Genomic DNA, 144,179 nt, shown 5'->3' on the forward strand with positions numbered 1-144,179 from the left:
CTTTACACTACAGTTTTTAAACTGCAACATTAACACCCCTCCATCAGAGTGCAGGCACTGCACTTTCCATCTCCAGGACTCAAGTCCGGCCTGCCGGTTTCCCTGAACCCCTTCATAAATGTTACTTTGCTCAAACTCCAACAGCACATCAAGTATTAAAAACCATTTGTCTCCATTCACTCCTATCAAACACGCTCACGCGTGCCTGCTGGAAGTCCAAGCCCCTCGCACACAAAACCTCCTTTACCCCCTCTCTCCAACCTTTCCTAGGCCGACCCCTACCCTGCCTTCCTTCCACTACAGACTGATACACTCTTGAAGTCATTCTGTTTCGCTCCATTCTCTCTACATGTCCGAACTACATGTCAGATAGACTTAAAGCCTTAAATCTCCACTCTCTGGAGAGGCGTAGAATGAGGGGAGATATCATTGAAGTGTATAAGTGGATGACGGGCATAAACAAAGGAGATTTTAATAAAGTACTGAGGGTGTTGAACCAGGTAAGAACCAGAAATAATGGATGTAAGTTGGATAAATTTAGATTTAGAAAGGACATAGGTAAGTACTGGTTTTCTAACAGAGTTGTAGATGCGTGGAACAGTCTTCCCAGTGGGGTGATAGAGGCTAGGACTCTGGGTAGCTTTAAGAAGAAATTGGACAAATATGTGAGTGGGAGGGGCTGGGTTTGATTGGTGTCATTGGGTGCGGGAGTTATTTCTTGGGTAGCTTTAGGTAGAGGTCGTTTTGATAAGGACCTGCCTCGCATGGGCCAGTAGGCCTTCTGCAGTGTTCCTCCATTCTTATGTTCTTATGTTAACAGCCTTCAATAAAGAACATAAGAACATAAGAAAGGAGGATCACTGCAGCAGGCCTGTTGGGCCATGCTCGGCAGGTCCTTTACAATTCATCCCACTAACGAAACATTTTCCCAACCCAATCCTCAATGCTACCCAAGAAATAAGCTCTGATAACTCTATCCACTCATTTGCAAGTCCCACTCAAATCCAACCCCTCACACTCATATTTATCCAACCTAAATTTGAAACTACCCAAAGTCCTAGCCTCAGTAACCCAACTAGGTAGGCTGTTCCACTCATCAACTTCCCTATTTCCAAACCAATACTTTCCTATGTCCTTTCTAAATCTAAACTTATCTAATTTAATTTAAATCCATTACTGTTATGTTGAATGTTCATTCTTTTGTGCATGTAAATCTATCTTTTAGGTAAAAAAAAAATTGTTGTTGATACTTCTGGGTGTCTGGAACGAATTAATTGGATTTACATTATTTCTTATGGGGAAAATTGATTCGAAAATCTTCCATTTCGAAAATAGTCCCACTTCCAGGAATGAATTAAGGACGATAATTGAGGGACCACTGTATTTTAATTTTTTTTTTTTCAACAAACCTGCTGTATCCCACCAAGGCAGGGTGGCCTAAAAAGAAAAATGAAAGTTTCTCTTTTTAAATTTAATAATTTATACAAGAGAAGGGGTTACTAGCCCCTTGCCCCTGGCATTTTAGTTGCCTCTTACAACATGCATTGCTTACGGAGGAAGAATTCTGTTCCACTTCCTCATGGAGATAAGAGGAAATAAACAAGAACAAGAACTAGAAAGAAAATAGCAGAAAACCCAGAGGGGTGTGTATATATATACACTTGTACATGTATGTGTATTGTGACCTAAGTGTCAGTAGAAGTAGCAAGACATACCTGAAATCTTGCATGTGTACGAGACTGAAAAAAAAGACACCAGCAATCCTACCATTTTATATGTGTGTGTTTTATTTATACTTATGCATAAAACAATTAATATAATAAAATTTTATCTTTGGTCTTGTGGACCTATTGCTTGAGTACATCTTTACACCATTGTCTGGCCCCTTCACTGATATTTTGTGACAGTGGTATAATGGGACAACATAATTGAAGGTTCCTGGTTGAGGAGCATCAGGTTCTGAGGATTCCTTTCCCTTCTTTGTCTGATGTCTGGCATGACTTCCTACTTCTTTCTTCTAAGATGTTATAGTAGGGTTTCAACATCATGTTGACACCTCATTGGATGCCATGGCTATGTTCCCAATCAGGATCATTATCATAGAGTTTATCAAATATACTACAAATTTTTGCAAGAACAATCTTAGTATGTTTTGTTCTCAATGCCCTGGTTGGCTCCAACTCTTCCACTTCCTTCGGTGTGTCAGCCTCCAATTCCTCTCTCAGAAGTGGGTCACCATGGCTCACCAGCACCTGGTCAATATTTTTTTTTAGGTAATTTTGAAAAGGTCATTAACCCTTTGACTGTTTCAGTCAATAAAGAATAAGAAGAAAATTGTCAAAGTGGGAAGTCTGAATGTGCTTGGATGTTGTGCAAATGATAAGAAAGAGATGATTGTGGATGTTATGAATGAGAAGAAACTGGATGTCCTGGCTTTAAGTGAAACAAAGCTGAAGGGGGTGGGAGAGTTTCAATGGAGAGGAATAAATGGGATTAGGTCAGGGGTTTCAAATAGAGTTAGAGCTAAAGAAGGAGTAGCAATAATGTTGAGGGATAAGTTATGGCAGGAAAAGAGGGACTACAAATGTATTAATTCAAGGATTATGTGGAGTAAAATAAAGATTGGATGTGAAAAGTGGGTTATAGTAAGTGTGTATGCACCTGGAGAAGAAAGAAGTGTAGAGGAGAGAGAGAGATTCTGGGAAATGTTGAGTGAATGCATGGGGAGTTTTGAATCAAGTGTGAGAGTAATGGTGGTTGGGGATTTCAATGCTAAAGTGGGTAAAAATGTTATGGAGGGAGTAGTAGGTAAATTTGGGGTGCCAGGGGTAAATGTAAATGGGGAGCCTTTAATTGAGCTATGTGTAGAAAGAAATTTGGTAATAAGTAATACATATTTTATGAAAGAGGATAAATATACAAGGTATGATGTAGCACGTAATGAAAGTGGTTTATTAGATTATGTATTGGTGGATAAAAGGTTGATGGGTAGGCTCCAGGATGTACATGTTTACAGAGGGGCAACTGATATATCGGATCATATTTAGTTGTAGCTACAGTTAGAGTAAGAGGTAGATGGGAAAAGAGGAAGGTGGCAACAAGAAGTAAGAGGGAGGTGAAAGTGTATAAACTAAGGGAGGAGGAAGTTCGGGCGAGATATAAGCGACTATTGGCAGAAAGGTGGGCTAGTGCAAAGATGAGTAGTGGGGGGGTTGAAGAGGGTTGGAATAGTTTTAAAAATGCAGTATTAGAATGTGGGGTAGAAGTTTGTGGTTATAGGAGGGTGGGGGCAGGAGGGAAGAGGAGTAATTGGTGGAATGATGAAGTAAAGGGTGTGATAAAAGAGAGAAAGGTAGCTTATGAGAGGTTTTTACAAAGCAGAAGTGTTATAAGAAGAGCAGAGTATATGGAGAGTAAAAGAAAGGTGAAGAGAGTGGTGAGAGAGTGCAAAAGGAGAGCAGATGATAGAGTGGGAGAGGCACTGTCAAGAAATTTTTATGAAAATAAGAAAAAATTTTGGAGTGAGTTAAACAAGTTAAGAAAGCCTAGGGAAAGTATGGATTTGTCAGTTAAAAACAGAGTAGGGGAGTTAGTAGATGGGGAGAGGGAGGTATTAGGTAGATGGCGAGAATATTTTGAGGAACTTGTAAATGTTGAGGAAGAAAGGGAGGCGGTAATTTCATGCACTGGCAAGGGAGATATACCTTCTTTTAGGAATGAAGAAGAGCAGAATGTAAGTGTGGTAGAGGTACGTGAGGCATTACGTAGAATGAAAGGGGGTAAAGCAGCTGGAACTGATGGGATCATGACAGAAATGTTAAAAGCAGGGGGGGGATATAGTGTTGGAGTGGTTGGTACTTTTGTTTAATAAATGTATGAAAGAGGGGAAGGTACCTAGGGATTGGCGGAGAGCATGTATAGTCCCTTTATATAAAGGGAAAGGGGACAAAAGAGATTGTAAAAATTATAGAGGAATAAGTTTACTGAGTATACCAGGAAAAGTATACGGTAGGGTTATAATTGAAAGAATTAGAGGTAAGACAGAATGTAGGATTGCGGATGAGCAGGGAGGCTTCAGAGTGGGTAGGGGATGTGTAGATCAAGTGTTTACATTTAAGCATATATGTGAACAGTACGTATTTAGATAAAGGTAGGGAAGTTTTTATTGCATTTATGGATTTAGAAAAGGCATATGATAGAGTGGATAGAGGAGCAATGTGGCAGATGTTGTATGTATATGAAATAGGTGGTAAGTTACTAAATGCTGTAAAGAGCTTTTATGAGGATAGTGAGGCTCAGGTTAGGGTGTGTAGAAGAGAGGGAGATTACTTCCCGGTAAAAGTAGGTCTTAGACAGGGATGTGTAATGTCACCATGGTTGTTTAATATATTTATAGATGGGGTTGTAAAAGAAGTAAATGCTAGGGTGTTCGAGAGAGGGGTGGGATTAAATTATGGAGAATCAAATTCAAAATGGGAATTGACACAGTTACTTTTTGCTGATGATACTGTGCTTATGGGAGATTCTAAAGAAAAATTGCAAAGGTTAGTGGATGAGTTTGAGAATGTGTGTAAAGGTAGAAAGTTGAAAGTGAACATAGAAAAGAGTAAGGTGATGAGGGTATCAAATGATTTAGATAAAGAAAAATTGGATATCAAATTGGGGAGGAGGAGTATGGAAGAAGTGAATGTTTTCATATACTTGGGAGTTGACGTGTCGGTGGATGGATTTATGAAGGATGAGGTTAATCATAGAATTGATGAGGGAAAAAAGGTAAGTGTTGCGTTTAGGTATATGTGGAGGCAAAAAATGTTATCTATGGAGGCAAAGAAGGGAATGTATGAAAGTATAGTAGTACCAACACTCTTATGTGGATGTGAAGCTTGGGTGGTAAATGCAGCAGCGAGGAGACGGTTGGAGGCAGTGGAGATGTCGTGTCTAAGGGCAATGTGTGGTGTAAATATTATGCAGAAAATTCGGAGTGTGGAAATTAGGAGAAGGTGTGGAGTTAATAAAAGTATTAGTCAGAGGGCAGAAGAGGGGTTGTTGAGGTGGTTTGGTCATTTAGAGAGAATGGATCAAAGTAGAATGACTTGGAAAGCATATAAATCTATAGGGGAAGGAAGGAGTGGTAGGGGTCGTCCTCGAAAGGGTTGGAAAGAGGGGGGTAAAGGAGGTTTTGTGGGCAAGGGGCTTGGACTTCCAGCAAGCGTGCATGAGCGTTTTAGATAGGAGTGAATGGAGACGAATGATACTTGGGACCTGACGATCTGTTGGAGTGTGAGCAGGGTAATATTTAGTGAAGGGATTCAGGGAAACCGGTTATTTTCATATAGTCGGACTTGAGTCCTGGAAATGGGAAGTACAATGCCTGCACTTTAAAGGAAGGGTTTGGGATATTGGCAGTTTGGAGGGATATGTTGTGTGTCTTTATACGTACAGTGGACCCCCGCATAACGATTACCTCCGAATGCGACCAATTATGTAAGTGTATTTATGTAAGTGCGTTTGTACGTGTATGTTTGGGGGTCTGAAATGGACTAATCTACTTCATAATATTCCTTATGGGAATAAATTCGGTCAGTACTGGCACCTGAACATACTTATGGAGTGAAAAAATATCGTTAACCGGGGGTCCACTGTATATGCTTCTAAACTGTTGTATTCTGAGCACCTCTGCAAAAGCAGTGATAATGTGTGAGTGTGGTGAAAGTGTTGAATGATGATGAAAGTATTTTCTTTTTTGGGGATTTTCTTTCTTTTTTGGGTCGCCCTGCCTGGGTGGGAGACGGCCGACTTGTTGAAAAAAAAAAAAAATATACGTCTTATGAGGCAATGTGTTTGACGTATTGATACGCCAAAATTTTAGCAGCTTCATATCAAGCAGGAGAAAGCTGGTAGGCCCACATGTGAGAGAATGGGTCTCCATGTTCAGTGTGCACCATATAAAAAAGTTGGGGAGCCAGTGGTGCATTGTGGGAATGCTATTTCTGTAGCCCTTGTTCAGCATGCCTGGCGGTAAGAAATACAGTGGAACCTCTACTTACGAGTTTAATCCATTCCATGACCATGGATTTGCTCGTTTGCGGAGTCAATTTTCCTCATTTAAATTAATTGACATGGAATTAATTCATTCCAGTGGAATTCCAGGCACGAGAAAATTCTTAAATAATTTCCCTAATATCAACTCTACAGCTTATTTATCTATCACAATTCATGTAATATGACATAATAAACAATAATAATAACATAGAAACATGATGTATACACTAGAATGAATAAAATACATGTCATTAGGTATGTGGCTAGTGGTGGGGACAGCAACCATTGTTGTTGGGGTTTATAGGGCCTCCACAGCGGCCATTCCTGCTCCTGACTACATGTGTAGAGAACCTAGAATAACCTAAAAAAGTCAGAAAGAGTCACTTATAAGTGCTACACTCAATGCTTCACTTAATTGCTACACACTTAACCCTTTCAGACTGATAAACTCTTGAAGTCATTCTGTTTCGCTCCATTCTCTCTACATGTCCAAACCACCTCAACAACCCTTCCTCAGCCCTCTGGACAACAGTTTTGGTAATCCCGCACCTCCTCCTAACTTCCAAACTACGAATTCTCTGCATTATATTCACACCACACATTGCCCTCAGACATGACATCTCCACTGCCTCCAGCCTTCTCCTCGCTGCAACATTCATTACCCATGCTTCACACCCATGTAAGAGCGTTGGTAAAACTATACTCTCATACATTCCCCTCTTTGCCTCCACAGACTCCTAAGTGCACCGCTCACCCTTTTACCCTCATCAATTCTACGATTCATCTCATCTTTCATAGACCCATCCGCTGATATGTCCACTCCCAAATATCTGAATACACTCGCCTCCTCCATACTCTCTCCCTCCAATCTGATATCCAATCTTTCATCACCTAATCTTTTTGTTATCCTCATAACCTTACTCTTTCCTGTATTCTCTTTTAATTTTCTTCTTTTGCATACCCTACCAAATTCATCCACCAACCTCTGCAACTTCTCTTCAGAATCTTCCAAGAGCACAGTGTCATCAGCAAAGAGCAATTGTGACAACTCCCACTTTGTGTGATTCTTTACCTTTTAACTCCACGCCTCTTGCCAAGACCCTCGCATTTACTTCTTTTACAACCCCATCTATAAATATATTAAACAACCATGGTGACATCACACATCCTTGTATAAGGCCTACTTTTACTGGGAAATAATCTCCCTCTTTCCTACATACTCTAACTTGAGCCTCACTATCCTCGTAAAAACTCTTCACTGCTTTCAGTAACCTACCTCCTACACCATACACCTGCAACATCTTCCATATTGCCCCCCTATCCACCCTGTCATATGCCTTTTCCAAATCCATAAATGCCATGAAAACCTCTTTAGCCTTATCTAAATACTGTTCACTTATATGTTTCACTGTAAACACCTGGTCCACACACCCCCTACCTTTCCTAAAGCCTCCTTGTTCATCTGCTATCCTATTCTCTGTCTTACTCTTAATTCTTTCAATAATAACTCTACCATATACTTTACCAGGTATACTCAACAGACTTATCCCCCTATAATTTTTGCACTCTCTTTTGTCCCCTTTTCCTTTATACAAAGGAACTATGCATGCTCTCTGCCAATCCCAAGGTACCTTACCCTTTTCCATACATTTATTAAATAATTGCACCAACCACTCCAAAACTATATCCCCACCTGCTTTTAACATTTCTATCTTTATCCCATCAATCCCGGCTGCCTTACCCCCTTTCATTTTACCTACTGCGTCACGAACTTCCCCCATACTCACAACTGGCTCTTCCTCACTCCTACAAGATGTTATTCCTCCTTGTCCTATACACAAAATCACAGCTTCCCTATCTTCATCAACATTTAACAATTCCTCAAAATATTCCCTCCATCTTCCCAATACCTCTAACTCTCCATTTAATAACTCTCCTCTCCTATTTTTAACTGACAAATCCATTTGTTCTCTTGGCTTCCTTAACTTGTTAATCTCACTCCAAAACTTTTTCTTATTTTCAACAAAATTTGTTGATAACATCTCACCCACTCTCTCATTTGCTCTCTCTTTACATTGCTTCACCACTCTCTCAACCTCTCTCTTTTTCTCCATATACTCTTCCCTCCTTGCATCACTTCTACTTTGTAAAAACTTCTCATATGCTAACTTTTTCTCCCTTACTACTCTCTTTACATCATCATTCCACCAATCACTCCTTTTCCCTCCCGCACCCACTTTCCTGTAACCACAAACTTCTGCTGAACACTCTAACACTACATTTTTAAACCTACCCCATACCTCTTCGACCCCATTGCCTATGCTCTCATTAGCCCATCTATCCTCCAATAGCTGTTTATATCTTACCCTAACTGCCTCCTCTTTTAGTTCATAAACCTTCACCTCTCTCTTCCCTGATGCTTTTATTCTCCTTGTATCCCATCTGCCTTTTACTCTCAGTGTAGCTACAACTAAAAAGTGATCTGATATATCTGTGGCCCCTCTATAAACATGTACATCCTGAAGTCTACTCAACAGTCTTTTATCTACCAATACATAATCCAACAAACTACTGTCATTTCGCCCTACATCATATCTTGTATACTTATTTATCCTCTTTTTCTTAAAATATGTATTACCTATAACTAAACCCCTTTCTATACAAAGTTCAATCAAAGGGCTCCCATTATCATTTACACCTGGCACCCCAAACTTACCTACCACACCCTCTCTAAAAGTTTCTCCTACTTTAGCATTCAGGTCCCCTACCACAATTACTCTCTCACTTGGTTCAAAGGCTCCTGTACATTTACTTAACATCTCCCAAAATCTCTCTCTCTCCTCTGCATTCCTCTCTTCTCCAGGTGCATACACGCTTATTATGACCCACTTCTCGCATCCAACCTTTACTTTAATCCACATAATTCTTGCATTTACACATTCATATTCTCTTTTCTCCTTCCTTAACTGATCATTCAACATTACTGCTACCCCTTCCTTTGCTCTAACTCTCTCAGATGCTCCAGATTTAATCCCATTTATTTCCCCCCACCGAAACTCCCCTACCCCCTTCAGCTTTGTTTCGCTTAGGGCCAGGACATCCAACTTCTTTTCATTCATAACATCAGCAATCATCTGTTTCTTGTCATCTGCACTACATCCACGCACATTCAAGCATCCCAGTTTTATAAAGTTTTTCTTCTTTAATAATAATAATAATAATAAAAATAATAAAAACAACAACAACAGTAAGGAGAAACTTCAAAAGGCTGCCAGTAGTTGGCACCACCATCAGCAAATCATTGGTAATCACTACTAGTACACTTTTCACCTGTCTAGACTTAGTGGTCTGTTAGTATTAGGTTAAGTCTACCAGAAATGCCTCGGCATGATAGTGGCTTTCTTTGCTCCAATCATAGTATGATATGTAAACACACATTGTAACCTTTGCAAAAAAATAAATATTTTATTTATTTATTTATTTATTTATTTATTTATTTATTTATTTAAGGAACCTCTCATGAAGGGAAAGTTCACATCCTGAAATTTCTTCGTATCCAGAAGCAAAAAATCTACCAAACGATGGTTCGTATCCTGAAAAATTCGCATGGTGGGGCGTTTGTAAGCTGAGGTTCCACTGTACTTTTGAATGGGAGTAAAAAAAAGTTTACCGGCTGATTGGCATTCATGAAGGGAAAGCCACTGTTCCAGAAGCAAACATATGCGACTAAGCATTTTCTTTTGAATGGGAGTAAAAAAAAGTTTACCGGCTGAGTGGCATTCGCCACTGTTGCCATATGCGACTCATTTTCTGCCAACTTTATGCCTCTGTATCTCGGTAAGTAATAATCACAAAAAAAATTTTTAGGCTTAAAACGTTCAGCAAAATAATCCTAACATTTTGGTAAGATAAAATATTTTTTTCATTTTTTGAATATTTTTCGACATAGAATGACAGTTTAATATATTTATAGATGAGGTTGTAAAAAAAGTAAATGCAGTGGACTCTCGGTTTGCGATATTAATTCGTTCCTGAGAGCTCATTTCAAACCAAAATTATCGAAAAGCGAATCAATTTTCCCCATAAGAAATAATGGAAATCAAATTAATCCGTGCAAGACACCCAAAAGTATGAAAAAAAAATTTTACCACATGAAATATTAAGTTTAATGCACACAAACTGAAGAAGACATGCACAGTTTGTAGTACTGTACTAACAATAGAATACATGACACTTGCCTTTAATGAAGATCTGGTGATGATTGATGAGATGGGAGGAGGGGAGAGTGTCAAACTTATTGTTTAGAAGGGGAATCCCCTTCCATTGGGACTTGAGGTAGCAAGTCCTTTTCTGGGGTTACTTCCCTTCTTTTAATGCCACTAGGACCAGCTTAAGAGTCACTTGACCTCTGTCGCACAACAAATCTGTCCGTAGAGCTCTGTACCTCCCGTTCCTTTACGATTTGTCTAAAATGGGCCACAACATTGTCATTGTAATAGTCACCAGCACGGCTTGCAATAGCTGTGTTAGGGTGATTTTCATCCATAAAGGTTTGCAGTTCAACCCACTTTGCACACATTTCCTTAATTTTTGAAGTAGGCACAATGGATTCCACAACTGGCATAGGTTTCTCAGGGTTAGCCCCAAACCCTTCAAAATCTTTCTTAATTTCCATACTAATTCTCACCCTTTTTACCACAGGGTTGGCATTAGAAGCTTTCTTGGGGCCCATGGTGACTTATTTTGCAGAAACAAGCACCAAAAACACTGTGATAATATGGAATGTACCAAATGTATCCTTAGATGCGAGCACACTGGCTGGCTTGTAAACACGGGCCACACGTGGACACGTCTCGGACGAGTCACTTATACCCGGTTTTTTAACGGGAACCGAGGCAAAATTTTTGCGTTAAAATGTATCAGATACCGATGCCATCGCAAACCGGGGGTCCACTGTACTAGGGTGTTGGTGAGAGGGGTTGGATAAAATAATGGGGAATCAAATATAAATGGGAGTTGACTGTTACTTTTTGCTGATGATACTGTGCTTTTGGGAAATTCTAAAGAAAGTTGCAAAGGTTAGTGGATGAGTTTGGGAGGGTGTGTAAAGGTAGAAAGTTGAAAGTAAACATAAATTAACAGTAAAATGATGAGGGTATCAAACAATTTAGATAAATATCGGATATCACATTGGAGGGAGGGAGTTTACCTGGAGAGTATGGAAAAAGTGATTGTGTTTAGATATTTGGGAGTTGACTTATCAGCAGATGGGTTTATGAAGGATGAGGTTAACCATAGAATTGATGAAGGGAAAAAGGTGAGTGGTGCTTTAAGGTATCTGTAGAGACAGAAAATGTTATCCATGGAGGCAAAGAAGAGAATGTACAATAGTGGTACCAACTCTCATATATGGTTGTGAAGCATGAGTTGTAAATGCTGCAGCAAGGAGGAGGCTGGAGACAATGGAGGTGTTATGTCTAAGGGCAATGTGTGGTGTAAATATTATGCAGAGAATTCGTAGTGTGGAAATTAGGAGGAGGTGTGGAGTTATTGAATGTATTAGAGGCTGAAGAGGGGTTGTTGAGGTGGTTTAGTCATTTAGAGAGGATGGAACAAAGTAGAATAACTTGGAGGGCATATAAATCTGTAGGGGAAGGAAGGTGGAGTAGGGGTTATCCTAGGAAAGGTTGGAGGGAGGGGGTAAAGGAGGTTTTGCGGATGAGAGGCTTGGACTTCCAGTAAATATGCGTGAGCGTGTTAGGAGTGGATGGAGATGAATGGTTTTTGGGACCTGACGAGCTGTTGGAGTGTGAGCTGGGTAATATTTTGTGAAGAGATTGAGGAAAACCAGTTAGCCAGACTTGATTCCTGGAGATGGGAAGTACAATGCCTGACCTCTAAAGGAGGGTTTTGGGATATTGGCTCTTTGGAGTGACATCTAAATTGTTGCATCTGAGTGCCTCTGCAAAGTCAGTGATTATGTATGAGTGATAGTGAAAGTGTTGAATGATGATGAAAATTTTTTCTTTCTTTTAGGGTCACCCGGCCTCGGGACACAGCCGACATGGTAAAAAAAAAAAAATAGATTAAACTTAACCCTTTGACTGTTTCAGGCCCCTCTCTGAAACTGTCATTCTATGTCGCTCAATTTTTGAAAAAAAAAAAAATAATTTTTTCTTATGAAATGATAGAGAATCTTTTCCCGATGGTAATAACACCAAAAGTTCGAAATTTGGTCGAAAACTCATGGAATTATCCTCCTGCGAATTTAGCGGTCTCGTCGACATATGCGTATCGGCGATTTCGCCGACTTTGAGCCCTATTTTCAGCCAATTCCATTGTTCCAGTTGACCAAACTCATAGCTATTTCTTTAGAACTCCATTTTATCTATCAGCTGAGTACAAGAAACCTCCCATTTACTAATTTGGACTACCCAATATGGTGGTCAGAAATTGGCAATTTGGCCAATTTCATGCAAACTAAAAAAGATGCCAATTTCAAAATAGGGTCCAGAATAAACAAGGTAGATATTCGTGGCACTAAAATAACATATGCTCTGTTCATTAGTCACATCTCTAGGCCCCTCTTATATTATTATTGCTTTCTATTTTGATTTTTTATTCATACAAAAAAATACAAAATTTACTGTTATGCAGGCTACTGCATTATTGTAAAAATGGTATAAATAATATCAGTGCACTAGTGAAAGAATATTAGACTCCCCAGTTGATGTGTAATGGACATGTGGTGTGATTTATTTACTCCTGAACATTGGTAAAAATCGAACATTTCTGCTACTTTGAGCTCAGTTTCAAGGTCGTTTTCATCGTCAGAGTAATGAAAATCATCTCTATTTCTGTAATGTTTTCCATTTTATCACCTAAGACCATGAAAATGCGAATACAATGATAAATACTATACGAGAATACACCTCAAAGTCGGCGTTTTATTCCAAAAAAACGATCAGTTTTTTTTTTCTCATTACACAATGTGTGCTGCAGGATTTCTTTTTATGTGGTGCACACTGACCACACAGACCCATTCTCTCACATGTGGGCCTACCAGCTTTCTCCCGCTTGATTTGAAGCCGCTAGAATTATTGAGTATATATACGTCAGAAACATTGGCTCGTAAGACGTATTTATACGTCAAAAACAGTCAAAGGGTTAAAAAATATGCATTTTTTTTTTTTCAGAAACTGGGTCTGCATTTGAAAGAGTTGCAGGTCAACGAGGAGAGGAGGAAGAAAGAGTACGACACCTGTCAACAGGAGCCAGGTGGTTATGGCTATTATTTTTGCAATGTTATTGTAATTATTGTACAGTAGTCGGCTCATACTTATGTTAAAAAAGATGGCATAGGAACTCAGTGTATTGTATCAAAATAAATTACTGCAAATGTGTGTGATTGGCCCCACTTAAGTAGGGACAGGACAAAATGGTTTGTTGAGTAAAAAATATGTTAATCTAAATTTCCCCAAAGAGCTCATATTTTTACTTAAAATAGGGACAGGGACAATAATAATCTATTTTCTATTTCCTGTTATTTTTTCATTCTTTAATTTATTTTTATTATTTTTCATTTTTAAATGTTTATGAAAAATAGTTACCATATTCATTATATACCATGTGATCATATTAAAAGAGTAAATTTGGTCCTAAAATAACTTCAGAATAAAAATTAAAATACAAAATCAGTCATTCTTCATCTAGCTGGGTCACCATTTTGTTTTGATTTTGTGCACATCAGTGATGTGCCATGTGTGGTGGAGTATATGGTAGTGTCAGTGATGTGCCATGTGTGGTGGAGTATATGGTAGTGTCAGCGATGTGCCATGTGTGATGGAGTCTGTGATAGTTTGTCAGTGATATACCGTGTACTCAAGTAACCTACTCGCCTAATTGTGGTTGCAGGGGTCAAGTCGTAGATCTTAGCCTTGCCTCTTCACTGATCACTACTAGGTCCCTTCTCTCCCTGCTCTGTTAACTTTATCATACCTCATGTGCCATGTGTGGCAGAGTCTGTGGTAGTGTCAGTGATATGCCATGTGTGGTGGAATCTATGGTAGTGTGTCAGTGGTATGTCATATGTAGTGGAGTTTATGATGTTGTCAGTAATATGTCATATATGGTAGTCTACAGTAGTGTGTGATTAGTGTCATGTGTGGTGGAGTTTATGGTAGTGTGTCAGTGGAATGTCATTTGAGGCAGTGTCTGTGATTGTTAATAAGTAAAGGATGCCCATAATAATAATTAAAATTTTACAGATTCCACATTGACAAATGTTAACCCCAAAATTACTCTATGATCACTTGCAAAAAAAGATTGAATTTAGTCCAGAAATAACAAAAAAAATTGTAGCCATCCTTTGTCTTGCTGGTTGTCAGTTTTCCTTTGGCTTCATGCATGACACTTGATTTTGCAGTGATCCATAGGCTTTTGTCCAGTATATGTTTATTGGAATTCCCTTTTTTTTTTTTCTTTAATAATGTAAACCAGTTACTAGTGATATTCAGAGACATACTGTGCTGTTAAAAATCCAGCTGTGTATTTATTTTCTCTTGACCGGGAGGACGATACTCAAGTTGAAAATGAACCTTGAGATTTCGTTGTTATTAGTGTCATTGTATTTCCCCATCCATTCTTGGCTTTTCTTATAAATATCAGTACAAACCAGTTTGGAGGAATTAGAGATATTGAAGAATCAAATAGTGAGTAATATGGCCCTGGCATCTGGTTGTATAAGGAAGCATTCATTAATCTCGGAAGGAGGGCTGCCTCTTGGAATTTAGTCACTGTACAAGGCAAAAAGTAATCATAATTAAGCTGGGAATGGTAGACAGTGGTTAATTTTTAATTGAAATTGCATTAAGCAATTGCTCACTTAGCAGGGTTCTGCTGTACTGAAAAAATAGTCCTTTGATGGAAAAAATACAGACATAAATTGAAGTGGTTTTGGCATTTCAAGTTTGATGAATAATATTTTCAAGATATTCTATATAAAATTGTGGAAGAACTATAGTGCATAGGAGACTAATGTGACAGGTAACAGAGTTGATAAAAGTCTGACACCACAGTGTCAGGAATAATAAGAGATCTTATCAACTAATTTAGTTATTGAAGGAAATGCAGATAAAATGTGATTGTCTAGAGCATATTGCTTTAATTTTGCAGCTAAATACTTCTACTTACACTTAGGTCACACTACACATACATGTACATGTTTATTTATACACACTCATCTGAGTTTTCTTTGATTTTATCTTAATAGTTCTTGGTCTTATTACTTTTCCTTTTATATCCATGGGAAAGTGGAATAAGAATCTTTCCTCCGTAAGCCATGCGTGTTGTAAAAGTCAACTGAAATGCCGGGAACAATGGGCTAGTAACCCCTTTTCCTGTAAAGATTACTAAAAAGAATAAGAAGAAGAAAATTGTCAAAGTGGGAAGTCTGAATGTGCGTGGATGTTGTGCAAATGATAAGAAAGAGATGATTGTGGATGTTATGAATGAGAAGAAACTGGATGTCCTGGCTTTAAGTGAAACAAAGCTGAAGGGGGTGGGAGAGTTTCAGTGGAGATGAATAAAGGGGATTAGGTTGGGGGTTTCAAATAGAGTTAGAGCTAAAGAAGGAGTAGCAATGATGTTGAAGGATAAGCTATGGCAGGAAAAGAGGGACTACAAATGCATAAATTCAAGGATTATGTGGAGTAAAATAAAGATTGGATGTGAAAAGTGGGTTATAGTAAGCGTGTATGCACCTGGAGAAGAAAGAAGTGTAGAGGAGAGAGAGAGATTCTGGGAAATGTTGAGTGAATGCGTGGGGAGTTTTGAATCAAGTGTGAGAGTAATGGTGGTTGGGGATTTCAATGCTAAAGTGGGTAAAAATGTTATGGAGGGAGTAGTAGGTAAATTTGGGGTGCCAGGGGTAAATGTAAATGGGGAGCCTTTAATTGAGCTATGTGTAGAAAGAAATTTGGTAATAAGTAATACATATTTTATGAAAAAGAGGATAAATAAATATACAAGGTATGATGTAGCACGTAATGAAAGTAGTTTGTTAGATTATGTATTGGTGGATAAAAGGTTGATGGGTAGGCTCCAGGATGTACATGTTTATAGAGGGGCAACTGATATGTCAGATCACTATTTAGTTGTAGCTACCGTTAGAGTAAGAGGTAGATGGGAAAAGAGGAAGGTGGCAACAACAAGTAAGAGGGAGGTGAAAGTGTATAAACTAAGGGAGGAGGAAGTTCAGGCGAGATATAAACGACTATTGGCAGAAAGGTGGGCTAGTGCAAAGATGAGTAGTGGGGGGGTTGAAGAGGGTTGGAATAGTTTTAAAAATGCAGTATTAGAATGTGGGGCAGAAGTTTGTGGTTATAGGAGGGTGGGGGCAAGAGGAAAGAGGAGTGATTGGTGGAATGATGAAGTAAAGGGTGTGATAAAAGAGAAAAAGGTAGCTTACGAGAGGTTTTTACAAAGCAGAAGTGTTATAAGAAGAGCAGAGTATATGGAGAGTAAAAGAAAGGTGAAGAGAGTGGTGAGAGAGTGCAAAAGGAGAGCAGATGAAAGAGTGGGAGAGGCACTGTCAAGAAATTTTAATGAAAATAAGAAAAAATTTTGGAGTGAGTTAAACAAGTTAAGAAAGCCTAGGGAAAGTATGGATTTGTCAGTTAGAAACAGAGTAGGGGAGTTAGTAGATGGGGAGATGGAGGTACAGTGGACCCCCGCATAACGATGGCATCACATAGCGATTTTTCCGCATACCGATTACTTTTATCGCAAAATTTTTGCCGCGCATACCGATTAAAAACCCGCTTACCGATTTTCGTCCGAGACGCGTCCAATGTGCCCTCACATGTGCCGGCCGTCCCATTGTTTACCAGCCAGCCTCCGCGGTAACATCCAAGCATACACTCGGAATATTTCGTATTATTACAGTGTTTTCGGTGCTGTTTCTGGAAAATAAGTGACCATGGGCCCCAAGAAAGCTTCTAGTGCCAACCCTGTGGTAAAAAGGGTGAGAATTAGTATGGAAATTAAGAAAGATTTTGAAGGGTTTGGGGCTAACCCTGAGAAGCCTATGCCAGTTGTGGAATCCATTGTGCCTACTTCAAAGATTAAGGAAATGTGTGCACAGTGGGTTGAACTGCAAACCTTTATAGATGAAAATCACCCTGACACAGCTGTTGCAAGCCGTGCTGGTGACTATTTCAATGACAATGTTATGGCCCATTTTAGGAAAGTCTTGAAGGAACGGGAGGTACAGAGCTCTATGGACAGATTTGTTGTGCGACAGAGGTCCAGTGACTCTCAAGCTGGTCCTAGTGGCATTAAAAGAAGAAGGGAAGTAACCCCAGAAAAGGACTTGCTACCTCAAGTCCTAATGGAAGGGGATTCCCCTTCTAAACAGTAAGAAGATAATGCTCTCCCCTCCTCCCATCCCATCAATCATCACCAGATCTTCAATAAAAGTAAGTGTCATTTAATTGTGCATGCCTTTTTCAGTTTGTGTGCATTAAAATTAACATTTCATGTGGTAAAAAAAAATTTTTTTCATACTTTTGGGCGTCTTGCACGGATTAATTTTATTTCCATTATTTCTTATGGGGAAAATTCATTCGCATAACGATTATTTCGCATAACGATGAGCCCTCTTGCACGGATTAAAATCGTTAACCGGGGGTCCACTGTATTAGGTAGATGGCGAGAATATTTTGAGGAACTTTTAAATGTTGAGGAAGAAAGGGAGGCGGTAATTTCATGCACTGGCCAGGGAGGTATACCATCTTTTAGGAGTGAAGAAGAGCGTAATGTAAGTGTGGTGGAGGTACGTGAGGCATTACGTAGAATGAAAGGGGGTAAAGCAGCTGGAACTGATGGGATCATGACAGAAATGTTAAAAGCAGGGGGGGATATAGTGTTGGAGTGGTTGGTACTTTTGTTTAATATATGTATGAAAGAGGGGAAGGTACCTAGGGATTGGCAGAGAGCATGTATAGTCCCTTTATATAAAGGGAAAGGGGACAAAAGAGATTGTAAAAATTATAGAGGAATAAGTTTACTGAGTATACCAGGAAAAGTATACGGTAGAGTTATAATTGAAAGAATTAGAGGTAAGACAGAATGTAGAATTGCGGATGAGCAAGGAGGCTTCAGAGTGAGTAGGGGATGTGTAGATCAAGTGTTTACATTGAAGCATATATGTGAACAGTATTTAGATAAAGGTAGGGAAGTTTTTATTGCATTTATGGATTTAGAAAAGGCATATGATAGAGTGGATAGAGGAGCAATGTGGCAGATGTTGCAAGTTTATGGAATAGGTGGTAAGTTACTAAATGCTGTAAAGAGCTTTTATGAGGATAGTGAGGCCCAGGTTAGGGTGTGTAGAAGAGAGGGAGAATACTTCCCGGTAAAAGTAGGTCTTAGACAGAGATGTGTAATGTCACCATGGTTGTTTAATATATTTATAGATGGGGTTGTAAAAGAAGTAAATGCTAGGGGTTCGGGAGAGGGGTGGGATTAAATTATGGGGAATCAAATTCAAAATGGGAATTGACACAGTTACTTTTTGCAGATGATACTGTGCTTATGGGAGATTCTAAAGAAAAATTGCAAAGGTTAGTGGATGAGTTTGAGAATGTGTGTAAAGGTAGAAAGTTGAAAGTGAACATAGAAAAGAGTAAGGTGATGAGGGTATCAAATGATTTAGATAAAGAAAAATTGGATATCAAATTGGGGAGGAGGAGTATGGAAGAAGTGAATGTTTTCAGATACTTGGGAGTTGACGTGTCGGCGGATGGATTTATGAAGGATGAGGTTAATCATAGAATTGATGAGGGAAAAAAGGTGAGTGGTGCGTTGAGGTATATGTGGAGTCAAAAAACGTTATCTATGGAGGCAAAGAAGGGAATGTATGAAAGTATAGTAGTACCAACACTCTTATATGGATGTGAAGCTTGGGTGGTAAATGCAGCAGCGAGGAGACGGTTGGAGGCAGTGGAGATGTCCTGTTTAAGGGCAATGTGTGGTGTAAATATTATGCAGAAAATTCGGAGTGTGGAAATTAGGAGAAGGTGTGGAGTTAATAAAAGCATTAGTCAGAGGGCAGAAGAGGGGTTGTTGAGGTGGTTTGGTCATTTAGAGAGAATGGATCAAAGTAGAATGACATGGAAAGCATATAAATCTATAGGGGAAGGAAAGAGGGGTAGGGGTCATCCTCGAAAGGGTTGGAAAGAGGGGGTAAAGGAGGTTTTGTGGGCGAGGGGCTTGGACTTCCAGCGGGCTGGCGTGGGCGTGTTAGATAGGAGTGAATGGAGACGAATGATACTTGGGACCTGACGATCTGTTGGAGTGTGAGCAGGGTAATATTTAGTGAAGGGATTCAGGGAAACCGGTTATTTTCATATAGTCGGACTTGAGTCCTGGAAATGGGAAGTACAATGCCTGCACTTTAAAGGAGGGGTTTGGGATATTGGCAGTTTGGAGGGATATGTTGTGTATCTTTATACGTATATGCTTCTAAACTGTTGTATTCTGAGCACCTCTGCAAAAGCAGTGATAATGTGTGAGTGTGGTGAAAGTGTTGAATGATGATGAAAGTATTTTCTTTTTGGGGATTTTCTTTCTTTTTTTTTGGGTCACCCTGCCTCGGTGGGAGACGGCCGACTTGTTGAAAAAAAAAAAAAAATACAGTAATGGATTACCAACATTTGTTAATTCTTTTTTATTGTTCATTAACCCTTTGAGGGTCTGTCCCATATTTCTACGACTCTGAAGGCAAGGTCCAAGTTATAGTTCTATGCCATGAGCTCAGCTCACTCAGATAAGCTGTGAGCAGTAAATTTGGACCTAGATATGAGAGAATGCATCTATGTGGTAAGTGTTCACCATATAAAACAAATCCTGCAGCATGCAGTGCATTATGAGAAAAAAACAGACCATGTTTTTTTATTAAAACAGTGACTGCGGTGTATTTTCATGTTTTTTATGGTTGTATTCGCAGTTTCTTCGTCTTGTTTGATAAGATGGAAGATATACTACAGAAATAGAGATGATTTTGATTGGGTTTAGTACTGAAAATGGCTTGAAACTGAGCTCAAAGTAGCAGAAATGTTCAATTTTTGCCAATGTTCATGAGCAAACAAATAATGTCATGCATCCAGTACAAGTCAGCTGGTGGGTCTAACGTGTGTTCACAAATATACGTACTATTATTTATACAATTACGTATTACAATATTGCATAACAGTAAATCTTCTATTTCTGTGTGTGAATAAAAATTCATTATATGAATAAAAAATCAAAGTAGAATTCATTTGTGAAGCCTGGAAACATAACTAATGAATAGAGGAAATGTTACTTTAGTGTCAGGAATGCCTGCATTGTTTATTCTGGACCCTGTTTTGAAACTGGACTATTTTGAACTTTGTGTGAAATTGGCCAAATTACCTATTTCCGATCACTTCGTTGGGTAGTTGAAATACTCGATTGAGCGATTTCTTGTGCTCAGTTGATAAAATAGAAGTAATACTAGCTTTGGTGGCTAAAACTCTCGCTTCACATGACGAGGGTCTGGGTTCGATTCACAGCCAGGGTAGAAACATTGGACGTTTCTTTACACCAGTTGTCTATGTTCACCCATCAGTAAATGGGTACCCGAGTGTTAGTCCACTGGTGTGAGTCGCATCCTGCGACACTGACCTAATTTGCCTGAAATGCTCAGCATAACAAGGGGCTTTCTATATAGTAGTACGTGTATGTCATTGTTGTCAGCTAGGCCTGTATACCATGTACATGTACTTGTAGTAAATAAAGATTTTTTTTTTTTTTTATATACAAGTCGGCCGTTTCCCACCGAGGCAGGGTGACCCAAAAAGGAAGAAAATCCCCAAAAAGAAAATACTGTCATTATCATTCAACACTTTCACCTCACTCGGACATAATCACTGTTTTTGCAGAGGTGCTCAGAACACAACAGTTTAGAAGCATATATGTATAAAGATATACAACACATCCCTCCAAACTGCTAATATCCCGAACCCCTCCTTTAGAGTGCAGGCATTGTACTTCCCATTTCCAGGACTCAAGTCCAGCTATATAAAAATAACCAGTTTCCCTGAATCCCTTCACTAAATATTACCCTGCTCACACTCCAACAGATCGTCAGGTCCCAAATACCATTCGTCTCCATTCACTCCTATCGAACACGCTCATGCACGCCTGCTGCAAGTCCAAGCCCCTCGCCCACAAATCCTCCCTTACCCCTTCCTTCCAACCATTTTGAGGATGACCCCTACCCCGCCTTCCTTTCCCTACAGATTTAAATGCTCTCCATGTCATTCTACTTTGATCCATTCTCTCTAAATGACGAAACCACCTCAACAACCCCTCTTCAGCCCTCTGACTAATACTTTTATTAACCACGCTTTTTCCTAATTTCCACACTCCAAATTTTCTGCATAATATTTACACCACACATTGCCCTTAGACGGGGCATCTCAACTGCCTCCAACCGCCTCCTCGCTGCTGCATTCACAACCCAAGCTTCACGCCCATATAAGAGTGTTGGTACTACTATACTCTCATACATTCCCTTCTTTGCCTCCATAGATAACGTTTTTTGTCTCCACATATACCTCAGTGCACCACTCGGCTTTTTTCCCTCATCAGTTCTATGATTAACCTCATCCTTCATAAATCCATCCGCCGACACGTCAACTCCCAAGTAGTATCTGAAAACATTCACTTCTTCCATACTCCTCCTCCCCAATTTGATATCCAGATTTTCTTTATCTAAATCATTTGATACCCTCATCACCTTACTCTTTTCTATGTTCACTTTCAACTTTCTACCGTTACACACACTAACAAACTCATCCACTAACCTTTGCAATTTTTCTTTAGAATCTCCCATAAGCACAGTATCATCAGCAAAAAGCAACTGTGTCAATTCCCATTTTGTATTTGATTCCCCATAATTTAATCCCACCCCTCTCCTGAACACCCTAGCATTTACTTCTTTTACAGCCCCATCTATAAATATATTAAACAACCATGGTGACATTACGCATCCCTGTCTAAGACCTACTTTTACTGGGAAGTAGTCTCCCTCTCTTCTACACACCCTAACCTGAGCCTCACTATACTCATAAAAACTCTTTACAGCATTTAATAACTTACCACCTATTCCATATACAGTGGACCCCCGCATAACGATCACCTCCGAATGCGACCAATTATGTAAGTGTATTTATGTAAGTGCGTTTGTACGTGTATGTTTGGGGGTCTGAAATGGACTAATCTACTTCACAATATTCCTTATGGGAACAAATTCGGTCAGTACTGGCACCTGAACATACTTCTGGAGTGAAAAAATATCGTTAACCGGGGGTCCACTGTACTTGCAACATCTGCCACATTGCTCCTCTATCCACTCTATCATATGCCTTTTCTAAATCCATAAATGCAATAAAAACTTCCCTACCTTTATCTAAATACTGTTCACATATATGCTTCAATGTAAACACTTGATCTACACATCCCCTACCCACTCTGAAACCTCCTTGCTCATCCGCAATCCTACATTCTGTCTTGCCTTTAATTCTTTCAATTACAGTGGACCCCCGGTTAACGATTTTAATCCGTGCAAGAGGGCTCATCGTTATGCGAAATAATCGTTATGTGAATGAATTTTCCCCATAAGAAATAATGGAAATAAAATTAATCCGTGCAAGACACCCAAAAGTATGAAAAAAAATTTTTTTTTACCACATGAAATATTAATTTTAATACACACAAACTGAAAAAGGCATGCACACTTACATGACACTTACTTTTATTGAAGATCTGGTGATGATTGATGGGATGGGAGGAGGGGAGAGCATTATCTTCTTACTGTTTAGAAGGGGAATCCCCTTCCATTAGGACTTGAGGTAGCAAGTCCTTTTCTGGGGTTACTTCCCTTCTTCTTTTAATGCCACTAGGGCCAGCTTCAGAGTCACTGGACTTCTTTCGCACAAGATATCTGTCCATAGTGGCCTGTACCTCTCGTTCCTTTATCACTTCCCTAAAGTGTTTCACAACATTGTCAGTGTACAGGTTGCCAACACGGCTTGCAATAGCTGTGTGAGGGTGATTTTCATCCATGAAGGTTTGCACTTCAAGCCACTTTGCACAGATTTCCTTTATCTTTGTAGTAGGCAACTTCTTCAATTTCTCTCTCCCCTCCTCTGAACCAGTTTACCCAGGTCTGGCCTCTTGCTCTTGAAGTTGATCTATCAGCTCATCAGTGGTTAGTTCTTCATTGTCCTCCTCCACCAACTCTTCCACATCCTCCCCACTAACCTCCAACCCCAAGGACTTTCCCAATGCCACAATGGATTCCTCAACTGGCACAGGATTCTCAGGGTTAGCCTCAAACCCTTCAAAATCCCTTTTGTCTACACATTCTGGCCACAGTTTCTTCCAAGCAGAGTTCAAGGTCCTCTTAGTCACTTCCTCCCAAGCCTTACCTATAAGGTTTACACAATTGAGGATATTAAAGTGATCTCTCCAAAACTCTCTTAGAGTCAGTTGAGTTTCTGAGGTCATTACAAAGCACCTTTCAAACAGAGCTTTTGTGTACAGTTTCTTGAAGTTGGAAATAACCTGCTGGTCCATGGGCTGCAGGAGAGGAGTGGTATTAGGAGGCAAAAACTTCACCTTAATGAAGCTCATGTCCCCATAAAGTCGCTCTGCCACGTCTGTAGGATGACCAGGGGCATTGTCTAACACCAGGAGGCACTTAAGTTCTAATTTCTTTTCAGTTAGGTAATCTTTCACATTGGGGGCAAATGCATGGTGTAACCAGTTATAGAAAAATTCCCTAGTGACCCATGCCTTACTGTTTGCCCTCCACAGCACACACAAATTATCCTTGAGGACATTCTTTTGCCTGAACGCTCTGGGAGTTTCAGAGTGATACACTAATAAAGGCTTCACTTTGCAATCACCAGTAGCATTGGCACACATGAGAAGAGTAAGCCTGTCTTTCATAGGCTTATGTCCTGGGAGTGCCTTTTCCTCCTGAGTAATGTAGGTCCTGCTTGGCATTTTCTTCCAGAACAGGCCTGTTTCATCACAATTAAACACTTGTTCAGGTTTCAGTCCTTCAGTTTCTATGTACTCCTTGAATTCCTGCACATATTTTTCAGCCGCTTTGTGGTCCGAACTGGCAGCCTCACCATGCCTTATCACACTATGGATGCCACTACGCTTCTTAAATCTCTCAAACCAACCTTTGCTGGCCTTAAATTCACTCACATCATCACTAGTTGCAGGCATTTTTTTAATTAAATCCTCATGCAACTTCCTAGCCTTTTCACATATGATCGCTTGAGAGACGCTATCTCCTGCTAGCTGTTTTTCATTTATCCACACCAATAAGAGTCTCTCAACATCTTCCATCACTTGCGATCTTTGTTTCGAAAACACAGTTAAACCTTTGGCAAGAACAGCTTCCTTGATTGTCTTTTTGGTGCCCACAATAGTAGCGATGGTTGATTGGGGTTTCTTGTACAACTTGACTAGGTCGGCGATACGCACTCCACTTTCATACTTATCAATGATCTCTTTCTTCATTTCAATGGGTATTCTTACCCTTATTGGTGTACGGTTGGCACTAGAAGCTTTCTTGGGGCCCATGGTCACTTATTTTCCAGAAACAGCACCGAAAACACTGTAATAATACGAAATATTCCGAGTGTATGCTTGGATGTTAGCGCGGAGGCTGGCTGGTAAACAATGGCACGGGCGGCACATGTGAGGCTGGCTGAGGGCGCACATTGGACGCGTCTCGGACGAAAATCGGTGAGCAGGTTTTTAATCGGTATGCGCGGCAAAAATTTTGCGATTAAAGTAAGCGGTATGCGAAATAATCGCTATGTGATGCCATCGTTATGCGGGGGTCCACTGTATAACCCTACTGTACACTTTTCCTGGTATACTCGGTAAACTTATTCCTCTATAATTTTTACAATCTCTTTTGTCCCCCTTCCCTTTATATAAAGGGACTATACATGCTCTCTGCCAATCCCTAGGTACCTTCCCCTCTTTCATAGATTTATTAAACAAAAATACCAGCCACTCCAACACTATATCCCCCCCCTGCTTTTAACATTTCCGTCATGATCCCGTCAGTTTCAGCTGCTTTACCCCCTTTCATTCCACGTAATCAGGGCCGGATTTAGAAGTCTCCGGGCCCTAGGCTATTCAGATTGGCGGGGCCCCTTTGAGTTACGGGTAAGCGAAGCGACCCCTTCTAGCTTGGGGGTGGGGGGGGGTCGGTGTGAGCCTGTTTAAGGTCTAATTAAATACATTCTGGCTATTTAGATTAAATTTAATAGGGAAAGTACATCAAGACAACCAAAACCATTTACCAACAGCCATTATAACTATCTTGTTAAATCATACATTTTAAAGAGAATAAACTCAAGACAACATAGTATTACTAGATTAGGCTATTAAAGTAGTGACATCATGTACCTATTATATTCAGCATAACCACTACAGCACTATTATTCCCTTTATAAATCACTGACCATTATTGTTATCATTGCATCATGCATAAGACTATCAAATCATATAAACTCAAGAAAGTAAAGAATTTTATATTCACAGGCACTTCTTAACCCTTTGACTGTCGCGGTCGTATATGTACGTCATGGGAGATACCGTGTTTGACGTATCTATACGCATAAATTCTAGCGGCTTCAAATCGAGCGGGAGAGGGCTGGTAGGCCTACACGAGAGAGAATGGGTCTCAGTGGTCGGTGTGCACCCTGTGAAAAAAATCTGGGACTCAGCGGTGCATTGTGGGAACGCCATCTTGGTAGTCCATTTTCACCATGCCTCGCGGTAAGAAGTTCCTCACTCCTCGGCGGATTGGAGGTCTTTTGTTCCCAAGTGATAGCTCAAACAGTGATGATAGTGTCAGTGAAAGTGAATTCCCTGGTTTTGAAGCGGGTGTGACCGAGAAAATTACCCAGGATAACATAATTAGTGATGAAAACCCAGATGACCCACAACCATCCACCTCTGGTGCTAGGCCGGCTCGTTCATATTCACCTGTACCAGGACGAAAGAGGAAACTATTTGCCCGTGTACAAGACTCAGATGTGAGCAGTGCAAGTGATAGTGATAGTGATTTCAAGGTTATTGAAAGCACTTCTAGTTGTGACAGTGAGGGTGAATATTCCCCAGTGAAACGGCAGTATGTACGACGTCGCATGCGGTCTGGTAGTGTGCCATATGCTCTTCCAAGAGGAAGGAGTACATCTCGGAGCACATCCCGTGGCCCTACACCACGTCCTGATAGTGAAGATGACGATATTGTTACGATGGGTATAAATGATGTGAGTGAGGCAGCAGGCGGTGGTGGTGATAGTGACGGTGCCATGAGTCATGTGACACCAGCAGCGGGCCACGCTAGTGCCCGCGCTGCTGACTCTGCACAACTACAACCTGCTTCGGCCGACCCCACACTCTCACAACCACAACCACAACCTGCACAACCACAACGACCAGCTGACCGCATCTGGGATTGGCATCAAGATGACGAGTTTGTTCCCAATCCCCATGACTTTGATGGAGGACAAAGTGGAATACGGCCATCATGTACACTTGGGAACAATCCCACTGAACTGGAATGCTTTCAGTTGTTCTTCGATGAACCCCTGATGGACATTATTGTCAGGGAAAGCAATTCATACTATGAGTACACCATGGCAAACACTATGCTTTCACCAAGATCACGCCTACACCAGTGGAAGGACGCAACTGTGGCAGAGATGTATCTCTTCTTTGCCACAATAATGCTTATGCCACATGTGTATAAGCATAGTGTCAGCACATACTGGGCGACAGACCGCCTGATTTCAACCCCTGCTTTCAGTGACATTATACCAGTGAATAGATTTGTGTTACTGTTACGTATGTTACACTTTTCAGACAAAACCAGGCCTGACAGAAGCGACAGGTTATATAAGATCAGACGTGTGTTTATGTACCTGAAACAAAAGTGCTGTATGTATTTTTATCCCTTCAGGAAGCTTGTTATTGACGAGTCTTTGATTTTGTTCAAAGGAAGACTCTCATTCAAGCAGTATATACCAAGCAAGAGGAAACGCTTTGGTATAAAGTTATTTGTTCTCTGTGATTGCAAAACTGGTCTGGTTTTGGATATAATTGTGTACACTGGCGGTAAAACAATGGAAGATACCAGGAAGTTACTGGGTATCTCTGGTGATGTGGTTAGAACAATGATGGAGCCATATCTTGGTAAGGGGCATATTTTATATACTGACAACTGGTACACAAGCCCTATACTCAGTGATTTCTTGCGAGTGAACATGACAGATGTGTGTGGCACAGTGCGTAGAAGTCGTAAACATATGCCTAGGTTCGAAGCTGGCAGTCGTAGAGGTGAAGTGCAGGTGTTTGCTGCCAGTGACATCATGGCATTTCGGTGGCATGACAAACGTGATGTCACACTGCTGACATCAGTTCACCGACACGAAATGGTAGAGACTGGCAAGCAGAATAGAGAGACCAATGAACCTATTGTAAAACCTGCAGCTGTGATGGATTACAACCTCAATATGCGCTTAGTGGACAAATGTGACATGCAGATTGGGTTTGCTGACTGTGTTCGCAAGAGTTATAAGTGGTACATAAACCTGTTTTTCCATCTTCTTGACATTTCCATGCTGAATGCTTATAATATGTATAAGTTGAAGACCAAGAACAAACCCAAATATGGTGAATTTTGTTTGTCAGTCATCAGACAAATAATATTCAAGTACCAAGAAACAACACCTGCAATAGACCAGCGCCCACGAAATTATCAACACATGTCCTCTCGTCTGAGGCCTGGTGATCACTACCCCATACCACTGCCTGCTACTACTGCCAAGAAAAATGCTCAGAAGAGGTGTTTTGTCTGTGGACATACCACAAAACGCCAACAAAAAAGCAGAGACACTCGTTTTATGTGTGAGGAGTGTAAGACACCATTGTGCTTATACCCATGTTTCAAAGAATTCCACAAGCTGCAGCACTTCTAATAAAGTGTCCAGTGATTGTACATATGTATATATATTATAAAGCAATCGTAATAAACATTTGTTTACATTGTTTGTGTAAACAAGTTTTAGCAACATTATAATGATACGAGTGTTTTTGCTATAATTGTGTTACATTCAACGAGTGTACAGTGGACCCCCAGTTAACGATTTTAATCCGTGCAAGAGGGGTAATTGTTATGCGAAATAATCGTTATGTGAATGAATTTTCCCCATAAGAAATAATGGAAATAAAATTAATCCGTGCAAGACACCCAAAAGTATGAAAAAAAAAATTTTACCTCATGAAATATACATTTTCCCACACACAAAGAGAAGGATACATGCACAATAGTAGAGTAGTACATGCACAGTATATATTGTGCATGTACTATGTATATTTGAACATTGCACAATAATTTGGTCTCACAGGCCAAAAAAGTTATGTGAAAAAATAAAATAGTGAAAAAAACAAGAAACCATCGAATACAAGTAAATAAAAGTTTACCGGGTGAGCGGCAGTCGCCGCTGTTGCCGCCAGCAGATCAATTTCAGCAGACTTCAGGACTCTATATCTCGGTAAGTACTGATGGGAAAATTTTTTTTTTGGGACTAAAACAATCAGAAAAATAATCTTAACATTTTGATAAGAAAAAATTATTTTTTTTTTTTTTTCGAATATTTTGCGACACCAGAAGCAACTTCAGGATTTGGCCCTTCGACAGTCAAAGGGTTAAATAAACTTTTTTCTGGATTTCATATTGGCAAAATCATCAATTATATTCTGAAAATCAATATTTCTTGTTAGATCAGACTCAATGGTCAACAAGGCTAGGTTACACAATTTGTCTTGGCTCATTGTTGAACGGAGCTGGTTTTTCACTCTTTTTCAAAACAGAAAATGAACTTTCTCCTTCACAGTTAGTAGCTGGAAGTGTTAGGTAAAGGCGATACACTATGTCAACATTAGGGAAGGTTTCTGAGATACCTGCATTTCTTAAATGTTTCAAAGCAGCTGAGGGTGCACATTTTTCAGGTGGAGCTTTAATCTGATTCATATACCCAGAAAAATGAACTATTTCTTCAACAAATGTGTCCTGAACATCTGCTGAAAGGTGTTGTTGCAACAGTATAAGTCTAGATAACGTGTAATTACTTCAGAAAATTGGAGAGGAAACTTCCATTCATCACCCATTAGCGGGAAAACACAGCTGTTCTGATGTAAACAAAGGCGTGTTGAGTGTTGCCATCTATGGTTAGGTTTATTTATTTTTATTTTATTTTATTTCATTATTTTTGTTTTGATTAATTTTTAAAAATCAATTTTACTCTCCAAACACTTGAACTTTTTAGGTAGGGACCCCTTTGCACTTGCACCATGTGCGCAGTCTTGGATGAGCCCCTGAACCCCTTGGACCGTGGGGCCCCCAAATGCGCGGGGCCCTAGGCAAATGCCTAGTTTGCCTATGCGGTAATCCGGCCCTGCACGTAATGCCTCACGCAACTCCCCCTAGCCAGTGCATGAAATTACCGCTTCCCTTTCTTCGTCGACATTTAAAAGTTCCTCAAAATATTCTCGCCATCTACCCAAAACCTCCATCTCCCCATCTACTAACTCCCCTACTCTGTTTTTAACTGAGAAATCCATTCGTTCTCTAGGCTTTCTTAACTTGTTTAACTCGCTCCAAAATTTTTTATCATTTTCATAAAAATTTCTTGACAGTGCCTCTCCCACTGTATCATCTGCTCTCCTTTTGCACTCTCACTACTCTCTCTACCTTTCTTTTACTCTCCATATACTCTACTTTTCATATAACGCTTCTGCTTTGTAAAACCCTCTCATTAGCTAACTTTTTCTCGTTTATCACACCCTTTACTTCATCATTCCACCAATCATTCCTCTTTCCTCCTGCACCCACCCTCCTATAACCACAGACTTCTGCCCCACATTCTAATACTGCATTTTTGAAACTATTCCAACCCTCCCACTACTCAGACTTGCACCAGCCCACCTTTCTCCCAATAGTTGCTTATATCTCGCCCGAACTTCCTCCTCCCTTAGTTTATACACTTTTACCTCCCTCTTGCTTGTTGTTGCCATTTTCCCACTTTCCCATCTACCTCTTACTCTAACTATAGCTACAACTAAATAATGATCCGATATATCAGTTGCCCCTCTATAAACGTGTACATCCTGGAGCCTACCCATCAACCTTTTATCCACCAATACATAATCTAACAATCTACTTTCATTACATGCTATATCATACCTTGTATATTTATTTATCCTCTTCATAAAATATGTATTACTTATTACCAAACCTCTTTCTACACATAGCTCAATTAAAGGCTCCCCATTTTCATTTACCCCTGGCACCCCAAATTTACCTACTACTCCCTCCACAACATTTTTGCCCACTTTAGCATTAAAATCCCCAACCACCATTACTCTCACACTTGGTTCAAAACTCCCCACGCATTTGCTCAACATTTCCCAAAATCTCTCTCCTCGACACTTCTCTCTTCTCCAGGTGCATATACGCTTACTATAACCCACTTTTCACATCCAACCTTTATTTTACTTCACATAATCCTTGAATTAATACATTTGTATTTCCTCTTTTCCTGCCATATCTTATCCTTCAACATTATTGCTACTCCTTCTTTAGCTCTAACTCTACTTGAAACCCCTGACCTAATCCCATTTATTCCTCTCCACTGAAACTCTCCCACCCCCTTCAGCTTTGTTTCACTTAAAGCCAGGACATCCAGCTTCTTCTCATTCATAACATCCACAATCATCTCTTTCTTATCATTTGCACAACATCCACACACTTTCTGACTTCTCACTTTGACAATTTTCTTCTTATTCTTTTTAGTAATTATTACAGGAAAAGGGGTTACTAGCCCATTGTTCCCGGCATTTTAGTTGACTTTTACAACACGCATGGCTTACGGAAGAAAGATTCTTATTCCACTTTCCCATGGATATAAAAGGAAGAGTAATAAGACCAAGAACTATTAAGATAAAATCAAAGACAACTCAGATGAGTGTGTATAAATAAACATGTACAGTAGGGCCCCACTTATATGGCGGGTTAAGTTCCAGGCTGTCGCCAGAAAGCAGACATCGCTGGAAGGCAGAACGCCATTTTTTTCCATTTATAAATGCATATAAATGCCAGACAACAAGTTTACACTAAATTATATTAAGTTAGTAATAGAACTAGGCATTAAAAACACACAAAGTAAAATACATTCACAGTAAATTCATTACTTATCTTAAAGTATTTGTAATCTTAATGTATAGTGAGAGGTGAGGAGTACTTATTTGTAGGAAGTCAGGTGCAGGTAGCCCAGGTGTAGGTAGCCCTGGCTCCCCTTCTCATACTTAATATACGATATTTAAAACGTCCCAGAGAGGTAAAATACACATACAATACACTCATTATTTACCTTAAAATATGTGTAGTCTTAATATAGGAAGAGAGGCGAGTGGTATTTATTTGTAGGAAGTCAGTGTAGGTAGCTGGTAGGTGTAGCCCGCCTGGGCTACACCTACCGGCTACCTACACTGTGGCCCAGAGCCATATTAACATCGACATGCCTTGTTCACTGAATTTAATCATTTCTAACAACTACCTTTAGATGCCATCATAAACGAAGGTAGAAGTAATGAATAAATCATGCCGAAAATTGTAAACAAAAGCGGAGTGAGGGAGTGGCTGGGCCAAACGCAGATTCATAAACGTTTTCTTTGATGGCTGAGCAGAGAAAACGTAATGTTGTCCCTCCACCCGGCTACCACACAGCTCCACAAGTATTATTATCAGAGCACACATAAAATATGCAATAAATGCCAGACAACAAATTTACACTAACTTATATTAAGTTAGCAATATAAATAGGCATTAAAAACACAATAAAAGGTATGATACACACAGAGTACACTTATTACTTACCTTAAAATATTAATATTAATGTGTGAGAGGTGAGTGGCAGGGTGTTTATTGAATAAAATCATAATGGCACACCATCATCCTCTAACTTGGCACTTAAAGCAAGAGGCTTACGACTTCTCTTTTTATTACAACTAACCTTAGACACCGTCGTCAATGAGAGCCAACTAGTTAACGAAAGAGTAAACAAGAGAGAGAATGAGATACATAGTTGAGACAATGTAAGAACACAAACTGAACAGGTAGTGGACGATCACTTGGTCAGGCGAAATAAATGCGTATTAATATGTGTCTACTTTTAGTTCATTCACGTCCATTTGTAAGAGTTTGTAAAACATTTACCTCAATATTTTTTTATTTTAATAATAATTACCTCACAATACAAATACTCTTACATTGTGTACAAGTTGTACAAGTTAGTTCAGAATAAACAAACAGCAACACACCATTTTTAGAGTGAATGAAGATAATAATAATAATAATAATATTATTATTATTATTATTATTATTATTAATAATAATATTTTTTATTATAAAAAGCACTAAACCCACAAGGGTCATGAATTGCTATATAGAGAGTAAAGGCATACGAAAAGAATATTTTTCTACAGTTATCCCCCAGTTTGACTGGAGAAAACGTAATTCTTCCGACACTATCTACACAGCTGCTTTGTAAACAAGTCTCATATTTACATCAATTTTTATTCTGTGAGTGTATGTATCATGTTTATATGCTATGTAATGGGTTTCATATATAATTTTGAGAAAAATATCATAGATGGATTAATGAAAATGCCTATATTGATGTAAAATAAGACATTTAGTGTGCCCAAGAGTGATTATTATTACATAGTACAGTGGACCCCCGCCTAACATTGGCATCACATAACGTTAAATCCGCCTAGCGATACATTTTATCGCTAAAATTTTGCCTCGCCTAGCGCTAAAAAACTCTCTCAATGCGATTCGTCCGAGACGCTTCTATGTGCGGCCTGAGCCAGCCTCACTTGTTCCGCCGGTGGCATTGTTTACAAGCCAGCCTCCGCGGTAACATCCAAGCATACAATCGGAACATTTCGTATTATTACAGCGTTTTTAGTGATTTCACCTGCAAAATAAGCGACCATGGGCCCCAAGAAAGCTTCTAGTGCCAACCCTACAGGAATAAGGGTGAGAATTACTATGGAGATGAAGAAAGAGATTATTGCTAAGTATGAAAGTGGAGTGCGTGTCTCCAAGCTGGCCAGGTTGTATAGTAAACCCCAATCAACCATCGCTACTATTGTGGCCAAGAAAACGGCAATCAAGGAAGCTGTTCTTGCCAGAGGTGCAACTTCGTTTTCGAAACAGAGATCGCAAGTGATAGATGATGTTGAGAGTCTGTTATTGGTGTGGATAAATGAAAAACAGATAGCAGGAGATAGCATCTCTCAAGTGATCATAAGTGAAAAGGCTAGGAAGTTGCATGAGGATTTAATTAGAAAAATGCCTGCAACTAGTGATGATGTGAGTGAGTTTAAGGCCAGCAAAGGTTGGTTTGAGAGATTTAAGAAGCGTAGTGGCACACACAGTGTGATAAGGCATGGTGAGGCTGCCAGTTCGGACCACAAAGCAGCTGAAAAATATGTGCATGAATTCAAGGAGTACATAGACAGTGAAGGACTGAAACCTGAATAAGTGTTTAATTGTAACGAAACAGGCCTGTTTTGGAAGAAAATGCCAAGCAGGACCTACATTACTCAGGAGGAAAAGGCACTCCCAGGACATAAGCCTATGAAAGACAGGCTTACTCTGTTAATGTGTGCCAATGCTAGTGGTGATTCCAAAGGGAAGCCTTTATTAGTGTATCACCCTGAAACTCCCAAAGCGTTCAGGCAAAAGAATATCCTCAAGGCTAATTTGTGTGTGCTGTGGAGGGCAAACAGTAAGGCATGGGTCACTAAGGACTTTTTCTATGACTCGTTACACCAAGCATTTGCCCCCAATGTGAAAAATTAACTAATTGAAAAGAAATTAGATCTTAAGTGCCTCCTGGTGTTAGACAATGCCCCTGGTCATCCTACAGACTTGGGAGAGCGACTTTGTGGGGACATGAGCTTCATTAAGGTCAAGTTTTTGCCTCCTAATACCACTCCTCTCCTGCAGCCCATGGACCAGCAGGTCATTTCCAACTTCAAAAAACTGTACACAAAAGCTCTGTTTGAAAGGTGCTTTGTAGTGACCTCAGAAACTCAATTGACTAAAGAGTTTTGGAGAGATAACTTTAATATCCTCAATTGTGTAAACCTTATAGGTATGGCTTGGGAGGAAGTGACTAAGAGGACCTTGAACTCTGCTTGGAAGAAACTGTGGCCAGAATGTGTAGACCAAAGGGATTTTGAAGGATTTGAGGCTAACCCTGAGAGGCATATGCCAGTTGAGGAATCAATTGTGGCATTGGAGATGCCCTTGGGGTTGGAGGTTAGTGGGGAGGATGTGGAAGAGTTGGTGGAGGAGAACAATGAAGAACTCACCACTGATGAACTGCTAGATCATCTTCAACAGCAAGAGGCCACACCTGAGGAAACTGCTTCGGAGGAGGGGAGAGAGAAATTGAAGAAGTTGCCTACTTCAAAGATTAAGGAAATCTGTGCAAAGTGGCTTGAAGTGCAAACCTTTATGGATGAAAATCACCCTCAGACAGTTATTGCAAGCTGTTTTGGCAACCTGTACACTGACAGTGTTGTGAACCACATTAGGAAAGTCATAAAGGAACGAGAGGTACAGACCTCTTTGGACAGATATGTTGTGCGATAGAAGTCCAGTGACTCTGAAGCTGGTCCTAGTGGCATTAAAAGAAGAAGGGAAGTAACCCCGGAAAAGGACTTGACACCTCAAGTCCTAATGGAAGGGGATTCCCCTTTTAAACACTAAGACCATCAACACTCGCCCCTCCTCCCATCCCATCAATCACCACCAGATCTTCAATAAAGGTAAGTGCCATGTAACTGTGCATGTCTTCTTCAGTTTGTGTATATTAAAATTAATATTTCATGTGGTAAAAAAATTTGTTTTTTTCATAATTTTGGGTGTCTTGCACGGATTAATTTGATTTCCATTATTTCTTATGGGGAAAATTAATTCGCCTAACGATAATTTCGCCTAACGTTGAGCTCTCAGGAACGGATTAATAGCGTTATGCGAGGGTCCACTGTATTGGCATCATGAGTAGAGAGAGACTTAGCGATTTTAATGTGTACCTGCACACCAGCACAGTGCATAAGTATATTTATGTACAGGTTCACATAAGTATAATTATCAGAGTACTTATAAAATATGCAGTAACTTTAAAACACTTAAAATTTTGGAAAGTTTCCTGACATAATTGATGTGGTCACGGAAAATGTAAACAAACCGGGTGAGGGGCACCGTATTTGAAAGACCGCTTGCTGTATAGCAAATTTTGGTCATAATTTGACATTGCCGTATTAGCGGGACGCCATAAGGTGAAACGCCGTAAAGCGGGGCCTTACTGTAAATGCATGTGTAGTGTGACCTAAGTGTAAGTAGAAGTAGCAAGACGTACCTGTAATCTTGTATGTTTACAAGACGGACAAAAGACACCAGCAATCCTACCATCATGTAAAACAATTACAGGCTTTCGTTTCACACTCACTTGGTAGGATGGTAGTACCTCTCTGGGTGGTGCTGTCTGCCAACCTACTTCTACAATAAAGATAATATTATTATTAAAATAGCTAAGAATCTGGTCAACTGGAATAATGTAATTGGCCTAAAATGGGAGTCAAGGTGGGCAAAATCACCGATGCGTAAATATCATGACACAGCAAAATTCACGAGTGTAATTTTGTCAGTTTTCCATCAAATTTCTCTGTTTTATTATCTTCAGAAAAAAAGACTGCCATTTCATAAGAAAAAATAACAAAAATTTTTTTGAAAATTCTTGGACCCTGTGGACAAGTTTCAGATTGGGGGTCTGGACCATGAAAAGGTTAAAAAGTAATTACTATACAGTGGACCCCCGCATAACGATTACCTCCGAATGCGACCAATTATGTAATTGTATTTATGTAAGTGCGTTTGTACGTGTATGTTTGGGGGTCTGAAATAGACTAATCTACTTCACAGTATTCCTTATGGGAATAAATTCGGTCAGTACTGGCACCTGAACATACTTATGGAGTGAAAAAATATCGTTAACCGGGGGTCCACTGTAGTTCTTATAACTTTTTTTTTTTTTACATGCCCAGTAAAGCCTTTTCCTTTAAATATTTACCTTGTAGAACCACATTATTTTTTTTTTTTTTTGTAAGGAGAATATATATTGAATATGTTATGACTTGCAGGTTTTTATTAATAAATGTTTGCCTTTTTTTTTTTTTTTAATAGACCAAAGGACAAGAGGGAAATTCAAGCATCGATTAGGACAACAACAGAGAAAAATACGATATTAACAAGATTAAACTCAGAACTCAATCAAGAATTAGCTGAGGTAAGTTTTATTACTAGCTTGTGAGCCCTAAAGCTCAAGTCTGTTTATTATCACAATCATGAATTTTCCTCATTTTGTTTTACCCACCTCAAGATAAGCCTTTTTCTGTTTTTGTTAAGACACTGGCTGTTTGTCCCTGAGGTAGGGTGACTCCCAAACAACAGGAAGTATTTTCTCCACTTCTTCACTATCTTGGCAGAGGAATGGAACAGACTGTCCGCACATGTCAAAGCCAGTCATAGCATGAACCAGTTCAAGAAGAGTGCCAAAAGGTGTCTGATGAATGTAGCTACAGAAAGGGAGGGGAATGATTTTCTATTTTTTAGCTAACATACGTGTAAATTTTACCTTATTCCTAGTAATGACCCTCGTATTGTAGATAGTCTTAATGACCTTGGTGTAGTAGATAGTCTTTTTAGTATGATAATAAGATGTTATCTTCATTGTAGAATAATAAGAAAATATTATAACCTTTATATTATAATAATAAGGTAAAAGGACCCCAATGGAAATAAGTCACTCTGTCTGACTTTTTTGGGTTATCCCAGGTTCTCTACACACATGCTGCTATGTATGATAATTCTATGTAACTGTATTTGTGTATACCTGAATAAACTTACTTACTTACACTAATGCTACAGTTTAGATTCTCTGGTTTCACTGAATGCCTTCATAAATGTTGCCTTGCTCACACTTTAACAGCATGTTATGTAATAAAATCCACTTGCCTCCACTCCTATCAAACATGCTCACACATGCCTGATGGATGACCAAAAATTTCCTTTACCCCCTTCCTCCAACCTTTCCTAGGATGACTCCATCCCTCCTTTCCTCTGCTACCCTAATGACCTCCAAACCATTATGATTATTGCTGCTTGCATCCCTCGAACAAGTACATTGTATTGCATCCTGTGATGAATTAGATGCATGCACAACACTTTGTTGATTTTTATTGCCAGGATGTTTCACCTGCACACGAGTCGTCTTCGGTCAAATACAGAGGCGACATGTTTAGCCTGAGGCTAATAGACTGACCATCTTCAATCAAGACTAAGGGATTGAATGCCATCTGTTGAGACTAAGGGACTGAACAACTCAAAATTACTTCTCCATGTCTTCTACAGTCTCCACTATGTTTTTCACCACTATATTTGAAGAAGAATGCTGTCCATCTGAAAAATTTTGTCAATACAGATACCCAACTGTTGCATATACTCTTCCACTTTTTTTCATATTCTGATTACATTCTTTCTTGGTACTCTGATTTTATTACTATTGTCTACATCTGGCACTTTATATTTTTCTGTCTTACTCTGTATACTATCTTATAAAATGCTAAAACTTGTATAGTTTTAGTTTATAGTTTTATTAGTCACTACCAGAGACAGCATAAAACCACTGGGCAGTTTAAAAATTTTGATAATTTTAACAGAAGGCAACACACTCCGAGCTCGGGTAGGTAGAGATTTGATACTGTACCCCACATGAGACTAGGGCAAATACTTGAATAGCAGACATGGGTAACTGGGAACATACTTCAGTGGGTCGGATAGTTCCATAGTGGAAGGAAGCAAAGAGTGATTGTCCAGGAAGAGTAACAAGCTAGATACCACCATGATCAGTATTAGGACATGTGCTCTTTCTGGTTTATGTGAAAACATATCAAATGGAATAGTCAGATGTAACTCTATTTGCTGATGTCAAACTAATGAGGAGAATACAAACTGATGAGGACAGAAAAAAGCTACAATAAGATCTAGATCAGGGTTGGGCAGCCCTTAGCACGCATGCCAAACCTGGCACGCCAATAGCTTCTTTCTGGCAAGCTAACCTCTGGTCTCGTCTTGCAATACAAAAAATATTGCAACATTTATCACGTATCCAATCCAAGAAAAGTGGGGAAATAGTCCCCATATATTTCAAGAGATTTTGTATGAAAGATATGGCCGACTTTGGCATGCACACTTAAAAAGGTTGCCCACCCCTGATCTAGACAAACTGCAGGTTTGGTCAGATAAGTGGCAGCTTGAATTAATCTTCAAAAAATGCAAGGTTATGAAGTTTGGGGAAGGGGCCAGCAGACTAGATATGGAGTATACTTAGGACAGAGGCTGCAGACCTCGTTCAAAGAAGGATCTGGGAGTAAGCATAGTTTCTAATATATCGCTAGTGGCTCACACCATCTGAATATCCTCTGTAGCCCATGCTTACCTGGCAAATTGGAAAGTGGTCTTCAGAATTACAGCCGAGTTTCTCCTGGTTTGTTATATAACATATGTCATGCCCATCTTGAGTATACAGCACCAATATGGAATCTGCACTTTAAAAAAACATGTTACAAAACTGGAAAGAGTGCAGAAATATGCAGTAAGTCCTGATGTAATAGGCGTGAACTACGAGGAGAGGCTGATGAAATTGAACCGAAAGATAATAGAGGACAAAAGAACCAGGGAGGAACATAGCAATATACACAATACCCGGTGTGAGAGCATTTGCGTTAATGTATGTGGGAACATACCCACATGCTTTCTCTCTTATCACAAGGTGAGAACTTGCTTTTTTAATGCTGTCCTATAAGAATACAGGGATTTAGAAATACATTGGCTAGTCAATCCTGTACTCTCAACCGTTTTGATTGTCCGTCACATGCAACTATGTCATGAGCTCAGCTCACTCAGATAAGCTGTGAGTGGTAAATTTTGGCCTAGATATGAGGGAATGGGTCTGCACAGTGAGAGTGCTCAGTATAAAAAAAATCTTGCCTCACATGGTGCATGATGGGAAAAGCAAAAACCTGCATTTGTGTTTGGTTAAAAATAGCAACCTTGAGATGTTTTCTAGGATCTTTATGGCTTCATTGGCTGTTTCGTCATATCACTTGATAGGATGGAATAAAGATGATTTTAGTTGGTTCCAGGACCAGAAGTAGCTTGAAATCATCCTCTAAAGTAATGGAAATATTTGATTTTTGCTGATAATCCTGAGGATAGTCGAGGCTTTCACTTCACCTTCGGGTGGATTTTTGCTAGGTCACATTCAATTATTGGGACTTTGTGAACCATGACAAATCATTCCTGGTTTTATTTAATATTAGTACTAGTGTAAATCTTCGTTTTGTTGTGTGATGATGAATTCAAAATGGAAGGCAAATGTGTTATAGGAAAGACACGGGGACATGATTATTGCACAGAGGAAATGCTTTAGTTATTACTAACTTGCTAGAATGGAAGGCACACTAGTGACATAGCTAAGAATTCAGTCACATTAATCAGTGGAATTGGCTTAAAATAGGGCTCAAAATCAGCAAAATTGCTAATGTGTAAAATGCACCCAGACCTCTAACTTTGCCTGTGTAATTTTGTGAGTTTTTGATCAAATTTTTTATTTTTGGTGTAATTACTTTCAGGAGAAGATTCACCATTTCAGAAGAAACCTGACTGTAAACAGATAATACATATTACCAGTTAGAAGCCTCTACTTCTGTCCCACAGTATATCACCTACTTGGTTCGATATATCATACCACTTTTATAAATTAATTAAATACACTGCCATTATACCTTTACCATATTTTCTCATATATAGTTGTATCCTTGATACAAAATACCAGTTGGGATACCTCCTTTACAATTCAGTATTATCTTTCCCTTAACCCTTAAACGGTCCAAACGTATATATACGTTCACTCGCGTAGCGCCCCAAATTTTTTGAGGGAAAAAAATCTTTTCTTTTAAAAGGAAAAAAGAGCATATGGTACCCAGGCATCCCCAATTATTTTAATATGGCACACAGTGAGTGCGCACACCCATTCTCTCATGTCTAGGGGACTCAGGCTTATTATGGCAATGTTGAATGAATGACAAAGAAAACGTATATATACGTTTGGGGCGCTACACGCATGAACGTATATATACATTTGGACCGTTTAAGGGTTAATTATCCAGCAGGAGTAGCTAATTACCATACACATGGGAACAGCTCCATAGGTTTATAATGGAGGGATAACACACAAGAATAATACACACACTCAAACAAAAGAAAACTGCCTGGTAAACTTAGGTAGTTCCTGGAGTTGTACAGGTTGGCCATCACAAAGCCGTCAATCGGTCATCCGATTCCATCAGTTATTCGGCACTAATTTCGGTTAGCATAATTTCAAATTTCCAGGGTCGCCGCACCAACTTACTGGTACTGGTTGGTGGCGCTACTTGCTGCATAAGTCATTCCAATTTCTTTTTCTCCATTTTTTGTTATAACCTGCTTGCTTTTAGCCCTAGCCATGGTTCCAACAGATAAAAGAAATGCTTCTCGTTGTGTAAAGCACATACACAGTACATTGTCCATAAAAGATAAGGTGGTTTTGAAGCAACTGTTGGTTGCCATGAGCTCAGTCTTGTGATGCAGGGGAATATGCTTTATTATTACACTAATATCAATTCTACGGCTTATTTACTTATCACAGTTGATCTAATATGACATAACAAACAATATAAATAACATAAAAACATGGTAAATATTCCAGAATGAATAATACTTGGCATAATACCGAGCGGTTTGACAGAGGTGTGAAGTGGATTGTGAGATACAAGTACCATCCTCCTATCTGTCTTGGGACATATATGAGAGAAAATGGAGTGTAGTACAGGGTTAACTGTGATATACACTCGTAATGCACCATAAAATAAAAATGTAACAAATAAGCTATTTTCTTTACATAGATTATCATACATAGCATGTGTGTAAACCTAGGATAACCAAAAAAAAATCATTGACTTTTTTCCTGTACCTGGCTTGGGCTTGCCATATATGATTTTTGGTTAATATTTTTTTTCTCTCAGTTGTTTGTTGGGCGCTATCTTATTGAAACTTGGGTAATGTATGATGGAAAGATGCTTCTTAATGTACACAGTTGAAAAAAATCTGACAAATAACGGAGTTCACTTCTCAGCCATTAGCCGCCCCTTAGCGGTATACTACTTGTATTTTCATGTGGTTTTCATGGTTGTATTCTCATTTTTTGGTCACATTGATAGAATGGAAGATATATTACAGAAAAAGATATGATTTTGATTGGTTTCACAATGAAAAGTACCTTGAAATTGAGCTCAAACTAGTGGAAATGTTCAATTTTTGTCGTGTTCAAGAGTAAGCAAATGACGTCGCCGTCCAATATGTGTCCAACTGGCCGGTCTGATACACAGTCACGAATGGGTTGACATTATTTATACAATTATTACAATAATGCAGTAGTCTACATAACAGTAAATCTTCTAGTTTTTTGTGTGAATAAAAATTCAAAATGGAAAGCAAGATGGGCCTGGAGACATGACTAATGAACAGAGAAAGTTATTTTAGTGCATTGTTTTTTCTGGACCCTATTTTGAAATTGGCATCTTCAGAAATTTGTGTGAAATTGGCCAAATTGCCAGTTTCTGACCACTTTATTGGGTAGTTGAAACAGGTGAATGGGCAGTTTCTTGTACTCAGTCAACAGAATAGAAGTAAATAAGTAAGTTTATTCAGGTATACACAAATACAGTTACATAGATTATCATACATAACAGCCTTTGTGGAGGACCTAGGATAACCTAAAAAAAGTTAGACAAAGTGACTTATTTCTATGTAGGTCCTTGAAGACCATCGTGTAGTCAATGGGCTTTAACACACAATAAATCAGCTAGCCATTTTGTATAACAAACCAGAAACAAGAACAGATCTTACAAGAACCCTTGCAAGATATGTTCTTGCAAGAGTTGCACTGACATGAAGGTTCAGTGCAATGCTTGTATAAACCTTGCTGAATTTAAACAGCAAAATGGCTATGAGTTTGGTAGACTGGAACAGTGGAATGGGCCAAAAATGGCGCGTAAATTGGGTAATCCAGCAAAGTCACTAATCCAGCACCCTACAGGTCATGATGATGCCGGATTTGTGATGGCCGACCTGTATTAGCTTTGCTCATTTTCTCTGAAGGAATGACCAGCCCATTTTCTATGGAATCAATAAACAGTAACTGCATCAAACACATGTTTCCCTCAAGCCTTACTACAGTTAGTTTATTTAATTAGTTTTAATTTAGATTTTGAGTATACAGTGGACCCCCGCATACCGTACGCATCGCATACCGTACAATCCGCATACCGGACGCTTCTATCGCAAAAATTTTGCCTTGCATACCGCCCAAAAACCTGCTCACCGCCCTTCGTCCGAGACGCGTCCAATGTGTGGCCTGAGCCACGCTCACATGTTCCGCCGGTGGCATTGTTTACCAGCCAGCCTCCGCGGTAACATCCAAGCATACAATCGGAACATTTCGTATTATTACAGTGTTTTTGGTGATTTTTTCTGGAAAATGAGTGACCATGGGCCCCAAGAAAGCTTCTAGTGCCAACCCTACAGCAATAAGGGTGAGAATTACTATAGAGATGAAGAAAAAGATCATTGATAAGTGTGAAAGTGGAGTGCGTGTCTCCGAGCTGGCCAGGTTGTATAATAAACCCCAATCAACCATCGCTACTATTGGTGGTACAGCTGCTGCTGCTGCTGTACCACCATCAGCTGCTGCTGCACTGTCAGCTGCTGCTGCTGTTGTACCACCGTCAGCTGCTGCTGCTGCTGTAGTACCGTCTGCTGCTGCTGTAGCATCGTCTGCTGCTGCTGTAGCATCATCTGCTGCTGCTGTAGCATCGTCTGTTGCTGCTGTAGCATCGTCTGCTGCTGCTGTAGCATCGTCTGTTGCTGCTGTAGCATCGTCTGTTGCTGCTGTAGCATCGTCTGCTGCTGCTGTAGCATCGTCTGTTGCTGCTGTAGCATCGTCTGTTGCTGCTGTACCACCGTCAGCTGCTGCTGCTGCTGTAGCACCATTGTTGGTGTGGCTTATTGAGAATACCAAGAAACAATTAACCCCAGAGGATTTGCCACCCAGGATAACCCAAAAAAGTCAGTGTCATCGAAGACTGTCTAACTTATTTCCATTGGGGTCCTTAATCTTGTCTCCCAGGATGCAACCCACACCAGTCGACTAACACCCAGGTGAACAGGGAAAAATGCCTGGAACTAGTGCTCATATTGGTGAATTTAAAGCCAGCAAAGGTTGGTTTGAGAGATTTAAGAATCGTAGTGGCATACACAGTGTGATAAGGCCTGTTCTGGAAGAAAATGCCAAACAGGACCTACAGTACTCAGGAGGAAAAGGCACTCCCAGGACACAGTGTCTCATCAGTCATTGCTGCATCTTCAATAAAGGTAAGTGTCATTTATTCTTCATTTAGTAGAGTAGTACATGCACAATATATATTGTGCATGTACTACTCTACTATTGTGCATGTATCCTTCTCTTTGTGTGTAGGAAAATGTATATTTCATGTGGTAAAAAAATTTTTTTCATACTTTTGGGTGTCTTGCACGGATTAATTTGATTTCCATTATTTCTTATGGGGAAAATTCATTCGCATACCGAACATTTCGCATAACAACCAGCCCTCTTGCACGGATTAAGGTCGCTATGCGGGGGTCCACTGTATACACACTTTTTTTTTTTTACAAATGTTATGGGCACATAAAAAGTACTTCATGAAAATTTAACCTTGGATAACTCATTTTAAGTTGCACACTGTACTCAAGGTTGCTGGGTCACCACTTGGAGAAAACTTGGGCCAGGACCCGTCCTGTTAAACATACCTGAACTATACTCACTTATTTGTGGTTGCAGGATTTGATTCTCAGATTCTGGCCTTGCTTCTTAACTTGTCACTCAAGATTCACTCCTTTGTGGCCTAGTGTACACCTTGTAAGATAGGAAAAGATTTTGTTTGGATTTTTAACCTCGGAGGGTTAGCCACACAGTGCATCAAAGGACTGTCCGTCTTATTTACATTGGGGTCCTCAGTCTTGTCCCACAGGATGTGACCCACACTAGTCAACTAACACCCAGTACATACATGCTAGATGAACAGGACAACAGGTGTAAGGAAGCGCATCGAATTGTTTTCACCCCACTGGGAATCAAACCCAAGCCCTCAGTGTGTGAAGTGAAAGCTTTGCTAGCCAGGCCATGGGGCCCCATGGTGACTGTATAAACCTCACTAAATTTTACTAAGCCTAAAAGGACAACAAGAACCTTCTCCACACTTCTAGGTGAAGAAGAATGGACATCTACAATGTAGATTATGAGAAACTTCACATTTTAATATTGACAAACAAAGAATTTAGCTTATTTTTCAGTGTCATGAAATGTAGCTCAGTTTTTAGCCTTAAGTTGTTTACTTCACTCATTGCATTTTCACATAGCTCTGTTTCTCTGGAACATAATAGTTGCATAAGGTGATGGTTCACTGTAGTAATTACAAGTAGGTGAATGGTTATTTTCAGTATTCACATTTTCCACACTTTCAACTTTTGTAAATCATCTTTCAACAAATCAGCCGTATCCCATTGAGGCAGGGTGGCCCAAAAAGAAAAACAAGAGTTTCTCTTTTTAACTTTAACCCTTTCACTGTCGGTGACTGTTACCAACATAGTCAGTTGGTCCCTGGGTTATAGTGCTTTTCGTAACAAACTAACAAACTTAGTACGTCTAGGGGTCTTCACTTGTAGAGGAAAAGGAATTTTCTTAGTTTCTATTTAATTTATTAATAATCATAATAATCACTTAAATCCACCTTCTCATATTTTGCACTATGAGTAGAATGCTTTTACCATTTCTCATTAAAACATCACAATACTAGGTCAAGTATTTACAAATGGCTCTGAGTGAGTCACGAAATATTAGTATATGTACATGCACAGGCGTTGCCTAAAAACTCGAACACATTAATAGATTTCTTATAATAGGGTTCACTTTACAGTAAGCCCTCTTACACTACAGAGGCTTGCTCACTTGGCTTCACTTTCTCTAAGAGCTTCTTAACCCTTTCAGGGTCCAAGGCCCAAATCTGGAGTCACGCACCAGTGTCCAAGAATTTTCAAAAAAAAAATTTGTTATTTTTTCTTATGAAATCGTAGAGAATCTTTTTGTGAAGATAATAAAACAAAAAGTACGAAATTTGATGGAAAATTGACGAAATTATGCTCTCGCGAATTTTGATGTGTCAGCGACATTTACGAATCGGCGATTTTGCCGACTTTGACTCCCATTTTAGGCCAATTACATTATTCCAATCAACCAAATTCTTAGCTATTTCACTAGTATTACTTCTATTCTATCGATTGAGCACAAGAAATTGCCAGGTCAACTGTTTCAACTACAAAATAAAGTGATCGGAAATTGTTAATTTGGCCAATTTAACACAAAGTTCAAAATATTCCAATTTCAAAATAGGGTCCAGAATAAACAATGTAGGCATTCATGGCACTAAACTAACGTTTCCTCTGTTCATTAGTTATGTTTTGAGGCTTTACAAATAAATTCCATTTTGATTTTTTATTCACATAATGAATTTTTATTCACACCAAAAAATAGAAGATTTAATGTTATGCAATAGTGTAATAATTGTATAAATATCATCACCATATTTGTGAATGTATATTAGACCCACCAGCTGACGTGTATTAGACGTGTGAGGTCGTTTGTTTACTCTTGAATATCGGCAAAAATTTAACATTTCCGCTACTTTGAGCTCAGTTTCAAGCCATTTCCAGTGCTAAAACCAATCAAAATCATCTCTATTTCTGTAATATGTCTTCCATTCTATCAAATGAGACCAAGAAATCACAAATACAACTATAAAAAACATACGAAAAAACACTGCGAAGTTGCTGTTTTAATCGAAAAATCATGATTTAAGTTTTTTTCTCTCATTATACACAGTGTGCTGCAGGATCTGTTTTATGTGGTGCACACATACCACATAGATGTATTCTCTCATATCTAGGCCCAAATGTACCACTCACAGTTTATCAGAGTGAGCTGAGCTCATGGCGTAGATCTACGGTTTGGACCCTGAACGTAAAGCCGTAGATCTACGGGACGGACCCTGAAAGGGTTAACCGCCTTCTCCAACCGAGATAAGTCTTAGCAATGAGTTCCCGAAAATTCCTGGGATTTTCTAGGGAGGCGAATGGTGGTTTTAGAGGTGGATACTCCCCTAGACCCTTCCTGGTCCAGAGGAAAGTATGAACTGCACAAAGTGAGGCTTTACCAGCCCACTTTGACTTGGTCGGAGCAGGTGTTGAGCAGTTCAAAACACCTACTGGTGCTTGGCCAGATCGCACCAGCAGTTGAGACTAATTAAACAACCTACTGTACCTATATACAAAGCTAAGTAATACGACCAGATAATATTATAAAGTCAAGTAAATCCATTTTAGCTACTAATGGAATTACTCCTGAATATAATATTAAGTGAAATAGCAAAAATAACATGTAAAAGTATACCATTGTGATAATAACAAGTAGAAACGGTCTACTTAAAATTAACAAAAGGGTGTAACACCCCCTTCACACGACCAAATGTCGCACTGACAATAGAACAAAAATAACCCTGAATCTTTTAGATACAGTAGAAGAACTGAAATACCAATATAGCAAGACCGATATACATTTCACCACCAATTCGTCCCAGACAGTCTTCTTCATATGTTCTGAGGGTATTCAAGGAGGATATTGTTTAGACGACAGACATCCGCCTCAACAGAATTGGGTTTTCTCTCTTGGCCTTGGGTGACACGAATGCTGTCTCTCAAGCAAGATGTAAGGACACAGCAACTGGTCTCCAAGTTCATCCTCCATAACTAAACTGTAAACAGTACCACTCATTCACATAACTGTAGGCAAAAAAGGAAACATTAGGCTTAAGTTAGAACAGGGGCATGCTGGTGCGACGGTCTTAAGGGCAGGACAAAGCATCCGCAATTACATTATGTTTGCCCTTTATGTGTAGGATTTTAATAGAAAAAGGTTGTATTCTAAGGGCCCACCTCTGTATTCTGGCATTCTTAGCCTTCATGGTATTAACCCTTTGACTGTTTTCGACGTATAAATACGTCTTACGAGCCAATGTTTCTGACGTATATATACTCAATAATTCTAGCGGCTTTAAATCAAGCAGGAGAAAGCTGGTAGGCCCACATGTGAGAGAATGGGTCTGTGTGGTCAGTGTGCACCACATAAAAAAATCCTGCAGCACACATTGCGTAATGAGAAAAAAATACTCTTGATCGTTTTTTTGGATTAAAACACCGACTTTGAGGTGTATTTTCGTATAGTATTTATCGTTGTATTTGCGATTTCATGGTCTTAGGTGATAAAATGGAAAACATATTTCAGAAATAGAGATGATTTTCATTACTTTGACGATGAAAACGACCTTGAAACTGAGCTCAAAGTAGCGGAAATGTTCGATTTTTACCAGTGTTCAGGAGTAAACAAATCACACCACACGTCCAATACACGTCAACTGGGGAGTCTAATATTCTTTCACTAGTGCACTGATATTATTTATACCATTTTTACAATAATGCAGTAGTCTGCATAACAGTAAATTTTGTATTTTTTTGTATGAATAAAAAATCAAAATAGAAAGCAATAATAATATAAGAGGGGCCTAGAGATGTGACTAATGAACAGAGCATATGTTAATTTAGTGCCACAAATGTCTACCTTGTTTATTCTGGACCCTATTTTGAAATTGGCATCTTTTTTAGTTTGCGTGAAATTGGCCAAATTGCCAATTTCTGACCATACTGGGTAGTCCAAATTAGTAAATGGGAGGTTTCTTGTACTCAGCTGATAGATAAAATGGAGTTCTAAAGAAATAGCTATGAGTTTGGTCAACTGGAACAATGGAATTGGCTGAAAATAGGGCTCAAAGTCGGCGAAATCGCTGATACGCATATGTCGCCGAGACCGCTAACTTCGCGGTAGCATAATTCCATGAGTTTTCGACCAAATTTCGAACTGACCCAACAGCATAACTGCTGGCATCTATATGTAACAGGAAGGGAAAGTTAAAATCAGGGCTTTTCAATACTGGAGAAGAGTTCAATAACCGCTTTAACCTATTGAAAGCCACATTACATTCCTCAGACCAAGAGAATTTGATTTTAGAACTAGTTAGCGCGAAAAGGGGGGCAGCTACGTATGAAAAGTTAGGGCAGAATCTTCTATAATACCCAGCCATTCCCAAAAATCTCTGCACTCCTTTTCTGTCTCTTGGTATAGGAAAGTCTGCAGTGGCTCACTTTTGCACTGATGGTGCCACCGTCCCCTGACCTATGTTGAACCCCAAATACTTAATCCTTGCTTGTCCAAATTTGCATTTGGCTAAGTTGATGGTAAAATTATAAGCATCTGATTTCTTAAAAAGAGCCTCCAGACAGACTAAATATGAACTCCACTCATCACTAAAGACTACTAGGTCGTCGAGGTAGGCTTCAACCTCCTCAAGGTTACAAGTAAGGTCATGAGTCGCTGGAACTTGGATGCCGCATTGCACAACCCGAATGGGGTAACCAAGTAGTTGAACAAGCCTCCATGCACTGTAAATGCTGATATGTCCTGAGCACAGTCTGTCAGGGGCACTTGATAGTAGCCGTGCAGTAAGTCCAGCCGGCTCACATACTTGGCTCCGGCAACCATATCGATTAAATCATCTACCCTAGGCAAAGGGTAACCATCAGGAACTGTGACGGAATTCACCTTACTATAATCCGTACACATATGATAGGTACCATCTGACTTTGGGACTAACACACAAGGCGAGGCCCATGGGCTTTTACTTCGTTCAATTAGTCCATGGGTCAGCAAAAAGTTGATTTCCTCCTTTAAAGCTTGGTGTTTAATAGGGCTTAAGCGATAAGGGGACTGCTTGATGGGCGCAGCTCCTTGGACATCCACGTCGTGTGTCCCCAACGTGCAACGCTTATGTATATCGCCAAACAATGATGGGTACTTCAAATTCACATTTTTCACTGCTTTGGCTTGGCCACAGGCCAGATCTTGTAAAAAATCGTCCAGGGATCATAGAACTTGAGGGTTTCTAAGACGGACTTCTATTCCTTTGGAGCAGTCCTCCAAATCCTCAGCTTCTTGCTGGGACTCTAGAAGAATGGCAGCAGTCGGGGCTAACCCTCCATAATATCTCTTCAATTGGTTATCATGGTATGTATGGTCTGATTTCTTTTTCCCCGGGGTACGAACCAGGTAATTCGCTTCACTTAGTTTTTTAATGACTTCCAAAGGTCCCTCATATCTTGGTTTCAGTGCATGTCCGGGCATGATTTTTTGAGCCAATACTTTTCTCCGATGTTGAAAGAGCGAAAGGCTGCATATTCATCATATTTTTTTTTATATTAACACACTGGCTGATTCCCACCAAGGCAGGGTGGCCCAAAAGAGAAAAACTTTCACCATCATTCACTCCACCACTGTCTTGCCAGAAGGGTGCTTTACACTACAGTTTTTAAACTGCAACATTAACACCCCTTCTTCAGAGTGCAAGCGCTGTACTTCCCATCTCCAGGACTCAAATCCGGCCTGCCGGTTTCCCTGAATCCCTTCATAAGTGTTACTTTGCTCACACTCCAACAGCACGTCAAGTATTAAAAACCATTTGTCTCCATTCACTCCTATCAAACACGCTCACGCATTCCTGCTGGAAGTCCAAGCCCCTCGCACACAAAACCTTTAACCCCTCCCTCCAACCTTTTCTAGGCCGACCCCTACCCCGCCTTCCTTCCACTACAGACTGATACACTCTTCATATTGTAGTTTCATTTTAGCCTGGGCTTTCTTCAAGTTCTCTGCGGCTAGGTTCCTCGTAAAAATGAGGTGTTCCTGCATCAAAGCCGGGCACACCTGAACTGACGGAGTACGTCTTCTGGTCCATACATCTTTCAATACTGCCACGGGTCCATGTACCGTTTAACTATATATTAACTTAAAAGGGCTATACCCTAGACTTTCCTGTTCACTTTCCCTTACGGCCAGGAGAAGGAAAGGAATGCTCTCGTCCCAGTCTTTACTGAATTGTTCGCAGTAGGAATGCATCATCACCTTCAGTGTTTGATGAAACCATTCCAGTGCTCCTTGGAACTGGGGCCAATAGCTCGTAGCGAGGATAGATCTATACCAAGCCATGACATGGCCTCCTTGAAGATTTTTGAAGTGAAGTTTGATCCTTGATCGGATTGGATCTCACGAGGCACCCCTACCTGTGAGAAAAACTTCTTAAAGCGCGGACTATTGCATGAGCATTTATTTTCCTCGTGGGGATGGCCTCGATGTAACGGGTGGCAGAATCCATTATAGTGAATAGGTACTGATTTCCCGCCTTGTTCCTGGGGAGTGGACCTACGCAATCAATGATTAACCCTTTGAGGGTCGACAGGCCCTCTCCGAGACTCGTTCTCAGGGTTGGCCAAGTTTAAAAAAAAAAAAATAATTTTTTCTTATGAAAAGATAGAGAATCTTTTCCTGATCATAATGACACCAAAAATATGAAATTTGATGCAAAACTTACGGAATTATGCTCTCGCGAAGTTAGCGGTCTTGGCGATGTTTACGCATCGGCAATTTTGCCCACTTTGAGCCCCATTTTCGGTGAGTTCCACTGTACTAGTCGACAAAAAACATGAATATTTCGCTAGAACTCCATTTTTTCTATTGAATGAGTGCAAGAAACCACCCATTTACAAATTTCAACTATCCAGTACAGTGGTCAGAATTTAGCAATTTTGCCAATTTCACACAAATTTCAAAAGATGCCAATTTCCAAATAGGGTCCAGAACAAACAAGAAATACATTCCTGACACTAAAATGACATTTCCTCTGTTCATTAGTCACGTCTCAAGGCCCCTCTTACATTCTTTTGCTTTCCACTTCGAATTTTTATTCTCACAAGAAATAGAAGATTTACTGTTATGCAGACTACGGCATTAGTGTAAAAAATGGTACGAATCATATTGGCGCACTTGCAAAAGAATATTAGACTCACCAGTTGACGTGTATTGGACGCTTGGCATGATTTGTTTACTTTTGAACTTTGGTAAAAATCGATCATTTCTGCTACTTTGAGCTCAATTTCAAGGTACTTTTCATTGTAAAACCAGTCAAAATAATCTCAATTTCTATGATATGCCTTCCGTTCTATAAAATGAGACCAAGAAAACTAGAATACAACAATAAATACCATACGAAAATACAGTACAAAATCGCTGTTTTATTCCCAAAAAACGGTCAAAGTTTTTTTTTCCTCATTATGCACTGTGTGCTGCAGGATTTTTTTTATACCGTGCACACTGACCACATAGACCCATTCTTTCATATGGAGGCCTACCAGCTTTCTCCCACTAGATTTGAGGGCGCTAGAATTTAGGCGTACTAGTACGTCAAAAACCCTGGGTCGTAAGCCATACTAGTACGTCTGAAACCCTCAAAGGGTTAAACGGGAAAAAGGCTCGCCATCTGAGGTGATACGACAGAGAGGAGCTGGAGGCGGGGTATGAGCAGGTTTTCTGATGGTCTGACAGACCTGGCAACTGCGAAGATGTTCCACCATGGTTTCCCACATTCTAGGCCAAAAAAAAGTATTTTGACAACTTTACCATTGTTTTCCTTACTCCCAGATGTCCTCCCATTGGACTATTATGGGCGACCTCCAATGCAAGCTCACGATAAATCCTAGGTAGGATTAATACATGCTAGGCCTTGGCAAAAGATGCCCCTAGAGAATGTCTTCTGGTGGATTTCTTCATAAGTATACCGCTACTAGAATAAACACAGTCCTCTAATTTCTCGGCCTCTTCTTCCGCTACCACCAGCTTTCTTACTTTCTCCAACGAGGGGTCTTCTATCTGTGCTTGGATTAGATCTTCAGGTCTAAACTTTTTAGCACCTAAAAAATCTAAAGTTGAGTCTAGCCCTGCAGACACAGACATTGCATCCTTGGGCCAGTGGGTTGCACTAAACAATAGGTTCAAACCCAGATCAGCTTTGTCCTCTTCTTCCTCTGTTGATTCAGGAGGTAACCTGGTTGTTGCCATGGACCTAGTGACAACTCCCAGTGGAAATAATGATAGGTCCTTCCTATGAGCCTCAACCACGTAATCCTCTCCCGAGGTATTTTCTATCACCAGAGGTTCTTTCTTGATTCCTTCGCAGCATAGGTCATATCCTATCAGTAGGTCAGCAGACTTAATAGGAAATCCTTCGTCTGATATACCGACAGTCGCATATCCTTTATAGCAACCCAGGTCTAGGTATATCCTATGGAGGGGAACTCTAGAGACGGCTCCTCCATAAGCCTCCAGAAGTGCATCTATCTTCGTATAAGTGCGGTCAGATAAAGAGAGGATTCCCTTTTTTAATAACGTCAAGTAACTCCCCGTATCCCTATAGGTTTTAACAGGTACCACTTGACATTTGTCAATACCAGCTTTTCCTTCTGAAAAATATGGGCTCATTGCCTTTTCAATTTCTTGCCCTGAGATGGCCCTCGTCTCTGGTCATCTCGGTGAAACGGTCTTCGGTCCTGCTGGCTCTAGATCCGCCTGTAGACACCCCTGCGTGTGGGCTACTGAAGACACCATCTGCATGGGAGTACCTTCTCGATACTTATTTTTCCTATCCCTTTCCAGCTGATAACATTGGTTTCTCACATGACCTCCATTTTGGCAATATGAACAGGACAAGCTCTTCCTGGCTTTATACACCTCCCGGTTCTGTCGTGGTTGAAACCGGTCACCATTGCATGGCTTATCCAGGGCTCGAGAGGTCACTGCTTCTGAAGGAAACTTTTGGCGAGGTTCTGTTCTTGACTTAACTGGTCAAACCTTCTGGCCCAATTTTACTGCTTCCTCTCTGGATGTTCTATCACGGATCAGCTGGCTGGAGATCTCGTAGCGATCGGCCAGTGCAACGGTTTCCATCACATCAGGTGTTGGATGGTCGATCAGGAACTTCTGCAAATCCCCAGATATAGAATTATAGAAATCCTCTTGTAGTATTAATTGGGTTAGGCTGCTTACGGTGTTGCTTTGTGAGGCTCTTTGCCACCTCTCGAAAGCTACTTTCTTCTGCCTGGTGAAGTCCACCCAAGTTTGCTCTGGTAACCTTTGCAGAGTACGGAAGGCTTGCTGGTAGCTCAAAGGGATTAGATCATAGGTCTCCAGTATGACCTTTTTGACAGTCATGTTGTACTTTTCGTAAGGCAAAGCCGTGGTACATTCTCGAGCTTTACCAGTCAGCGTTGTATGCAACAAGACAGCCCAGAATTTTCGGAGCCACTGCATAGCTCGAGCCTGATTTTCGAATGTATCGAAGTGTCCAGATCAGACTCGCAAAACTTGGGAACCAAAGATGCTGCTTTATGAATGTCGAAAGGATTTCTGGGGGCCTCGGGCCTCACAACTCCTTCCCTTTGCCGCTGACGCTCGTAGAGTATGGTGTCCCTCTCGAACTCTTCTGCATTAAGCTTCCTTTGGGCTTCTATTTGGGCCATTTGTAAAATAATAAGGCGCTCCATTCTTTCGAACTGGCTCTGTGATATGGGCCCAGTTGGTAGTGGAGGAGTTGGGGGATGCAAGTTTTCCCGTCTTTCCTTGGGTCGAGCACCTGCGCCGGGTGCTTCAAGTGAACCAGGGTCGGAAACTGGGTGATTAGACACCCCAATTTCAGGCACCTCTCCCAGGGATGTCAGCTCACCAGCAGCTTCCTTTGATTCTGGCTCAGCCACATCAGAGGGTAGGGAAGTTGGAAGGCCACCAAGTTCAAGTCCTTCTGCTCCAAACGGTCAGTCAAAGTCTTCAAATTGAAATATTAGACTTGCTTCGTCAATATCGTCAATGTCATCCACCGTCCCTTGTTCCGGAAACAGCATGTTTCTCAAAATAGATCGAGTGGTCTCGGCGGTGTAATATTTGTTATACTTCACTCCTAGGCGTACGGCAATTTACCAGCGCTTCTGAAGTTTTAAAGACTTCAAATCCTCCAAGGTTAACTCATGTATTAACTGCTGTATTTGAGCCTCCATAGTGAACTTTATGGGTACCTGAACAGCAGCTCACTTTCAGGGGATTGGCACTTACTTCCTAGGGCTGATATTTCCTCCAGTACCTTGGATCAGAGAGCAAATCCTGGACAGGCCCCCACTTTGTTACGAACATAGTCAGTTGGTCCCTGGGTTATAGTGCTTTTCGTAACAAACTAACAAACTTAGTGTCTAGGGGTCTTCACTTGTAGAGGAAAAGGGATTTTCTTAGTTTCTATTTAATTTATTAATAATCATAATAATCGCTTAAATCCACCTTCTCATATTTTGCACTATGAGTAGAATGCTTTTACCATTTCTCATTAAAACATCACAGTACTAGGTCAAGTATTTACAAATGGCTCTGAGTGAGTCACGAAATATTAGTACTATATGCACATGCACAGGCGTTGCCTAAAAACTCGAACACATTAATAGATTTCTTATAATAGGGTTCACTTTACAGTAAGCCCTCTTACACTACAGAGGCTTGCTCACTTGGCTTCACTTTCTCTAAGAGCTTCTTAACTGCCTTCTCCAACCGAGATAAGTCTTAGCAATGAGTTCCCGAAAATTCCTGGGATTTTCTAGTGAGGCGAATGGTGGTTTTAGAGGTGGATACTCCCCTAGACCCTTCCTGGTCCAGAGGAAGGTATGAACTGCACAAAGTGAGGCTTTACCAGCCCACTTTGACTTGGTCGGAGCAGGTGTTGAGCAGTTCAAAACACCTACTGGTGCTTGGCTAGGTCGCACCAGCAGTTGAGACTAATTAAACAACCTACCTATATACAAAGCTAAGTAATACAACCAGATAATATAAAGTCGAGTAAATCCATTTTAGCTACTAATGGAATTACTCCTGAATATAATATTAAGTGAAATAGCAAAAATAACATGTAAAAGTATACTATTGTGATAACAAGTAGAAACAGTCTACTTAATCTTAGAAGTAGACAACTTCTTCAATTTCTCTCTCCCCTCCGAAGCAGTTTCCTCAGGTCTGCCCTCTTGCTGTTCAAGATGATCTAGCAGCTCATCAGTGGTTAGTTCATCAGTGTCCTCCTCCACCAGCTCTTCCACATCCTCCCCACTAACCTCCAACCCCAAGGACTTCCCCAATGCCACAATGGATTCCTCAACTGGCATAGGATTCTCAGGGTTAGCCTCAAACCCTTCAAAATCCCTTTTGTCTACACATTCTGGCCACAGTTTTTTCCAAGCAGAGTTCAAGGTCCTCTTAGTCACTTCCTCCTAAGCCTTGCCTATAATGTTTACTCAATTGAGGATGGTAAAACGATCTTTCCAAAACTCTCTTAGTCAGTTGTGTTTCTGAGGTCACTACAAAGCACCTTTCAAACATAGCTTTTGTGTACAGTTTCTTGAAGTTGGAAATGACCTGCTGGTCCATGGGCTGCAGGAGAGGAGTGGTATTAGGAGGCAAAATCTTCACCTTAATGAAGCTCATGTCCCTAGAAAGTTGCTCTGTCAAGTCTGAAGGATGACCAGGAGCATTGTCCAATACCAGGAGGCACTTAAGGTCTAATTTCTTTTCAATTAGGTAATTTTTCACATTGGGGGCAAATGCATGGTGTAACCAGTCATAGAAAAAGTCCCTAGTGACCCATGCCTTACTGTTTGCCCTCCACAGCACACACAAATTAGCCTTGAGGACATTGTTTTTCCTGAACACTCTGGGAGTTTCAGAGTGATATACCAATAAAGGCTTCACTTTGCAATCACCACTGGCATTGGCACACATCAACAGAGTAAGCCTGTCTTTCATAGGCTTATGTCCTGGGAGTGCCTTTTCCTCCTGAGTAATGTAGGCCCTGCTTGGCATTTTCTTCCAAAACAGGCCTGTTTCGTCACAATTAAACACTTGTTCAGGTTTCAGTCCTTCACTGTCTATGTACTCCTTGAATTCCTGCACATATTTTTCAGCCGCTTTGTGGTCTGAACTGGCAGCCTCACCATGCCTTATCACACTATGAATGCCACTACGCTTCTTAAATCTCTCAAATCAACCTTTACTGGCCTTAAATTCACTCACATCACTAGTTGCTGGCATTTTTTTTAATTAAATTGTCATGCAACTTCCTAGTCTTTTCACATATGATCGCTTGAGAGATGCTATCTCCTGCTATCTGTTTCTCATTTATCCACACCAATAAGAGTCTCTCAACATCTTCTACCGCTTGCGATCTCAGTTTCGAAAACATAGTTGCATTTTTGGCAAGAACCGCTTCCTTGATTGCCGTTTTCTTGGCCACAATAGTAGCGATGGTTGATTGGGGTTTATTATACAACCTGAACAGCTCAGAGACATGCACTCCACTTTCATACTTAGCAATGATCTCTTTCTTCATCTCCATAGTAATTCTCACCCTTTTTGCTGTAGGGTTGGCACTAGAAGCTTTCTTGGGGCCCATGGTGACTTATTTTGCAGGTGCAATCACTGCAAAGGCTGTGATAATATGAAATGTTCCAGTTGTATGTTTGGAAGCGACCGCGGTGGCTGGCTTGTAAACACTGGCACCCACCGGACAAGTGAGGCGCGCTCAGGCCAAAGTGGACGCGTCTCGTACGGAACGAATAGCGCTGGTCGGGTTTTTAAGCGCTAATCGAGGCAAAAATTTTGCGTTAAAATGTATCGCTACTCAGATTTATCATTAATCGATGCCATCGCTGGTTGAGGGTCCACTGTATTCTCATTTTTTTTTATCTCATTTGATAGAATGGAAGATATATTACAGAAATAGAGATGATTTTGATTGATTTCAGGATGAAAAGTACCTTGGAATTGAGCTCAAAGTGGAGGATATGTTCGATTTTTGCCAATGTTCAAGAATAAACAAATGACGTCACCGTCCATTACGTGTCCAACTAGCCAGTTTAATATGCAGTCACGAATGGGTCGACATGATTTATGCAATTATTACAATAATGCAGTAGTCTGCATAACGGTAAATCATCTAATTTTTGTGTGAATAAAAATTCAAAATGGAAAGCAAGAGTAATATAAGAGGGGTCTGGAGATGTGACTAATGAACAGAGAAAATGTTATTTTAATGCCAGGAATGTCTGCATTGTTTATTCTGGACCATATTTTGAGATTGGCATCTTTTGGAATTTGTGTGAAATTGGCCAAATTGTCAATTCTTGACCACTTTATTGGATAGTTGAAATCAGTAAATGGGCGGTTTCTTGTACTCAATCGATAGAACAAATGGAGTTCTAGCAAAATAGCTATGAGTTTGGTCAACTGGAACAATTGAATTGGCCGAAAATAGGGCTCAAAGTGGGCGAAATCACCTATGTATATAGTATATCACTGAGACCGCTACCTTCGTAAGAGCATAATTCCATAAGAATTCCATCGAATTTTGTACTTTTGATGTCATTACCATCGGTAAACGATTCTTTATTATTTCATAATTTTTTTTCTTTTTTTTAATTCTTCGACACTGAGAGCAAGTTTATGAACAGGGATCTCAACAGTGAAAGGGTTAGTAATGTATACAGGAGATGGGGTTACTAGCCTCTTGTTCCCGGCATTTTAGTCGCTTCTTACAACGCATGGCTTACGTAGGAAGAGTTCTGTTCCACTTCCCCATACAAATACAAATATTTATTTCCTTGTAAAGCTTACAATGTGTGGTTTACATGTTATAAAATTTAAATTATAAAGATGGCCACTATCATGCCTAAGCACTTTGGGCAGACTAATAATAATTCTTATATTTTGATATAGGTCATATGCGAGCAATACATTTGAACATATTATTAGGTACTTAATTAGATACATTCTCAGTTAGATACATACATAATTAGGTTTAAAAAAGTTAGGTAGTCAAATCATTTAATATTAGTATAATGGCAGATTTAGAAATGGGATTTGATATGTCTTGGCATGATACATTGTTTCTATTAAAGCCATACTGGAGGAGTATCGTAGACAAACTTAGGATTAACTTTAGATTTAATTAGACTGACATGAGATTTAATAGGCAGTAGCTATATTAGGAATTGTGTGTTTACAGTCCTTTGGGTGGGTGTAGGTGGAAGTTATGGGGGAATTACAGATAATGATGAGTCTATATTGTTTTGGATGTGTTCATGATACAAAAAAGAGAATTGGGTGGTTTTTCATTTGGTTAACTGATAATGGGGCATGTTATGGAGATTTTTTTAACAGTAGTTTTGAAAATGGTGGTTGAGTCTGCTGTTCTAGAGTTTTCAATCAGGGAGTTCCAGATTCTAGGCCCTTTTATGTACAGTAGACCGTCATTTAACACGGTAGTTACGTTCCTGAAAACACCGTGTTAGGTAAAACCATGTTAGATGAACTGAAGAACTTGTGGGAAAAATATGGTTACGTTCCTGAGAGCCCCCAAAAAAAGCCAGACAACTTTTTTTTAGGCCTCCATATCTCGCAAAAATAAAAGTGAAAATGTAATTGTAGTTCATTGTTAAGATGTATTATGTTGTTTTTACTGCTTAAGACTACAAATGTAATAGAAATAATAGTATTTCTTACCTTAAATTGTGGGTGCTGGTGTTTGTGGATGATTGTGAAGAGAGTGGAGAGTTATGTTGTGGTCCTACTGGGCTGAGGTGGATGGTAGAGGTTCTGGTACTGAAGTTGATGGTTGTACTAGAGTGTTTAACTTTAAGTCACTCAGTCAAGTGATTCAGTAAGTCAGTCAAGTGATTCAGTAAGTCAGTCAAGTGATTCAGTAAGTCAGTCAAGTGATTCAGTAAGTCAGTCGAGTGATTCGGTAAGTCAGTCATTCAGTCAGTAAGTCATTCAGTGAGCAAGTCAGTCAATCAGTCAGTCAGTCACACGAACGTATGTTTACCTCTTTTTTGTGTGTATAAAGTAGCACTTCATTATGGCCACAGAATGTCTTGTCTAATATCTTTGTTTTCTTCGTTAATTCTAAGACTTAAAATGCTTACACTTTTTCTTGCCACTTTGAGCAGCACTGATATGCTTACTGGGTGTCATGATTGCTTAGCAGATACAAGATACAGTGGACCCCTGGTTTGCGATATTAATCCGTTCCCGAGAGCTCATCGTAAACCAAAATTATTGAAAAGCGAATCAATTTTCCCCATAAGAAATAATGGAAATCAAATTAATCCATGCAAGACACCCAAAAGTATGAAAAAAAAATTTTTACCACATGAAATATTAAGTTTAATGCACACAAACTGAAGAAGACATGCACAGTTTATAGTACTCTACTAACAATAGAATACATGACACTTACCTTTAATGAAGATCTGGTGATGATTGATGGAATGGGAGGAGGGGAGTGTGTCGAAGTTGTTAATGTTTAAAAGGGGAATCCCCTTCCATTAGGACTTGAGGTAGCAAGTTCTTTTCTGGGGTTACTTCCCTTCTTTTAATGCCACTAGGGCCAACTTGAAAGTCACTGGACTTCTGTCGCACAACATATCTGTCCATAGAGGCCTGTACCTCTCGTTCCTGTATGACTTTCCTAAAGTGGTTCACAACATTGTCAGTGTACAGGTTGCCAACATGGCTTGCAGTAGCTGTGTGAGGGTGATTTTTCATCCATAAAGGTTTGCACTTCAAGCCACTTTGCACAGATTTCCTTAATCTTTGAAGTAGACAACTTCTTCAATTTCTCTCTCCCCTCCTCCGAAGCAGTTTCCTCAGGTGTGGCCTCTTGCTGTTGAAGATGATCTAGCAGATTATCAGTGGTTAGTTCTTCATTGTCCTCCTCTACCAACTCTTCCACATCCTCCCCACTAACCTCCAACCCCAAGGACTTCCCCAATGCCACAATGGATTCCTCAACTGGCATAGGATTCCCAGGGTTAGTTTCAAACCCTTCAAAATCCCTTTTGTCTACACATTCTGGCCACAGTTTTTCCAAGCAGAGTTCAAGGTCCTCTTAGTCACTCCCTCCCAAGCCTTACCTATAAGGTTTATACAATTGAGGATATTAAAGTGATCCTTCCAAAACTCTTTTTAGAGTCAATAGTGTCTCTGTGGTCACTACAAAGCACCTTTCAAACATAGCTTTTGTGTGCAGTTTCTTGAAGTTGGAAATGACCTGCTGGTCCATGGGCTGCAGGAGTGGAGTGGTATTAGGAGGCAAGAACTTGAACTTAATGAAGCTCATGTTCCCAGAAAGTCACTGCCAAGTCTGTAGGATGACCAGGGGCATTTTCTAATACCAGGAGGCACTTAAGGTTTAATTTCTTTTCAATTAGGTAATTTTTCACATTGGGGGCAAATGCATTGTGTAACCAGTCATAGAAAAAGCCCCTAGTGACCCATGCCTTACTGTTTGCCCTCCACAGCACACGCAAATTAGCCTTGAGGATATTCTTTTGCCTGAATGCTCTGGGAATTTCTGAGTGATACACCAATAAAGGCTTCACTTTGCAATCACCACTAGCATTGGCACACATCAGAAGAGTAAGTCTGTCTTTTATAGGCTTATGTCCTGGGAGTGCCTTTTCCTCCTGAGTAATGTAGGTCCTGCTTAGCAATTTCTTCCAAAACAGGCCTGTTTTGTCACAATTAAACACTTGTTCAGGTTTCAAGTCTTCACTGTCTATGTATTTCTTCAATTCCTTCACATATTTTTCAGCTGCTTTTTGGTCCGAACTGGCAGCCTCGTCATGCCTAATCACACTATGTATGCCACTACGATTCTTAAATCTTTCAAACCAACCTTTGCTGGCCTTAACTTCACTCACATCACCACTAGTTGCAGGCAATTTCTTTACCAAATCGTCATGCAACTGCCTAGCCTTTTCACAAATGATTGCTTGAGAGATGCTATCTCCTGCTATCTGTTTTTCATTTATCCACACCAATAACAGTCTCTCAACATCTTCTAACACTTGCGGTCGCTGTTTCGTAATCACAGTTGCACCTTTTGCAACAACAGCTTCCTTGATTGCCATTTTGCTGGTCACTATAGTAGAGATGGTTGATTGGGGTTTTGTATACAACCTTGCCAGCTCTGGCACACGCGCTCCACTTTCGTACGTTGCAATTATCTCTTCATTTCAATAGTCATTAGCACCCTTTTTCTCGAAGGGTTGGCACTAGAAGCTTTCTTGGGGCCCATGGTGACTTATTTTGCAGAAACAAGCACCAAAAACATTGTGATAATATGGAATGTACCGAATGTATCCTTAGATGCGAGCACACTGGCTGGCTTGTAAACACTGGCACACACGGGGCAGTTCAGGCCACATGTTGACACGTCTCGGACGAATCGCGTATACCGGATTTTTTAATGGGAACTGAGGCAAAATTTTTGCGTTAAAATGTATCGAATACCGGATTTATCGGAAACCGATGGCATCGCGAACCGGGGGTCCACTGTATAGCAATTAAAAGATCAAAACACAATTCACAATCACAAGCTTGTAGCAGAGAAGTTGAACTGGACACGTATGTAGTACGAATGCTGGGATGGTGGGGTGGTGTTGGGGGGTGGCTGGGGACGGCGGGAGGTCTCCTCAGCTGAACCACAAGAAGGCGGCCGCTTGAGGAAAATGGAAGTCTTTTTTTTTTTCCTTCCCTCAAACTGAACTGTGTTAAATTCATCATACGACGTGTTACATAAAATTGTGCCACAATTCTTCAATCGTGCTATACCCAAATTGTGCCAAATAAACTCTTGCTAATTGACAATCTACTGTACATCAAATTTTTGTATAGGTTTAGCAGGACATGGGGAATGTCAGAGATTTTTGTGTCTGGTGTCATGTCTATGGGTCCTGTTGCAACTATCAAGAAATTGTTTTAGTTCCTGGTTAAAATTAGAGTTTATGGTTCTGTAGATGTAGATTGCACAATAGTAGGTGTGAATGTTCTGTACAGTGAGTAGGTTTAGGTCTTTGAAGAGTGGGGGTGTGTGCTGTCTTGCATTGGATTGCATGATAATTCTTACTGCAGCTTTCTGTTGGGTTATTGGTTTTAGGTGAGTTGCTGCTGCTGTTCCCCATGCACAAATAGCATAGGTGAGGTAGGGATAGATGAGTGAATAGTATAGTGTGAGCAGGGCTGATTGTGGCACATAGTAATGTATCTTGGAGAGGATCCCTACTGTTTTGGATACTAGTAAGAAAATAGAAGAAAACCAAGAAGGGTGTGTATATATATGCCTGTGCATGCATGTGTAGTGTGACCTATGTGTAAGTAGAAGTAGCAAGACATACCTGAAATCTTGCATATTTATAAGACAAAAAAGACACCAGCAATCCTACTATCATGTAAAATAATTATAGGCTTCCGTTTTACACTCACTTGGCAGGATGGTAGTACCTCCCTGGGCGGTTACTGTCTACCAACCTACCACCTAGGATTTTTGTAAATATATGTATTATTTTATTTTTTGACCCTTTTGTTCTTAATGTTAATCATTGTTTCAAAGCTAGGAAGATCAGTATGGGGCAAGTCTCGAGTTTCCTTGAACATGCAAGGGTTTGCTTTACATGGTTTTTGTCCATTTTTTTTTTTATGATAATATCAGACTGTAGAATTTTTGCTGAACCTTTTAAAATCTACAGCATTCAACCATCAGCTTTATGGCCCTTGCTAGCAGACCTCATCAAATTCAATTTAATTTATTTTATGTGCCAGAATTTGTCAAAATTGTAGTGCTGGTATTACTCCATGATTTTGAAATATTTATCAACCAAGCTAGAATTTTCTTGCCAAATATTTAAGTGGCATGTGTATGTGGGGTTAATGCCTTGCTAGATTTTTTGCCAAGCTTTCACTACAATATACCTTGGCTGTCTTCAAAAATAATTATATAATTGTTGCCATGTTTATGCAGTGCAATTACGATTGCACTGAATCTCATGCATGTTTATTTTCAGGTGATGGAAGAGAGAATTGCCCTTGAAATGCAGCTGGAACAGATGAAGCCTTTTTCAAGTTAGTCACCAAGCATACTGGTGTTTAAGTAGAGGTCGTCCATATTTAGTCAACTCTCCATGTGTTTGAAAGAATTTTGGATAGCATTTGCCATTTTTTGGTAACATTCTTGTTATCGTTCCACCGGTTTTATAATATTAACAGATTTAATTAAATATCTTTTGTTTATTTTTCCTGATAAACTCTTTCCTGCCCCTTCAGTTTTTCCCCATCAAATGTGTTAGATGATTTTTTAAACTTATGAGTTTAAAAAATTTTGTATTAATGATATCTATGGACAATGCTTTATACTCTACACATCAAGACATCAGTAATGCTGTGGTTGTACGTTCTTCAAGATTCCTTTTAACTCAAAAAGTTTATTATAAAATATGCAATTTATGTACATAGTGTAATATTTTTAGAGAGAACTAAATATTTCTTAAGGAACTAGCTCTCTTCTGTATTCTATTGTGTTCACACTGTTAATCATTGGAACATTTAGGTACCATGTCACTGTGGCTGATGGGTCATGTTGTGGATCTTAACTAGCATGTGGGTGTACAAAGATGACTATTGGGGAATGGTTGGTTATCTCTGAATCTTAACTAGCATGTGGGTGTACAAAGATGACTGTTGGGACAAAGGTAAGTAATATTTTTTTCACCATTCACAATGTTTTTATGGATAAAAATTGTGGTAGTGAATTTTATTGTCAATTTTCTTGAAGTTTAAAGGTTGTTGTAAGGCCAAGTTGCCTTGTCATATAAGTTGGCCGATTAGTCTTTATTTTTATTTTTTTTTTGTAATTATAAGATACAGTATCTATAAAATCATATTTTTTTTAAGCGCTGTTTCATGTTAATTACTGTATGTGAAAAGAAAGTGTTTTAAGAATTTAAGAGGAGATTGAAGTGATGGATGAATATATTATTTAATAGTCTAGAATACATCTCCATATAAAATTATTAATATGCTATAGTCTAGAGTATACATGCATAAGTGATTGATAATATCTTAGTACGCTCCCGAGTGGTGGTGTTATTATCTCCTACATAGCCCATTGTTACACTTGTTAAAGTTGTTCCAATCTTGATTTCATTCAGTGGATAACTAGGAAACTTGTTGACATAATAGCGATGCAGAAGATGGTCAAACCCCCATTGTAGTGTATTAGTACATTTCTCATTTGATGTTTTATCTGTTATCAGAATTAATGAATGAATGGCTGTGATAATTCTTTAAAAAAAAAAATGAAGATTTACTTCATTGTTTACACATTAGCAGCCAAATGTTATGAAGTGACAAATTACATTAATAACTGGAAAAAATGTTTGGGAATTTACATGTATACGTATTAATGGTTGTTTCTCCAAAATTACAATATCACTGTTCATGTTTCCAGACAATGTATTAGATCTCGCTAAACTTCACATATGAGACAAAAGGAGCATTTGCTTTGTATTACCAACATTATGTAAATGTTACCATACATCATACTGCCATTGCAAAAATTGTGCACTCAGCATTGTGATGTTTGCAAGAATGATCCTTTATCATCATTATCAGGCTGTAGTATTGCATTTTTTACTCTCTCAGATCAAAGGAAGAGTTTTATGATTTAACTATTAAAATTAAAAATCTGCCTTGAACCTGTGTTAGTTACTGCCATTAAAATAGGAGATTTCTGGTCTTGAAACCAGTGTAAACATGCATATATCTATTTACAGGTACATGTATACATAATCAGTATATATATATTAGAATATTTGATCTCAGTTAAAATATTTTATATAGATATGAAGTTCATTTATCAGTTACTCATTAAAATATCACAGTATTGTAGCTGTTATCCTGGGAAGATCACAGAAAGGTTGACTTAATGTTTACAAAATTAATGTTACAGCATATGGAATTGTATGGAACGATCATTTGAGATGTTCAACTATTTCATATAAGCACATTCTCAGAGTGTTGAATATCACATTACCTGAACTCTATATTGAATGGTGATCAGATGAGGGTATACTTGTAAAAGTGAAATTAATATGAAAACATTATATATGTCAAGGATCACTGACCATATCTTCAGAATTTTAAGATCTTCTATTTTGCAGCCAATTAGGTATTCCATGGGGCTGAAAATGGAATTGATATAAACAACTTTTTTGTGATAGACAATAACTTACCTCTTGTGTTTGTATTTTTTATATTTGCTGTGAAGAGTTAATGTTAGAATGTTGCTATATAAAACAGGACTGGGCATACGTCGAATTTCAGTTTGTAAACGTGCTTCCTGGATATTGCAGAGGCTTTATATATGTGAATTCAGATAATGTTGCTTGTCTTTTGAAAACTTTCGTACATGCTTTGCATTGTTTATTTTACGTTTGTTCATCAGACATACCCAAGAATGAAATGTTGGCAATTTACAAGATTGCTTTCCGAATTTAGTTGTGAAAAAAGCTTATGTACGTACTTTTAAAAGTTTGAGATCCGGTGAATATGTGCTGCTGTTCGAAATTTATATTACACTGCTAGAGAAGCTATTTTAGTGAATCTCCTTGCATCTTGTACATGAAGAAAATCAAAAATCCTAAAGGACCACAAAAGGAGGTGAGAAAATAACTCTGAACCTGCCTGTGGCATTAGTTTCAACTACCAAGTTCGTATATGCAATGTTACCTGAGTGATTATTAGTATAATTTTAACTAGTTAAGTGTTGTTGATAATGCCTGAAGACTGTTGCAGTTGTGAAACAGATTGCAAAGAAATTTTGATTCTGCAAAATGGAGAGACAATCTAGTAGCTCTGGTAATTGATCTATTTAAAACTAGGTTGGATATATTTCAGAAGATAAATTTCTGTCCAGAACTCAGAAGACAGCAATTTATTTCATCAGGAAGAAGTTTGTGGTTCTTGGAGATCTAGAGGTATAAATTTGGCATTATAAAAATAGTGGGAACACATGTGGAGCTGATAGTGCAAGTGAAGCACACTGCTGTTTGAGACAAACTTTTCAGATTGAAAATTATAGAAAAAATAATTTATTTAATTCTCATTTTTCCATATAACTAGTTAAGCCTTTCAGATTTTTGTTGATACTGTAGACATGTCATCTATATAGTCATCTATGTAAATTATATCACAAAGTTTGGTTGCCACTAGTGCAGTAACACAAACTTGTACTGGGTTTGTAATGGTGCAAGATTTTGATACGATGGTCAAGAGAGAAATGGTTTTGGAACCTGTCTTGATATTTTACCTATGCAGTGGGCCTTATCAGATCAGACTTGATAAAATCCACTGCTGGGCTCAGCATCACAAAAGATTCCAGGCACAGTAACTGCATTTGTGTCTACCACCGTGTCATTGGAAACAAAAGCTAGAGAGACTGGGAGAATTTCACTGGGGAGGAATAAAAGGACAAGGTTTAGCACTTAATTATATTAATAAAATAATTATGAAAGAAGATGACTGGGTACTTAAATTCAAGAATAATTATAGATTACAATAAAAGTAGGATGTGTGAATTGAGTTAGTGTTTATGCATTTTGAGAGTGATTGATTGTGGTGTTAAGCAAATGTTTTGATCCAAGTAAGAAAATAATTGATGTGGGAGACCTAAATACTAAAGTGGGAGAAACTATTGCAGAAGGCATAGTAGGTAAGTTTGGAGTGTCTAGGATAAATTTAACTAAGAAAGAAATTTGGAAATATTATTACACAAGTGTTCAACAGAAGAGTGTCGTACAGCACTAAAGTTTGGTATTAGGCAATTTGTGTTTTAAGAGAAAATGCAGGAGATGCAGCAATGGACATTTTCACGACAGTTGGGGTATGAGGAGACTCATCAGCGGGTTAAAGTGAAAGTTAATAAATAAGAGGAGATAGATAGGGTAATATATGAGTAACTATTGGGAGAAAGGTGGGCTAGAGAGTATAGATAATGAGGTGGTAGTGGTCAAAGATATATGGGATAGATTCGAGAATGCAATGTTAGTGTGTGCAGCACAAGTTTGGGGGTATGGAAGGCTGGGTGTGGTAGGGAAGAAGAGTGATTGTGGAGTGATAAGGTAAAGTGGGAGGTAAGGGAGAAAGTTAGCATATGAAAAGTGATTTTTGGAGGGCAGAGTATATGGAGAATAAGAGAGAGAGGCTCAAAGAGTGGTGAAGGAGTGCAAATGGAGTGCCAGCGTGAGAGGGGCTGAGGTTTTATAAAGAAATTTGCTGAGAATAAGAAAACAACTTTTGGAATGAGATTCTAAAGTTGAGGAACCATAGGAAACAAATGGATCTTTCAGTTAAAAATAAAGAAGTGTACTTGGGGAGATGGTAGGTATGCATGTATTTTTAACCAGAGGTTTGGTAAGTTAGAGGAGGATGAGGAATAGGTAAGGATGGAATGTGGAAAAGGGGGAGGTTGGAGAGTGAGGAGAGGGGCTGATAAAAAGTAAGTGGCCCAACCACTTTGGCACATATTAATAAAGGTGTGTATGTGTTGTTATTTCTGATATTCATATGAGGTATACCACACCACCCATCAGAGGCATACATGCAAGACAGTGAATTGGCAATAGGTACATTTTGCTATTGCTAAACCCCAGCAGGAGGCAAGTTGTTCAGGCTGGTCGCAAGAACCTTGCTGGAGCTGGCAGTTGGCTGATCTGGTCCTGAAGCAGTGTCCTGCCATAGGAGGTTTTCAGATGTTACTTTGTTAGATGTAAGGTATCCACAGTAAGGGTGGTTTTATCTGACTTGAACATAGATTGGCTCAGGTGGTATCCATTCTTCTATATCTTCAGGGAGATCATTCAGAATCTTTGGTCTTGGAAAGTCCTCCTTGTGAATGAAATGTTTGAGGGACATCCTGTGGGTCTTATGGGAAGATGATGTAGTCAGTGGTGTTAGTTGGTTGGAGAGGGTTTTCTCTGTCTGGTATATAGTTATCGTTTCTTTAGTTCGTCAAGCCTGATATTTGTTGCGTTGATCTGTTAGATGTACAGATCTTCCATTCTGATTCTGTCCCTCAGTCTGGTGCCTGTGATAAAGTGGAGTGCCTTGTTCTGGAGTCTGCAGCTATAGTATGTTGCTTTTCATTGTTAGTGATATGGATACACAAGGATATTCAAGTATAGGTCTTACCTTATACAGTGGACCCCCGGTTAACGATATTTTTTCACTCCAGAAGTATGTTCAGGTGCCAGTACTGACCGAATTTGTTCCCATACATACCAAACATACACGTACAAACGCACTTACATAAATACACTTACATAATTGGTCGCATTCGGAGGTGATCGTTATGCGGGGGTCCACTGTATAGGTGCTTCTTGATACGAGAGGGACCCCTGATTAAACCTGTATAGCTGACTGAAGAGTGTTTTTGTTAGGTTTACCTTTTTGGTGATGCGTGATGTGGAGTGGAGTAATCTGTCAATCTTGTAGCCCAGGATCTTACTTGGGTTTTTGATGGTGATGGGTGTACCTCCGACAAAGATACCTCCGTTTTTTTCAATTGTTGTGGCATAACATCCGATGGTGCTGACAAGGCCTTTGCCTGGATTGGTCATGATTCTCCATTTCTTCTCACAGTTGGCTGTTCTTTATAATTCTGTGTTTTTTTCTATCACCCTTTCATGCCTGTTCTTTCCAGATGCAGGGGTGGATGATACTATATGGATAACATCATCAGCAAATTAGGTAATGGCATTGTTGTATTCAGGTTAGGGGAGATCATTTACATAAGTGTTGGAGAATAGGGCTGAGGCATGAACTCTGTGGCGCTCTGGCTGTTGGTGTGAATGACTCGCTGCCGTCTTGCAGTTCTTGCAGTTGAAGGTGGGGATGATTCTTCTACTAGTTAGGAAACTATACGAGTCTGAGAAAGGTCCAGTTGTGATCTGAAAGGTCAGCAAATTTAAATGAGGCCATTGTGCCACAGGTTATCAAAAGCTTTGTGAACATCCCGAGTTGCAATTAGGGCGAGATTGCTCTGTTTACACAGGCTATCCACGGCATCAAAGATGATATTGATGGAGTGTTAGGTTCCTCAGTGGGTCCTAAAACCAAACCACTTTTCAGTAAAGAGGTAATTGAAAGCCACATAATTCAGCCTATTAGAGACTTTGCCAGTGACTTCAAGTAAGGAGATAGGACTGAAGCTCTCTGGCTTGTGCTTGTCTTTATTTGGTTTTGCATTGAATATCATCCTTGTTGTTTTAGGTGCCATGGGTGAGTGTCCAGAGTCCAGGATGGCATTGTAGATGTTTACCAGAGTCATTTTGCAGTTTTGGGGTAGGTATTTTATTTGCTTTTCTGTTATGGCTGAGGGGTCAGGAGCTTTATTTCTCATTCTGCCTATGACTTGGCACGTCAGAGTAATTGGTTTAGTAAGGGGCTGTTCATTTTCGAGTGTTGTGTCAGTAGTATTGGTTGGAAGTCTGCCTGGTTGTCATCTCTCCATTGGTTGAGACACTGATAATGGTTATTGTTGAATCTTCTACTGTCATTGTGCAAGAAAATTTTCTCCCACACTTCAATCGTCAAATTGGCTTGGTCTTCCTAGTCATCCAGGCTGATACACTTCTTCATTGTCTTTGCCAGCGAAGTAGTGTGTTAGGTACTGTGTAGGCATGGGCTTGACCCCCAAGAGTTGCTGAATCTTACTCCAGAACTGTTCAGGACAATGTTTGTATTGGTTTTCTGGAGAACAAGATATTTCACCAGGATGTTTTGAAAAGCATTCTTGTGCTAGAGATTTGGGCAGCAAAATCAGAGTATACTTCTAGTTGTCCCTTGCTAATACCCATTATGGATCACTGCTAGCAACATCTTGGAAATATGACACAATATTTAACAAAGTTGATATCAGATTTGCAAATGTAGATTTAAGATTCTTAGTATTCTTATTCTCCTCTTCATTCTGTGGAATTAGAAAAGAATTTCCAAAGCTTTCTTTTCAGTCACTGAAGTGTAACTATTGTATAACAATTTCTGATATGCTCTTACTCACAAAAATCTTTTAAGAATTTGCTAATGTGTGAGAAAAATTAAAAAATAAAACTATAATAGTTTTATCACTCTGAATGATCTAGAAGAAAGGCCGAGTGAATTCTGTTGGTTATAGCAAAAAGTGCATCAGTGAAGTGCAGGTTCTTTGCTTCGAACCAAATTAAAACTATCTGGAAACTCTAAGGTCAAGACACTGCAAAGCTTTGTTCTTTAATCACCTGAAAAAGAAAGCATTACAAAATCCTCAGAGTGAGCCAGAATTTTTAAGTAAAATTAGTGATCACTTTGCTTGAAAATCAATAAGAATTCCATTGAACTGTTTAAAATGGCATGTTAAATATTTTTTTACTACTTGTCACTTAACGGCACTAAAACGGAAAAATAATGTGAGGGACCTGGGAGTGGTAATGTCTGAGAATCTCATTTTCAAGGATCACAACAATGCCATGATCACAACTGCAAAGAAAATGATAGGATGGATAATGAGAATGTTCAGAAGAAGAGATGCCAAGCCAGTGATGATCCTTTTCAAATCACTTGTTCTCTCTAGGCTGGAATACTGCTGTACATTAACATCTTCATTCAAAGCAGGTGAAATTGCAGATATGGAGAGTGTACAGAGGACCTTTACTGCACACACAAGTTGTCAAACACCTCAACTACTGGGAACGTTTGGAAGCACTTGACTTGTACTCGTTGGAATGCAGGCGAGAGATGTATCGTAATCTACACACAGAAATCACTCCCTACGAAAATAAAAGACTGGGCAGGCAGTGCAAAATACCTGCAATGAAAAGTAGGGGCGCCATTGATATACGAAGAGAAAACACCATAAGTGTCCGGGGCCCAAGATTGTTCAGCAGTCTCCCACCATGCATAACAGGAATTACCAATAGGCCCCTGGTTGCCTTCAAAAGGAAGCTGGACAGATACTTAAGTTGGTGCCGGATCAGCCGGACTGTGGCTCATATGTTGGACTACATGCGGCCAGCAGTAACAGCCTGGTTGATCAGGCTCTGATCCACTAGGAGGCCTGGTCATAAACCTGGCTGCTGGGGCATTAATCCCCGGAATACCCTCCAGGTAGACCTATTTTATTTGGTAAACGAATCATTCAAAACATTAATTTTCATCCTTCATCTATATCAAAAAGGTTAAAAGTGTCATTTACTCATTATGTTATCTTTCAAGATCTTCATGACCCTTTGACCTGTAGAATAATCAGATGTTAGTAAAGGTAACACTTTTAATTGTCATCTTCATTACAGCCTTTTAACCCTTAAACTGTCCAAATGTAGATCTACGTTTTTTCAACATTTGAAAGTATGTAAAAAAAAAAATATAGAGCTTTTTGTTCTTTTTTTACATTAGAAAACGTGTAAAAAAAACTTTGATCTAGGTTTTTTTGTTATATTTGAAAATATGTAAAAAAAATGTAGATGTACTTTTGGAGCATTACACATGTGAATGTAGATCTGTTTGGACAGTTTAAGGGTTAATCTCTGCCCACTGACTTGACTTCATGTTCTCAATCTGCCTGCCTGCCTTTTCAGTTCACTTTTTTCATCCATTTCATTTTTTCTTGGGAGGTACTAATTATTCAAATGTTTCTTTTTCCCTGTACCAAAGTATCGTATCTCTTCTATAGATGTATTCTTCCCCTTTCTCAAGCATCTTCAGTTATGCTTGCATGCTACTTTTATGGACACTTGTCAGTAGCTCTAAATCTTTTTGTGATGTAGAATACACAGCAGTTTATCCAGGTACATAGTGTAATACAAGGACACTTGCCAAATATGGCTAGTATGCTTTTTCTTTTTTCTTTTTTTCTTTTTTTCTTTCTTTTTCTTTTTCTTTCTTTCTTTTTCTTTCTTTCTTTTTCTTTCTTTTTCTTTCTTTTTCTTTCTTTTTCTTTCTTTTTCTTTCTTTTTCTTTCTCTCTATATTTCCTTCTTTCTTCCCCCTCCCCAACAAACCAGCTGTATCCCACCAAGACAGGGTGACCCAAAAAGAAAAATGAAAGCTTTTCTTTTTAAATTTAGTAATTTATACAGGAGAAGGGATTACTAGCTCCTAGCTCCCAGCATTTTAGTCTCCTCTTACAACACGCATGGCTTACGGAGGAAGAATTCTGTTCCACTTCCCTATGGAGAGGCTAGTATGCTTATGGTAGTTATATGCACTTCTTGCAGCTATCATAAACATTCCGTCTCTTCCCACTTCTCAGAGTGCATTACAAGCTTGTTGGAGTTGATTCATCTCATTCCATTGTCCTTGGCATTCAAAGCTGCGTGTGTTACCACCTTCCCTCTATGTCCATCCTGCATCTTACTTTTCTCTCCCTCCTTGGGTAGTTCCGATGATTCATGTTTACATCTCCCCGTTTCCATGTGTGAAATCTGACCTGCCAGCTAAAGCCTCTGGCTTGCTCTTTCTCAATCACTTTCACTCTCATTCTCACGGTATTGCAGTGTACACCAATGGTTCTAAATTCCCTGCTGGTATTGGGTATGCAGCAATTTTTCTTCGCAAAGTCATCAGAGGCCATTTGCTAGACTGTCAGCATTTTCACAGCCGAGTTGTATGTAATTCTCATGGCCATCACACACATTGCATTCACATTCACTTTATCTTTCAGATTCCTACAGGCTATCCAGAGTTTTGTCTCTCCTCATTCCATTGTCCTTCACATACAACTTTGTGTTTACTAATAATGCTGCATAACCAAAGAGGTTCTTTACTGGGGTCCCTGGACATGTCAGTGTTAGGGATAACGAACAGGCAGATTCAGCAGCTTGGTCAGCTGTTTATGAGAGCTGTTCATGACTGATCTCTTGACAGCTCCACCACCTTTGGCAACAGTGGTGGTCTGTGATGAACCACAATAAATTTTATTGTCAAATCATGTTTGGGTTTCTGGCCATCTTCCCACCGCTGTCGTATTTGAGAGACTTCAATCTCCCGCCTACATAGCCACACACTCCTCACCTAAAGATACCTCATGAAAAACACCTGGTACCTCTCTATTAGTCTGTCTGGTTTCATTGTCAGCTCACCATATCTATAAGTGGGCATGCAGTGCACTTGCAACATCTCCACCGCCCCAACGCATTCACTGACCTTGCTGAAAGTCTTTTGACATAGACTCTCAGCTTTAACCCCTTGACTGTCGAAATCCCAAATCCTGAGGCGTTTCCTGGTGTTGAAAAATTCTAGAAAAAAAAAAATCTTATGAAATGATAGAGAATATTTTCCTGATGGTAATGACACCAAAAGAATGAAATTTGATGAAAAACTTGTGGAATTACGCTCTCGAGAAGTTAGCGACCTCGGCGATATTTACGAATCGGCGATTTCGCCCACTTTGAGCCCTATTTTCAGCTAATTCCATTGTTCCAGTCAACCAAACTCAAAGCTATTTCTTTAGAACTCCATTTGTTCTATCGACTGAGTACAAGAAACTGCCCATGTACCGATTTCAACTACCCAATAATGTGGTCAGGAATTTGCAATTTGGCCTATTTCACGCAAATTAAAAAATTTGCCAATTTCAAAATAAGGTCCAGAATGAACAATGCCAACATTCCTGGCTCTAAAATAACATTTTCTTTGTTCATCATTCATGTCTCCAGGTCTCTCTGATATTACTCTTGCTTTCTATTTTGAATTTTTATTCAAATAAAAAATAGAAGATTTTCCCTTTATCACATCCCTCCCTGCAGTGCTGTATGATCCTTTGGAGTTTACCATTCAGATTATATTATTGTAACCTCAGGAAGCATAAATTGTTATATTCGTAGGGGGTGTGTAGGGGTCATACATCACTTGAAGGATTGGGAGGCAGTCTGGTTAGATTCAGGAAAAGGGAGGGTAGGTTCATTTCCTAAGATGATAAAGTTTCACTGGCACAAAGGCCTGGTTCACCCAAGGGTGAAGCATGTATGAAGAAATCATCTAGGTCCCTGGTTATTTAGGTGTTGAGGGCAATGATCTTTCACACTGTTTTGCACATTTCACAGTTTGGGAGCTATCACACACTTGCAGGAATCTGCCTTCTTTGAACTATTTTCTAGTTTTGTCTAAACAGTCGTGATAGGTGAGTGTCATTGATTTGGGTTAGAGAACACGCCGCTGTTATTGATCCAATTATACTTTTCTTGGGCAACTTTTCACTGCTGTCGAGTTTGGGTAATGGTTCTCAAGTGACTGTATATTGCCCACACAAAACTCTCACAAGCTATCATGTGGAGAGGTGACCAACAAATCTTACTGATGGTTCAGCACCTTTGGATTGTACCATTTATTAAAGAGCATGTGCAATTTATTTCTGGTCTGTCTGCTCATTCATGCCTGCTTGCCTCCATGCCTGCTGTCTGTACAGAAAGATCTACCTTCAGTGCTGACATTTAACTTTTTGGCTGAAACTCACTTGTTAGCTCAAGTTCATCCTTCATACTAATACCCTTTGCCAGTAGCTCCCCTCAGCCTTGCAGCACCTCATGACCCGTATGGTTTTGGCACATAGTTTCTTGGTTAATTTTCTTCCATGTATCATGAGCTTCCTATCTTATCAAAGATGTAGGGACTAATAAAAGTATAATATTTATTACTGTAAATATACTTTTAAGTTGAGATTGAAAGTGTAAGGTTATATCTGGGTAAGGGCAACACTAGTGTGAAGATAGTTCAAGAACATGTATTTTAAAGAAAATGAAAACTAATGGTTTGGTAAACAAAAATGTTTTCTTAACTTTTCTGAAGGAATTCTCTGTGTAGACATTTTTAGTGTTAGACCTTCTGCTTTAAAGTGAAGCCTTGATGTCAGAGAATTGGAACTACCCTCCTCCCTTTCCTTGGATCAAATCTTGATTGCCTCTGATTTCCCAGGCACTGTAAGACCCCTATAATACATTTAGTGCTTCTCCTTTGAATGTAGTAATAATTCATTCTTAGAGTATAAATTCAGGTTATCTTTTATTTCTATATTAACAAGTATTTACTGCTTCTAACTAAGTTAAAAGCAAATATTAGAGGTTTTCTAGGCCTAGGAAGGGTTGGAGGGAAGAGGGTAAAGGAGGCTTTCTGTGTAAGGGGCTTGGACTTCCAGCAGGCATGCGTGAGCATAGTTGATAGGAGTGAATGGAGACAAATGGTTTTTAATACTTGAATTGCTGTTGGAGTGTGAGCAAAGTAACATTTATGAAGGGGTTCAGGGAAACCGGCAGGCCGGACTTGAGTCCTGGAGATGGGAAGTACAGTGCCTGCACTCTGAAGGTGGGGTGTTAATGTTGCAGTTTTATAACTGTAGTGTAAAGCACCCCTCTGGAAAAACAGTGATGGAGTGAATTATGATGAAAATTTTTCTTTTTTGGGCCAACCTGCCTTGGTGGGAATCGACTGATGTGTTAAAAAAAATTAAAGGTTTTGTAACATAATAAAGGAGTAAGACCTTAAAACTGTGATCAGTGTAATTAAACTGTAATTAAATGAATGAAGATTTTAAAAGCAAAAGACTTTATTATCAAAGGCAAATGAATTGTCACTCCTTTTTTTTCTCTGCCAAGTTTGTCATTACTGCATAGAAAAACAATATAGAATGTTAAAGGTTCAATTTTTTTTTTTTTTTTTTTTTTTTTTTTTTGTGTGTGTGTGTGTGTGTGTGTGTGTGTGTGTGTGTGTGTGTGTGTGTGTGTGTTGATCATGTGTATTTTTTAAAAGTGGCAATAAAGAAGTCAAAAGAGGTTTGAACAGAAATGTTTAATAATCGTCTAGGGAACTAGTAGTAGTTGTATTTAAGATGAGGAGACAGCTTAGTAATTTCTTCATGAATTATAATAAGGAAATGAATGTTGCAATTTGAAACTGAAACATATTTTTTGCATTTTTTTGTACTTGAAAACTAAGAATGTGTAAGAAACGAGGAAGATAGACAGGTTGGTGGAGATATAACACAATGGGTTATGTCTGCACTGATTTTGCCAAGGGCATACTACAGGGTTGCACGAGAAAAAGTGGTGATGAAAGGATGATAGTAATAGGATGAACGTGATATGCTTGGTGGCAGCTGAGCTTGGTAAGCACAGTATAGTGCAAAGGTTGTTGCTCTCTTAGGTGCTAGTGCAGTTATGACAAAAAAAGGATAAAGGTTATAAACAGAACACACATAATAAATCTGTAAAAGTACGTTGTTTGTACTTGAAACGTCTGATTATGTCAGTTGTGGTAGATACCCTGTATACTCTATTTAACGGAAAACTCAGCCCTGGACCATTATAAAATATTGCTTGTAAACATCAGTGTTTAAAAGTTGTTTATATTCTTATCAATAAAGCTAAAAGTATTCTATTTTTTTAATTAGACAATATCAAAATATGAAGAGAACAAATAGCCATTAAATGTCTTGCTCGAGAATATATCATGTGAGTAATGCAAAGAATAACCAGTGAAGACAAGGTAGTGTAAAAGGTGTACAGTGGAACCTCCACTCACGAGTTTAATCTGTTCCGTGACCTTGCTCGTATCTGGATTTGCTCGTTTGCAGAGTCAGTTTTCCTCATTTAAATTAATTAAAATGCAATTAATCCATTCCAGTGGAATTCTGTACTTCATTAATTTCCCTGATATCAACTCTACAGCTTACTTATCTATCACAATTCATCTAATATGACATATTAAACAATATAGTATAGGGTGATGAATGTTACAGCGAGGAGAAGGCTGGAGGCAGTGGAGATGTCATGTCTGAGGGCAATGTGTGGTGTGAATATAATGCAGAGAATTCGTAGTTTGGAAGTTAGGAAGAGGTGCGGGATTGCCAAAACTGTTGTCCAGAGGGCTGAGGAAGGGTTGAGGTGGTTCGGACATGTAGAGAGAATGGAGCGAAACAGAATGACTTCAAGAGTGTATCAGTCTGTAGTGGAAGGAAGGCAGGGTAGAGGTCAGCCTAGGAAAGGTTGGAGGGAAGGGGTAAAGGAGGTTTTGTGTGCGAGGGGCTTGGACTTCCAGCGGGCATGCGTGAGCGTGTTTGATAGGAGTTAATGGAGACAATACTTGACGTGCTGTTGGCGTGTGAGCAAAGTAACATTTATGAAGGGATTCAGGGAAACCGGCAGGCCGGACTTGAGTCCTGGAGATGGGAAGTACAGTGCCTGCACTCTGAAGGAGGGGTGTTAATGTTGCAGTTTAAAAACTGTAGTGTAAAGCACCCTTCTGGCAAGACAGTGATGGAGTGAATGATGGTGAAAGTTTTTCTTTTTCGGCCCACCTTGCCTTGGTAGGAATTGGCCAGTGTGCTAATAAAAATAAACTAGATAACATAGAAACCTGATGCATACTCTAGAATGAATAAAATGTCATTCATGTAGTGATATCGTCGGCGGACGAGAGTTTGTCTGGAGATCAGACAAAATACAGTGGAACCTCGGCTTAAAAATTTAATCCGTTCCGTGGACTTGTTCGTATCCTGAATTGTTTGTATGCTGGATCAATTTTCCTCATTTAAATTAATTGAAATGCAATTAATTCGTTCCAGCTGAATTCCTGCTCTCAGGAGGCATGCCAAAATAACCTTAATATCAACTCTATGGCTTATTTATCTGTCACAATTCATCTAATATGTCATAATAAACAATATAAATAATATAGAAACCTGATATACACTCTAGAATGAATAAAATATGTCATTACGTGGACGGCGGAGGGAGGAGGATTGTGGTCGCGAGAGTGGTCGCTATGTACAATTTTTATGTTTATTTCACTGCACTACATACCTAGTCTGTGCTTATCAATGATTTCTTGTTATAATTCCATGCAAATCATCCTCTTTTTCTTCTCGGCACTGTCCTTTCCACTTGCTTTCGTAGGATCCATGGGTAGAAGAAAGAAGTCTGACGAATTAACTGCACGAAACGTAAGGAAATACAGTGGACCCCCGGTATTCGATATTAATTCATTCCTGAGAGCTCATCGAATACCGAAAATATCGAAAAGTGAATAAATTTTCCCCATAAGAAATAATGGAAATCAAATTAATCCATGCAAGACACCCAGAAGTATGAAAAAAAAAATTTACCACATGAAATATTAAGTTTAATGCAATAGAATAATTACAATAACAACAATAACAATAGAATAACTGACACTTACCATTAATGAAGATCTGGTGATGATTGATGGGATGGGAGGAGGGGAGAGTGTCGAAGTTGTTACTGTTTAGAAGGGGAATCCCCTTCCATTAGGACTTGAGGTAGCAAGTCTTTTTCTGGGGTTACTTTCCTTCTTTTAATGCCACTAGGACCAGCTTGAGAGTCACTGGACCTCTGTCGCACAACAAATCAGTCCATAGAGCTCTGTACCTCCCATTCCTTTAAGATTTGTCTAAAATGGGCCACAACATTGTCATTGTAATAGTCACCAGCACGGCTTGCAATAGCTGTGTTAGGGTGATTTTCATCCATAAAGTTTTGCAGTTCAACCCACTTTGCACACATTTCCTTAATTTTTGAAGTAGGCACAATGGATTCCACAACTGGCATAGGCTTCTCAGGGCTAGCCCCAAATCCTTCAAAGTCTTTCTTAATTTCCATACTAATTCTCACCCTTTTTATCACAGAGTTGGCACTAGAAGCTTTCTTGGGGCCCATGGTGACTTATTTTGCAGAAACAAACACCAAGAACAGTGATAATATGGAATGTACCGAATGTATCCTTAGATGCACGCACACTGCCTGGCTTGTAAACACTGGCACACACGGGGCAGTTCAGGCCACACGTGGACACGTCTCGTATGAATCGCATCGAATACTGGGTTTTCGATCAGATACCGAGGCGAAATTTTTGCGTTAAAATGCATCGAATACCGGATTTATCGGATACCGATGCCATCAAATACCGGGGGTCCACTGTAATGAGAATTCCTTGCACTGCGAGGGTAGCTCCATGAGCACATGTGCATTGGTGAGCATTGTTTTGATTGACACTGCTATCTGGTGGTGGTGTTGTCAAACTTAAATTATACGCAGTACGCACATAGTATTATTATTATTATTATTATTGTACTGTTATTATTTATTATACGTACATTAGAATCTCAAATATCAAACTTTCTTCGTTCCAGACGGCTGTTCGAGTGCCGTTACTGAACGAATTTATTCCCATCAGGAATAATGTAAATTAGATTAGTTCATTTCAGACCCTCAAAAATACACTTATAAAAGCACTTAAAAAATACACTTACATAATTGGTTGAGTTGGGAGCAGTTTGATAAAAAATGACGTTTTTCACGAAATGCTTGAAAATGCCTTGAATCATCGAAATAAGCCATTTTAGGTTCCACTGTAATTATTATTATCTATTATCATTATTATTAGTACATATTGTTATAATAATTATTATCATTATTAATTTAGGGACCTGGAGCACAGATCCAATTCCCTAGATCAAGAGCCCCTCACCATGTATGTACTACTACTACTACTAATAATAATAATAATTATAATAATAATATAGTAATAATAATAATGAGAAACTTCAAAATGCTGCCAGTAGTTGGCACCACCATCAGCAAAACATTGGTAACTACTGCTGGTATACTTTCACCTGTCTAGACTTAAGTAGTCTATTAGTATTAGGTTAAGTCTGCCTGAAATGCCTTAGCATGATAGAGGCTTTCTTTGCTCCAGTCATATTATATGTAAACACACATTGTAACCTTCACAAAAAAATAAATACTTTATATATTTATTTATTTAACCCTTAAACTGTCCAAACGTAGATCTACGTTGATGTGCGTAGTGCTCCGAACGTAAATCTACGTCCAATTTTACATGCTTTCAAATGGAAAAAATCAAGGTCAGAGCGCTACGCACATCAATGTAGATCTACATTTGGACAGTTTAAGGGTTAAGGAACCTCCCTTGGGGGGAAAGTTTGCATCCTGAAATTTCGTTCGTATCCAGAAGCAAAAAATTGACTGAACAGTAGTTCGTATCCTGAAAAATTTGCATGGTAAGGTGTTCGTAAGACGAAGTTTCACTGTTCTCCTTGAATAATTTCACTAATATCACCTATACGGCTTATTTATCTATCATAGTTCATCTAATTTGACATAATAAACAATATAAATAATATAGAAACCTGATATATACTCTATAGTGAATAAAATATGTCATTATGTAACAGGTGGAGGCGACCACAACCGCTCCCCGCTTTGCTGTGGTAAATGCTGCCATCTAGTGATGGCCTTTTGAACCCATCTATTATTATTATTATAATATAGTACATTATTATTATACATGTACAGTGGAACCTCTACTTGCGAGCGTGTCCACGTGCGAGTTTTTCCAAATACGAGCAGTCCATGGGTCCATTTTTTGCTTCCATACGCGAGCAAAATTTCCACAAGCAAGCAGACCTCAAGGCAGGTTCCTTGACACTGGTGAGGGGCTCTTGCTCTTGATCTAGGGAATTGGATCTCAATTGTTTGTTGGACTATCTAATTGAAACTTGGGCAATGTATGATGGAAAGATGCTTCTTAATGTACACCAAAAATGAAAGAAATCTAAACATAAATAATGGAATTCACTTCTCAGCAATTAGCCACCCCTTAGTGGTAATTTCGAATGGTTTTTATGGTTGTATTCTCGTTTTTTTGGTCTCATTTGATAGAATGGAAGATATATTACAGAAATAGATATGATTTTGATTGCTTGCACGACGAAAAGTTCCTTGAAATAGAGCTCAACCTAGGAGGAAAGGTCCATTGCTTGGCTGTTTCAGTGTAAACAAACGACGTCACAGTAAATCTTATACTTTTTGTGTGAATAAAAATTACAAATTATTTATATAATAATAATAATAATAATGAAAGAAATCTAAGCATAAATAATGGAGTTCACTTCTCAGCAATTAGCCACCCCTTAATGGTAATTTCGAATGGTTTTTATGGTTGTACAGCAGGGCCCCACTTATACGGCAGGTTAGGTTCCAGGCTACCGCCGTAAAGCGGAAACCGCCGTAAAGTGGAACACCCTTTTTTCCACTTATAAATGCATACAAACACTAGATAACAAGTTTACACTAACATATATTAAGTTAGCAATAGAACCAGGCATCAAAAAACAATAAAAAAGTACAATACACACATAGTGCACTCATTACTTACCTTAAAATATTTATAGTCTTAATCTAGGGTGAGACAAGTAGTATTTATTGTAAGAAATCAAGTGTGGTATGTATGGTAGTCAGCCAGGCTACCATACCAGGCCACCCCAGCCACACATACTATTCTATGATATTTAGGCATCCCAGAGCGATAAAATGTATATACAGTTCACTCATTACTTACCTTAAAATATAGGGCGAGATGAGTAGTATTTATTGTAAAAAATCAAGTGTGGTATGTATGGTAGTCAGCCGGGCTACCATACCAGGCCAACCCACCCACACATACTATTCTATGATATTTAAGCATCCCAGAGCAATAAAATGTATATACAGTTCACTCATTACTTACCTTAAAATATTTGAAGTCTTAATGTAGGGTCAGGAGTAAGTAAATGAGATAAAACGAATAAATGAGAGAGAGAAAGAATGAGTGCATGAGAGAGGACAAGCGCAGAGTTATGTAAACAAACCAGGCGAAGGTAAGTTTTGTAAACAAAGTGTACACGTCTGGTTTGTGTACAAGTTACATTGTGTACAGGTTGTCTCTACATTGATATGGTAGAATAAATAAAGAAGAACACTCCCATTCTCATGTAACATCATTTTGAGAAGAAATGATGCTCTGAGTGAAGGTAATGGAAATAAGTCACTCTGACTTTTTTGGGTTATCCTAGGTTCTCTACACATATGTTGTTATGTATGATAATCTATGTAACTGTATTTGTGTATACCTGAATAAACTTACATACATACAAAAGGAATAATTTTCTACAGTTACCCACAGTAACACATTTTCTCTTATGTTAGATTAGAGAAAATGTTATTCTTGCCGTCACTTGTACAAGTTATCTGGCTACCACATCTCATATTTATGTTTATTTATTCTATTGTGGGGTGTATTTATCATCTTTTTATGTTATGTATCGTGTTTATTATATAATTTTGAAAAAAATATCATGGATGGATTAATGAAAATGTGTATATTAACGTAATATACAACATTTAATGAGACTCGGTGATTATTATTATTATTTCTAATATGGCGTCACTTGTGCAAGTCGTCTGCTACCACATCTCACATTTATGTTTATTTATTCTACTGTGGGGTGTATTTATCTTATTTATGTTATGCATCGTGTTTATTATATAATTTTGAAAAAATATCATAGATGGATTAATGAAAATGTGTATATTAACGTAATATACGACATTTAGATGAGACTCGATGATTATTATTATCATTACTAATATGACGTCTGGAGACATAAGACACTCTTATTGATTTTAATGTGTACCTGCATGCCAGCACAGTATGTAAGTTTATTTAAGTACAGGTATACATAAGTGTAATTATCAGAGTATATATAAAATATGAAATAACTTTTAAAAACATTTGAAATTTTGGAGTTTCCAGACAAAATGGAGAGACTTAGTGCTTACTGAGCTCACGAAGAATGTAAACAAACAGGGTGGGGCGTGGTGACCGTATTAGAAAGTCAGGTGGGGGGAGCCGTATAGTGAGTTTTGGTCATAATTTGAAATGACCGTATTAGCGGAACGCCGTAAAGTGAAACGCCGTAAAGCGGGGCCCTCCTGTATTCTCGTTTTTTTTGTCTCATTTGATAGAATGGAAGATATCTTACAGAAATAGATATGATTTTGATTGCTTTCATGACGAAAAGTGCCTTGAAATTGAGCACAACCTAGGAGAAATGGTCCATTGCTTGGCTGTTTCAGAGTAAACAAATGATGTCACTGTCCATTCCAATATGCAGTCGTGAATGGGTTGACATATTTACACAATTATTGCAATAAGGAATAACAGTAAATCTTATATTTTTTGTGTGAATAAAAATTACAAATAATTTATATAATAATAATAATAACGATAATAATAATATGTATAATAATATGAATAATAACAATACATATAATAATAATAATAGTGTAATACAATAATAATAATAATATATAATAATGTACTACATATAATAATTATAATAGTAGACAGCTTCAAAAGGCCGTCACTAGATGGCAGTGTTTACCACAACAAAGAGGGAGCGGTTGTGGCCGCCTCCACCTGTTACATAATGACATATTTTATTCATTTTAGAGCATATATATCATGTGTCTATGTTATTTATATTGTTTGTTATGTCATATTAGATGAACTGTGATAGATAAATAAGCTGTATAGATGATATTAGCAAAATTATTCATGAAGTATTTTGCCTGGTGTCCAGACAAACTCTCGTCCACCGCCCATATCACTACATGAATGACATATTTTTTTCATTTTAGAGTATATATCAGGTTTCTATGTTATTTATATTGTTTATTATGTCATAATAGATGAAGTGAGATAGATAAATAAGCCATAGAGTTGATATTAGTGAAATTATTGAAGTACAGAATTCCACTAGAATGGATTAATTGCATTTCAATTAATTTAAATGAGGAAAATTGACTCTGCAAACAAGCAAATCCAGTTGCGAGCAAGGTCATGGAACGGATTAAACTCGCAAGTAGAGGTTTCATTGTACAATATTATATGTATTATATTAATATTATTATATTTTATATTATTATTATTATTATTATTACAATATAAATAATTCATAATTTTTATTCGCACAAAAAATAGAAGATTTACTGTTATGCAGACTACTGCATTATTGTAATAATTATATAAGTAATGTCAACCCATTCACGACTGCATGTTGGAATGGACAGTGACGTCATTTGTTTACTCTTAACATCGCCAAAGAATCAAACATTTCTTGTACTTTGAGCTCAATTTTAAGGTACTTTCCATCGTGAAACCAATCAAAATCACATCTATTTCTGTAATACATCTTCCATTCTGTCAAATGAGATGAAACAACAAGAATACAACCATAAAAACCACACAAAAATACCGCTAAGGGGAGGCTAATTGCTGAGAAGTGAACTCCATTATTTATGGTCCAATTTCTTTCATTTTTGGTGTACGTTAAGAAGCATATTTCCATCATACATTGCCCAAGTTTCAGTAAGATAGTCAAACAAACAAATGAGATCCAATTCCCTAGATCAAGAGCAAGAGCCCCTCACTAGCGTCAAGGAACCTCCCTTGAGGCTCTCTCGCTTATGGAAATTTCGCTCGCGTATGGAAGCAAAAAATTGACTGATCGACTCTCGTATTTGGAAAAACCCTCACGTGGATGCGCTCACAAGTAGAGGTTCCACTGTACTTCAGAGAACAGAAGCAGGAATTGTATGATAGTTTTGTCACGTTAAAAGAAGACATAAAGATAAGTTGATTAGTAGCTACATAACTCCGAAGGTTGGAAAAAGTGTAGGGAATGTCCAAGGAAAAGTTAAGAAAAATGTGCTGGTGGTGAGGGGAGACAGGGGATCTTTGAATTTTAACATGCTCTTGGAGTGGGAGCATTATATATAATATCCAAAAAAAGACTCCGAGAAACTAGCTAATTCAACTGTTTGAATGGGAGTTAAGTAATGACTGAAGTGGTTCAGAGAAACTGGATACTTAGATTATTTTTAACCCCTTCAGGGTCCAAGGCCAAAATCTGAAGTGGTGCTCCAGTGTCCAAGAAATTTTGAAAAAAAAAAATTATTATTTTTTCTTACAGAATTAAAGAGCATATTTTTGTGAAGGTAATAAGACAAAAAAAAAAAAATCTGATCAGTACTTACCGAGATACAGTGCCAAGAAGTTTGTCAAAAATGATGTGGTGGCGGAAACATCGACGAAATCCACATACACGCATTACATTATTTTGCGGTTTTTATAGTTTTTTTTTTTCTTTTCCAATTTTTTTCTATTCCTACTAACATTTGGGGCCTGAGAGGCCAATACTGTATATAATGTATATATATATAAACTCACTGTATTGAGCACAATAGCCGCACTAAAGTTATTACCATATTATTGTTTACCACTGTTGTTTATTACAATAAACATGCACAAATCTTGTATAATACTAATGTTCTATCATATATTTACATATTTACAATCACTGGACATGGTTTTAGAACTGCTGGAGCTTGTAGAACTCCTTGAAACAAGGCACCATGCACAGAGGCACCTTACATTCCTCACACATAAACCGAGTGTCTTTGTTGCCGTCGTTTTGTTTGTGCACAGACGATGCATCTCTTCTGAGCAAATTTCTTCTGGGTTGAAGGAAGTTGTATTATGAAATGATCACCTTCCCTCCTCAAACGCTTGGGTATATCCTGAGTAATTCGAGGACCTTGTTGTATAGCAGGTGTTCTTACCTGGTACTTCATTATGAGTTGTCTGACAACAGACAAACAAAATTCACCATACGGTGGTCTGTTGCCAGTCTTTATTTGGTACATATTATATGCATTGAGCATTGAAATGTCCATGAGATGGAAGAAAAGTTTCATGCACCACTTGTAACTCTTACGAACACAGTCAACAAAACCAATCTGCATGTCACATTTGTCAACCAAGCGCATGTTTTGTGTATAATCAATCACTGTCACTGGTTTTCGAATATGTTCATTAGTCACTAGATCAACTTTGCCACTGTCTTGCATTTCATTACGGTGAATGGTTGTCAACAATGTGACATCTCGTTTGTCATGCCACCGTAATGCCATGATGTCATTGGCAGTAAACACCTGCACGTCATCACCACGAGCACCTGCGTTGAGCCTGGGCATATGTTTACGATAAGAACGCACTGTGCCACACACATCTGTCTTGTTCACTCGCATGAAATCACTGAGTAATGGGCTTGTGTACCAGTTATCAGTATATAATGTATGCCCCTTACCAAGATAAGGTGCCATCATGTTTCTCACTACGTCACCTGAGATACCCAATAACATCTTGGTATCTTTCAATGTTTTACTACCCGTGTATACAACAATATCCAACACCAGGCCACTGTCACAATCACAGAGTACAAACAGTTTTATACCAAAGCGTTTCCTCTTGCTCGGTATGTACTGCTTGAATGACAGTCTACCTTTGAACAAAATCAAAGACTCGTCAATTACAAGATTCTTGAATGGATAAAAGTATATGCTGAACTTTTGTTTGAGATACATGAAAACATTTCTAATCTTGTATAACCTGTCACTTCTGTCAGGCCTGGTTTTGTCAGAGAAGTGCAACATACGTAAGAGTAAGATAAACCTGTTCACTGGTATGATTTCATTGAAGACCGGGGTAGAAATTAGCCGATCTGTGGACCAGTATGCTTTTATATTATGCTTATAGACGTGAGGCATAAGCATTATTGTTGCAAAAAGCAAATACATTTCTGCAACAGTCGTCTCTTTCCACCTGTGTAGTCTTGACTGTGGTGATATGATCGTATTTGCCATGGTGTACTCAAAATACTTATTACTTTCCCTGACAATAGTTTCCATCAATGGCTGGTCAAAGAAGAATTCAAAGAGTTCCAGTTCATTGGCCGTGGTTCCAAGGGGACAAGTAGGTAGAATTCCACTTTGAGAGTCATCAAAGTGGTGAGGCTTGGGAACAAAATTGGGATTTTGCTGCCAATCCCACATACGGTTTGCTGGTGGATACTGGACATCATAGGCTGGTTGTGCGGGTGGTTGTGGTGGGCTGGTGGCTGACGCTCCGCTTTGTCCTTGAACTGACGAGTCAGCAGCGTGGGTCCCACCCTGGGCTGGTGAGTCACGCATGGCGGTGCCACTACCATCACCACTAACACCATCCACTGATGCCTGTGGTCTATCCATGCCAAGTGTAGCCACATCATCCTCACTATCACTACCTAAAACTGGTGTTGGGCCACGGGATGTACTCTGTCCCCTGGGCACAGCATAGGGTACACTACCTGAGCGCATGCGGCGGCGAACATACCAACGCTTCACTGGTGAATATAATACCTCACTATCACTACTCGAATGATCGTCGAGCGCAATAAAATCACAATCCACGTCACTGTCATCATCATTACTGAAGTCAGAGGCCTGGCCACGCGAAAATATTAGTTTTCTCTTGCGTTGAGGAACAACCGACCGTGAGTCACGAGTGCCCACACCAGAGGTAGAAGGCTGAGGATCATCAGGGTTTTCTGCACTATTATTGATATCCTGGTCATTCTTTTCGGTCACTAACTTATCGAAGCCGTAGAATTCGTCTTCATTTCCACTTCCATCAGTGTCAGAACTATCAGATAGGAAGAGGAGAGTCCCAATTTTCCGGGGAGTGAGAGCTGACTTGCGACGAGGCATGGTGAACGAGGGTAACTGAGCCGGCGTTCCCACAATGCTATGCGGGCGCCTAGATTTTTTGTTTATGGCGCACACCCACCACTCAGACCCGTTCTCTCACATGTAGGCCTATGAGCACTTTCGAGCTAAATTTGACGGCGCTAGAATTTTGGCGTAGATCTACGGTTTGGACACTCAACGTGAAGCCGTAGATCTACGGGACGGACCCTGAAAGGGTTAATTGGAGCAGGATAACACCTGATAAGTTTGTAGAAGCTGGCAAACAATTGTTATAGTGAGAGCAAGGTAATATCTAAGAAGGGGTTCAGGAAAACTAGCTAAATGGATTGAGTATTGGAGTTTAAGTAAAAACTATCTATATTCTTCTTGTGTAAAGTTTATCAAACTAAAGGGCAACTACAGTAGGGCCCCACTTTATGGCATTTTGCTTTTCAGCATTCCGCTAATACAGACATTTCAAATTATGACAAAAAAAAAAAAAGTTATTTCATATTTTATATATACAGTGAAACCCAGGGTTTCGACCGTAATCCGTTCCAGGAGCTAGGCCTAAATGCGAAATGGCCAAAAGGCGAAGCAATATTTCCCATAAGAAATAATGTACAGTAAATAAAATTAGTCTCTTCCAGACCCACAAAAATATTCACAAAAAAAAATACATTTTTTAAATAATAACTGTACTTTTACATACAACACAGATAAATACATATATGTATACTATATAGATAAATTAAAATTTAAATAAGCATTTAAAATAGCATTTACTTACCTTTATTGAAAAGACTTGCTGGCATCTGGAAGATAGGGAGAAGGAAAGAGGGAGTACTTATTAGTTGGAAAGGGAATCCCCTTCCATAAAGACTTTAGGTAACAAGTCCTTATCTGGGGTTACTACCCTTCTTTGTCTTTTAAGGCCACTAGGACCAGCTTGAGAGTCACTGGACTCCTGTCACACAAAATAACTGTCAAGAGTGCTCTGTTTCTGACGTTTCTTTAAGATTTCCTCCCTTTTCAAGGGGGCTTCTTGGCATGGTGAAGAGGCTCTTGGTCTGAGGAATTTGACCATTTAGTCTCCTTCCCCAGACTGAATCTAATTACCCCCCAATCCCCCCTACCCTATCCCATCCTCCCTCTTTCCCTTTCCTCCTCCTCCTCCTCCCTCTTTCCCTTTCCTCCTCCTCCTCCCTCTTTCCCTTTCCTCCTCCTCCTCCCTCTTTCCCTTTCCTCCTCCTCCTCCCTCTTTCCCTTTCCTCCTCCTCCTCCCTCTTTCCCTTTCCTCCTCCTCCTCCCTCTTTCCCTTTCCTCCTCCTCCTCCCTCTTTCCCTTTCCTCCTCCCTCTTTCCCTTTCCTCCTCCTCCTCCTCCCTCTTTCCCTTTCCTCCTCCTCCTCCTCCCTCTTTCCCTTTCCTCCTCCTCCTCCTCCCTCTTTCCCTTTCCTCCTCCTCCTCCTCCCTCTTTCCCTTTCCTCCTCCTCCTCCCCACCATCCCTTGCCTATTCCCTTCCTCTTTTTGGCCTTTGGGATTCTTCCCACAGGCAATCTAGTTCCTAGATAGGGGGAAGGGTACTGAGGTCCATCGCATTCCATTGAGATCCTTGGTGGTGGTGTAGTTTGCCCTGGAATCTAGATCACCTGGGGATGTCTTGATGATACCTCTGGTCTCCGGGGGGGGGGGGTCCTTTGGGTGTCTTTTGGGTGAAGGGTGCATCACTGGAGGCTGCCTGTCAGATTCCACAGGGTGGTGGCCAAAGGAGGTATGCTTTGTGGTGGGTGTCCGGCCGTCTTCTCTTTTGTCCACTGAGGTGGCTTGGTGAATGAGAGGTTGCTATCCTGGATTGCTGGTTTACTGGCATGAAGGGTAGGGTATGGCACGGGTTCCATGCTACATCTGCTCTGCTTGCGGTGCTGAGGTCCTCTTGGGCGCAGAGGGGGATTTACGGCCCTTTTTTGCCTCATAGTAACTATTCCTCCATGTTCCCCCCATTTTTATCTTTCTTGTTTTTTCTAAAAAAAACAAACAAACAAGTGATCTAACCATGGAGTCCCCAATCCATGAACCTGCTCCCCCTGGGCCCCTTGTTGATACCGCACCCCTTTCTGACCCTGCCTTGTTTTTTGACCACTCTTCGGACACTTTTAATGCCCCTGTACCTCTTGCTGGTGCTGTTTCATCACCTGCTTCAGGTATTGGGGTTTCGACTTGACTCCTTTGATATGTCTAACCTCCGCTCTTTTTTAACTATGCTTCTGGCCTCTCCTTCTATGGTGCGACAATTTTCGAATCGCCAGCCTGTCCCATGTGGGACCAACTCCGGTCCCACTCCTAAATGCCCACAACAATTGTCAGATGATACTTCTTCACTTTTTTCTCGTTTTACTTGGAAAAGACCGACACGTCATGTATCCTTTTCCACACTCAGTTTTGGAATGCACAATGGACTAAAATTTTTACTTTGCAACCAACTTCCTCTACTGCCTATCTTTCTGACCATAGTATTGGCAAGGCACACCTATGCCATGTTGGTAGGGATATATCCTTTCATGCTCTCAAGAGCGGTACATGCATCATCACTGTCCAGAATGCTAACCAAGCTCATGACCTTTCTCTTCTTTCAAGTATTGATACTATTCCTGTCACAATCGGAAAACATCATTCCCTCAGTTCTTGTAGTGGTACTGTTATTCTGCCCCATACCGTTGTCCAACAGAATTTCCAGACATGTGGCCATGGAATTTAAACTGGTAGATTATAGAGGTATGGGTGTTTGTGGGAAACAATTAGGCTGCAGTATTAGGGTTAAAAACAGCAGTTATTACCAGGATACCTCAGGGATATGTTTAAAAGGCAGTATTCAAAATAAAGTTGCTAGTAGTGGCAAATCAATTGATCAACAAACAGAGGGATAGTAGAGGGCAACGAGTGACTAGCTCCCTTAAGGTTTACTATACAAATAGTAGCAGTGTAAGAAATAAGATAGATGAGCTAAGATTACTTGCAAGTGTAGGTAATATAGATATTATTGGTATAACAGAGACCTGGTTCAACCTGAAAGATAGAGAAATGCCTTCTGAATGCAACATACAGGGTTATAAACTATTCCACACTGATAGGATCAACAGGAAGGGTGGTGGTGTGGCGATGTATGTCAGAGAAAATTTAAATTGTTGTCTTAGACAGGATGTAAGATTAGAAACATCGAACACAGAATCTGTTTGGTTACAGTTTCTCGAGGGACGTGACAAATTAATTTTGGGTGTGATTTATAGGCCCCCAAACCTTGATAGGGAGGGCAGTAAGCTGTTATGGGACAAAATTCATAAGGCATCTAGATATGAAAATGTTGTGATAATGGGAGATTTTAACTTTAGACAAATTGATTGGAACAATATGACAGGAAATCTTGAGTCTATTGACTTTCTTGATACAGTTCAGGATTGCTTTTTACAACAGGTTGTGACAGAACCAACTAGAGGAAACAATCTGCTTGACTTGGTTCTTGCCAACAAAGATTCACTAATTAATAATCTTGAGGTTAATGATGAGCTCGGGGAAAGTGATCACAAATCACTTAGTTTCAATATATCATGGAATTACCCAGATAACTGCAATCAAATCTCTGTCCCAGATTTTCGCTTGGCCGACTTCATGGGACTGAAAAATTACCTGGGTGGGCTAAATTGGGATGTCCTGACTATGGGTCAGGTAGGTGATCTTGGTTGCCAATATGACGTTTTTCAGAGCATAGTTCTAGCTGCCCAAACAACTTTTGTTCCGAGTAGGGAAATTAGATCTAACAAAAATGATCCCAAATGGATGAACAATAGATTAAAACATCTCATTGGTCTAAAGAGAGGTATATACATGTACAGTGGACCCCCGCATAACGATCACCTCCGAATGCGACCAATTATGTAAGTGTATTTATGTATGTGCGTTTGTACGTGTATGTTTGGGGGTCTGAAATGGACTAATCTACTTCACAATATTCCTTATGGGAACAAATTCGGTCAGTACTGGCACCTGAACATACTTCTGAAGTGAAAAATATCGTTAACCGGGGGTCCACTGTATAGGCGTATCAAAAGAGGGGATGGGCAGTTAAGTAATCAATATATTCAATTAAAGAGAGAAATAAAGAAAGGAATAAGAAAAGCAAAAAGGGATTATGAGGCTAAGGTCACAAGGGATTCAAAGACTAATCCAAAAGGGTTCTTTCAGGTATACAGAAGTAAGATTAGGGACAAGATTGGCCCACTTAAGAGTAACTCTGGTCAGATCACTGACAGTGATAAGGATATGTGTGAAATTCTAAATACCTACTTCCTCTCAGTTTTCACCCAGGAAAATACTAGCGATATTCCTGAAATAATAGATTGTAGAACAGGATGATAAACTATGTACGATTGCAGTAACCGGTGACATGGTCCTCAGACAAATAGAGAAACTAAAACCTAACAAATCCCCATGCCCTGATGAACTGTTTGCAAGGGTGTTAAAGGAATGTAAAGAGGAACTTAGCATACCTTTGGCTAATCTTTTTAACATATCACTACAAACTGGCATAGTGCCTGATAAGTGGAAAATGGCAAATGTAATACCTATTTACAAGGCAGGTGACAGGCCCTTGGCTTCGAACTATAGACCAATAAGCCTTACCTCCATAGTGGGAAAATTTATGGAATCAATAATTGCCGAAGCAATTCGTAGCCATCTTGACAGGCACAGATTGATTAATGAATCTCAACACGGTTTTACAAAGGGGCGTTCTTGTCTTTTGAATTTACTAACTTTTTTCACTAAGGTGTTTGAGGAGGTAGATCATGGTAATGAATATGATATTGTGTATATGGACTTCACTAAGGTTTTCGATAGAGTTCCACACCAGAGGCTATTGAGGAAACTTAAGGCACACGGAATAGGAGGAGAATTTTTTTCCTGGGTAGAGACATGGCTGACAAATAGACAGCAGAGAGTTTGCACAAATGGGGAGAAATCAGAATGGGGGCACTTCACAAGCGGTGTTCCTCAGGGGTCAGTGTTGGGCCCGTTGTTGTTCACAATTTACATAAACGACATAGATGAGGGAATAAATAGCGACATAAGCAAATTTGCTGATGACACCAAAACAGACCGTCCAATTCATTCTAATGAAGACACTAGAGCACTCCAGGATGATTTGAATAGACTGATGCAATTGTCGGAGAAGTGGCAGATGCAGTTTAATATTGACAAATGCAAAGTTCTGAATGTTGGACAGTTAAATAACCATGCCACATATAACTAAATAATGTAGATCTTAATACTACTGATTGTGAAAAGGATTTAGGAGTTCTGGTTAGCAGTAATCTAAAACCAAGACAACAGTGCATTAGTGTTCGCAATAAAGCTAACAGAATTCTTGGCTTCATATCTAGAAGTATAAATAATAGAAGTCCTCAGGTTGTTCTTCAACTCTATATATCCTTGGTTAGGCCTCATTTAGACTATGCTGCTCAGTTCTGGTCACCGTATTACAGAATGGATATACAGTGGACCCCCGCATAGCGACCTTAATCCGTGCAAGAGGGCTGGTTGTTATGCGAAATGTTCGGTATGCGAATGAATTTTCCCCAAAAGAAATAATGGAAATCAAATTAATCCATGCAAGACACCCAAAAGTATGAAAAAAATAATTTTTTTACCACATGAAATGTTAATTTTAATACACACAAACTGAAAAAGGCATGCACAATTACATGACACTTACTTTTATTGAAGATCTGGTGATGATTGATGGGATGGGAGGAGGGGAGAGAGAGTGTTAGTGTTTAGAAGGGGAATCCCCTTCCATTAAGACTTGAGGTGTCGAGTCCTTTTCTGGGGTTACTTCCCTTCTTCTTTTAATGCCACTAGGACCAGCTTCAGAGTCACTGGACTTTTTTCGCACAACATATCTGTCCATAGTGGCCTGTACCTCTCATTCCTTTATGACTTCCCTAAAGTGTTTCACAACATTGTCAGTGTACAGGTTGCCAACACGGCTTGCAATAGCTGTGTGAGGGTGATTTTCATCCATGAAGGTTTGCACTTCAAGCCACTTTGCACAGATTTCCTTAATCTTTGTAGTAGGCAACTTCTTCAATTTCTCTCTCCCCTCCTCTGAACCAGTTTCCTCAGGTCTGGCCTCTTGCTGTTGAAGTTGATCTATCAGCTCATCAGTGGTTAGTTCTTCATTGTCCTCCTCCACCAACTCTTCCACATCATCCCCACTAACCTCCAACCCCGAGGACTTCCCCAATGCCACAATGGATTCCTCAACTGGCATAGGATTCCCAGGGTTAGCCTCAAACCCTTCAAAATCTCTTTGGTCTACACATTCTGGCCACAGTTTCTTCCAAGCAGAGTTCAAGGTCCTCTTAGTCACTCCCTCCCAAGCCTTACCTATAAGGTTTACACAGTTGAGTATATTAAAGTGCTCTCTCCAAAACTCTCTTAGAGTCAGTTGAGTTTCTGAGGTCACTACAAAGCACCTTTCAAACAGAGCTTTTGTGTACAGTTTTTTGAAGTTTGCAATAACCTGCTGGTCCATGGGCTGCAGGAGAGGAGTGGTATTAGGAGGCAAAAACTTCACCTTAATGAATTTCATGTCCCCATAAAGTCGCTCTGCCACGTCTGTAGGATGACCAGGGGCATTGTCTAACACCAGGAGGCACTTAAGTTCTAATTTCTTTTCAGTTAGGTAATCTTTCACATTGGGGGCAAATGCATGGTGTAACCAGTCACAGAAAAAGTCCCTAGTGACCCATGCCTTACTGTTTGCCCTTCACAGCACACACAAATTCTCCTTGAGGGCATTCTTTTGCCTGAACGGTCTGGGAGTTTCAGAGTGATACACTAATAAAGGCTTCACTTTGCAATCACCAGTAGCATTGGAACACATCAACAAAGTAAGCATGTCTTTCATAGGCTTATGTCCTGGGAGTGCCTTTTCCTCCTGAGTAATGTAGGTCCTGCTTGGCATTTTCTTCCAAAACAGGCCTGTTTCATCACAATTAAAAACTTCACTTTCTATGTACTCCTTGAATTCTTGCACATATTTTTCAGCTGCTTTGTGGTCCGAACTGGCAGCCTCACCATGCCTTATCACACTATGTATGCCACTACGCTTCTTAAATCTCTCAAACCAACCTTTGCTGGCCTTAAATTCACATCATCACTAGTTGCAGGCATTTTTTTAATTAAATCCTCATGCAACTTCCTAGCCTTTTCGCTTATGATCGCTTGAGAGACGCTATCTCCTGCTAGCTGTTTTTCATTTATCCACACCAATAAGAGTCTCTCAACATCTTCCATCACTTGCGATCTCTGTTTCGAAAACACAGTTAAACCTTTGGCAAGAACAGCTTCCTTGATTGCCTTTCTGTTGCCCACAATAGTAGAGATGGTTGATTTGGGTTTCTTGTACAACCTGACCAGGTAGGCGATACGCACTCCACTTTCATACTTATCAATGATCTCTTTCTTCATCTCTATTGGAATTCTCACCCTTATTGCTGTAGGGTTGGCACTAGAAGCTTTCTTGGGGCCCATGGTCACTTATTTTCCAGATAAAGCACCGAAAACACTGTAATAATACGGAATATTCCGATTGTATGCTTGGATGTTACCGCGGAGGCTGGCTGGTAAACAATGCCACCGGCGGAACATGTGAGGCTGGCTGAGGGCGCACATTGGACGCGTCTCGAATGGAGAGCGGTGAGCGGGTTTTTGGGCAGTATGCGAGGCAAAATTTTTGCGATCAAAGCGAGTGGTATGCGGATTGTACGGTATGCGATGCGTACAGTATGCGGGGGTCCACTGTAAATGCTCTGGAAAACGTACAGAGGAGGATGACAAAGATGATCCCATGTATCAGAAATCTTCCCTATGAGGATAGACTGAGGGCCCTGAATCTGCACTCTCTCAAAAGGCGTAGAATTAGGGGGATATGATCGAGGTATATAAATGGAAAACAGGAATAAATAACGGGGATGTAAATAGCGTGCTGAAAATTTCCAGCCAAGACAGGATTCGCAGCAATGGTTTCAAGTTGGAAAAATTCAGATTCAGGAAGGATATAGGAAAGCACTGGTTTGGTAATAGAGTTGTGGATGAGTGGAACAAACTCCCGAGTACAGTTATTGAGGCTAAAACGTTGTGTAGTTTTAAAAATAGGTTAGATAAATACTTGAGTGGGTGTGGGTGGGTGTGAGTTGGACCTGACTAGCTTGTGCTGCTGGGTCTGGTGCAGTGCTCCATCCTTGAGTGAAGATGACCAGAATGGGTGGGTCTTTGGGCTAATCCAGGAGGGGGGGACATGGACCTGCTCCGCATGGGTCAGTAGGCCTGTTGCAGTGTTCCTTTTTTCTTATATTCTTATGACATTCTAGAACAGATGGAACTCCAGACCTCCCAATCCTCAAAGTAGACACATCCTCCCTGCCCGTGGGCGGAGGTGATACTCTTTCCATGTAGCTCGATTAACTTTCGACTGCCGTGAACTCCCATCCTCTGTTTATATAGCGGGATATCGTTTACAGGTTCGAGATGTGATCCCTACATCGCAACAGTGTAGAAATTGCTGGGCTCAGAAGTCCCTACCTCAACACCTCAGTCTGTTCTCACTTTTTCATGTTCTCCCTCACAAGTTCCGGTATCGACAAGACCTCATACAATACCTCCTCCCTATTGCCCCTCTACTTCTCAGAAGTCCAAAAAAATCTCCATTGCTCAAATCTCTCTTAACCCCTTCTTCCCTTCTTCTACCTCCACATTTTACCTTTCCAGTCTCTGTACCTGGTTCTTCACCTCTCACTGGCTCTGGTACAAGTGTGGAGGTTCACCCTCCTCCTCGTACTATACCTTCCTTCCCTGTCCCCTCCCAAGTTTCTTCCTCTTCTGTCCCCTCCCACACTACTTCTCCAGTTCCCTCTACCCTTTTGTTTCCCCCCTACTTTGGTACAGTCCATTGCTGTCCCAATCTTTATTCACCTTCCTCCTTCCATCTCCAATATTGTATCCCATACATCGTCTTTGTCTTCCAAAACAATTGAAGCTATCTCAGAATATACTGAAGAGACTAGACCATCAATGGATACTGATCAACCTCCTGTTCCTCCTCTTCCCTCTCCTCCATCTGGGCAACTCCTATCTTCGCAGCATCCCATTCCTTCGCTGGCTGAACATTTTCCGCTGCTGCCACGTGGACTTTTTTAACCCCTATAGTCCGTAGATACCTCTACCTGCAGATTTCTTGTATCTTTCTCTTTACCAATCATGGCCTATTTACAGTGGAATACCCGTGGCCTCAGAGGTAATCAGGGTCAGCTTCAGATGTTGCTCTCCCGGTTTTCCCCTGTTGGTGTTTGCTTACAAGAACCAAAATTACACTTCATTGTTATCCATCCTATCACAGGCTATGATTTATTGTATTCTTCAGATGAAACCTTTAACGAAAGTGCCCTTCTTATATGCACACTTCACTGCATTATACTGCAGCCCGTATCCACCTGAATAAGTGGTATACAATCTGTTCTTTGTATCTCTCTCCTTCTCGGGCATTATCTATCCTAGATATTGACTTTCTTGTTTCGTCCTTACCGCCACCACTTCTGTTACTTGGCGATTTTAATGCCCACCATTTCCTCTGGGGGGAGTCTCACTGTGACTCCTGCGGCATTCAGTTAGAGGCTTTTCTCTCTTCTCACCCCCTCCATGTTTTAAATACGGGTACTCCCACCCATTTTGATCCTCATACTCATACTCTCTTTTGCATCGATCTCTCGGTCTGCTCTTTCTCCACTGCACTAGACTTCCCCTGGTCTGTCCTCCCAGACTTACATGACAACAGTCATTTTCCAATAATTCTCCTTCATATTCACCACCTCTTTGTAGCCCATGCTGGCAGTTTGATTGAGCAAATTGGGACCTTTACTCACAACTAACTGCTTTTAGTAAGGTTCCTTCTTTGTCCTCCATTGATGAGCTTTTACACCTTCTCGACCTCAGTTTTATCTGCAGCTTCTGATTCTGTACCCCAAACCTTGGGCAGGCATTCTCAGAAGTGCTTGCCTTGGTGGTCTCCTGCTTTTGCTCGGGCAGTACGTTTGAAATGCGCTGCACGGTGCAGCGTGTTTAAAACCCTCATTCATCTTTCATGGGGAGCTGATAGTAGAATTCTACTTCGTCTACATTCAGTCTTAATTTTATTGAATCTCAATTATGGTGATCAGATCTATTCGGCAGCCTCTCATGCTACTCTATCTTGATACCATCCCATCCATCCCCAGGGATTATGTTTATGCCTTGGTGCTTTTCAATCTTCACCTGTTGAGAGTCTCGTGCAGAAGCGAATATTCCATCCTTGTCTGATCGCCATGATGCTCATTGCCTTTGCTGTTATGTTCGCTCTCATGATCTCCACAATTCTTCCATATATAGAATAGTCATTGATGTTAGTAGATATTCTTTATTTGTTCGTCACCCCTGTTTACTCTGTCCTTTTTCTCTTCGCCTACATTTGCTCGTCTTCCCTTCAGTTACCACCTTTCTTTGTTCATTTAGGATCTCACTTTTTCCCTACCCCCTTGGGAAGGTCCAGCTGTTAGTGTCTGTTCTTTCTCACTGCCATGCACGAAAGCCAAACTGCCTACGGTAGCTTCCCGCTCTTTTTCTTGACCACTTCCACTCTCATTCTCATGCCATCACAGTGTACATGGATGGTTCTAAATCTTCTGATGGTGTCGGATTCGCAGCAGTGTTTCCGGACCGTGTCATGCGAGGGCATTTACTATCTTCGGCTAGCATTTTTACTGCTGAATTGTATGCCATTCTTGCAGCACTTATCCGTATTGCATCTGTGCCTGTGCCACCATTTGTGGTTGTTTCAGACTTCCTTAGTGCTTTACAGGCTATACGAAAATTTGATACACCTCACCCCCTAGTTCTCCATATCCAACTTTGGTTATGCCATATCTCTACCAATCACAAAGATATTGTTTTTTGTTGGGTCCCTGGTCATGTTGACATACAGGGCAATGAACAGGCAGACACTGTTGCACGGTCAGCAGCACACGACCTCCCAGTTTCATATAGAGGTGTTTTATTCACAGACTATTTTGCTGTAATTGCTACCCACCTTCACACCCATTGGCAACAATGTTGGTCTGATCTGATCTATAACAAACTTCATTCTATTAAACCGAGTATAGGTTACGGCCATCTTCTTTTCATCAGTGTCGAGGTTGGGAGACTACTCTCTCCCATCTTCACATTGGCCACACTCGTCTTACTCACGGGTATCTCATGGAGAGGCGCCCTGTTCCTCTGTGTGAGAATTGTCAGGTTCCAGTATCTCTTAGCCACATTCTGTTGGACTGCCCACTCTATCAACGAGCACGCAGAATTTACCTCCGTCGTTTCCGCTCTGCTGCTCTTTCTTTACCTTCCCTTCTTTCTCCTTTAATCCAGACACTCTCAATGACCTTTTGGCAGCAACTGATATACTCCACAAACTCTGATGATACCTTTAGCAGTTCCATCAGCTCTTTCTACCTCAATCTCTTGCTACCCTCTACCCCTGCACTATCCACTGCCCTGCTGTACTCCTTAACCTACTAATCATCCCTCTCCCTCTTGCTGCCCGATACCCTCACATCCTTCCCTGCCCTGCAGCGCTGTATAGCCCTTGTGGTTTAGCGCTTCTGCCTGGCTGGCTAGCTGGATGGCTGGTTGCCTGCCTGGCTGGGTGGCTGCCTGGCTGGCTGGCTGGCTGGCTGGCTAGATGGCTGGCTGGCTAGATGGCTGCCTGGTTGGATGACTGGCTGCCTGGCTGGCAGGATGAGAGTGCACGGTAATGTTCACTCAAAGATAAACAACGCTAGACTGGCTGATGACGCTTGCGGGGGCAGGCAGACAGGTCTGGTACGCCAGCCGAAACCTGGGGCAACACCCGAAACATAAGACAAAATTTGGCCGAAAAAAGCGGGCGAAACCCGAAGTGGCTGGTTCCCAGGGCAGCCGAAACCTGGGGTTTCACTGTTCTCTGATAATTATATTTGTGTATCTGTGGGTAATTCTACCAACATTATTACAATCTGTCGGACACAGCAACATAATGGACATTTTTTGTACAGGACTCATGAAGCCAGTGTGTGGAGAAACTTGTCTTCAATAAAGATATACAAGTATTGCACATGTGTCTAATTTATCATCTTACCTCAGTCTGGTAACACTGTCAAACATCTTACCGCAGTCTGGTAACAGTATCAAACATCTTACCACAGTCTGGCATCACTGTCAAACATCTTACCACAGTCTGGTAACACTGTTAAACATCTTACCACAGGTTGTTAAGTAAGACACATATGCAACAGTTAGGTATCTTTATTTCAAAACGTTTCGCCTACACAGTAGGCTTCTTCAGTTGAGTACAGAAAAGTCGATAGAAGCAGAAGAGACTTGAAGACTATGTAATCAGTCCATCACCCTTGACGTTTTGAGATGGTTAGTCCCTCAGTCTGGAGAAGAATATTGTTTGTACTCGACTGAGGAAGCCTACACAGTAGGCGAAATGTTTCGAAATAGATACCTATCTGTTGCATATGTGTCTTACCTAACTACCTGTGGTAAGATAAACATCTTACCACAGGTTAAGATAAACATCTTACCACAGGTTGTTAGGTAAGACACATATGCAATAGTTAGGTATCTTTATTTCGAAACGTTTCGCCTACACAGTAGGATTCTTCAGTCGAGTACAAACAATACTCTTCTCCAGAAGTAATACTAGTGGAATGGCTAAGAATTTGGTCGACTGGAATAATGTAATTGGACTAAAATGGGAGTCAAAGTCGGCAAAATCGCCGATTCATAAATATCGTTGACACATGAAAATTTGCGAGAGCATAATTTCATCAATTTTCCATCAAATTTCGTACTTTTTGTTTTATTACCTCCAGAAAAAGATTCTCTACCATTTCATAAGAAAAAATAACAAAGTTTGTTTTGAAAATTCTTGGACACTGGTGCACCCTTTGAAATTTAGCCTCTGGACCCTGAAAGGGTTAAAATTACTAAGAGTATGTATCTTATTTGTCTTGAAGATACTGTTTTAATAATAATATCAATAATAATCATTCTGAGGCATATTAACCCTTTGACTGTCAAGACCCCAAATCCTGAAGTCTCTCTGTGTTGCAAAATACAGTGGACCCCCGCATAACGATTACCTCCGAATGCAACCAATTATGTAAGTGTATTTATGTAAGTGCGTTTGTACGTGTATGTTTGGGGGTCTGAAATGGACTAATCTACTTCACAATATTTCTTATGGGAACAAATTCGGTCAGTACTGGCACCTGAACATACTTCTGGAGTGAAAAAATATCGTTAACCGGGGGTCCACTGTATTTGAAAAAAAAAAATTTTTTATGAAATGATAATATTTTCCCGATGGTAATGACATCAAAAGTATGAAATTTGATGGAAAACTTGTGGAATTACACTCTTGCGAAGTTAGCGAACTCGGGGATATACACATCGGCAATTTCACCCACTTTGAGCCCTATTTTCGGCTAATTCCATTGTTCCAGTTGACCAAACTTGTAGCTATTTCTTTAGAACTCCATTTGCTCTTTTGATTGAGTACAAGAAACCGCCCATTTACCAATTTCAACTACCCAATAAAGTGGTCAGAAATTGGCATTTTGGCCTATTTCACACAAATTAAAAAAGATGCCACTTTCAAAATAAGGTCCAGAATAAACAATATAGACATTCCTGGCACTAAAATAACATTTTCTCTCTTTAGTCACATCTCCAGGCTCCTCTTATATATTACTCTTGCTTTCTAATTTGAATTTTTATTCACACAAAAAATAGAAGATTTAATGTTATGCAGGCTACTGCATTATTGTAATAATTGCATAAATAATGTCATCCCATTCATGACTGCATATTAAACCTGCCAGTGGGATATGTATTGGTCAGTGATGTCATTTGTTTATTCTTGAGCATCTTGAGCTACTTCAAGCTCAGTTTCAAGGTCTTTTTCATTGTGAAACCAATCAAAATCATTCTATTTCTGTAATATATCTTCCATTCTCTTAAATGAGACCAAGACATGAGAATACAACCATAAATGCTATACGAAAATACACCTCAAAGTTGGCGCTTTAATCCAAAAACACGGTATTTTTTTTTTCTCATTGTGCACTGCATGCTGCAGGATTTTTTTTATACTGCGCACACTAACCATACAGACCCATTCTCTCGCATGTGGGCCTACCAGCTTTCTCCCTCTTTATTTGAAGCCACTAGAATTTTGGTGTGTTAATGTGTCAAAAACACTGGCTTGTAAGACGTATATATACGACACTGACAGTCAAAGGGTTAAATGTCGTATATTATGTAAATATAGGTAGTATTTTGATTAATCCATCTTTATTTTTTTCAAAAATATATAAACATACTACGTAACATATAAACATGATAAATACACCCACAATTGAATAAATTAACATAAATATGAGGTTTTTTTCCAGTAGTACTACTGGGGGTAACTGTAGAAAATTATTCCTTTTGTATGCCTACATTCAGAGCATCATTCCTTCTAAAAATGGTGTGTTACATGAGAAATGGAGTGTTGCTCTTTATTTATTCTACTTCACCAATGTGGAGACAACTTGTACACAATGTAAGGTGTTTGTATTATATTATGTATAACATTAACAGAAATGGAAATGAACATGTATCAACCAAAACCAGACACGTTCATCTGTTTGTTGACACACACTGAGGCTCTGTCCTCTCTCATTTACACGTTCTCTCTCTCTCTCATTTATTCATTTTTATATCGTATCCTTGCCTTTCACCCTACATTAAGTTGACAAATATTTTAAGGTAAGTAATGAGTGTACTGTATATGCATTTTATTGCTCTCGGGCACTTTAAATGTAGTAGTATATTAAGTGTGGGTGGGTTGGCCAGGAGGGCTACCATACCTACCATACCTGACTTGCAATACATATTACTCACCTCTCACCCTACATTAAGACTACAAATATTTTGAGATAAGTAATGAGTGTACTATGTGTGTATTTTACTTTTTCTTGTTTTTTAATGGCTAGTTCTATTGTTAACTTAATATATGCTAGTGTAAACTTGTCAACTGGCATCTATATACATTCATAAGTGGAAAAAATGGTGTTCTGCTTTTTGGCGATGTCCGCTTTCCGGCGGTAGCCTGGAACCTAATCTGCCATATATGTGGGGCCCTACTGTATATAAAATTATATATTGTATAAATTAGCTATTTTTTTTTCTTTACCTCAATGGCTGTTTCCTGTCAAGGCAGGGTGGTGACGTATAATTACTATTTTTTTACATTAATGTATATTGCTGATACATGTTTGATAATACAGTATCTCCCTATTAGGAGTCAATGTCTTACAGGCAGGCATGCTTTGTAGATAAATAGTAAGCACACTCATCTTGTGGTCGGCCGAGAAATTAAACTTGTGCGAGTTTTGAGTTCAGTGCATTATCACTGGAGATATGGTTGTTATGGTCTAGTTAATTATAATGTGATCACTTGTAAACAATAGCAAGTGAATGGAAATAATGTGTAGCCAGAGCATGACTCAGTACCAAGTGGTGATCAACAGTAAGAAATATTTTTGAATCCTTATCCATGATGAAAACTTTACCTTTATAAATAATGTTTTATGGAATATGGGCACACACACACCATATACAATGCTATATACATAAAACACCAAGTGAGGTGGCTGATTTTTTTTTTCTTTTTTTTTAAATTCCCGAACTACAAGAAAACAATGATGATTGTTGATGATTGGATAAAAGACATTTGTCTGGCCCAGTTTGCAAAGAAATTAAATTTAATGAGTGATAATGATCTATAGAAATCATGTTATGAAGCCTTTATGACAGTTATCCCAAAAACAGGCATTTTATATATCCAAGTTCTTTCTTTACCCATATTCCTTAATCAAGCCATTGAAAATAGAACTAATTACAAACTTTGGAAAAACTGCAGATAGTGCTTTGCAGCAAATTTCTATCATTGGGTTGCGTGTGATGTGCAAGCCGCATCAATCGGTACAATAATTTTGGGTTCAAACTGCAAAAAGACTTCTCTTGTGATAATGTGACTTAACCTTGCATGCATGTATTGCATCAAGGTTAGCCTATTTATACTGTTACAGTTTTTAATGTAGGTATGTGATAATGGTAATTTTATAAAAAAAAATAGTCTAGTACTTAAGTACTTTATGATATTGTAAGTAAATATTCTTTTTGTACACATCATTAGGAGAACATAAATGATATATAGTAGTGTACTGTATTTAAAAGAGGCTGGTACAGCAGCTATTGTAACTTTTAATGCTCTTGAGAGTGTTAGTCATATTAACATTGAGGAAAAATATTATGTTTTTATAGTATGTGTTGCTTAAAAACTGTATAGAGTGGTTTTAAAGGTAACTTAGGTGTATATATGGTGATTTTGTTGACGTGATGGATGTAAAATAGCAGATTTGTTTATCTTGTTTATAAATTGTGCAAAAGTGAATGTAAATAGTTTGTTTTTTAGCATTTGAGCCAGAATTACACATTTATTTATTGGCAAAAAGCTGCCGTCATTGCTATGAACTACCTTGTGTGCACGACCTCTGTTTATGCTCAGCATGAAGGGGGTGAGGAGGACATGCAGTAATATGAGATTAGGCATATAACTCTGCAGTGTTTTAAAAGTTTTGTAAAATAAAGTTTATGACTTCCAGATTCATTTGGCATTTATTATTTATATGCATTAAGGATGTGAACCCTCACAAGAACTTTCAGTAATATTAAGAACCTTTTGCAGTCAAAACTGTGATGAGGCTTAAATTGTGATCTGTCAAACTCTTTTCATGTTGAATCTTTCTTTCTTTCTTTCAACACACCGGCCGTATCCCACCGAGGCGGGGTGGCCCAAAAGGAAAAACGAAAGTTTCTCCTTTCAAATTTAGTAATATATACAGGAGAAGGGGTTACTAGCCCCTTGCTCCCGGCATTTTAGTCGCCTCTTACAACACGCATGGCTTACGGAGGAAGAATTCCGTTCCACTTCCCCATGGAGATAAGAGGAAATAAACAAGAACAAGAACTAGAAAGAAAATAGAAGAAAACCCAGAGGGGTATGTATATATATACACTTGTACATGTATGTGTAGTGTGACCTAAGTGTCAGTAGAAGTAGCAAGACATACCTGAAATCTTGCATGTTCATGAGACAGAAAAAAGGACACCAGCAATCCTACCATCATGTAAAACAATTACAGGCTTTCGTTTTACACTCGCTTGGCAGGATGGTAGTACCTCCCTGGGCGGTTGCTGTCTACCAACCTACTACCTAGGTTCATGTTGAATATATCTAAAAAACAAGATAAACTTACTGAGCAGTGCAGCACTGAGTAATCCATACAAGTTATCTCCCACTGAGGTAGTTGACCCATAAATAAAACACATTTATCATCACTCATTCAATAGGTTTCTTGCCAGAAATATACGGGCATCTCTGAACTGATGATGCAGTGCCTTGGTAATGTTACTGAATAGATGTTTCACCTGCACAGTAGGTTTTTTTTAGTCTAATACAGAGGAGACTGCTAAAATTACCTCTCCATTTCTTCCAGCTTAAGATGCTCAATCCTTTAGCCTTAATTAGTGATCAGAGGACTTCTCTGACTATGAGCATGGCCTTCTGCTGCATTACTGTCTTTAACTACTGTGCCTCTTGTCTAGTTCCAGGATATGTCTCTTCTTCCTCATTCGTTTTGCTTTAGATAGATTAAAGTTTTATGGACTTGTTGATGAATGAATATTTTAAAATTACCTCTCCACTTCTTTTACTGTCTCCAGTATAATAGTCACCTCTGTATTAGATGGATGAAGTCATGCTGCACAGGAAAAACATCTCATCAGTAATTATATCCAGATGTTATACATTTCTTATTCATCAAATACTTTGATTTGAAGGGGTGTTAATGTTGCAGTTTAAAAACTGTAGTGTAAAGCACCCTTCTGGCAAGACAGTGATGGAGTGAATGATGGTGAAAGTTTTTCTTTTTCGGGCCACCCTGCCTTGGTGGGAATCGGCCAGTGTGATAATAAAAAAATAACTTTGATCTGAATATCATTAATGTAATGATAGTTGTGTGACACAGCCAAACCATGGATTCTTGGTACAGAGGACTTAATCAACTCTTGCCAATTGCTGGCCCAACTTATGGTCATTACTTTCTTCCACCTGTTGTATTGTCTTCAGCCGCTACACTCTTCGTCTGCCTCTAGTGTATGGGGTCTCCTTTCTAATGCTTCTGCTTTAGATCGATCAAAGCTAGTACAGGTTGACCATCACTAATCCCGCATCATCGAGACCTGTAGGGTGCCGGATTAGTGATTTTTTGCCGGATTACGAGTGGTTAGGTTAGAATACACTTAACCCAACGGTGATATTTATGCATCGGTGATTTCACCCACTCTATGCCCAATTTTAGCCCATTCCATTGTTCCAGTCTACCAAACTCACAGCTATTTTGCTAGTATTCCTTCTGTTCTGTCAGTTTAGTACAAGAAACCTCCCTGTGGAGAACTGGTTAGATAAGTACACTTTCCTGCCTGAAACAAACATATAGCAATTGGTATGTATCTGTTAACAGCACAATGTCCGACAGGCTCTCAGCCTCTCCCTGGAAATCCCTTTGGAGTACCATTCCAGATTCCACAGTGGCTGTTGATTAACAAGTTTATTAGAAAGCAATTTACCCCAAAGGAGCATATATCCAGCATTTCACTATCATCCGAAATGCGTAGTGATACTTGGGTTTGGGCAAATCACCCACATGTCAGGGGATCTATTGGTAATTCCAGTCATATCTCACCCCTACCTATTAGTTGCAACTAACATAATTAGGTGTGGGTATGGCTGGACTTACCTGGGTATTGTAACTGACCCAATTTCCCCTAGTTTGTGGTAGGGAAAGTATATCCCGGTATCGTTATCTTGAGTGGGCTGCTACAGATGCATTGTCATGTCCTCACTCCTTGATAGGGTGATATCTTACCCCTTTGTTCATAACATTTAAATGCATACCGCGACAAACTTTTACACTTTATCGGGATTATAACATGAATTATATACTCTTGTTCCTTTTTAACACTAGTTTTCCTAGTTTTCCTAGGGTAGATTGACAGTATTTCAGAGTTCACCGCATGAAGTCATTATTTTCTTTGTTCTCAGTGGGAGATTTGTGATGTGTTCACACTCTCATGTTTAAATTCAACCTAGCTTGTCGTCCTGCCCAAGCGCTCACCAGTCACCCTCCTCACAAAAGAACTGCTGAGTTCAGCTTTATACATATTGCAGCAGTATTCAGTACAAGAGGGAAGGTTTCTTGTTATCTAGCTAGAGACTTAATTTTCCTGCTATGGAAAAAAGGGTAATTACAGGTCTTCTTCCACATCTGCGAGTTCCACTTTCACGGGCTTCGAACATTCGTGAATGCCCAGCCACCCAATCATATTTAAAATACAGTGGACCATCATTTAACACGAGTTTATTTGGCACGATTTGAGTATTGCGCGATTGAAGACTTGCGGCACAATTTTATGTAACACGTCGTATAATTAATTTAACACAGTTCAGTTTGTGGGAAGGAAGAAAAAAATTTCTCTTTTGCTCAAGCGGCTGCCTTGTTGCATGTCATTAAGTATGTTAGGAATTGTGGCGGTGGCAGAGTTTGTTTGGAAGCAGGACAAGATAGTCCTTCAATATGACATTAATATCAACTCTACTGCTTTTTTATCTATCACAGTTGATCTAATATGACATAATAAACAATATTAATAACAACAATAACAATATTAATAACAGTAATAACCACAGAGGCAGTAATTTCATGCACTGGTCAGGGAGGTATACCATCTTTTAGGAGTGAATCATCAGGATATATGGTCACAATTTTTCCAAGTGGCCATTGGGACCTCGGACCATCATTGTCGATAATCACTATGTCACCAGGTCTTAAGGACTTATGATTTTCAGGAACACCAGCTCCATAGAAGTGTTCTCTCAATGAGGTGAGATAGTCTTCTCGCCAAATTTTCTCCCAACGTTCAATCACTTTATTAAGGTGTTTGAATTTACGTCTGAGTTGCTCAGGTTCGTAATAAGTAGGATCCTCTATGATTTCTTTTTCATTCATGGGAGGAACAGGTTCGAGCCTTCTGCCATGGAGTAAATGAGATGGACTTAACACTTCTAAATTGTCCAGATCATCGGTAACATAAGTTAGAGGTCTGTTGTTGACTCTATTTTCTATTTCAGTCACAACTGTACGGAATTCTTCTAAGTCTATTCTCTGACGATGAAGAGCCTTCCTTAAACAACGTTTTACAATGCCGATCATTCTTTCATAAAATCCGCCGTGCCATGGAGATTTAGGAGGAATGTATCTCCAACGACATCTGCGTTGATTCAGCATCTGTTGTACTTCTGGTTGATCAAAGATCTTGCTTATATAAGCAGCACCAGCAACAAAGTTCGTTGCATTATCTGAAATCATCAGTCTGGGACATGCCCTTCTGGCTGCAAACCTTCTGAATAATTTGATAAAAGTTTCAGCAGACATGTCAGTGGCTACTTCTAGATGTACTGCTCTAGTTGTAGCACAAGTGAACAAACAGATGTACACCTTGATGGGAACTTTGTCAACTGTTTTGGTTAAAATTATTGGTCCTGTATAATCTACACCTGTCACCTCAAATGGAGTGATATGACAAACTCTTTCAGAGGGATATGGAGGTGGACCTGGATACTGACATACTCGCATATCGTAGTGACGACAAGTAATACAGTCCTTTATTTGTTTTTTCACACTTTGTCGACCTTGAGGTATCCAGTAGGATTGTCGTATATGACAAAGTGTGTCAGCTACCCCACCATGTAACACGTTACTGTGGGCGTTTTGCACAATCAGTTTTGTTAGCCAATGATTCTTGGGGATCAATATTGGATGTATGGCTTCTTTAGGTAGTGAAGAATTATGAATTCTTCCTCGACATCTTATAATCTTTTCTGAGTCGAGATAAAGTCCTAAAGAATTAATCATAACAGGTTTCTTTGGGGATTTATCTTGTGTTTCTAGAAATTTATATTCTGTAGAGAAAACATCTTTCTGTATTAGTTTCATCCAGTATTTAATGGGTTCAAGACATTCATAATCAGGTTTTATTCCTTTAATGAATTTAAAAACAAGAGCTGTAACTCTTAAGAGTTTACCCAAAGATGAGTATTTAGATCCATCAATGACTATTTCTGGTGTGTCTGCAGTATTTACACAACTTATTTCTGCTGTGTTCAAGAAGACTGTTTCTTCTGGCATAATGTGAGCTTTTTGCTGAGGCCAGTTATTTCCATTAGAGAGCCAGTTCGGTCCGTGGAGCCATAATTTATTATCCACAAATTTCTTGAGTGGGACACCACGTGACAACATGTCAGCTGGATTCTCTTGGGTAGAGACGTGAAGAAAGAAATAATCTCTCTGCATCTCTTTTATTTCTGCTACTCTGTTCTGTACATAGACCAGCTTACTCTTATTATTTCTTAACCACTGGAGAACTGCCTCATTATCACTCCAGATCACGGTTTTTTCAATAGTGAGATGATCAAGTACTTTGTTGAGATAGACAGCTAATTTTGTACCTACATAGAGTGCTGTCAGTTCCAATTGTGGTACTGTTCTGACCTTCAAGGGTGCTACCCTGGCCTTTGAAGTAATTAGTGTACTTCCTTCAGCATTACTCATGTAAGCTACAGCGCCATAATCTCTGGTTGACGCATCACAGAACACATGTAATGTGTAATTGTTTCCCTCTTGACCTATTTGTCTGGGAAATTTAATTTGATGAAGTTGTTTAAACTCCTTGGATATTTCATCCCATGCTTGACTCATTTCTAGAGGCAAGTTCTCATCCCATCCAATTTTGAGTTTCCATGCATCTTGCATAAGCATTTTACCCTTTATGGTAATTGGTGAGACGAGTCCTAGAGGATCAAAACATTGTGATACCTCTGACAGTAAACTACGTTTAGTGAGTGTACTGCATGATTTATTGTTTATCCTTTTGAGACTCAGAGTATCTTCCTGTGTGTTCCAATTAAGTCCCAGCATATTGTTGCAATCAGGAATTTCAGTTTCAGGGAAATCTTCTTTGATAAGTTCCCTTAATTGCTTTGAATTTGTATTCCACATCCTTAGAGGCATATTTGCTTCTTTCATCTCCTTGTTAGCTTCTCTGTATAAGGATTTCAAATCCTCCTCTTTATTCACAGTACCTTGAAGATTGTCCACATAGAAACTTTTCTTTAAGACTTCTTTGAAGGGACTTTCAGATTTCTTCAAATGTGTATTTAGAGTAGCTTCTAGTAAGAATGGAGAGGATGTTGCACCAAATAATACTGATTTGAAACGATAAGTTTTCACAGGACTTTGAGGATCATGTGGATTTTCAGGCCACAAGAATCGAGTATAATCTCTATCTATTTCTTGTAGTCCTACTCTTAAGAAAGCCTTGGAAATATCAGCCGTGTAGGCATATGGATTTGTGCGAAATTTCATAAGCACGTCTCCAAGCTTCTCAGTTAGTGAGGGTCCGGTCATCAGACAGTCATTAAGACTTGCTACATCTTTATTTGCACGTGCGCTGCAATTATATACAACACGTAGTGGAGTGGTTTCAGAATCTTTTCTGACTCCATGGTGCGGGAGATAATGAGCGTTTGTCTTCAACTTATCTTCGACTATTTCCTCAATGAATTTATTGTCCAACTGTTCTTGTATGATATTATCATAGACAGTCAGTAACTCTGGATTCTTCCTGAGCTCATGTATTTGTGCTTTCATCTGTCCGAAAGCCATGCGATAATTGCTAGGCAGATGTTTTTTTTTTTATTATCACACTGGCCGATTCCCACCAAGGCAGGGTGGCCCAAAAAAGAAAAACTTTCACCATCATTCACTCCATCACTGTCTTGCCAGAAGGGTGCTTTACACTACAGTTTTTAAACTGCAACATTAACACCCCTCTTTCAGAGTGCAGGCACTGTACTTCCCATCTCCAGGACTCAAGTCCGGCCTGCCGGTTTCCCTGAATCCCTTCATAAATGTTACTTTGCTCACACTCCAACAGCACGTCAAGTATTAAAAACCATTTGTCTCCATTCACTCCTATCAAACACGCTCACGCATGCCTGCTGGAAGTCCAAGCCCCTCGCACACAAAACCTCCTTTACCCCCTCCCTCCAACCCTTCCTAGGCCGACCCCTACCCCGCCTTCCTTCCACTACAGACTGATACACTCTTGAAGTTATTCTGTTTCGCTCCATTCTCTCTACATGTCCGAACCACCTCAACAACCCTTCCTCAGCCCTCTGGACAACAGTTTTGGTAATCCCGCACCTCCTCCTAACTTCAAAACTACGAATTCTCTGCATTATATTCACACCACACATTGCCCTCAGACATGACATCTCCACTGCCTCCAGCCTTCTCCTCGCTGCAACATTCATCACCCATGCTTCACACCCATATAAGAGCGTTGGTAAAACTATACTCTCATACATTCCCCTCTTTGCCTCCAAGGACAAAGTTCTCTGTCTCCACAGACTCCTAAGTGCACCACTCACTCTTTTTCCCTCATCAATTCTATGATTCACCTCATCTTTCATAGACCCATCCGCTGACACGTCCACTCCCAAATATCTGAATACGTTCACCTCCTCCATACTCTCTCCCTCCAATCTGATATTCAATCTTTCATCACCTATTCTTTTTGTTATCCTCATAACCTTACTCTTTCCTGTATTCACCTTTAATTTTCTTCTATTGCACACCCTACCAAATTCATCCACCAATCTCTGCAGCTTCTCTTCAGAATCTCCCAAGAGCACAGTGTCATCAGCAAAGAGCAGCTGTGACAACTCCCACCCTGTGTGTGATTCTTTATCTTTTAACTCCACGCCTCTTGCCAAGACCCTCGCATTTACTTCTCTTACAACCCCATCTATAAATATATTAAACAACCACGGTGACATCACACATCCTTGTCTAAGGCCTACTTTTACTGGGAAAAAATTTCCCTCTTTTCTACATACTCTAACTTGAGCCTCACTATCCTCGTAAAAACTCTTCACTGCTTTCAGTAACCTACCTCCTACACCATACACTTGCAACATCTGCCACATTGCCCCCCTATCCACCCTGTCATACGCCTTTTCCAAATCCATAAATGCCACAAAGACCTCTTTAGCCTTATCTAAATACTGTTCACTTATATGTTTCACTGTAAACACCTGGTCCACACACCCCCTACCTTTCCTAAAGCCTCCTTGTTCATCTGCTATCCTATTCTCCGTCTTACTCTTAATTCTTTCAATTATAACTCTACCATACACTTTACCAGGTACACTCAACAGACTTATCCCCCTATAATTTTTGCACTCTCTTTTATCCCCTTTGCCTTTATACAGAGGAACTATGCATGCTCTCTGCCAATCCCTAGGTACCTTACCCTCTTCCATACATTTATTAAATAATTGCACCAACCACTCCAAAACTATATCCCCACCTGCTTTTAACATTTCTATCTTTATCCCATCAATCCCGGCTGCCTTACCCCCTTTCATTTTACCTACTGCCTCACGAACTTCCCCCACACTCACAACTGGCTCTTCCTCACTCCTACAAGATGTTATTCCTCCTTGCCCTATACACGAAATCACAGCTTCCCTATCTTCATCAACATTTAACAATTCCTCAAAATATTCCCTCCATCTTCCCAATACCTCTAACTCTCCATTTAATAACTCTCCTCTCCTATTTTTAACTGACAAATCCATTTGTTCTCTAGGCTTCCTTAACTTGTTAATCTCACTCCAAAACTTTTTCTTATTTTCAACAAAATTTGTTGATAACAGCTCACCCACTCTCTCATTTGCTCTCTTTTTACATTGCTTCACCACTCTCTTAACCCCTCTCTTTTTCTCCATATACTCTTCCCTCCTTGCATCACTTCTACTTTGTAAAAACTTCTCATATGCTAACTTTTTCTCCCTTACTACTCTCTTTACATCATCATTCCACCAATCGCTCCTCTTCCCTCCTGCACCCACTTTCCTGTAACCACAAACTTCTGCTGAACACTCTAACACTACATTTTTAAACCTACCCCATTCCTCTTCGACCCCATTGCCTATGCTCTCATTAGCCCATCTATCCTCCAATAGCTGTTTATATCTTACCCTAACTGCCTCCTCTTTTAGTTTATAAACCTTCACCTCTCTCTTCCCTGATGCTTCTATTCTCCTTGTATCCCATCTACCTTTTACTCTCAGTGTAGCTACAACTAGAAAGTGATCTGATATATGCTAGGCAGATGTGGTGGATTTAATTTCCATGGTAACCTAACCCAATACTGTCCATCTTTATATTTGACAGTGTCCAAATATTGGTTATAAGTCTGAGACTCTTGTGGGCTTGGTTTATTTACATCAATACCTATCGCATCTAAATCCCACAACTTATCAACTGGTTCATTCATTTCTTCCAGTAATGATAATTTTTGCTGTGGTACATGATCAGCGGTTATTCTCGTAACTAGTACATTTTCCACTGAATCAATATCAGCTTCTTTCCCACTTTGAGAGGGAATGGGACCACATATCATGTGGCCTCCTGCTGTTTTCAGCAAGTGAACATCATGTTTACTTACTATATTTTGCACAAAACAGTGATAATAATCACTTCCAATGATTAAATCAATTGGACTAATTGTGTCCGTCTGTATGTCAGGACAGGCTAACTTGACCTTAGCTGCTTTCAGTGCTGCAACTGTTTCTTTTAATCCCTGAATCTGCACAGACTTAGGCAAATCATCTACTACCACAGCTTCTACTGTCTTTTTCCTGTTTCCTAGACCAACAGTGATTCTGGCTAGGTCATATGTCTGTTTACCAGAATTATGGAAAAAACCAGCTATATCTAACTGTATTTTGGCATAGGGTTGTTTATTCCGTTTCTGCAACACTGATCTTCTTATGAAGGACCTTTGTGAGCCTTGATCAAATAGTGTTAGCACATTGGTTTTGTGTAATTTATTAGATAACTCAACTCGAGCTATCGGGAGAGCAGTTGCTTTAAACTTATCTCTCACATTTAATGCTGTTGCTTGTTGACTTCCTGATTCTGTGGAAGTCTGCTGCTGTTCAGCAAAAGTATTTGGGCATAATGCTGTATGATGCATACCCTTGCATTTAAAACACTTCTTCAGTGAGCATTTTCCTCCCTTGTGTTCACCTAAACACTTGATGCATCTTTTCAGCTGATGAACACGTTGTTTACGTGCCTCCATTGATGTGTATTGAATACAATACTGTGCCCAATGTGTTCCATCACAAAGTACACATTTTGGAGTACGTTTATGTATGACAGTCTGTTTACTGTCTATTGTATTCACAGCTTGATAAATGCCTATATGGGATTTCCCATTATGTGGTTTAATGGGAGTAGGTATACTCTTTTTATACTGAGTTGAAGGTTTATTATCCACTGGATTTGTGGATTTTTCATCTTGTCTCGTTGCTTGCATGCATGAAACTATTGTTTGTAAACCATTGCTAATTTCCTCACAAGTGAAATAGCGTTTATTGAACATAATGTTTAATCGTTCAATAGTTTGTGGTGACAACTTACCTTGTACAATACCACTGATAAACCAATCACATTGTCTTAGGTCATATTTAGCACCTAGAGATCTGAGACTATTGTCTAATGTGATTCTAAATGCCTGTAAGTCTGAATAACAATGTTTGGGTGGCTTCAAGCTTGATATTAAGACTGCATGTCTAACTCTTGCCTTGTCAGCATCGATGTAATTGTCTGCTAAGACACGTAAGGCTATTTGATAATTACCTTTAACCACCGAAATGACTTAATCAGTTCATAGGGTTCTCCCTTCACAAGACATTTAAGGTAATTGAACTTAGCAATCTCATCTATGTCAGTTCGTGAATTTACTATGGATTGAAAACCACTAATGAATTCTTCATAATTATGACCTTGGAAAATAGGTAATGACAATGTAGGTAAGCTTGGTAATGGGACACTTGTTGTTGTTACAGGTGTAACAGGTGGTTGCCCACTAGTAGTAGGTCTCTGTGACAGAGTTTTACGGCAGATAGCCTGTACTCCTGTCCACCTTAATTGTTGATCACTAAAAGTATCCAAAACATTTTTAATTTCATCTTCAGATGGATCTGATTCAAGAAATTTATTTTCATAATGTGTATAGTCTGAATTAATTATTTCCAGACGCTGTGTAAATAATCCAAACTTGACCTCAAGATCATCAAAATCTATGTTTGTATCTTGAGTTAATCCTAGACAGACTGAAATTAGATTTTCTAATTGTGTAATCTTAGTCTGTAAAGACTGAAACTGAGTTTTCAAACAAGCCATTTTAATGGTATACTGAAAATTCTAGCACCACACTTAGAGTGTTTAAAAAACACTGTACTGCTATAAACAGCTGAGTTTTTGTTATGCTTAAGTCAGCAATAATCGAGTCAGACACTACTGACCCACTAAGCTTAACCTCAGGGTCAATGACCATGAAGGGTACACCGTACATGTGGCTGATGTTTACGGCTTAGAGTTTTGCTGTGTCAGCCTGCCAGGATAATTAATCGTAAATAACGATATTATACACTTCATTCACTATACACTATAAATGTCACTGTATAACTGTAAATCACACGTGAATATTACTTACACATATATAAATTTCACTGTTAATATATATTTGAAAGCTTACACTTTATATATAAGTTCCTTTAATATAACAGGTAGATTTATAAGAAACAAACTTTAACACAATCTTGTCTCTTAATTTCTGTCTATAAACATTATAAACACTGTGTATATATACACTCAGACAAACATCATCACTTGGGTTGCTGTTGTATTAATCAGCGATTTCTCCAGATTGGAGCAGTGGGTGCAGGATGTGGGTGAGTCACCCAGCTCCCGTTTTCTTTGGGTGTCCGCTGGATGAGCGCCCGTTTTCTTTTGGGTGAACGCTGGGTGAGCGCCCGTTTTCTTTTGGCTGCCCATTCTCTGTGATTGAGTCTGGAGGGACTCATTTATACTGATTTATATTGTAAAACACTAGTTTTACAGCTTTTTTCGAAGGACCTTGGCTCATAGGTTATTTGTACACTGTAGTACAACATATTTGGACCACAGTGTGGTCTTTATCCGGTTCGAACACGACCAAAACTCTGTTGAGAATTTTTGGCCTTACCTGCTGTGTTCATTATAAATATATATAATGAACACTTAGCTGATAAATGACAGCAAAACGTCTACACAGCCGCCCCTGCAGACGAGGTCTAGAAGCTGTCGAAACCATCACAACAGTGGGCTGTCAAGAGATACAATTTGTAAGTATAAATTACCCCTAGGGGGTGTTATGTCAGCATATTTCATTCGATGATGGCTGACGAATACTTACTTGTTTGGACTCAAAAGTCCACACCTTACTGCCGATTATAGGTTGATTACAAACTCCTTGTGACTCAAGAATTGCGCAATCCCCCGATCTACAAGAAATTCGTAACATACCTTGCTCTTTGTAACGTGAGCTATGGTGTTCTCAACACCTTCGACAGATATCGGTGACTTGATAGAAGCTGAAGTGTCCTTGGATGTCCACGTCTTCCATTGTCTAGGAAACGCACACTGGTACACTATGTTCAACAAGATTTGTCTTTATTGTTCACAATGTATCACAAGAGAAGCTGATCACACTTCTCTAAGTGTTTGTGTTAGAGACACTTTGTTCACACTAACGCACAGATCAGTGTCCTTTGCTGGTTATCCTGGCGTCAGTGTGACTCTCTCTAGAGTCAAAAGTAATCTGCCAGACGCTACAGCGCTCCATGCAGTCACTGCCCCCAGCACAAAAAAAAAACGCTGACCTAGTACCTTGCATCCCTGTCACCTCCTCGATGAAGCAAAGCAAAATGTTTGTTTCTTGCTGTCTTAATCATAGACAACAATGTACTAGTTTTACTATGGTAATAAAGTGGGAGCAGGATTTTCCTTAATTGTCCTGCTAAGTAAGAGATGTACTGTCTCTTATAAAAATACACGTTGTAACACCGCTGCAAGGAGCAGAGGTCATATGATTACGTGGCATAGCATCTGTGATCAAGACGCTCGCCCCCTCTGAGTGGCCCCTCAGGGCTGAAAGGGCTGAAGGGGGCTGATACCCCCCTCCTGGAGAAAATTTTTCCACATCGTGTTTACATTGAAGCATATATGTGAACAGTACTGTGGACCCCCGCATAACGATCACCTCCGAATGCGACCAATTATGTAAGTGTATTTATGTAAGTTCGTTTGTACGTGTATGTTTGGGGGTCTGAAATGGACTAATCTGCTTCACAATATTCCTTATGGGAACAAATTCGGTCAGTACTGGCACCTGAACATACTTCTGGAGTGAAAAAATATCGTTAACCGGGGATCCACTGTATTTAGATAAAGGTAGGGAAGTTTTTATTGCATTTATGGATTTAGAAAAGGCATATGATAGAGTGGATAGAGGAGCAATGTGGCAGATGTTGCAAGTACAGTGGACCCCCGGTTAACGATATTTTTTCACTCCAGAAGTATGTTCAGGTGCCAGTACTGACCGAATTTGTTCCCATAAGGAATATTGTGAAGTAGATTAGTCCATTTCAGACCCCCAAACATACACGTACAAACGCACTTACATAAATACACTTACATAATTGGTCGCATTCGGAGGTGATAGTTATGCGGGGGTCCACTGTATATGGAATAGGTGGTAAGTTATTAAATGCTGTAAAGAGTTTTTATGAGGATAGTGAGGCTCAGGTTAGGGTGTGTAGAAGAGAGGGAGACTACTTCCTGGTAAAAGTAGGTCTTAGACAGGGATGTGTAATGTCACCATGGTTGTTTAATATATTTATAGATGGGGTTGTAAAGGAAGTAAATGCTAGGGTGTTCGGGAGAGGGGTGGGATTAAATTTTGGGGAATCAAATTCAAAATGGGAATTGACACAGTTACTTTTTGCTGATGATACTGTGCTTATGGGAGATTCTAAAGAAAAATTGCAAAGGTTAGTGGATGAGTTTGGGAATGTGTGTAAAGGTAGAAAGTTGAAAGTGAACATAGAAAAGAGTAAGGTGATGAGGGTGTCAAATGATTTAGATAAAGAAAAATTGGATATCAAATTGGGGAGGAGGAGTATGGAAGAAGTGAATGTTTTCAGATACTTAGGAGTTGACGTGTCGGCGGATGGATTTATGAAGGATGAGGTTAATCATAGAATTGATGAGGGAAAAAAGGTGAGCGGTGCTTTGAGGTATATGTGGAGTCAAAAAACGTTATCTATGGAGGCAAAGAAGGGAATGTATGAAAGTATAGTAGTACCAACACTCTTATATGGGTGTGAAGCTTGGGTGGTAAATGCAGCAGCGAGGAGACAGTTGGAGGCAGTGGAGATGTCCTGTTTAAGGGCAATGTGTGGTGTAAATATTATGCAGAAAATTTGGAGTGTGGAAATTAGGAAAAGGTGTGGAGTTAATAAAAGTATTAGTCAGAGGGCAGAAGAGGGGTTGTTGAGGTGGTTTGGTCATTTAGAGAGAATGGATCAAAGTAGAATGGCATGGAAAGCATATAAATCTATAGGGGAAGGAAGGCGGGGTAGGGGTCGTCCTCGAAAGGGTTGGAGAGAGGGGATAAAGGAGGTTTTGTGGGCAAGGGGCTTGGACTTCCAGCAAGCGTGCGTGAGCGTGTTAGATAGGAGTGAATGGAGACGAATGGTACTTGGGACCTGACGATCTGTTGGAGTGTGAGCAGGGTAATATTTAGTGAAGGGATTCAGGGAAACCGGTTATTTTCATATAGTCGGACTTGAGTCCTGGAAATGGGAAGTACAATGCCTGCTCTTTAAAGGAGGGGTTTGGGATATTGGCAGTTTGGAAGGATATGTTGTGTATCTTTATATGTGTATGCTTCTAAACTGTTGTATTCTGAGCACCTCTGCAAAAACAGTGATAATGTGCGAGTGTGGTGAAAGTGTTGAATGATGATGAAAGTATTTTCTTCTTGGGGATTTTCTTTCTTTTTTTGGGTCACCCTGCCTCGGTGGGAGACGGCCGACTTGTTGAAAAAATAAAAAAAAAAACACTCATTCTTATATTAATAACAATATTAATAATGAGTGGTGTTGTGTTGTTGTTGGGTGTATAAGGGCCACTGAGAGCATAAGCCGTACATAGTGGTGGTGAAGGCCAGCACAGAGGCGGCGGTGTTCTCAGTAGACATATAATACCTCCAACAGCACTGGAGGAGTTAGGTTTGTGCTGTCCTTTTTCTATCAATCACTTTACTTACTTGCTTCACTGTTAATGCTACACTTTATTGCTGGCTGGTGCTATAGCTTTTATCGACTAGTGCTGCTTTAGTATCATACATATCGTAAAATCACTGAAAAAGTCACATTCTTCCCTTTCTCTTCCTCCTCCACTTTGGTACTCTGCTACAAGTTCTTTCTTGAATTCTATAGTCTTTTTCGCTTTCTTTACCAAAGGGCTGGCACTAGTACAATATTTTACGATTTCATGTGTTTTACGATTGTTCATGGTTCAATAGGTTAAGGAAGCAGTATTGTATTATATTTCCCTACAATATATTGGGGCACCAAACATTTGCAATTTTTCAACATTCGCAAGGCTCTTGATCCCCTAACCCTCACAAATGTTGAAGGAGACCTGTACTCTTATTTAACCTCATTGTGTAGTTGATCGGAGAGTAGGGCATGCCTAGTGACTCTGTGTTCCTCATAAAACTTAGCCCTCCCTCTGGGAGGGCTAAATTTCTCAGAGGGCTGAGAGATACCCCCTTTACTGGAGAATTTTCTCCACACACCCATTTATCTATTTCAGCTACTCAATAAAGTGGTCAGAAATTGGTAATCTGGCCAATTTCACAAATTTCAAGAGATGCCAATTTCAAAATAGGGTCCAGAAAAAATGCAGACATTCCTGGCACCAAAATAACATTTTCTCCGTTCATTAGTCACGTCTCCTGGCCCCTCTTATATTACGCTTGCTTTCCATTTTGAATTTTTATTCAGACAAAAAATACAGATTTACTGTTATGCATACTACTGCATTATTGTAATAATTACATAAATAATGTCAGCCTATTTGTGACTGCGTATTAGACCAGCCAGTTGGACATGTATTGGATGGTGACATCATTTGTTTACTCTTGAACATGAGCAAAAGTTGAACATTTCCGCTACTTTCAGCTTAATTTCAAGGTACTTTGTCATGAAACCAATCAGAATCATATATGTTTCCATAGTATATCTTCCATTCTATCAAATGAGACCATAAAATCGAGAAAACGACAAAAAACTATAAGATAATACACCACAAAGTTGCTATTTTACACCAAAAACATGGTCACAGTTTTTTCTCATTATGCACTATGTGCTGTAGGTTTTTTTTTATATATATAGTGCACACTTACCACACAGACCTATTCTTTCATATTTGCGCACAAATTTACCAGTAACAGCTTATCTGAGCGAGCTGAGCTCATGGCGACTGACAGTGGCTTTCAAAGCCACCTTATCTTTTATGGACAGTCCTCTTCAAGGGAAGCTCCTTGGCATGGTGAAGAGGCTCTTAGTCTTAGGTATTAGACCTGTTGATCTCCTTCCTCAGACCGAACCTAATTACCCCCCAGTCCCCCCTTCCCTATCCCATCCTCCCCATCCTCCCTTTTTCCTTTCCTCCTCCCCCTCCCCCCATCCCTTCCTTATTCCCTTCCTCTTTTTGGCCTTTGGAATTCTTCACACAGGCCTACTGGTTCCTAGGTAGGGGAAAGGGTACCAGGGTCAATCCCATTGCTTTGAGGTTCTTGGCGGTGGTGTAGTTTGCAGTGGAATCTGGATCGCCTATGGATATCCCGTTCCCTCTCCGGTCTTCTGGAGGGTGGCTTTGGGTGTTTTTCAGGCGACAAGTGTATCTCTGGAGGCCGCCTTTCGGATTCCGGGGGTGGTGGCCAAAGGAGGTATGCTTTGTGGCGGATATCCGGCTGCCCTCTCTTTTGTCCACCAAGGTAGCTCGGCAGATGTGAGGTTGCTATCCTGGATTGCTGGTTTACTGGCATGAAGGGTAGGGTATGACATGGGTTCCATGCCGCATCTGCACTACTTGCGGTGCTGAGGTCCTCTTGAGCGCGGAGGGTGATTTCCGGCCCTTTCGTTCCTCCTGGGAACTATTCCTCCCCGTTACCCCTTTTTCTTTTTTGTTTTTCTTATTTTTTTTTCTTAAAAACAAAAAGAAAGAAGTAACCTAACCATGGAAGCCCTAGTCCATGAACCTGCTACCCCCGGGCCCCTTGCTGATACCGCACCCTGTTCTGACCCTGCTTCGTTTTTTGACCACTCTTTGGACACTCCTGATGCCCCTGTACCTCTTGCTGGTGCTGTTTCATCACCAGCTTCAGGTACCGGGGTCTTGACTGACTCCTCCGATTTGTCTGACCTCTGCCCTCCTCTGACTATACTTCCGGCCTCTCCCTCTACGGTGCGGCAATTTTCGAATCGCCAGCCCGTCCCACGTCAGACCAACTCTGGTCCCACTTCTAAACGCTAACGGCAATCTCCTGATGATGTTACTTCGTTACCTTCCCATTCTACTCGGAAAAGACCGACACGTCATGCACTCCCTATCCACGCTCAGTTTCAGACCACACAATGGACTAAATTCTTTACTTTACGACCGACTTCTTCTATTGCCTATCTTTCCAACCACAGTATTGGCAAAGCGCCCCTATGCCATGTTGGTAGAGATTTCATTTTGTGCTCTCGAGCGGTATGCACATCGTCACTGTCCAGAATACTACCCAAGCTCATGATCTTTCTCTCCTTTCACATATCGATACTATTCCTATCACTATTGAAAAACATCATTCTCTCAATTCTTGTAGTGGTACTGTCATTCTGCCCAATACCATAGTCCAACAGAATTTCCAGACATGTGGCAATGACATTCTTGAACAGCTGGAACTCCAGGATCTCCCAATCCTCAAAGTAGACACTTATATCCATCCTGCCCATGGGCGGAGATGATGCCCTTGCAATGTGGCTCGATTAACTTTTGACAGCTGTGAACTCCTGTCCTCTGTTTGTTGCAGGACATTAGTTACAAGTTCGAAAGGTGATCCCTACACCACAACAGTGTAGAAATAGCTGGTGATTTGGTCACCCAGCGAAATATTGAAGATTTATAGCCGAATGCCCAATCTGTGGTGCTGACGACCATTATAATACGTCTTGCAGTCAACCTCCCTCTTGCCTTAATTGTCATGAGGCTCACCCTTTGTACTCTCGCCGTTGCCAGGTCTACTTAAATGAGCATGAAATCCATTGCCTCAAAGAAGCAGGAGGTCTCCCTTATGCTATGGCCATACATACTGCCATACTTCCCCCCCACTTCTGGGGTCCCATCTTCTGCAGCCTCCTCTGTTGTTACCCCTCCCATAGTCACTCCTGTATCTAACTCTTTTGCTGTCCTGGGCTCAGACGTCCCTACTTCAACACCTCAGTCTGTTCTGACATCTTCGAGTTCTCACTCACAAGCCCAGGTATCGACAAGATCTTGTACGACACCTTCTACAAATCGCCCCTCTACTTCTCAGAAGTCCAGAAAATCCCCTTTTCTCAAATCTTCCTTGCCCCCTCCTTCCCTTCTTCCGCCCCCACATTTTACCTTCCCTGTCTCTGTACCTGGTTCTTCCCCTCTCACTGGCTCTATTACAAGTGTGGAGGTTCACCCCCCTCCTTGTTCTGTGCCTCCCTCCCCTGTCCCCTCCCAAGTCTCTCCTTCTGCCACCTCCAAGGTTTCTGCCTCTTCTGTCCCCTCCCACACTTCTTCTCCAGTTCCCTCCCACACTTCTCCAGTTCCCAACACGCTTTCATCCCCCCCCTACTTTAGTACAGTCCATTACTGTCCCAATCTTTACTCACCCTCCTTCTATCTCCAATATTGTCTCCCATACAATGTCTGAATTCAGAAACACTTGATGCTATTTCAGAATATATTTCAGAGACTAAACCTTCAATGGACACTGATCCTCCACCTGTTCCTTCTCTTCCCTCTCCTCCATCTCCACAACTCTCTCATCTGCAACTGCTTGACAGAGTGGAGAACAGAGCAAGACGTCTCATCTCTCCTCTGGACCCATCCTGGATAGATCTGTCATTTCAGCAGAGCCTTCAACACAGGAGGGATGTGGGTGGCCTTACTGTTATGTACAAGGCCAATATTGTCAAAGTACCACACATGGATCCTCTTCGAGGACAGCGTGAAACAAGCTTTTATGCCACAAGACTGGCAGAAAGCAGCAACTTCACTCTGGCTGTACCCTTCTCCAGAACATCACTCCATCTGAGATTATATATACCCAGGATGACTCGAGTATGGAACACATTTGTACAGCATAATGATGTCAACGAGATAACGTCAGTTGATCAAATGAAAATGCTGGCCCACAGATGGCTCCAACTTCATCCTGTTCCCTACTTGTATGTCTCATAACAATAAAAATGCTTTCAAATGAGCTGATGTAGGTAACAGCTCTTAGCTTGTCAATAAAGCTAGGAATCCTTAACCTGTAAATAGCTTGTCAAAACTAGGGATCCTTAACCTTGTCAAACCCTGTGTAAAAAAAAAAAAAAAAAAAAAAAATCCATTCTTCGCAACGCTCCGTTCCTTCGCTGCTTGAACATCTTCCGATGCCGCTGCACATAGACTTTTTTAATCCCTCTAGTCCGTAGGTGCCATTCCCTATGGATTTCTGGATTTTCCTCATTGCCAATCATGGCCTATTTACAGTGGAATATCTGCGGCCTCGGGTAATCGGGGTGAGCTTCAGATGTTGCTTTACAGGTTTTCCCCTGTTGATGTTTGCTTACAACAACCAAAATTACACTCAACTGTTTTCCAACCTATCTCAGGCTATAATTTATTGTATTCTTCGGATCCTTTCTCAGATGGGACCTTTAATGAAAGTGCCCTTCTTCTACGCAATGATATTCCATACTGTCAACTATTTATCCATACCTCGCTTCATTACACTTCAGCCCGTATCCACATGAATAAGTGGTTTACAATATGTTCTTTACATCTCTCTCCTCGGGCATTTTCTATCCCAGATTTTGCCTTTCTTGTTTCATCCTTACCACCACCACTTCTGTTACTTGGAGATTTTAATGCCCGCCATTTTCTCTGGGGGTAGTCTCATTGTGACTCGTGTGGCATCCAGCTGGAGGCTTTTCTCGCCTCTCGCTCCCTCCATGTTTTAAATACGGGTACTCCCACCCATTTTGATCCTCGTACTCGTACTCTCTCCTGAATCGATCTATCGGTCTGCTCTTCCTCCACTGCACTAGACTTCGCCTGGTCTATTCTACCGGACATACATGACAGCGATCATTTTCCAGTCATTCTTATCCTTCATGTTCACCACCTTTCCGTAGCCCTCGCTGGCAATTTGATCGGGCAAATTGGGACCTTTACTCGCAACTCACTGCTTTTAGTTAGGTTCCTTCTTCATCCTCCATTGATGAGCTCCTACACCTCTTCTCGACGTCATTTTTAACCGCAGCTTCTCATTCTGTACCCCAAACCTCAGGCAGGCATTCTCAGAAGTGCTTGTGCTCGTGCAGTACGTTTGAAACGTGCTGCATGGGGCAGGTACTGGTACAATAGAACTGATGAGAGACTTCTTGATTTTGAGCAGAAGCATGCGGTCGCTTGCCGTGTCATCCGTGATGCTAGACGCACTGGCGAGATTGTTTCCACCATTGCCTCTGCTTCCTCTATGAGTGCAGTCTGGAAAAAAGTAAGGAAATTGAGTGGCAAATACTCTCCTGACCCGGCTCCTGTTCTACGGGTCGCCAGTGTTGATATAGCAAACCCTCTTGACGTTGCCATTGAAATTGGCACTCGTCTGGTCTGTATTTCCCAGGGGATCCATCTATGCCCCCCGTTTCTTTCCTCAAAGTTTGCCAGAGAGTTAGTACCCTTGGACTTTTCTTCTCTCAGAGAAGAACAGTACGTATAATGTGCCTTTTACACTTCGGGAACTGGAGGCAACACTCTCAGCTTGCTGATCATCGGCAGCTGGGCCTGACGACATTCATATTCGGATGTTACAACATTTACATCACTCAGCCCTTGTAGTCCTCTTAAACCTCTTCAATCTTATTTGGTCACAAGGAGTTCTTCCCCCAGCTGTGGAAATCTGCCATTGTTCTCCCTTTCCGCAAGCTGGGTGCTACGGGACATGATGCCTCCCACTATCGTCCCATTGCTCTTACTAGTGCAGTCCTCTTCAAGGGGGGCTCCTTGTTGTGGTGAAGAGGCTCTTGGTCTGAGGAATTAGACCTGTCGGTCTCCTTCCTCACACCGAACCTAATTACCCCCTAATCCCCCCTTTCCCTATCCCATCCTCCCCTTTTTCCTTTCCTCCTCCTCCTCCCCACCCCTCCCTTTTGCCCTTCCTTTTTGGCCTTTGGGATTTTTTCCCATAGGCATGCTAGTTCCTAGGTAGGGGAAAGGGTACCGGGGTCCATCCCATTCCATTAAGGTTCTTGGCGGTGGCGTAGTTTGCCATGGAATCTGGATTGCCTGGGGATGTCCCGATCCCTCTCCGGTATCCTGGAGGGTGGCTTTGGGTGTCTCTCGGGCGACGGGTGTATCTCTGGAAGCCACCTTTCGGATTCCGGGGGTGGTGGCCGAAGGAGGTATGCTTTGTCCCGGATATCTTTTGTCCACTGAGGTAGCTCGGCAGACGTGAGGTTGCTATCCCGGATTGCTGGTTTACTGGCATGATGGGTAGGGTATGGCACGGGTTCCATGCTGCATCTGCGCTACTTGCGGTGCTGAGGTCCTCTTGGGCGCGGAGGGAGATTTCTGGCCCTTTCATTCCTCCTAGGAACTATCCCTCCCCGGTCCCCTCCTTTTTTCATTCTTTTATTTTTTTCTTTTCTTTTTTTTCTTAAAAACAAAAAGAAAGAAGTAACCTAACCATGGAAGCCCTAGTCCATAAACCTGCTACCCCTGGGCCCCTTCTTGATACTGCACCCCGTTCTGACCCTGCCTCGTCTTTGGACCACTCTTCGGACACTCCTAATGCCTCTGTACCTCTTGCCGGTGCTGTTTCCTCACCCGCTTCAGGTACTGAGGTCTCGACTGACTCCTTCGATTTATCTGACCTCCGCTCTCCTTTGACTATGCTTCCGGCCTCTCCCTCTACGGTGTGGCAATTTTTGAATTGCTGGCCCGTTCCACGTCGGACCAACTCCTAAACACCAATGACAATTACCTGCTGATGATACTTCTCCACCTTCTCGTTCTTCTCAGAAAAGATCGACACATCCTGCACTCCCTTTCCACGCTCAGTTTCAGAATGCACAATGGACTAAATTCTTCACTTTACGACCGACTTCCTCTATTGCCTATCTTTCCGACCACAGTATTGGCAAGGCACTCCTACGCCGTGTTGGTAAAGATATTTCTTTTCATGCTCTTAAGAGCGGTACATGCATCATCACTGTACAGAATGCTACCCAAGCTCATGATCTTTCTCTTCTTTCTCCAAGGGAGACTACCTCGTGTTTCTTATTCCCGTGTTTCAAAACGTCCCCCTACTTCTGGGGTCCCATCTTCTGCAGCCTCCTCTGTGGTTACCTCTCCCATAGTCACTCCTTTATCTAATTCTTTTGCTATCCTAGGCTCAGACGTCCCTACTTCAATGCTTCAGTCTGTTCTCGCTTCTTCGTGTTCTCCCTCACAAGCCTCAGTATCGACAAGATCTCGTACGACACCTCCTCCCAATCGTCCCTCTACTTCTCAGAAGTCAAAAAAAGGTCCTTTAACCCCTCCTTCCCTTCTTCCACCTCCTCATTTTACCTTCCCTGTCTCTGTACCTGGTTCTTCCCCTCTCACTGGCTCTGTTACAAGTGTAGAGGTTCACCATCCTCCTCGTACTGTACCTCCCTCCCCTGTTCCCTCCCAAGTTTCTTACTCTTCTGCCACCTCCCAGGTTTCTGCCTCTTCTGTCCCCTTCCACGCTTCTTCTCGAGTTCCCTTCACCCCTTCGCCCCCCCCCCCCACATTGGTACAGTCCATTACAGTTCCAATCTTTACTCATCCTCCCCCTACCATCTCCAATATTGTCTTCCATACGATGTCTCTAAATTCCGAAACACTTGAAGCAATCTCTGAATATATTGCAGAGACCAAACCATCAATGGACACTGATCCACCCTCTGTTCCTTCTCTCTCCTCTCCTCCATCTGCACAAATCCTTTCTTCACAGCGCACCGTTCCTTCACTGCTTGAACGTTTTCCGCTACCTCCGCATGTGGACTTTTCTAACCCCTCTAGTCCGTAGGAACCCTTACCTGCGGATTTCAGGTATCTTTATTATTGCCAATCATTGCCTATTTACAGTGGAATATACACGGCCTCGGGTAATCGGGGTGAGCTTCAGATGTTACTCTCTGTTTTCCCCTGTTGGTGTTTCTTGCAGGAACCAAAAATTACACTCTGCTGTTATCTCTCCCGTCTCAGGCTATAATTTATTGTATTCTTCAGATCCTTTTCCTGATGGGACCTTTAATGAAAGTGCCCTTCTAAGCACTGATATTCCGTACCATCAGCTATTTGTTCGTACTTCGCTGCATTACACAGCAGCCCGTATCCACTTGCATAGGTGGTATACGCTCTGTTTTTTTCTCTCTCTCTCCTTCTCGGGCATTATCTATTCCGGATATTGCCTTTCTTGTTTTGTCATTACCGCCACCGCTTCTGTTACTTGGCGATTTTAATGCCCATCATTTCCTCTGGGGGGGTCTCACTGTGATTCCCGTGGCATTCAGTTAGAGGCTTTTCTTGCCACCCACCCCCTCCATGTTTTAAATACAGGTACTCGCGCCCATTTTGATCCTTGGACTCACACTCTTGCATCAGTCTCTCAGTCTGCTCTTCCTCCGCCGCATTAGACTTCACCTGGTCTGTTCTCCCTGATTTACATGACAGCGATCATTTCCCAATCATTCTTACTTCCCCTTCATATTCACCACCTCTTCGTATCCCACGCTGGCAATTTGATCAGGCAAATTGGAACCTTTACTCACAACTAACTGTTTTTAGTGAGGTTCCTTCTTCGTCCTCCGTTGATGAGCTTTTACACCTCTTCTCGTCCTCCGTTTTAACCGCAGCTTCTCATTCTATACCCCAAACTTCGGGCAGGCATTCTCATAAATGCGTGCCTTGGTGGTCTCCTGCTTGTGCTCGTACAGTACGTTTGAAACGCGCTGAATGGGGCAGGTACCGGTACAATAGAACCACGGAGAGACTTCTTGATTTTAAGCAGAAGCGTGCGATCGCTCGCCATGTCATCCGTGACGCTAAATGCACTTGCTGGCGAGAATGTCTTCACCATCACCTCTGCTTCCTCTATGAGTGCAGTCTGGAAAAAAGTATGAAAACTAAGTGGTAAACATTCTCCTGACCCAGCTCTTGTTCTGCAGGTTGCCGGTGTTGATTTAGCAAACCCACTAAATGTTGCCAATGAAATTGGCAATCATCTGGTCCGTATTTCTCAGGGGCTCCATCTATGCCCCTTGTTTCTTTCCTCAAAGTCTGCCAGAGAGTTAGCACCCTTGGACTTTTCTTCTCTCAGAGAAGAACAGTATAATGTGCCTTTTACACTTCAAGAACTGGAGGCAACACTCTCAGCTTGCCGATCATCGGCAGCTGGGCTCGACAACATTCATATTCGTATGCTACAACATTTACATCGGTCAGCCCTTGCAGTCCTATTACCCCTTTTCAATCTTATTTGGTCATAAGGAGTTCTTCCACAGCTGTGGAAATCTGCCATTGTTCTCCCTTTCCGCAAACCAGGCACTACGGGACATGAAGCCTCCCACTATCGTCCCATTGCTCTTACCAGTGCAGTTTGCAAAGTGATGGAACGCCTGGTGAATAGACGTTTAGTGTGGTATTTAGAGACACACAACAGTCTCTCCACTCGTCAATATGGCTTTCGTAAGGGATGTTCTACCATAGACCCCTTACTACGCTTGGATATGTATGTTCGTAATGCCTTTGTGAATAACCACTCAGTTATTGCCATATTTTTTGACCTTGAGAAGGCATATGACACAACTTAGAGGTATAATATTTTGGCCCAAGCCCACTCCTTAGGCCTCCGAGGCAATCTACCATCCTTCCTTAAGAACTTTTTAACTCGCAGACATTTCCATGTTCGAGTCAGTAATGTGCTCTCCCCGGATTTTGTCCAAGCTGAAGGTGTCCCTCAGGGATGTGTTCTGAGCACACCTTTTCTCCTTGCTATAAATGATTTGGCCTCTGTTCTTCCATCCAATATTTGGTCATCACTCTATGTAGATGACTTCACTATTGCTTGTGCAGGTGCTGACTGTCACTTCATTACTGTTTCTCTCCAGCATGCGGTTGACCGTGTTTCCAATTGGGCCACCACACATGGGTTTAAATTTTACAGTACCAAAACTCGCCAAATTACTTTCACTAGACACACTGTCATCTCCGATCATCCTTTGTACCTCTATGGCTCCCGTATCCTTGAACGTGATACAGTCAGGTTTCTAGGCCTTCTCTTTGACCGTAGGTTATCCTGGAAACCTTACATTACCTCTCTGAAGGCAACTTGCCACAGCCGGCTGAACCTTCTTAAAACCCTTGCTCGTCTTTCATGGGGAGCTGATCGTCAAACTCTCCTTCGCCTACATTCAGCCCTCATTTTATCGAAACTCGATTATGGTGACCGGATCTATTCAGCGGCCTCTCCTGCTACTCTCTCTAGCCTTAACCCCATCCATTACCAAGGATTACGTTTATGCCTTGGTGCCTTTCGCTCTTCCCCTGTTGAGAGCCTCTATGTAGAAGCAAATATTCCATCCTTGTCTGATTGCTGTGATGCCCATTGCCTTTGCTACTATGTACACTCTCACGCTCTCCGCAATCCTTCCATTTATAGAATGGTCGCCGATATTAGTAGACATTATTTGTTCGCCGCCGCTGTTTGCTCCATCCCTTCTCTCTTCGCCTACATTCGCTCGTCTTCCCTTCAGTTACCACCTTTATATGTTCATGTAGCATCTCACTTTTCCCTACCCCCTTGGGAAGTTCCAGCTGTTCGGGTCTGTTCTTTCTCACTCTTTTGCTCGATAGCCCAACTGCCTACGGTGGCTTCCCGCTCTCTTTTTCTTGACCACTTCCACTCTCATTCTCATGACATCGCAGTGTACACAGATGGCTTTAAGTCTTCTGATGGCGTCGGATTTGCAGCAGTGTTTCTGGACAGCGTTGTGCGAGGGCATTTACTATCTTCAGCTAGCATTTTTACTGCTGAATTGTATGCCATTCTTGCAGCACTTATTCGTATTGCATCTATGCCTGTGTCATCATTTGTGGTTGTCTCAGACTCCCCTAGTGCTCTATAGGCTATACGGAAATTTGATACACCTCGCCCCCTAGTTCTCCGTATCCAACTTTGGCTACGCCGTATCTCTACCAAGCATAAAGATAGTGCTTTTTGTTGGGTCCCTGGTCATGTTGACGTACAAGGCAATGAACAGGCAGACACTGCTGCGCAGTCAGCAGTACATGACCTACCAATTTCATATAGTGTTCCATTTTCGGACTACAGTGGACCCTCAAATTTAGTAGTGCCTTTTCTGTATGCAAAACTATTTTTATTATCTATAAAATGTATGTTTTGTTAATATTTCCCATAGGAAATACAGTGGACCCCCGCATACCATTGGCATCACATAACGATTAATCCGCATACCGCTTGCTTTAATCGCAAAAATTTTGCCTCGCATACCGCTTAAAAACCCGCTCACCGCTGTTCGTCCGAGACGCGTCCAATGTGCGCCCTCAGCCAGCCTCACATGTGCCGCCGGTGGCATTGTTTACCAGCCAGCCTCCGCGGTAACATCCAAGCATACAATCGGAATATTTCGTATTATTACAGTGTTTTCGGTGCTTTTTCTGGAAAATAAGTGACCATGGGCCCCAAGAAAGCTTCTAGTGCCAATTCTACAGCAATAAGGGTGAGAATTCCAATAGAGATGAAGAAAGAGATCATTGATAAGTATGAAAGTGGAGTGCGTATCGCCGACCTGGCCAGGTTGTACAAGAAACCCCAATCAACCATCGCTACTATTGTGGGCACCAGAAAGGCAATCAAGGAAGCTGTTCTTGCCAAAGGTTTAACTGTGTTTTCGAAACAAAGATCGCAAGTGATGGAAGATGTTGAGAGACTCTTATTGGTGTGGATAAATGAAAAACAGCTAGCAGGAGATAGCGTCTCTCAAGCGATCATAAGCGAAAAGGCTAGGAAGTTGCATGAGGATTTAATTAAAAAAATGCCTGCAACTAGTGATGATGTGAGTGAATTTAAGGCCAGCAAAGGTTGGTTTGAGAGATTTAAGAAGCGTAGTGGCATACATAGTGTGATAAGGCATGGTGAGGCTGCCAGTTCGGACCACAAAGCGGCTAAAAATATGTGCATGAATTCAAGGAGTACATAGAGGCTGAAGGACTGAAACCTGAACAAGTGTTTAATTGTGATGAAACAGGCCTGTTTTGGAAGAAAATGCCAAGCAGGACCTACATTACTCAGGAGGAAAAGGCACTCCCAGGACATAAGCCTATGAAAGACAGGCTTACTTTGTTGATGTGTTCCAATGCTACTGGTGATTGCAAAGTTAAGCCTTTATTAGTGTATCACTCTGAAACTCCCAGACCGTTCAGGCAAAAGAATGTCCTCAAGGAGAATTTGTGTGTGCTGTGGAGGGCAAACAGTAAGGCATGGGTCACTAGGGACTTTTTCTATGACTGGTTACACCATGCATTTGCCCCCAATGTGAAAGATTACCTAACTGAAAAGAAATTAGAACTTAAGTGCCTCCTGGTGTTAGACAATGCCCCTGGTCATCCTACAGACGTGGCAGAGCGACTTTATGGGGACATGAAATTCATTAAGGTGAAGTTTTTGCCTCCTAATACCACTCCTCTCCTGCAGCCCATGGACCAGCAGGTTATTGCAAACTTCAAAAAACTGTACACAAAAGCTCTGTTTGAAAGGTGCTTTGTAGTGACCTCAGAAACTCAACTGACTCTAAGAGAGTTTTGGAGAGAGCACTTTAATATCCTCAATTGTGTAAACCTTATAGGTAAGGCTTGGGAGGGAGTGACTAAGAAGACCTTGAACTCTGCTTGGAAGAAACTGTGGCCAGAATGTGTAGACCAAAGGGATTTTGAAGGGTTTGAGGCTAACCCTGAGAGGATTATGCCAGTTGAGGAATCCATTGTGGCATTGGGAAAGTCCTTGGGGTTGGAGGTTAGTGGGGAGGATGTGGAAGAGTTGGTGGAGGAGGACAATGAAGAACTAACCACTGATGAGCTGATAGATCAACTTCAACAGCAAGAGGCCAGACCTGAGGAAACTGGTTCAGAGGAGGGGAGAGAGAAATTGAAGAAGTTGCTTACTACAAAGATTAAGGAAATTTGTGCAAAGTGGCTTGAAGTACAAACCTTCATGGATGAAAATCACCCTCAGACAGCTATTGCAAGCCGTGCTGGCAACCTGTACACTGACAATGTTGTGAAACACTTTAGGGAAGTCATAAAGGAACGAGAGGTACAGGCCACTATGGACAGATATGTTGTGCGAAAGAAGTCCAGTGACTCTGAAGCTGGTCCTAGTGGCATTAAAAGAAGAAGGGAAGTAACCCCAGAAAAGGACTCGACACCTCAAGTCTTAATGGAAGGGGATTCCCCTTCTAAACACTAACACTCTCTCTCCCCTCCTCCCATCCCATCAATCATCACCAGATCTTCAATAAAAGTAAGTGTGCATGCCTTTTTTAGTTTGTGTGTATTAAAATTAACATTTCATGTGGTAAAAAAAATTTTTTTTCATACTTTTGGGTGTCTTGCACGGATTAATTTGATTTCCATTATTTCTTATGGGGAAAATTCATTCGCATACCGATTATTTCGCATACCAATGAGCCCTCTTGCACGGATTAAAATCAGTATGCGGGGGTCCACTGTAATGTAAATCCAATTAAACCATTCCAGACACCCAAAAATATTTACAAACAATACATTTTATAGATAAAAATAGTTTTGTATACAGAAATGGCACCAGTAAATTCGAGGGTCCACTATATTTTGCTGTAATAGCTACCCACCTTCACACCTGTTGGCAACAACGTTGGTCAACTCTACTCGGTAACAAACTTCATTCTATTAAACCAAGCATAGGTTACTGGCCGTCTTCTTGTCATCAGTGCCGAGGTTGGGAGACTACTCTCTCCCGCCTTCCCATTGCCCACACTCGTCTTACTCATGGGCATCTCATGGAGAGGCACCCTGTTCCTCTCTGTGAGAAGTGTCAAGTTCCAGGATCGATTAGCCACATTCTGTTAGACTGCCCTCTCGTCGTCGTCTCCACTCTACTACTCTCTCTTTACCTTCCCTTCTTGCTGATGGACCCTCCCTTAATCCTCACTCTCACTGACTTCTTGACAACGATTGATTTACTCCACAAACTCTGATGATGATACCTTTCGCATTCCCCTCAGCCCTTTCTACCTCAATCTCCTGCTGCCCTCTACCCTTTCACTATCCACTGCCCCGCTGTTCTCCGTAACCTATTACCGTCCATCTCCCTTTTGCCACCCAGTACCCTCGCTTCCTTCCTGCCCTGCAGCGCTGTATAGCCCTTGTGGTTTAGCACTTCTTTTTTATTATAATAATAATTTTATGGACAATGTACGGTGTATGTGCGTTACACAGCAAGAAGCATTTCTTTTGTTTGTTGGAACTATGGCTAGGGCTAAAAGTGAGCAGGTTATAACAATAAATGGAGAAAAAGATACTGGAATGACTTGTGCAGCAAATAGCACCACCAAACAGTAGCAGCAGGTTGGTGTGGCGACCCCATAAATTTGAAACTGTGCTAGCCGAAATTAGTACTGGATTACTGATGGAACTGGATTGCTGATTGCTGGATTAGTGATGGCTGATCTGTAGACTGATTAACTTTTAGCAAGGCTGAGGGACTGAGTACCTAACAAGACTAAGAGACTGAACACTTAAAATTACCTGCCTACTGTCTTTAGTATAATAATTGCCTTAGTATTAGACTGAAAAAACTTGCTGTGCAGGAAACAGTTTCATTAATAAAGATATTCAGGTGTTGATTATGTCTTGCTCATAAATGCTTCAGTATTTATACAGCAGACCCTCAGTTTTTGTGTTCAATCCGTTGCAGACAGGGAGGAAGGGAGAGGGAAGAGGTTATTCTTTGGAAGGGGAATATCCCTCCATAAGGACTCTAGGTACCAAGTCCTTATCCGGGGTCACTTCCCTTTTTTGTTTTTTAACCCTTAAATTGTCCAAACGTATATATACGTTTTTTCAACATCTGAAAGTATGTAAAAAAATGTAGATCTTTTTTTTTGTTTTGTTTTACATGTGAAAACGTGTAAAAAAAACTTTTATCTACATTTTTTTTGTTATATTTGAAAATATGTAAAAAAAAGTAGATCTACTTTTGTAGCACTTCGAATTTGAACGTTGATCTGTTTGGACCGTTTAAGAGTTAATGCCACTAGGACCAGCTTGAGAGTCACTGGACCCTTGTCGCACAAAATATCTGTCCAGATAGGTCTGTTTCTGGCATCTCTTTAAAATTTCCATAAAATGAGACATAGTGTTGTCATTGTAAAAGTCCCCGGCACGTATTGCAACAGCTTTCTTAGGGTGATGTTCCTCCACAGATGACTGCACCCTACTCCATATTCCACTAATCTCTGAAGAAGGCATCTTCTTCCATCTTTCTTCCTCCTCTGAAGCAATTTCCTGATTCGTGGTCTGTTGCTGTTGCAGATGAAGCTCATCAATGGTTAGCTCTTGATTGTGGTCCTCCACCAACTCTTCCACATCCTGGCCACTCGCATCCAACCCCATGGAATTCCCCAATGCCACAACTGATTGCACAACAGGTGTAGGGTCAACAAGGTCAGCCTCAAACTCTTCAAAATCCTTCTTTTGAACACAATCTGGCCACAATTTTCTCCAAGCAGAGTTCATCATCCTGGAAGTCACTTCCTGCCAAGCCTTATCTGTAAGGCTTATGCAATGGGAGATACTGAAGTGATCCCTCCAGAATTCTCTTAGGGTCAATTCAGAGTCCGAGGTTATGTCAAAGCACCTTTGAAACATGCTTTGGTGTACAGTCTTTTGAAGTTTGCAGTGATCATCTGGTCCATGGCTGGATGAGAGGAGTGGTGTTATGAGGCAAGAACTTCTGTTACTAAACCGAATTCCTTAGACAATTGGTCTTCCAAGTCTGGAGGATGAGCAGGAGCATTGTCCATTAACAGGAGGCACTGGAGTGGTAATTTATTATCCAGGAGGTATTTCTTCACACTCGGGCCAAACACTTCATTGAACCATTCCAGGAAAATTTCCCTCGTGACCCATACCCTACTGTTAGCCTTCCACATCACACCCAATTTACTCTTGACAGCATTGTTTTTCTTGAACACCCTGGGATTTTCAGAGTTATACACTAGTAAAGGCTTCACTTTGAAATCCCCACTAGCATTACCACACAACAAGAGAGTTAGCCTGTCTTTCATAGGCTTGTGTCCTGGGAGTTCTTTTTCCTCCTGTGTGATGTAGGTCCTCTTTGGGATTTTCTTCTATAACAGGCCTGTTTCGTCACAATTGAACACTTGTTGGGGTTGGAATTTTTCAGCCTCTACATAGTCTTTGAATTCCTGCACATATTTTTCGGCTGCATGTTGGTCTGAACTGGCACCCTCACCATGCTTTACAACACTGTGTATGCCACTTTGCTTCTTGAATTTTTCGAACCAGCCTTTGCTATCCTTAAATTCACCAAAATTAGCACTCGTTCCAGGCAGTTACTTTATGAGATTGTCATGCAACTGCCTTACCTTTTCACAAATTATCGACTGCACAACACTATCTCCTGCTAATTGTTTCTCTTTGATCCACACCATCAACAATTTCTCCACATCTTTAATTGTTTGAGATCTCTGGTTATGCATTCACCCCTTTCGCAACATCAGCTTCCATGATTTCTCTTCGCTACAGTGGAATTGATGGTTGATGGCGCCTTTCTGTGCATCCTGCTGAGGTCGGCTGTACGTATGCCACTATCATATTTCTGAACAATTTCTTTTTTCATTTCTACGGTGTTCCTCACTGCCTTTACCAAAGGACTGGCACTATGAGGTTTCTTTGGGGCCATGGTGGCTTATTTAGCAGTCACACACAATAAACAAGTGTCATAAACAGTGGATTATTACGAAATGTTTTGTATGACCTCGCAGGATATATTCACTTGCCAAGAAACAACGCCACACTGCCTGAGAATGCATGTAGGAGGCGGCTTTGTGTGCGAGCTGGGCACTGGACAGGTTCCATACCATCGATGAGAACTGAGGAAATTGACAAAAATGGAACCAATATTTTGACGGAAAAGCTCGGTGAAAACAAAAATTGGCGATAACGGAGATCAGCAAAAAGGGAGGGTCCACTGTACGTGTATATCATTAATGCAATGATACTTCCCCAGCTGCAATATTCCAACTACTCAGAGTGCAGGTACTGCACTTTGCACCTCAAAGATTTAAGTCCTATTAATTGGTTTCCCATGAATCCCTTCATGAATGTACCTTGCCTGCATTCCAACATGTCACGTTAAAAAAAAAAAAAATCTCCATTCAGCCCGATTTAACATACTCTCATAAGTCTGTTGGATACCTAAACCTTAGCAATAAAAATATCCTTTACCCTCCTTCCCACTCCTTTCCATCCCTTTAGGTCATCCTATTCTGCTCCATCTAGCACTTTTGTAAATGTACTACTACAGAGCAATTATAAAAATGTAATCAAGAAACACTTTAAAGAAAAAGGAACCATTATATTATATGTGGAATTGGAAAAGGCTTGTGAATGGGTGGATTGAGAAGTGTTATAGCAAGTACTGCAAATAAAGATAGGATGAAGGTGGCAGGCATAAGTTATTGAAAGATACAAAGTAGTGCAGTGCCTGCATCAAAAATGTATGCTGAAAAAAAAAATGTTTGGAAATAAATACATAAAATACAAAGTTTAAGCTTTACCAAGGAATTTAGAAAATACAAATCCTCAATATCTGGTCATCTTGGCTTTTGCTTTCACTATATTTTTAATCCTTTGGCACATGATCAGCAGCAAACTTGAAGTTTCAACCCAATGACTCATTTTACAAAGACTAGTTATGAGGCATATATTTTTCCAGTGATATATTGACAATGCTGTGCAAAAGCTACTATTCTACTTTAATATATTTGCAGACTGGACTTTAAGACTAGGAAATACTAGTGTATTAGAGAGGTGTGCCTTGATGCCATAAAACTTCTGTCTCAGTTCAAACCTGATTACCCCTCACCCTTATTATCAAATTAAGTGCTAAACCCACCAGGGTCACCTCACCCTTAGTTGCCCAGTAATGCACCTTGAACTTTGCACTGCCCTCTCTCCCACGATGTTTGAACCATGTTCTCACCCCTTAGTCCTCCGTATCCAACTTTGGCTACGCCGCATCTTTACCAAGCATAAAGATATTGTTTTTTGTTGGGTCTCTGGTCATGTTGACGTACAGGGCAATGAACAGGCAAACACTGCTGCGTGGTCAGCAGTATATGACCTACCAGTTTCATATAGAGGTACAGTGGACCCCCGGTTAACAATATTTTTTCATTCCAGAAGTATGTTCAGGTGCCAGTACTGACCGAATTTGTTCCCATAAGGAATATTGTGAAGTAGATTAGTCCATTTCAGACTCCCAAACATACACGTACAAACGCACTTACATAAATACACTTACATAATTGGTCGCATTGGGAGGTGATCGTTAAGCAGGGGTCCACTGTATTCCATTTATGGACTATTTTGCTGCAATATCTTCCCACCTTCACACCCGTTGGCAACAACGTTGGTCTACTATGCTCGGTAACAAACTTAAATCTTTTAAACCGAGTATAGGTTACTGGCCGTCTTCTTATCGCCAGTGTCGAGGTTGGGAGACTACTCTCTCCCGTCTTCGCATTGGCCATACTCGTCTTACTCATGGATATCTCATGGAGAGGCGCCCTGCTCCTCTCTGTGAGAATTGCCAGGCTCCATTATCAGTCGGCCACATTCTGTTGGACTGCCCACTTTATCAACGAGCATGCAGAATTTACCTCCGTCCTCGTCTTCGCTCCGCTGCTCTCTCTTTACCTTCCCTTCTCGCTGATGGACCCGCCTTTCATCCGGACTCTCTCATTGACTTTTTGACAACAACTGATTTCACAAATTCTGATACCTTCAGCCCTTTCTACCTCAATCTCTTGCTACCCTCTACCCCCGTACTATCCCCTGCCCCGCTGTTTTCTGTAACCTACTGATCATCCCTCCTCCCTTCTGCCGCCCAATACCCTCACTTCCTTCCCTACCCTGCAGAGCTGTATAGCCCTTGTGGCTTAGCGCTTCTGTTTGATTATAATAATAATTGAGCCATGTTGGACTGCCCACTCTATCAACGAGCACGCAGAATTTATCTCCAATGTCGTTTCCGCTCTGCTGCTCTTTCTCTACCTTCCCTTCTTGCTGATGGACCCTCCTTTAATCCAGACTTTCTCACTGACTTTTTGACAGCAACTGATTTACTCCACAAACTCTGATGATACCTTTAGCACTCCCCTCAGTCCTTTCTGCCTCAATCTCTTGCTACCCTCTACCCCTGCACTATCCACTGCCCCACTGTACTCCATAACCTACTAATCATCCCTCTCCCTCTTGCTACCCAATACTCTCAAATCCTTCCCTGCCCTGCAGCACTGTATAGCCCTTGCAGTGCTTCTTTTTTATTATAATAATTGAACCATGTTGTGGCTTTTAATGGAATGAATCTTGAATTCTCTATTGCAAACTTAACTTTTGGGATTTCTCTCGCTGTTTTCTAATGGTGTATTTTTTGCTTATTTGTTACTTTTGATTATAATGTTCCTGACAACAGCTAAATGCTAAACCCACCAGGGTCACCAGGAACAAATTTTGGATTTGTGCACTGTGTTTTGTGGAACTTTGCCTGTTCTTTTAAATTACTGTATGTCATGTTGAAAATATACAAAACCTATAAGTTGATGAATGTGACTTGTACAGCACCCGAGTATCTTGATTGCCAAAACATTTGGCCTGCACAACAGGATTCTTTTGAATACAGGTATTATAACACTTGAGACAGTAGAGGTACAGTAGTTTTTTTTTTAGTGCTCAGTCCCTTATCCATGGAAAGAGGTGTTAAGTATTCAGTCTTTGGTGCACCAAAAGAATGCAGTATATGGTGATACACTGAGCTGTATGACTTGTGGGTTTAGTGATTAGTTCTGATTGTAATAATAATTACACACTGAACTGTTCCATACTTTTGTCCAGTCATTGCATGTTGGTAAAGTCTGCCTGCTTCTGATTTTCATCGATGCCTTTTATAAAGACGTCTCCCAACATAAATTTTTTGCTCTCATGGGAAGTACTAAACTTTTAAATAAGAGTCATATGGAGGGGATATCATTACAATACAACCACAAAACTACTACTTGATTTTAAGCAGGCAAGGGCAATTCTCCGATGTGTAATCCATGAAGCTAAACACACTTGTTGGTGGGATTATGCTTCAGCTGTCACTTCGGCTTCCTCTACGAGTGCAGTTTGGATAAAAGTATGGAAATTACATGGTGGGTATTCTCCAGAACCGGCTCCCATTCTTAGGGTTGCTGGTGTCAGCATTGCAATCCCTCTTGAAGTTGCTACAGAAACTGGAAATCATCTTGTCCATCTCTCAGGGGCTCCATCTTCACTGCTCGTGTCTTTCCTCCAAGTCTGCCAGAGAGTTTAATTCTTTTAGACTTTTCTTCTAGGAGGGAAGAGTCTAATGTGCCTTTTACCCTTCTAGAACTAGCATCGACACTTTCCACTTGCCAATCATTGGCAGCTGGGCCTGATGGCATTCATATTCCTATGCTTCAGCATTTATGTCTGTCATAATCCTCTTACAACTTTTTTAATCATCTTTGGTTACAAGGGGCTCTTCCCCAGCTGTGGAAAACTGCTGCTGTTCTGCCTTTTCATAAACTGGGTACTTCGGGCCATGATGCCTCACACTATCGTCCCATTGCTCTTACCAGTGCAGTTTGCAAGTTGGTGGAATTAACATGAAAACTACTTATAAAAAAAAACCCTAGTTATGCAAGAGCAGCCTTAAAATTAATCCATAATTATGAGACCCATACAGTACATGAGAAAAAGATTAGTTCATACTATATTGAAGGCATTCAGTAATACAGTAAAAGAGTAATGTATACAGTTCTCATGGCTATTACACATTGCATCTAGGCCTACTTCAACATTCGTTGTAGTTTTAGATTCCTTTAATGCTTTACAGGTTATCCAAAATTTTGATTTCCTTCATTCCTTAGTTTTTCTTATACAACTTTGTTTCTACTAGAAATGCTGCACAACATTGTTTTCTGCTGGGTCCCTGGAGATTTAGATGTTCAGGGCAATGGCCACATCCAGTACTGGGTCCTTGTTTAAACAAGATGGGACTTGCAAAGAACCTCTTCAATGGAGGCTCCTTGGCTTGGTGAAGAGGCTTTTGATCTGAAGAATTACCCCCCAATCCCCCCTTCCCTATCCCATCCTCCCTCTCCCAACCATCCCTTTTCCCTGTCCCATTTATAGCCTCTGGGGTCCTCCTCGCTGACATTGCGGCTTCTAGGTAGGGAGAAGTGTTCTGGGGTTCATCCCACTCCATGGGGTTCCTTGGGAGTGGTGTAGTTTGCCGTGGAATCTGGATCATCTGGAGGTGCCCTGCTTCCTTCCCAGATTTCCAGGAGGTGGGATAGGGTGTCCTGCAGGTGACGGGTGTAACTCCAGAGGCTGCCTGTTGGTTCTGGGAGGTGGCAGCCGAATGAGGTATGCTTTGTGGCAGGTGTCAGACCGCCCTCTCTTGTCCGCCAAGGTGGTTTGGTGGATGAGAGGTTGCTACCCATCCTGGAGCACTGGTTTACTGGTGTGAAGGATAGGGTATGGCACGGGTTCCACACTGCATCTGCACTGTTGGTGGTGTCAGGGTTCTCTTAGGTGAGAGGAGGAGCTTGCAGCTCTTTCATGCCTTCTAGTAACTGTCCTTGGTGCAGTGAAGAGGATCTTGGTCTGAGGAATTAGACCTTTTGGTCTCCTTCCTCAGACTGAACCTAATTACCCCCCAATCCCCCCTTCCCTATCCTGTTCTCCCCATCCTCCCTTTTTCCCTTTCCACCTCCTCCTCTCCATCCCCTTTGAGATTCTTCCCACAGGCACTCTAGTTCCTTGGTAAGGAGAAGGGTACCGGGGTCCATCCCATTCCGTTGAGGTCCTTGGTGGTGGTGTAGTTTGCCATGGAATCTGGATCACCTGGAGCTGTCCCAGTCCCTCTCTGGTCTCCCAGGGGGTGGCTTCAGGTGTCTTTTGGGTGACGGGTGTATCTCTGGAGGCTGCCTGCCAGATTCCAAGGGGTTGTGGCTGTAGGAGGTATGCTTTGTGGCGGGAGTTCACCCACCCTCTCTTTTATCCACTGGGAGGCGCGGTGGATATGAAGTTGCTATCCCGGATTGCTGGTTTACTGGCATGAAGGATAGGGTATAACACGGGTTCTGTGTCACATCTGCACTACTTGCAGTGCTTGGGTCCTCTTGGGTGCGGTGGAAAATTTGCCACCCTTTTTTGCCTCCTAGGAGCTATTCCTCCACATTCCCCCCCCCCCTTTTCTTTTCCTTTTCCTACAAAACAACAAGAAAGAAGTAATATAACCCTGGAGTCCCAAATCCATGAACCTGCTCTCCCCAGGCCTCTTACTGATACTGCACCCTGTTCCAACCCTGCCTTGTTATTTGACCACTCTATAGACATTCCTAATGCCTCTGTACCTCTTGCAGGTGCCATTTTGTCACCCTTTTCAGGTACCAGGATTTCGACTGACTCCTTCGATATGTCTGACCTCCGCTCTTTGACTATGCTTCCGATTTCTCCCTCTAAGGTGTGGCAGTTTTCAGATCACCCGCCCGTACCACATCAGACCCACTCCTATCCCTCACCTAAACGCCTCAGACCATTCCCTGATGATGCTTCTTCGCTTCCTTCTCATTCTTCTCAAAAATGACCAGCACGTCATACACTCCCTTTACACACTTTGTTTCAAAATACACAATGGACTAAGTATTTACTCTATGACCGACTTCCTCTACTGACTATCTTTCTGACCACAGTATTGGCAAAGTGCTCCTATGCCATGTTGGTAGATATACATTCATGCTCTCAAGAGCAGTACATGCATCATCACTGTACAGAATGCTAACCAAGCTCACAATCTTTCTCTCCCACGCATCATCACTGTACAGAATGCTAACCAAGCTTACAATCTTTCTCTCCTTACAACTGTTGATATTATTCGTGTAACTATTGAAAAACGTCATTCCCTCAATTCTTGTAATGGTACTGTCATTCTGCCCCATAACATTGTCCGACAGAATTTCCAGACATGTGGCAATGACATTTTGGAAAAGCTGGAACTCCAAGACCTCCCAGTCCTCAAAGTGGGCACTTATGTCTTCCCTGCCCACAGGCGGAGACGATATCCTTGCAATGTAGCTCAATTAACTTTCGACTGCCATGAACTCCCATCCTCTGTTTATATAGCAGGACATCGTTTACAAGTTCAAAAGGCGATCCCTACACCGCAACAGTGTAGAAATTGCTGGTGTTTTGGTCATCCAGCGAAATATTGCAGGTGTATAGCCAAATGTTCAGTCTGTGGTGCCAATGACCATTCCAATAGATCTTGTCATCTACCTCCCTCTTGCCTTAATTGTCATGACGGTCACCCATCTTACTCTTGCCAGGTTTACTTAAATGTGTGAGAAATCAGTTGCCTCAAAGAGGCAGAAGGTTTTCCCTATGCTATGACAGTTTCTCATCTACGGCTGCAAGTGAGACTACCTGTATTTCTCATGCTCATGTTTCTAAACGTGCCCACACCTTGGGGGTCTCATCTTCTGTAGCTTCCTCTGTGGTTACCCCTTCCATAGTCACTTCTGTCTCTAATTCTTTTGCTGTCCTGGACTCAGAAGTCCCTACCCCAACACCTTAGTCTGTTTTCACTTCTTCATGTTCTCCCTCACAAGTTCCGGTATCGACAAGACCTCATACAACACTTCCTCCCCATCGCCCCTCTACTTCTCAGAAATCCAAAAAATTCCCATTGCTCAAATCTCCTCTCACCCCTCCTTCCCTCCTCCTACCTCCACATTTTACCTTTCCAGTCTCTGTACTTGGTTCTTCACCTCTCACTGGCTCTGTTACAAGTGTGGAGGTTCACCCTCCTCCTCGTACTATACCTTCCTCCCCTGCCCCCTACCAGGCTTCTTCCTCTTCTGTCCCCTCCCACACTTCTCCAGTTCCCTCTACCCTTTCGTCCCCCCCCCCACTAATTTGGTATAGTCCATTGCTGTCCCAATCTTTACTCACCCTCCTCCTTCCATCTCCAATATTGTATCCCATACAACATCTTTGTCTTCCAAAACACTTGAAGCTATCTCAGAATATACTGAAGAGACTAGACCATCAATTGACACTGATCCACTTCCTGTTCCTCCTCTTCCCTCTTTTCCATCTGGGCAACTCCTATCTTTACAGCATCCCACTCCTTCGCTGCTTGAACATTTTCCGCTGCTGCCACGTGAACTTTTCTAACCCCTCTAGTCCGTAGATACCTTTACCTGCAGATTTCTTGTATCTTTCTCATTACCAATCATGGCCTCAGAGGTAATCGGGGTGAGCTTCAAAAGTTGTT

The 144,179-nt window shown here is 40.5% G+C and overlaps 1 long non-coding RNA gene across 1 annotated transcript; it reads left to right on the forward strand.

The window, feature by feature from the left end:
• The first annotated feature begins 9,575 nt into the window (after positions 1-9,575).
• LOC138853026 (uncharacterized) lies at positions 9,576-104,730 on the forward strand. The gene is made up of 4 exons (XR_011392266.1): positions 9,576-9,626; positions 13,239-13,320; positions 36,494-36,596; positions 63,443-104,730. It is a non-coding gene; the product is annotated as an uncharacterized lncRNA (long non-coding RNA).
• The last annotated feature ends 39,449 nt before the right edge of the window (positions 104,731-144,179 follow it).

The sequence above is a fragment of the Cherax quadricarinatus genome, chromosome 2 (assembly GCF_038502225.1).
Source record: "Cherax quadricarinatus isolate ZL_2023a chromosome 2, ASM3850222v1, whole genome shotgun sequence".
Classification (NCBI taxonomy): Eukaryota; Metazoa; Arthropoda; class Malacostraca; order Decapoda; family Parastacidae; genus Cherax; species Cherax quadricarinatus.